We start from the raw sequence: 144,179 nt of genomic DNA, 5'->3' as shown, positions 1-144,179 counted from the left end.
AGTAATTATGAGAGCATAGCTCATTTTATTAAATTAAATATCTCAACAAAATCTCTCTTTAGTTCAAAAAGGGAAATTTTCAGTTCACCATTGATCAAAAATGACTTAAATCAGTTAAGTCCTTTTTCTACTCAAATTGAATCAGTTAACTCCTTATTTTACTCAAATTAAATCTGTTAACTCCCTTTAATTTGGAAATCTCCTTTTATGACTGAACTTCACCTTTAGTCCTGACCGTTGATTGAAATTGATCTCAACCATTGATGAATTCCAAGAAAGTCTATTTAAGAGACCCTCATCTCTTCATTTCGAAAGGTTGAATGAGAATTTGCATCGAATTATTGCTAGAATTCATACTCACATTTGCTCATATTCACATATGCAAAGATCAAGTTTGACCAAAAGTTGACCAGATTTAACCACGGTTGACTTGAGTTAACTAGTTTCAAATTTTTTTTTGAAATAATTAAACAAAATTATTTAATTAAATGGAGTACTTACTTCTAATTAATTAAACAAAGTTATTTAATTAAATGAGAAGCCATTCCTAACTAATTAAATGAAGTTATTTAATTAAATAAGAAAAGTGTCTCTAATTAATTAAAGATTATTTAATTAAATAGAAAAAGTAATTATGAGAGCATAACTCATTTTATTAAATTAAATATCTCAACAAAATTTCTCTTCAGTTCAAAAAGGGAAATTTTCAGTTCACTATTGATAAAAAATGAGTTAAATCAGTTAACTCCTTTTTCTACTCAAATTGAATCAGTTAACTCCTTATTTTACTAAAATTAAATCTGTTATCTCCCTTTAATTTGGAAATCTCTCTTTATGACTGAACTTCACCTTTAATCCTAACCGTTGATTAAAATCGATCTCAACTATTGATGAATTTCAGGAAAGTCTACTTAAGAGACCCTCATCTCTTTATTTTAAAAGGTTGAATGAGAATTTGCATCGAATTGTTGCAGAAATTCATACTCACATTTGCTCATATTCACATACGCAAAGATCAAATTTCACCAAAAGTTGACCAGATTTAACCACGGTTGACTTGAGTTGACTAGTTTCAAAAAGAATTTTGAAATAATTAAAACAAATTATTTAATTAAATGGAATACTTACTTCTAATTAATTAAAAAAAAGTTATTTAATTAAATGAGAAGCCATTCCTAACTAATTAAATGAAGTTATTTAATTAAAGAAGAAAAGTGTCTCTAATTAATTAAATATTATTTAATTAAATAGAAAAAGTAATTATGAGAGCATATCTTATTTTATTAAATTAAATATCTCAACAAAATCTCACTTCAGTTCGAAAAGGGAAATTTCCAGTTCACTATTGATCAAAAATGAGTTAAATCAGTTAACTCCTTTTTCTACTCAAATTGAATCAGTTAATTCCTTATTTTACTCAAATTAAATCTGTTAACCCCCTTTAATTTGGAAATCTCCCTTTATGACTGAACTTCACCTTTAATCTTGACCGTTGATTGAAATCAATCTCAATTGCTGATGAGTTCCAAGAAAGTCTATTTAAGAGACCTCTCATCTCTTCGTTTTGGAATGTTGAATGAGAATTTGCATCGAATTGTTGTTTGAATTCAAACTTACATTTGCTCATATTCACATACACAAAGATCAAGTTTGAGCAAAAGTTGACCAGATTTAACCACGGTTGACTTGAGTTGACTAGTTTCAAAATTTTTTTTGAAATAATTAAACAAAATTATTTAATTAAATAGAGTACTTGCTTCTAATTAATTAAACAAAGTTATTTAATTAAATTAGAAGAGATTCCTAATTAATGAAATGAAGTTATTAATTAAATAAGAAAATTGTCTCTAATTAATTAAAGATTATTTAATTAAATAGAAAAAGTAATTATGAGAGCATATCTCATTTTATTAATTTAAATATGTCAACAAAATCTCTCTTTAGTTCAAAAAGGGAAATTTTCTGTTCACTATTGATAAAAAATGAGTTAAATGAGTTAACTCCTTTTTCTACTCAAATTGAATCAGTTAACTCCTTATTTTACTCAAATTAAATCTGTTAAGTCCCTTTAATTTGGAAATCTGCCTTTATGACTGAACTTCACCTTTAATCCTGACCGTTGATTGAAATCAATCTCAATCGTTGATGAATTTCAGGAAAGTCTATTTAAGAGACCCTCATCTCTTCATTTTGAAAGGTTGAATTAGAATTTGCATCGAATTGTTGCTGGAATTCATAATCACATTTGCTCATATTCACATACGCAAAGATCAAGTTTGACCAAAAGTTCACCAGATTTAATCATGATTGACTTGAGTTGACTAGTTTCGAAAAGAATTTTAAAATAATTAAACGAAATTATTTAATTAAATGGAGTACTTGCTTCTAATTAATTAAACAAATTTATTTAATTAAATGAGAAGCCATTCCTAATTAATGAAATGAAGTTATTTAATTAAATAAGAAAAGTGTTTCTAATTAATTAAAGATTATTTAATTAAATAGAAAAAGTAATTATGAGAGCATATCTCATTTTATTAATTTAAATATGTCAACAAAATCTCTCTTCAGTTCAAAAAGGGAAATTTTTTGTTCACTATTGATAAAAAATGAGTTAAATCAGTTAACTCCTTTTTCTACTCAAATTGAATCAGTTAACTCCTTATTTTACTCAAATTAAATCTGTTAACTCCCTTTAATTTAGAAATATGCCTTTATGACTGAACTTCACCTTTAATCCTGATCGTTGATTGCTAGGAAAGTCTATTTAAGAGACCCTCATCTCTTCATTTTGAAAGGTTGAATGAGAATTTGCATCGAATTGTTGCCGGAATTCATACTCACATTTGCTCATATTCACATACGTAAAGATCAAGTTTGACCAAAAGTTGACCAAATTTAACCACAGTTGACTTTAGTTAACTAGTTTCGAAAAGAATTTTAAAATAATTAAACTAAATTATTTAAATAAATGGAGTACTGACTTCTAGTTAATTAAACAAAGTTATTTAATTAAATGAGAAGCCATTTCTAATTAATTAAATGAAGTTATTTAATTAAATAAGAAAATTGTCTCTAATTAATTAAAGATTATTTAATTAAATAGAAAAAGTAATTATGAGAGCATATCTCATTTTATTAAATTAAATATCTCAACAAAATCTCTCTTCAGTTCAAAAAGGGAAATTTCCAGTTCACTATTGATCAAAAATGAGTTAAATCAGTTAACTCCTTTTTCTACTCAAATTGAATCAGTTAACTCCTTATTTTTCTCAAATAAAATCTGTTAACTCCCTTTAATTTGGAAATCTCCCTTTATGACTGAACTTCACCTTTAATCCTGAGCGTTGATTGAAATCGATCTCAACCGTTGATGAATTCCAGGAAAGTCTATTTAAGAGACCCTCATCTCTTCGTTTTGAAAGGTTGAATGAGAATTTGCATCAAATTGTTGTTGGAATTCATACTCACATTTGCTCATATTCACATACGCGAAGATCAAGTTTGACCAAAAGTTGACCAGATTTAACCACGGTTGACTTGAGTTGACTAGTTTCGAAAAGAATTTTGAAATAATTAAACTAAATTATTTAATTAAATGGAGTACTTACTTCTAATTAATTAAACAAAGTTATTTAATTAAATGAGAAGCCATTCCTAATTAATGAAATGAAGTTATTTAATTTGTGAGGCCTCACCCAATTCGTCATAGTACCAATGAGATAATTGCATTACGGTGATTTTAATCCTATGTTTGATACACTTTTAAGACTATAGGGTTATGTCATTTTAATATCTGCATTTTGATGATCCGCAATTACCTCTGCATATTATGACCTAATTGATGCATTTAATGATTCTATTTCATGTTGTAAGCTATTGACATTGCTTTAGTAGAAATTGAATGGTAGAAATGCTTGTATTATAAGAAGGTAATGTTGAAGTGGAAATTAGAGTTAGAAGATAAATTTTTTTATGCATTGAGACCTAACCCGCATACCTAGGGATTCAATAGTTATGGATTCAACATCTTGTCGTAGAATATGAAGTTATTCAGAATATTAAATTGACCATGTTATGTTGATAAGTAAAGTTTAGTTTTATAGTATTTTGAACATTTTACATGGAAATTGTTAGAAGAAGTAATGTAATTATAAGGAATGAAGTATGGAACTCCAATGTCGAATGTGATATGTAAGTTTTTATATTTTAATGTTTTGAAGGTTATATTTGAAATGATTAAGAAATGGAAAGTTAATTTGAGATGATGAAATATATGCAAGTCTAATGTTGAATGAGATAATGATTTATTTTACATATGCTTATATGATTTTTTTGGACTACCGACGCTCGAGTTTAGTGTGCAAGAATTTGACCATGGGTTAAAGGGGAATTAAGGCTCAAACTACTACAAACATGACATAACTAAGGTCAAATTAGTGGAAAATATTCAAAACTAATTGTAATGTGTTTTATTCCTTATATGTGAATTGTATGTGTGTGTAGTAGCCTAGTTCATGTATTATTGTAAAACTAGTCATTTTTTTAATATAATGTGATATTTTGTGTGTGTCACTTGACACTTGTGCTTGTTATGTGATATGACATGTTATTCGTCAATGGATCATGTGGCCACCTTATTCTGTGATAAATGCCTCAATTGAGGAATTTGATTATTGCCTTAGTCAGTAAAAGGACAAGGTCATCACCTTGGGGAATTTGAAATTTGAATCACCTAGCTTTGGGAGGGTCATAAAGTAACTTTAAGGTAAGTTGGGATTAAAATTAACCCCACCCATGTTAGTACTATAGGCTAGGGAGCTATTAATGACCTCTAGGGTGTCTAGTGGACCTAGAAGACCCCATGAAAATGACATTCTTTATGGAATCCAAAAATGAGAAGGATATATATATAGAGGTATGGCTAAATGAGAAATGACTTGGCCACTCTCTAATTTTAGAGACAGTTAGGTTTTGGAGGGAGAGGAGGGGAGCTCTACCGCAACTATCCTTACCCTAGCTTGGACCAAGGTTGGTATCTCAAGCTTGCTTCCTTTCCTTTTTCTTTCTTTTAGCATAGTTAAGCCAATCTGCAAGTGTGGAGTTTAGCAATGGAGTATGCATTGCATTGCATTGTGGAGTAGCATTCATGGGAGTGCTTGAATGGTGTTCATTCCATGTAGATTAGTGTGACACCATTGTGCATCTTGTTGTATTGTGTGGAGTATTATGAGTATGAGGTTTGGATTTCCTCTATTTCCTTGTTGCATTATGGGTGTTGATATTGTGTTGTGATAATGTGATGTCCTCTTGAAAATTTGTTGTTTTATTGCTACTTGGTTTTGTTTTCTTGTTGTGCTTGAGTGTTGTTATTGGTGTGGGACTTACACTCACCCTTGTGGGAAGGGAAGAGAAGTCCAGGGTGAACGGGCAGTAGTTGGATTGCATAGTTGAGGACCTTGGAGTATGGGCTCCATTGTATGCCATTGTCATATTCATATTTTGCCTTGGGGGAGGATAAGAAAAAAAAAAAAAAAATGGTGAGGAAGGAAGTAACTGAAGTATGGGTTTGTAGGAAGCTAAAGCTATTGGTTGTGTGTGGTGGAGAATGTTGTGTTGGTAGAGTGTGTGGTGGAAGATGTTTATGAAGCCCCGAAAGGGCATGATATTATGAAGCCCCAAAAGGGCCTTGCATTTTGTTGATTGAGCCCCGAAAGGGCATGAGTTTTATGGAAAATATGATATGAAATGGTAAACCTCCTTGTGTTTCCACCTTCACCCTATGTTCAAGGTTCCAATGGTGAGCCTTTGTGAAATATCCTTGAGATGGGATTTGTTGCAGTTTTGTTATGTGGTGTATATGTTTCTTACAAGTGTGTATGTGGATTTTGTTTGAGCCTTGTTCCCCTAGTGCGGGGGTGGTCTCTTTGAGGCCTATGGTTGGGTGGAAAGCACCCATGGTCCTTGTTGTTTTGTTGTGATGCATTTGCAAGTTCTTAGAGAAAAATCTTGGAAACTTGGAGTCCTTGTTATCTTCCATGTGCATAGGAGGAGAAGACAATATTGCATTGAGATGAGATAGAGAGAAAAACTCTATTTTGTTATGTGAGCCTAAATGTATTGTAAGAGAAAGCTACTGTCTTGGTTTGATTGTCAATGGAAAGGTTGTGAGTGCTCATGTGTAGTAAAAGTATTTTCCATTGTGTATATTATGATATGTTGACTTCACCACCTTTTTGTGTATCATGAGGGTATCACTGAAGATAATTCATTGTAATAATATTGTTGTTTTATTGGATGGTAACACCAATCAGATATCCAAATTACTTGATGCTCTTGAGTGGAATGCAAAAGAAATTTGATATCATAGAAGAGATAATATTCATAGGAAGGATTATCCTGGTGGATTGCTATTATCATTTTAGTTCCATTGTTTACCAATTGTGAATGTACATTCAAATCTAGATCTGCATAAGAAGATAATGTTGATAAAATGGTTTCTAAATTTCATAATTCATAGATAGGGATAATCTAGATAACTTCATATAAAGTCTTGTCATGAAATGTTGAGTTATTGGATTAAGTTAATGTTTTGAATGCTAAACGAATCACAATTTTAAAACTATACTTAGTTTATAATTATCTCCTAATTATCCTTGCAATAACTTACCTTGAATATCCTACATTACAGAAGAAGAAAATCAAGTGATGATATAAAATATGCAAGACTTAAGACATAAGCTTGCTGTAGGTGCACATTTTATCCTCTAGAAAATGTATGAGAAAGTGAAATAAATCTCTTCTCTTAATATAGACATTAAAATATTCAAGAGTATTCCTTAGACTCCTAGGACCCTATAACCTATAAAGCATATTTTAACATGATAAAATAACCATCATATTAATTGCATTAGAAGGGACCTCATATGAGACACATAACTTGAGTCAAGACCCAATCAAATCAAAAGAAACTTTTTAAAAAAAATATATACAATGTTCATGTTAAACAAACCTAAACTAGCACTAAGTAATATTTTAAATATTATATTGGAATACCGTGCAAGTTTATGACATAATTTTGACAAGAGGGAATGGCTTCCATTTTGTCCTTGATGCCTTGATTTTCCTTGGAAGAAGTTATGGCATTTTATATGTCTTTCTTCACCCACCTAATTAAGACTAGGATAAACTCCACACTGCCAACAATATGGGACCAAGTAGCAAGTTGATTTAACATGGGAATTCGAAATGCATATCTTCTAGCTCAAAATTAATAGGATTTGACTCATGGAAAAGGTGCCTATGCTTGTCTTGGCCAAAACTTTGATAAGTGATGTCATGCCCAAACTACGAGGGCAAAAATATACAAATTTTTTTTTTTTTTTTTTTAATAATAATTAATAATTAAGCATGCTCTAGTTCAAAAAGATTGATTAAATTTTAAGAAAAGTTTCTCTACAACATCCTTGGTTTAAAAACTTTTGTGGAGGAATACATCGTCAGGACTCTGAAGTACATTGTTATTAGGTTGGTATAAATGTTTACTGATTCGTTATTACATTGCTTAAACAATCATGCGAAAATTGTTTTAGTAATAATCTAAAGAAGATTGGGTTTAGATTATTTGAGTAACTTAAGCTATTAGGACACTAATAAACAAATTATCAAAGATACGATTAATACCAACATTTCTTAAATCTCCAACTTAGCTTAATTTTCAACAAAACTTTAATCGAATATAAATTAGATCTAAACTAATTCAATATTAATTTCATATAAAACTAATCTATCTTAATCCGACTAACTAAGTCTATAGTAGATCTAATCATTTATAAAATGAGGGTCTAATCTTTTGAAAAATAACTTAACCTTACAGATTAAATAAAATTTAAAAACTATTAATTTAAACATGAAATTTAAATTAGCATTACTAAAGCAATATCTCTAAAATTTAAACCACATAACTATAAAAAATTTCACTTTAAACTAATTAGAGAACCTAAATAGTAACACCACTTTACTAAAATATAACTTAATAATAATAAAACTTATAAACTAACTATCTAACATAAGGAAACAACTAAACTTACTAACAACTAAGATTACATATAAAACTAACTATTAGGAAATATTAATAAAGAACTAAAATTGAATAAATAAAATAACTAACTAAATCTAAAACTAACCTTAGAATTTAAAACTAACTAAATAATACTAAAACGAATCTAAATTTAACTTAATACTAATACTAACATTTATCATTAACTTAATAAAAAAAAATACTAACTAACTTAAAAAAAATGCTAACCATAAAACACCTAAGCTAACCTAAGCTGGCCTAAGCTAGCCCCTACTCCCCTAACTCCCCACCAACCTAGCCCCCCCACGGTCCCCCATGCACTCTCCACATTGCCCAAAGTGGTTTGCGGGGAACGAGGGCCTGCAAACGTAGCCCAAGGAAGACCTGGCCCAAGTACGTGGGTCAGCAGGTCCAACCAATTAAGACCTCCCCTCCATGGTGATTGGTGGAAAAGACAGGAGGGAGGCAAACAAAATAAAGAAAGCCAAATCTTAAACACATTTCACTAATACCAAGGGCAACGTCCAAGAGAAGGAGAGACAGGACGGGTGACGTCATCTAATATGATGACAAAAGGGCTTGCAACAAAATTAAACCCTCTTTTTTTTTATTTACCTCTATTCAATCTGACGTCTACCAAGGAGAATTCATATTTATGACATAAAGTTTTATAGATGACAATTTAGATATTATTCCCATTAGAATATATATATATATATATATATATATATATAAAATTATAATTATATTTTATATAGAAAACAAAGGGAATATTCTCTATCTCAATAAGAGAATAAATTTTTCCCCCATACAATTTCCAGCATCCTGTAGGTGGGTGTTTTGGAAATTTTTCTTAGGGATGGTATGAAAAGTAGATTTAATCCTTTTTAAATTGGATCAAATTTGAAGAGCTACATATTGCAAACATTTTCCCAAGTTAATTCTTAGAATTTCTTATGGCTTACAAAACTAATAGAGCATCTATCAAATCTATTAGATGATTAAGGTAGGATTCAATACAATTCTATCACCTCAAAAAAAAAAGATTGATTCATGGACTAAATACATCATTAATTTCCTTTATAGGCAAATCTATAATGACTTGATACAATCATAACCTATCAAGAGTTTGAATTATTCGTTTCATTCAATAATGCAATGATTTATCATGAGGATCTAACAATCATAAAAAGTGAAACTGCATGCATGATCATAGTTTCATTTTCAACATATATGAAAGCTTGGAATTTTGTCAATTTTAACATTATCAATTCCTTCCTATTTGGTTTCCTACTCCAATAGTCTAAGTTACTCATGATAAGATATTAAAATTGATAGTGTGAGTTATTCGTTGGACTAAGTAAAGTTTAGGGTGATAATTCATATAACAATCAACATAAAACTTAATGCAGCCGATAAGCAATCCATGGCAAGGTTAAAGATAACTAACTGATTTATGCTTTAAAATTTAAGGAGATACATAATCTCTTAGTCCAATTGATTCGTTCATAAGGAAATTTAACAAGGAAGAGATAATTTGAGTTCTCAATGTAGGGATCCTGATTCATCTGATACTTATACATCAACTTGGAAATTCATTCAATCAAATTGTTCTTCCCTAACAATTTAAAAAAACTTGAAATATCATAATTCATAACATTATCCGTTATTCTTAATTATTTATTTTTAATGTGCAACCATATTAAATTTAATACACAATTTAAATCTCATAATAACCAAATATGCTCAACACCAATTTTATTGGTAAACTTGATTCAAAGGCTCAATCGGGAAAGAATAAGGAAGAAAACCCCGCTTCGTTGCCATTTACAATAAGGTTTGAAATACAATTTACGATAGAATCTCAATCCCAAATTTCAACAATTATATCAAATTTTCTTCATGATCATAATCAAGGAGTTTGTATTGTTTTCTTAATCTCATTTCAAGGGCCATGGAGGAAACCAATATCTGATCGGGTGACAACCAAGCAAAACCAAAAGAAAATTAAACATGCATAATCATACATGGTTTACAAAATAGGATTCACAATGAATCAAGACTAGGGAAAGGTGGATTCTTCCAACAGGAGAAGTCAAGCACAACACCCATTTAGATGCCCAATTGGGGCTGATAACCAAGAACTTCTGTTCTTCCATTTAAATTTGCCATACTCATACCAGGTGTGTGCTGACAGGTAGGGGCCCATAACACCCTACTCTTTATCCCTCTTCTCATCTTGAGAAGAGACTCTACACAGGTTGGAGTCCAACTAAACAGACCTTTCCCAAAATTGGTCACTTCTGCCCTCTCCAAGGGTGAGTAATACCAAAACACCCATGTAAGGAAAACTCAAAATTGCAACACATAAACAAGAAAGGAAAACAACCAAAATGACATGGTTTTCAAATCTTCCCACATACCCACAACCATACAACAATGAAACAACAACCAAGTAACATGAACATGAAACCAAACATAAAAACTGAATAAGGGAGATGAGAATTTCCTACCTTCACAAAGAGGTAATGGAAATGAACAAGTTTGAGTAGAGTATCCCTTTCCTTCCTTCAAGCTTCAAGAAAACTTCTCTAAAATGTAGAGATTGGGTAACAACCCACTAGTCCAAGGAAGGCCTCTAAATAAGCCTCCAACTCAACCACCCAAAAGGAGCAATAACTATTTCCACCTACTAACAAATCTAGAAACTCCTAACACAACCTATACCATGGTTAAACCCTAAGTGGAGATGAGGTGAGGTAACTCAAGATAACCATGGTCAATTTTCGCACAAAGGCAAAAAGGGACTTTTTGAGTGACCTCAAAAGTCAAAAAAAGGGGCTTAGGGGTTGGAAAAGACCCCTAACCCATACCCATACCCTTAGGTTAGAATAATAACATGTTTAAAGCCTTAGGAAAGAGGTTTAGAGTCAAATAAAATTTAGGAATAAAATAGGTCCATCTAACTACTCTAACTTGCAAATTAAGCACTAATCCGAATTAGGGATGACTAACCCTAATTAAGAACCTAATAGAAAATTAACACTAACTTGAACCAACTTGAGTCCAAAGGTTAAACAATTAACCCTAACTAGCACACTAAAGCACAAAAAAATTTTACGAGTGCCAAGCGACACTGAAAGAACATAATTACGAACATTAACATTTATTGAACAAAGAAGATACATACATATATCTCACAATACAATACGTGAATTACGAACAACAAGGCTTTCATAAATTAGCACAAAGAGATCAGTTCTGTTCCTCCGTAGGGTTTCTCGGCTAATTATCTGCGCACTCATTGTACACATCAGTAGTCCCAAAAAATCACATGTACATAAATGTATACATATTCAAAAATTCCCATAAATTAAAACATACATCAATAAGAGTCTCTTTATCCTACTTAATTCTTAATCATTTAAAATTTCTCAAATCAAAGTCTCAATCCTACATTTACTGATTTCATCAACATACATATACATGAAACATTAAATGACAATCATCAAATATATCTGAAAATAAAATCCCACAACATGAAAAAATAAAATATGTTCTAAGCATTAGATAATGTCTCGACATCTCGAGTCGTGCATATAAAAAAAATAATAGTAATGCATCGCTATGCTACGATGGGTCAGGGCAAGGCCTCACAAGTGAGTCCACCATGGAGAGAAATCCAAGGAATTCGCTTGGTCTATGGGTAAGTGAAGAAGATTATGGGGTAGTAGCACGTGGATAGTAGGGTGATTTGGAACTTTTCTAGAGAAAAAGTATTTCATCTTCTTAAAAGAAATGTGAGTGGGGTCAAGTTAATGGACTATGACTAATAGGGTATTTTAGATAGATGGATAGTTTATATGTTCATATGCATTCATTTTGTTACCTTAGTATTAGTAAGGATAGATTATCTTTTAAAATCATTCTTTTATGATATATGTTGATATAAATGAATTGATCATTCTTTTCACTACAATTTCAATTGTAGTAGGTATTGACCCTAATATTAAAATGTGATGTCGCTTGCATTAGAGATATAATATGAATAATAAATAGATAATTCAATAATAATAACTATGTCGATGAAAGATGTAAGTTGGGATATGAAAAAAATAAAAATATACACCCATTGATTTTGGGAACATTTTAAATACTCTAGAAAAGTGTTAATTATGTATATATTGTTATTTGAATCGATTGCCTAGAGTAGCATAGTTGGCATCAAATTTCATGATAATTCTAATGGATGGTTAATCGAGGGTTACATGCATTGAAGAAATGTTAACTCATATGACAAATTAGTAAAGATGACATTGAAATGTGGAGTACAAATTGAAGTAGTAGGTATGAGTATTCTCTTTCCAAACCCTGGGTCAGTAGATGTCAGCCGGATGTCCCATTTAATTGTAACACACATATGTCTTTTGGAGGTTATTTAGGTTTATGAAATTAATTAATTAAGAATAATAATAATAATAATAATTTAAAAACTAAATAAATTTGTGCTTAATGTACATTTAGGGTAAATTTAGGGCATGACATAATTAAATAAGAAAAGTGTCTCTAATTAATTAAAGATTATTTAATTAAATAGAAAAAGTAATTATTAGAGCATATCTCATTTTATTAAATTAAATATCTCAACAAAATCTCTCTTCAGTTCAAAAAGGGAAATTTCCAGTTCACTGTTGATCAAAAATGAGTTAAATCAGTTAACTCCTTTTTCTACTCAAATTGAATCAGTTAACTCCTTATTTTACTCAAATTAAATCTGTCAACTTCCTTTAATTTGGAAATCTTCCTTTATGACTGAACCTCACCTTTAATCCTAATCGTTGATTGAAATCGATCTCAACCATTGATGAATTCTAGGAAAGTCTATTTAAGAGACCCTCATCTCTTTATTTTGAAAGGTTGAACAAGAATTTGCATCGAATTGTTGCTAGAATTCATACTCACATTGGCTCATATTCGCATATCCAAAGATCAAGTTTGATCAAAACCTGACCAGATTTAACCACGGATGATTTGAGTTGATTCGTTTCAAAAAGAATTTTGAAATAACTAAACAAAATTATTTAATTAAATGGAGTAATTACTTCTAATTAATTAAACAAAGTTATTTAATTAAATGAGAAGCCATTCCTAATTGATTAAATGAAGTTATTTAATTAAATAAGAAAAGTGTCTCTAATTAATTAAAGATTATTTAATTAAATAGGAAAAGTAATTATGAGAGCATATCTCATTTTATTAAATTAAATATCTCAACAAAATCTCTCTTCAGTTCAAAAAGGGAAATTTTCAGTTCACTATTGATCAAAAATGAGTTAAATCAGTTAACTCCTTTTTCTACTCAAATTGAATCAGTTAACTCCTTATTTTACTCAAAATAAATCTGTTAACTCCCTTTAATTTGAAAATCTCCCTTTATGACTGAACTTCACCTTTAATCCTGAACGTTGATTGAAATTGATCTCAACCGTTGATGAATTCCAGGAAAGTCTATTTAAGAGACCCTCATCTCTTCATTTTGAAAGGTTGAATGAGAATTTGCATCGAATTGTTGCTAGAATTCATACTCACATTTGCTCATATTCACATACGCAAAGATCAAGTTTGACCAAAAGTTGACCAGATTTAACCACAGTTGACTTGAGTTGACTAGTTTCGAAAAGAATTTTGAAATAATTAAACGAAATTATTTAAATAAATGGAGTTCTTACTTCTAATTAATTAAACAAAGTTATTTAATTAAATGAGAAGCCATTCCTAATTAATTAAATGAAGTTATTTAATTAAATAAGAAAAGTGTCTCTAATTAATTAAAGATTATTTAATTAAATAGAAAAAGCAATTATGAGAGCATATCTCATTTTATTAAATTAAATATCTCAACAAAATCTCTCTTCAGTTCAAAAAGGGAAATTTCTGGTTCACTATTCATAAAAAATGAGTTAAATCAATTAACTCTTTTTTCTACTCAAATTGAATCAGTTAACTCCTTATTTTACTCAAATTCAATCTGTTAACTCCTTTAATTTGGAAATCTCCCTTTATGACTAAACTTCACCTTTAATCCTGACCGTTGATTGAAATCAATCTCAATTGTTGATGAATTCCAGGAAAGTCTATTTAAGAGACCCTCATCTCTTCATTTTGAAAGGTTGAATGAGAATTTGCATCAAATTGTTGTTGGAATTCATACTCACATTTGCTCATATTCACATACGCAAAGATCAAGTTTGACCAAAAGTTGACCAGATTTAAGCACGATTGACTTGAGTTGACTAGTTTCAAAATTTTTTTTGAAATAAATATTCGAAATTATTTAATTAAATGGAGTACTTACTTCTAATTAAATAAACAAAGTTAACTCCTTTTTCTACTCAAATTGAATCAGTTAACTCCTTATTTTACTCAAATTAAATCTGTTAACTCCCTTTAATTTAAAAATCTCCCTTTATGACTGAACTTCACCTTTAATCCTGACCGTTGATTGAAATCGATCTCAACCGTTGATGAATTCCAGGAAAGTCTATTTAAGAGACCCTCATCTCTTCATTTTGAAAGGTTGAATGAGAATTTGCATCGAATTGTTGTTGGAATTCATACTCACATTTGCTCTATTCACATACGTAAAGCTCAAGTTTGACCAAAAGTTGACCATATTTAACCACGGTTGACTTGAGTTGACTACTTTTGAAAAGAATTTTGAAATAACTAAATGAAATTATTTAATTAAATGGAGTACTTACTTCTAATTAATTAAAAAAAATTATTTAATTAAATGAGAAGCCATTCCTAACTAATTAAATGAAGTTATTTAATTAAATAAGAAAAGTGTCTCTAATTAATTAAAGATTATTTAATTAAATAGGAAAAGTAATTATGAGAGCATATCTCATTTTATTAAATTAAATATCTCAACAAAATCTATGTTCAGTTTAAAAAGGGAAATTTCCAGTTCACTATTGATAAAAAATGAGTTAAATGAGTTAACTCCTTTTTCTACTCAAATTGAATCAGTTAACTCTTTATTTTGCTCGAATTAAATCTGTTAACTCCCTTTAATTTGGAAATCTCCCTTTATGACTGAACTTTACCTTTAATCTTGAACGTTGATTGAAATCGATCTCAACCATTGATGAATTCCAGGAAAGTCTATTTAAGAGACCCTCATCTCTTCATTTTGAAAGGTTGAATGAGAATTTGCATCGAATTGTTGCTAGAATTCATACTCACATTTGCTCATGTTCACATACGCAAAGATCGAGTTTGACCAAAAGTTGACCAGATTTAACCATGGTTGACTTGAGTTGACTAGTTTTGAAAAGAATTTTGAAATAATTAAACCAAATTATTTAATTAAATGGAGTACTTACTTCTAATTAATTAATTAAAGTTATTTAATTAAATGAGAAGCCATTCCTAACTAATTAAATGAAGTTATTTAATTAAATAATAAAAGGGCTTCTAATTAATTAAAGATTATTTAATTAAATAGAAAAAGTAATTATGAGAGCATATCTCATTTTATTAAATTAAATATCTCAACAAAATCTCTCTTCAGTTCAAAAAGGGAAATTTCCAATTCACTATTGATAAAAAATGAGTTAAATCAGTTAACTCCTTTTTCTACTCAAATTGAATCAGTTAACTCCTTATTTTACTCAAATTAAATCTGTTAACTCTCTTTAATTTTGAAATCTCTCTTTATGACTGAACTTCACCTTTAATCCTGACCGTTGATTGAAATCGATCTCAACCGTTGATGAATTCCAAGAAAGTCTATTTAAGAGACCCTCATCTCTTCATTTTGAAAGGTTGAATGAGAATTTGCATCGAATTGTTGCTCGAATTCATACTCACATTTGCTCATATTCATATACGCAAAGATCAAGTTTGACCAAAAATTTGACCAAATTTAACCACGGTTGACTTGAGTTGACTAGTTTTGAAAAGAATTTTGAAATAATTAAATGAAATTATTTAATTAAATGGAGTACTTACTTCTAATTAATTAAACAAAGTTATTTAATTAAATGGGAAGTCATTCCTAATTAATTAAATGAAGTTATTTAATTAAATAATAGAAGTGTCTCTAATTAATTAAAAATTATTTAATTAAATAGAAAAAGTAATTATGAGAGCATATCTCATTTTATTAAATTAAATATCTCAACAAAATCTCTCTTTAGTTGAAAAAAGGAAATTTCCAGTTCACTATTGATAAAAAATGAGTTAATTTAGTTAACTCTTTTTTCTACTCAAATTGAATCAGTTAACTCCTTATTTTACTCAAATTAAATCTGTTAACTCCCTTTAATTTGGAAATCTCCCTTTATGACTGAACTTCGCCTTTAATCCTGACCGTTGATTGAAATCGATCTCAACCATTGATGAATTTCAGAAAAGTCTATTTAAGAGACCCTCATCTCTTCATTTTGAAAGGTTGAATGACAATTTGCATCGAATTGTTGCTTGAATTCATACTCACATTTGCTCATATTCACATATGCAAAGATCAAGTTTGACAAAAAGTTGACTAGATTTAACCACGGTTGACTTGAGTTGACTAGTTCCAAAAAGAATTTTAAAACAATTAAACGAAATTATTTAATTAAATGGAGTACTTACTTGTAATTAATTAAACAAAGTTATTTAATGAAATGAGAAGCCATTCCTTATTAATTAAATGAAGTTATTTAATTAAATAAGAAAAGTGTCTCTAATTAATTGAAGATTACTTAATTAAATAGAAAAAGTAATTATGAGAGCATATCTCATTTTATTAAATTAAATATCTCAACAAAATCTCGCTTCAGTTCAAAAAGGGAAATTTCCATTTCATTATTAATAAAAAATGAGATAAATCAGTTAACTCCTTTTTCTACTCAAATTGAATCAGCTAATTCCTTATTTTACTCAAATTAAATTTGTTAACTCCCTTTAATTTGGAAATCTCCCTTTATGACTGATGTAGTGCATCGAATTGTTGCTGGATGTAGTGTCTGCCCTAGTCTACATTCTCGAGCTACATTTCTGATATCATTGCCAAACTCTTTTAGGCCAATTTATGTTTGATGATTAGTATTATTATTTTATAGATTATCAAATGTTGTTTTATACTTAGTTTATTATATGATGAGATTACTTGGTACTCTATATTTCATGCATGTATGATGATTATTCAATGGTTTTAGTTATCGATGATGATTAGTTAGATGGTTTATTATTCCATGTGCTTCTGATGGATACTTACCCCATACTGCATGTGTATGGTGTGCATGCTGTTTTATTTATGTATGGTGTTTCTGATGTGGTTAAGGAAGGGAGTCGTAGTCACCTGCTAGTCGGGATCTACACGATGCACCACTTCTTGCCATTGTCTGTTTAGCTTAGAATATTGCATTTGTACATGCGTGGATTTTTATGCAGGTTTCAGGTATCAGGTATCGACTTCCCTGAATTGTCAGGATGAGCGTACCCTATCGCACTATCTCAATGGTAAGAGAGGGGAGATAAATTCTTAAGTCCAATTCCCAAACCCTTTAGCCAATTGTCCTAATTGATAATTAGGACAAGTATCTGAGTTAAGTACCCTCTGAATGCATCAAATGATGTAATTTCAGAATTATAACCTTTTTGTTTTGATTTAGTATATGCTTTTCTATGTAGGGTTTTCATATATTGTTATATGAGTCCTTGATGTGTTTTCTATTAATTAAGTCTAATTAAAAAGATTAATTAAAGATTTAATTTAATGGAGAATTAATATGATATCTTTAATATTTAATTGATTGAGGAATTAATTAAATAAAAGAATTAAATTTAAAGGTTAAAGTTCAAAGATAAATTTGGAACAAGATAATATTTGTTTAATTTAATAATAATATATTTGGAGTTCAGTTTTAAATAAATGCTAAATATTATTGTTATTTAAATTAATTAAATATGTTATCAATTAAGTTCTAAAATAAATTAAAAGTGAAAGATATTAAATTATTAAGAATTCTAGATCACGTGATCTAAGCATGAGTTTAAATATGAGAATTAAATTAAAAGATTAAATTATAGAAATTAATAATGTTATTTTAATTTCTTAAAGTGCACATAAGATTAAAGTAATAAATTAATTTAAAATAGAAGTCAAGTGGAATATTAAATAAAGTTATTTAATAATTAAACTTTAATGTGCATGAAAGTTGAATGCAAAATAAAAGAAAAGATAATAAAGGTTAATTTGGAGTTAATTGAGTTGTGAAAAGAGTCTTCTCGGGTAAACGCACAATTAGTGCCCTGATTTGAGGAGAAATTGCTTATCACAACTTTGGGGGTTCATTTTTGATATATACGAAGTTGGACGGGAATTTTTGGGGGAGACAACTTTTGGAAGCAAATTTCAGAAGGCGAATACCAAAGAAAGATTTTCAGAAGAAGATTATTGAGAGGAGCGAATTCTCTTACAGTTCCTGGAGATTGCATAATAGCATCAGGATCAGGTAGGGTCTTGTATTTTTGATTATCGATTAAATACGCAATTATCCTTTCCTATCTTCTTCGTGTCTGGGGTTTGTAAATCTGAAATTCTCTGTGAGGAATACTTAAACATTACGATATTGGAATTTATCAGATGCTTGTTTATAAACTTCTGTATACATGAGATTTAAATGGGAAGGGTTGAATCTAATACCAAAATTCTAGATTAGAAGTTTGGATGGTTGACTTTATTTCTATACCAATATATAAAAAAAAAAGAGGCAATTCTTTAATATATTTATACGTTTATATATATTAAAGAGGATTTGAATTAGTATATTATAAATCTATATATTTATATATGCATATTTATATTTAAACAAAATTAAATTTCAATTAAAAAAAAAAATTATATAAAACAAAAAATTGTATTTAGTGGGGGGGAGGGAATCACCCTGTACCCACCCCCACTGTCGGCGGGTCGACAGTACCTACATTGTAGGTACTGCAATGGCAGGTACAGAGTACCTGCCGCCACAGGCCTTGCGATCGCAGGCCTGCGGCAGACCGCAGAGGTCTCTTCAGCCGACGGGCTATAAACGTATGTTTAAATATGTTTTTTTTTTGGTTTTTTTTTTATATAATTTTTATAATTTATAAAAACAAATTTTATTATTATTTAAAATTTTTAATTAATAATTTTTTAATATATATATTTTTTATTAATAAAGATTTTAATTTTTATTAATATTTAATAATTAAATAATAATGCATTTAACATAGTTTGTAAATATTAATTTATTAATAAATTTGGTTAAATATTAATAAATTAACAATTAATGGATAGATTAAAATAAGTAATTAGATCAAATTATTATTGATTAATTTAATGAAAATTAGTTTAATTAAAGTTAATTAATAATGAATATTATCTGATTAAATAGTAGATTTGGAAGATTGACTTAATGGAAGTTATTATAGAAATGGGTTAATCGTAAGGGGTAGATATGAAAACTTTGTTACTTGAAATTCGACATTAAACTGAAACATAAACCTTACCTTAACTCAATAATATACTTTCAAATCCAATCTCTGAGACTTTGATGTTGTCTTTGTGCTTTGAATGTTATGGGGTTGGTTTAGCGTTGACCAGTTTAGGTTGTTACCAGAGGCTCGGGGTTGTGAATGTGATGTCATGATGATTTGGTCTTGATCTTTCTTAACCCAACCATGGTAATGTGATGAAGTGCTCTATGACATGATTGTGTTTACTGTTTGTTATTGCTTTCCAGTTTTCTTGTGTGAAGCTGAGGTGCATGTATTTAAGATACCTAACTTAACCATTTTTGAGTCTCGATCAGTTATTTTTGATAACCATTTTTGAGTCTCGATCAGTTATACTTGGATTGCTTTTTAGTCGCTTGAAAGGACTGAAGTGTTTGTTATGTTCTTGATGATGTCATGTGTTGACTTGACCATTTTGGAGTCTTCGATCAGTATTGTAATTTACTATTGGGATACTTTCTGGTTGCTCATTGGAGAACCATTGGATTTTGTGACTTATCATTGAATGCCTTCAGTTGCTGATAGAGAACTGTCGTGATCATATGATTACTATTTGATATTATCTGTTGCTCATGAAGAACTGATATAATTTTGTGGCTTATCCTTTTATGATGTCTTTTCAGTTGCTTGTATAGGATTGATGTGGTTTTATTATGATTCTTTGATTTATGATTTCATGAGCCTAGGGTAGGTTATCTATGTGTAGAGTCGGGAAGTGGCTTGCAATGGGGGTCGGAGCCCTAAGAGGCTGCCTTGAGAAACCCATTGTAAGTCATTTTTAATAAGTGAAAACATTTACACTAAATGAGAGAAAATGAACCTAACAAGATAATTGTATGTTCTCTCCCATGCCTTGAGTGCTAGTACAGACTAGGATGGGGTAGAGAGAACGCTTGGTTATGACCTTGCATTCCATAGTAGGCCTCGTTAGTACGAGAGGATACTAGTGGCTGCAGGATCAGTAGGGACCCGGGATTCCTAAGGGATTGCTCGGGTAACTTCTACATGACTTTTGCGATGGCACTTTCCCGCTTGCATATTAGGTTTCTTACGTGTCTTGTGGTACCTCTGGGATTTAGATGTCGATCTTTTTAGGAACCCTTGAGTTAGTATACTTATAGGATTTCTTGGACTTAGAGAGTATTTATGATTTTAGGTTTTGTTATCCTATTTGGGACTTGAGACTATCTCCTCAGCGCGGTGGGAGTGGACCATTTAGGTTCCATGCAGTCGGGTGGTAGTGCTTTTACTCTTACCATTGAGATCCGTTCCATGGTCACTGTGGCTGGAGTTTTTCGTGATTGGCATTTACCTTCACTATGTTCTTGGATTATTATGATGGATGGTTAGATTTTATGATAGATGTTTTATCATTATGGATGTATGGATGTATCATGTATGGGAATAGTTTCATATATTTTTACTGTACTTTGTATCATGGATTTGAGGATGTTGTATCTTTATCTTTACATATGTATATTCTTTTAAGCCTTTCACACCCTGTGACATGTATAGTGGATGATTGAGCATTCTGAATTAATTTGCCGAGAGGCATTTAGAACAAATGTATATTATGGACATGGGATTTTCTGATTATTCTTTCATATGTATGTGATAGTTGTTAGACTTAAAATTAATTAAATTTAAACATGACTCAACATCTTGGGATCTTTAAGAAATGTAACTTACAATGTATGTTTGTCGATGATTACATGTTATTGCTTCCGCTACTATGTGTTTGATGTGTATGTTATACTTTCTTACTTTAAAAAAAAAAAAAAAAAAATGTTTAGCAAACTTAGTGAAACTTTAGGTTAATTCTTTTGGATCCCTTGGCGGGGAGTTACAATTAATTAAATGGAGTTATTTAATTAAATAAGAAAAGTGTCTCTAATTAATTAAAGATTATTTAATTAAATAGAAAAAGTAATTATAAGAGCATATATCACTTTATTAGATTAAATATCTCAACAAAATCTCTCTTCAGTTCAAAAAGGGAAATTTCTAGTTCACTATTGATCAAAAATGACTTAAATTAGTTAACTCCTATTTCTACTCAAATTGAATCAGTTAACTCCTTATTTTACTCAAATCAAATCTGTTAACTCCCTTTAATTTGAAAATCTCCCTTTATGACTGAACTTCACCTTTAATCCTGACCGCTGATTGAAATCGATCTCAACCGTTGATGAGTTCCAAGAAAGTCTATTTAAGAGACCCTCATCTCTTCATTTTGAAAGGTTGGTGTAGTGCTTGCCCCTAGTTCACATTTCTGTTATCATTGTCAAATTCCTTAGGCTGATTTTATGCATTGATTAGTTTTAGAGATATTGGATTTACAATATTATGATATTATTTCATGTCTTGAATTAAAAATGTATCGGTTATTATTGCTTAGTTGATTTCATTCTTGTGTTGTTAATGGTATTTTGATGATTCCTAGTTAGTAAATGTAGTTTCTTTCATAAAAATGTTAACATGATGTCTTTAATGATGATTATGTTGTATTGATAGAAATGCATTATTATATGTACACATTTGATGTTAGACTTGTGATTTTTACGATACTTACCCCATACTTGCATGTGTATGGTGTGCGTGTTTATTTTATCTTTCTGTCTGACGTGTTTGATGTGGTTAAGGGAGGGAGTCGTAGTCACCTGCTAGTCAGGATCTATACGATGAACCACTCCCCGCCATTGTCTATTTAGTTTAGATATATTATATACATGTACATGCTCGTCTTTTATACAGGATGCAGGTACCGGGCATCGACTTCCCTAAATTGCCAGGATGAGCGTACCCTGTTACAAATACTCAAATGGTGAGAATGGGAAGATAATGATCAGGTCCAATCCTAGCCATAGCCTATAATACTTGTCCTGCAAGGAGGACTCGTAACAGACTATCTACCCTTTTTAAAACCCGTGAGTATTTTGTGCGTATGTTGTTTTGTGAGTCTTTGATGAATTTCTATTAATTAAGTCTAATTAATAGATGAAATTAATAATTTAATTTAATGGAGAATTATTATGACTTTTTGAATATTTAATTATATTTAATTAATTGAGAAATTAATTAAATATAAAGAATTAAATTGAAGATAAAAGTTTTAAGAATAAATTTAGAACGTGATAATATTTATTTAATTTAATAATAATATATTTAGAGTTCATTTTTAAATAAATGCTAAATATTATTGTTATTTAAGTTAATAAATATTATCAAATTAAACGTTCAAAAATATATTAAAAGGAAAAAGATATTAATTTATGGAAAAGATTTAAGTTCGCATGAATGAGTTTTAAATATAAAAGATTAATTTAAAAGATAAAATATGTGAACTTGATTAAGATATTTTATTATAGTGCACATGAGATTAAAGTTATAAATTTATTAAAGTAAAGTAAAGTGGAAAGTTAAATAAAGTAATTTAACAATTCGCTTAAAGTGCATGAAGGAATAATAAAAGAATATTTTAATTTAAAAAGGAAATTAATTGTGCATGAATGAATTAATTAAATAAGAGAGAATTAAATATTGGAGATAAAAGTTAAAGTTTAAATTTAGAACGTGATTATATTTATTTAATTTAATAATAATATATTTAGAGTGCATTTGTAAATAAATGCTAAATATTATTGTTATTTAAGTTAAAAAATATTTTATCAATTGAGTTTCTAAAAAATGAAATTAAAAGTGAAAAGATATTTAATTATCATAAAGATTATAGTTCGCATGATTTATGCATGAGTTGAAAATAAAAGAAATTAATTGAAAAGATTAAACATGTGAAATTAATAAAGATATTTAATCGCATTAAGTACGCATGAGATTTATAAGTTATAAATTGATTAAAATAGAAGTTGAGTGGAAATTAAATAAAGAGATTTAATAATCCATTTAACGTGCATGAAAATATGAAAGATAAGATAAATAAAGGTTGATTTTAGAGTTAACAAGATTGATCAAGAGACCTCTCGGGAAAACGCACAATTAGTGCCTCGATTGTAGGAAGAGAACTCCTTATAAAATTTGAGGGTTCATTTTTCAAGGGAGATTTTTGGAGACAAGTTGGAGAACACACATAGGTTTTGGAGAGCAATTCAGAGGGTTTGAAAAAGAAGGAATTTTTCGTAGCTTGAAGGATATTGCTTGCAGTAGAAATTTTCATCCAGCTGTTAGAGTTTTAGCATCAGTACGAGGTAGGGTTTTGAAATCCTGTGAATGCAATTTTAATTGGAAATATCTATTTGCTTCATGATTGTTGGGTGATTGAAATTATGTTTATCATCTTGATTGTTTCCAAGATTTGATTGGTTAAAATTAGTTTGAAATGAAAATCATAAATTTTAATGAAATGAAAATTTATCAAATAATAAAGCAATTATTAAATTAAAATAATAATAATAATAATAATAATAAAAATAAAAATAAAATTTATTATGAAAGGAAGGAAAAAGTTTGATTTTTTTATTAAAAAAAAAAATTATTTTTAAATAATTTGATTGGGGGAGGGAATAACCCCATACCCTCCCACTTACCTGTCGGCGCCGCTGCTGACGCAGGCTACGACAGCAGGGTACGCCTTCAGCAGTCCCTTTAAGGGAAGGCCGTCGGCCCTTTTTAATTTTTTTAAATTTAAAATTTATTAAAAGTTTTAAATGTTATTAAAATTGATTTATTTTAAGTTTTAATGTTATTTATTATAATTTACTTTTAAATATTATTTGTTCCAATTCAATTTATTAAAAGTTTGTAATTTATAATAATTAATTAATAAATTTATATAATTAATTTAATAAAAACAAATAATAATAATACTAGTAATATATATATATATATATAATGGATATTAGTTTGTTTAAACTAAAATGAAATTTAATAATTATAAGCATTAGTTAGTAGGATAGGAGATATTTTTTTTAAAAGAAAGATTATTCATATTTCGATTCTAATAGAATTACAATTATTTTAATCGAGAATCAATAAGAATTTATCTTAGTAAATTTAAACATATATTTATAATTTACCCTTAGAATATTTTAGAAAATCAATTTTGAGAATTATGGGAACTAATCGTTAACTCAACAATATATTGTCAATCAAATTCATACTTTGAAACGAGAACTGATACTTTACTTATAACCCTATTGTGTCTTTTCAATCCAAACACAAACTATGAATTGGATTGTTTTACTTGTACTCCCTATGCTTTAGATTTTGGTGTTGTTTAGATGTCGACCAGTTTAGGGAGTACACCAGAGGTTGTGAGAATTCTTTTATACCATTTATGTGGATAAATGTATGATGATTCTTGTGATTCAAATTGGAGTTTATAGTTATGAGATTTGTTTTGTGAGCATTTATGTGTATTTGGATTTAGTTTGATCCATCTTGTTATCAGGTTTCCTGTTAAGGAACCGAGTTTGATCTTTATGGGTGTTGTGGTATGGGACACAACTATGTTTTTATGTGCTTAGTAGAGGTTGTCTAGGTACATGACTTGGGAGTGGCTTGCATAGGGGTCCGGCACCTAAAGTGGTCAGTGCCAGGGTAACCTAATGCAAGTTATGTAATAAGTGATAATCTAGTAATTAAAATTTATGGGGGGGAAACACACTAAAAAGATAAGTTAGAGATTTTTGATCTACCCATGCCTTTAGTGCTTGTATAGACTAAGGATGGGAATGAGATGAGTGCCTCGTCTTCTTGAGAGGGCTTTCTAGTTTTCCATATGTGTGATGTTGAGGGTTCGGGGTTCAAAGTAACCAGTCCAGGGTAACTCAACGCTTGAGGGTCCGGGGTCTCTTAAGAGATCAGTCCAAGGTAACTCAAGCAACCATGTGATGACACTCCCTAGTATGTATCCTGACTCTCCTCTGTAGATCTTTGTGGACTTTGTGTATCTCTGGTGGTGTACTTATTGTATGGTGGTGTATCTATTGTCGGATGTGTTTATTATGGTTATTTACTTTCATTGATGATGATTGGTGATTCATGGATGTTGTACTTTTGACATGTGGCTTTTGACTTGAGATGATTATCTTTCATTGACTTTATCTTATGATCTTGGTATTTGGTTTATACTTGGTTTGTGTATGATGTTTGGTTATGTGGTGTCGGTATTGGATTGAGTGTTCTTTCTTTGGGTTATTTTATCTTCTTGAGTAGTATGTGTTACCTTTGAGGTAGTTTTGGCTATTAGGGGTACCTTGCCTAGGAATGTTTTATGTTTGATAACCATATGTGGATCGTTCATTATCTTCCCTGCACAGTGGGAGTGGAAGCTTGACTAGGTAACCACGCGGTCGGGAGGTAGTGCCTTCTTACCATTTGGGTTCCCCTTCACATTGCTAGCTGTTGGATGTTCATTGCAGAAGATGTACCTTTATCATTCTTATTTCTTATCTCAGAGACTTCTTTTCAGATGATGTATATATGTTATCATGTATTCTGATGTATTGTATCTTTTCTCACATACCCTACGACATGTGCAGTGGATGTTATTATTTGGATATACTTTCATTGTATTGTTTATACTTATGCAATTGCTTATGTGATTATTTATCTGGTATTTCTTTATGATCATGAGACATTGTACTTGGAACTTAAACTAATTAATTTAAAAATTATTAAATGTGACTCAACGTAAAGGAACTCTTGAGAAATTGAAACTGTATCTATATATGCATATGTGTATTTGATGTGTATGTCCATATTGCTTCCGCATTAATGTTATCTTGATGTTGTTTAAATTTCAAAAAAAAAATAGTTTAGTAAACATTGTAACATGTTAGGTTTATTTCTCTTGGGTTCCCAAGTGGGGCTTTACAGTTGAATGAGAATTTGCATCGAATTGTTGCTGGAATTCATACTCACATTTGCTCATATTCACATACGCAAAGATCAAGTTTGACCAAAAGTTGACCAAATTTAACCATGGTTGACTTGAGTTGACTAGTTTCGAAAAAAATTTTAAAACAATTAAACGAAATTATTTAATTAAATGGAGTACTTACTTCTAATTAATTAAACAAAGTTATTTAATTAAATGAGAAGCCATTCCTAATTAATTAAATAAAGTTATTTAATTAAATAAGAAAAGTGTCTCTAATTAATTAAAGATTATTTAATTAAATAGAAAAAGTAATTATGAGAACATATCTCATTTTATTAAATTAAATATCACAACAAAATCTCTCTTCAGTTCAAAAAGAGAAATTTCCAATTCACAATTGATCAAAAATGAGTTAAATATGTTAACTCTTTTTTCTACTCAAATTGAATCATTTAACTCCTTATTTTACTCAAATTAAATCTGTTAACTCCCTTTAATTTGGAAATCTTCATATATGATTGAACTTCACCTTTAATCCTGACCGCTGATTGAAATCGATATGAATCGTTGATGAATTCTAGGAAAATCTATTTAAGAGACCCTCATCTCTTCATTTTAAAAGGTTGAATGAGAATTTGCATCTAATTGTTGCTGGAATTCATACTCACATTTTCTCATATTCACATACGCAAAAATCAAGTTTGACCAAAAGTTGACCAGATTTAACCACAGTTGACTTGAGTTTATTAGTTTCGGAAAAAAATTTGAAATAATTAAACAAAATTATTTAATTAAATGGAGTACTTACTATTAATTAATTAAAAAAAATTATTTAATTAAATGAGAAGCCATTCCTAATTAATTAAAAGAAGTTATTTAATTAAATAAGAAAAGTGTCTCTAATTAATTAAAGATTATTTAATTAAATAGAAAAAGTAATTATGAGAGCATATCTCATTTTATTAAATTAAATATCTCAACAAAATCTCCCATGCACTCTCCACGCTGCCCAAAGTAGCTCACGGGAAATGAGGGCCTACAAATTCGCAGCCCAAGGAAAACCTGGCCCAAGTACGTGGGTCAGCAGGCCCAACAAATCAAGGCCTCCCCTCCATGGTGATTGGTGTAAGAGAAAGGAGGGAGGTAAACAAAATAAAGAAAAAAGACCAAATTTTTAAACACATTTTACACTAAAACAAAGGCAACGTCCAAAGGAGGGAGAGACTAGATGGGTGACGTCATCTACTATGATGACAAAAGACTTTGCAACCAAATTAAACATTTTTTTATTACCTCTTTTCAAACTGACGTCTACCAAGGAGAATTCATATTAATGACAAAGTTTTATAGATGACAATATAGATATTATTCCCATATATATATATATATATATATATATATATATATATATATATATATATATATATATATTTTATATAGAAACACAAAAAAAAAATTCTCTGTCTCAATAAGAGAATAAATTATTTCTCCATAGCATATGAATTCACATATGCAAAGATCAAGTTTGACCAAAAGTTGACCAGAATTAACCACGGTTGACTTGAGTTTACTAGTTTCAAATTTTTTTCTGAAATAATTAAATGAAATTATTTAATTAAATGGAGTACTTACTTCTAATTAATTAAACAAATTTATTTAATTAAATAAGAAAAGTGTCTCTAATTAATTAAAGATTACTTAATTAAATAGAAAAAGTAATTATGAGAGCATATCTCATTTTATTAAATTAAATATCTCAACAAAATCTCTCTTTAGTTCAAAAAGGGAAATTTCTAGTTCACTATTGATAAAAAATGAGTTAAATCAGTTAACTCCTTTTTCTACTCAAATTGAATCAGTTAACTTCTTTTTTTACTTAAATTAAATAGGTTAACTCCTTTTAATTTAGAAATCTCCCTTTATGACTGAACTTCACCTTTAATCTTGACGGTTGATTGAAATCGATCTCAATCGTTGATGAATTCCAAGAAAGTCTATTTAAGAGACCCTCATCTCTTCATCTTGAAAGGTTGAATGAGAATTTGCATCAAATTGTTGCTGGAATTCATACTCACATTTGCTCATATTCACATACGCAAAGATCAAGTTTGACCCAAAGTTGACCAGATTTAACCACGGTTGACTTGAGTTGACTAGCTTCGAAAATAATTTTGAAATAATTAAACGAAATTATTTAATTAAATGGAGTACTTACTTCTAATCAATTAAACAAAGTTATTTAATTAAATGAGAAGCCATTCCTAATTAATTAAATGAAGTTATTTAATTAAATAAGAAAAGAGTCTCTAATTAATTAAAGATTATTTAGTTAAATAGAAAAAATAATTACGAGAGCATATCTCATTTTATTAAATTAAATATCTCAACAAAATTTCTTTTCAGTTCAGAAAGGGAAATTTCCAGTTCACTATTGATCAAAAATGAGTTAAATGAGTTAACTCTTTTTTCTACTCAAATTGAATCAGTTAACTCCTTATTTTACTCAAATTAAATATGTTAACTCCCTTTAGTTTCGAAATCTCCCTTTATGACTGAACTTCACCTTTAATCTTGACCTTTGATTAAAATCGATCTCAACCGTTGATGAATTCTAGGAAAGTCTATCTATTTAGGAGACCCTCATCTCTTCATTTTTAAAGATTGAATGAGAATTTGCATCGAATTATTGCTGGAATTCATACTCACATTTGCTCATATTCACATACACAAAGATCAGGTTTGACCAAAAGTTGACTAGATTTAACCATGGTTGACTTGAGTTCACTAGTTTTGAAAAGAATTTTTAAATAATTAAATGAAATTATTTAATTAAATAGAGTACTTACTTCTAATTAATTAAACAAAGTTATTTAATTAAATGAGAAGCCATTCCTAATTAATTAAATGAAGTTATTTAATTAAATAAGAAAAGTGTCTGTAATTAATTAAAGATTAATTAATTAAATAGAAAAAGTAATTATGAGAGCATATCTCATTTTATTAAATTAAATATCTCAACAAAATCTCTCTTCAGTTCAAAAAGGGAAATTTCCAGTTCACTATTGATAAAAAATGAGTTAAATCAGTTAACTCCCTTTTCTACTCAAACTGAATCAGTTAACTCCTTATTTTACTCAAATTAAATCTGTTAAATCTCTTTAATTTGGAAATCTCCCTTTATGACTGAACTTCACCTCTAATCCTAACCATTGATTGAAATCGATCTCAATCGTTGATGAATTCCAGGAAAGTCTATTTAAGAGACCTTCATCTCTTCATTTTGAAAGGTTGAATGAGAATTTGAATCGAATTGTTGCTGGAATTCATATTCACATTTTGCTTATATTAACATACGCAAATATCAAGTTTGACTAAAAGTTGACCAGATTTAACCACAGTTGACTTGAGTTGAGTAGTTTCGAAAAGAATTTTGAAATAATTAAAAGAAATTGTTTAATTAAATGGAGTACTTACTTCTAATTAATTAAACAAAGTTATTTAATTAAATTAGAAGCCATTCGTAATTAATTAAATGAAGTTATTTAATTAAATAAGAAAAGTGTCTCTAATTAATTAAAATTTACTTAATATAATAGGAAAAGTAATTATGAGAGCATATCTCATTTTATTAAATTAAATATCTCAACAAAATCTTGCTTCAGTTCAAAAAGGGAAATTTCTAGTTCACTATTGATAAAAAATGAGTTAAATTAGTTAACTACTTTTTGTACTCAAATTGAATCAGTTAATTCTTTATTTTAATCAAATTAAATCTGTTAACACCCTTTAATTTGGAAATCTCCCTTTATGACTGAATTTCACCTTTAATCCTGACCGTTGATTGAAATCGATCTCAACCGTTGATGAATTCGAGGAAAGTCTATTTAAGAGACCCTCATCTCTTCATTTTGAAAGGTTGAATGAGAATTTGCATTAAATTGTATATGTAATTCATACTCACATTTGCTCATATTCACATACGCAAAGATCAAGTTTGAACAAAAGTTAACCAGATTTAACCACAGTTGACTTGAGTTGTGTAGTTTCGAAAAGAATTTTGAAATAATTAAAAGAAATTATTTAAATAAATGGAGTACTTACTTCTAATTAATTAAACAAAGTTATTTAATTAAATGAGAAGCCATTTCTAATTAATTAAATCAAGTTATTTAATTAAATAAGAAAAGTGTCTCTAATTATTTTAAGATTATTTAATTAAATAGAAAAAGTAATTATGAGAGCATATCTTATTTTATTAAATTAAATATCTTAACAAAATCTCTCTTCAGTTTAAAAAGGGAAATTTCTAGTTCACTATTGATCAAAAATGAGTTAAATCAGTTAACTCCTTTTTCTACTCAAATTGAATCAGTTAACTCCTTATTTTACTCAAATTAAATTTGTTAACTCCCTTTAATTTTGAAATCTCCCTTTATGATTGAACTTCACCTTTAATCCTGACCGCTGATTCAAATCGATCTCAACCATTGATGAATTCTGGGAAAGTCTATTTAAGAGACCCTCATCTCTTCATTTTGAAAAGGTTGAATAAGAATTTGCATCAAATTGTTGCTGGAATTCATTCTCACATTTGCTCATATTCACATACGCAAATATCAAGTTTGACCAAAAGTTGACCAGATTTAACCACAGTTGACTTGAGTTGACTACTTTTGAAAAGAATTTTTAAATAATTAAACAAAATTATTTAATTAAATGGAGTACTTACTTCTAATTAATTAAAAAAAGTTATTTAATTAAATGAGAAGCTATTCCTAATTAATTAAATGAAGTTATTTAATTAAATAAGAAAAGTGTCTCTAATTAATTAAATATTATATAATTAAATAGAAAAAGTAATTATGAGAGCATATCTCATTTTATTAAATTAAATATCTCAACAAAATCTCTCTTCAGTTCAAAAAGGGAAATTTCCAATTCATTATTGATCAAAAATGAGTTAAATCAGTTAACTCCTTTTTCTACTCAAATTGAATCAATTAACTCCTTATTTTACTCAAATGAAATCTGTTAACTCCATTTAATTTGGAAATCTTCCTTTATCACTAAACTTCATCTTTAATCCTGATTGCTGATTGAAATCGATCTCAACCTTTGATAAATTCCAAGAAAGTCTATTTAAAAGATGCTCATCTTTTCATTTTGAAAGGTTGAATAAGAATTTGCATCGAATTGTTGATGGAATTCATACTCACATTTTCTCATATTCACATACGCAAAGATCAAGTTTAACCAAAAGATGAGCAGATTTAACCAAGGTTGACTTGAGTTGACTAGTTTCGAAAAGAATTTTGAAATAATTAAACAAAATTACTTAATTAAATGGAGTACTTACTTCTAATTAATTAAACAAAGTTATTTAATTAAATGAGAAGCCATTCCTAATTAATTAAAGATTATTTAATTAAATAGAAAAAGTAATTATGAGAGCATATCTCATTTTATTAAATTAAATATCTCAGCAAAATCTCTCTTCAGTTCAAAAAGGGAAATTTCCAGTTCAATATTGATCAAAACTTAGTTAAATTAGTTAACTCTTTTTTCTACTCAAATTGAATCAGTTAACTCTTTATTTTACTCAAAATAAAATCTGTTAACTCCCTTTAATTTTGAAATCTCCCTTTATGACTGAACTTCACCTTTAATCCTGATCGCTGATTGAAATCGATCTCAACCGTTGATGAATTCCTGGAAACTCTATTTAAGGGACCCTCATCTCTTTATTTTTAAAGGTTGAATGAGAATTTGCATCGAATTGTTGCTGAAATTCATACTCACATTTTCTCATATTCACTTATGCAAAGATCAAGTTTGACCAAAAGTTGACCAAATTTAACCACAGTTGACTTGAGTTGACTAGTTTCAATTTTTTTTAAAAATAATTAAACAAAATTATATAATTAAATGGAGTACTTACTTCTAATTAATTAAACAAAGTTATTTAATTAAAATTGAAGCCATTCCTAATTAATTAAATAAATTTATTTAATTAAATAAGAAAAGTCTCTCTAATTAATTAAAAATTACTTCATTAAATAGAAAAAGTAATTATGAGAGCATATCTCATTTTATTAAATTAAATATCTTAATAAAATCTCTCTTCAATTCAAAAAGGGAAATTTTCAGTTCACTATTGATCAAAAATGAGTTAAATGAGTTAACTCCTTTTTCTACTCAAATTGAATAAGTTAACTCCTTATTTTACTCAAATTAAATCTGTTAACTCCTTTTAATTTAGAAATCTTTCTTTATGACTGAACTTCACATTTAATCCTGACCACTGATTAAAATTGATCTCAACTGTTGATGAATTCTAGGAAAGTCTATTTAAGAGATCCTCTTCTCTTCATTTTGAAAGGTTGAATGAGAATTTGCATCATATTGTTGCTACAATTCATACTTACATTTTCTCATATTCACATACGCACAGATCAAGTTTGACCAAAAGTTGACCAGATTTAACCGCGGTTGAATTGAGTTGACTAGTTTTGGAAGGAATTTTGAAATAATTAAACGAAATTACTTAATTAAATGGAGTACTTACTTCTAATTAATTAAACAAAGTTATTTAATTAAATGAGAAGCCATTCCTAATTAATTAAATGAAGTTATTTAATTAAATAAGAAAAGTGTCTCTAATTAATTAAAGGTTATTTAATTAAATAGAAAAAGTAATTATGAGAGCATATCTCATTTTATTAAATTAAATATCTCAACAAAATCTCTCTTCAGTTTAAAAAGGAAAATTTCCAGTTCACTATTGATAAAAAATGAGTTAAATCAGTTAACTCCATTTTCTACTCAAATTGAATCAGTTAACTCCTTATTTTACTCAAATTAAATCTGTTATCTCCCTTTAATTTAGAAATCTCCCTTTATGACTGAACTTCACCTTTAATCCTGACCGCTGATTGAAATCGATCTCAACCGTTGATGGATTCCAAGAAAGTCTATTTAAGAGACCCTCATCTCTTCATTTTGAAAGGTTGAATGAGAATTTGTATCGAATTGTTGCTGGAATTCATACTCACATTTGCTCATATTCACATACGCAAAGATCAAGTTTGACCAAAAGTTGACCAGATTTAACCATGGTTGACTTGAGTTGACTAGTTTTGAAAATAATTTTGAAATAATTAAACAAAATTATTTAATTAAATGGAGTACTTACTTCTAATTAATTAGACAAAGTTATTTAATTAAATAACAAGCCATTCCTAATTAATTGAATGAAGTTATTTAATTAAATAAGAAAAGTGTCTCTAATTAATTAAAGATTACTTAATTAAATAAAAAAAGTAATTATGAGAGCATATTTCATTTTATTAAATTAAATATCTCATCAAAATCTCTCTTCAATTGAGAAAGGGAAATTCTGAGTTCACTATTGATAAAAAATAAGTTAAATCAGTTAACTCCTTTTTCTACTCAAATTGAATCAGTTAACTTGTTATTTTGCTCGAATTAAATCTGTTAACTCTCTTTAATTTGGAAATCTCCCTTTATGACTGAACTTCACCTTATTCCTAATCGCTGACTAAAATCGATCTACACCGTTGATGAATTCAAAGAAAGTCTATTTAAGAGACCCTCATCTCTTCATTTTAAAAGGTTGAATGAGAATTTGCAACGAATTGTTGCTGGAATTCATACTCACATTTGTTCATATTCACATACGCAAAGATCAAGTTTGACCAAAAGTTGACTAGATTTAACCACGATTGACTTGAGTTTACTATTTTTGAAAAAAAAATTTAAATAATTAAACGAAGTTATTTAATTAAATGGAGTACTTAGTTCTAATTAATTAAATAAAGTTATTTAATTAAATGTGAAGCCATTCCTAATTAATTAAATGAAGTTATTTAATTAAATAAGAAAAGTGTCTCTAATTAATCAAAGATTACTTAATTAAATAGAAAAAGTAATTATGAGAGCATATCTCATTTTATTAAATTAAATCTCTCAACAAAATCTCTCTTCAGTTCAAAAAGAGAAATTTCTAGTTCACTCTTGATAAAAAATGAGTTAAATCAGTTAACTCCTTTTTCTACTCAAATTTAATCAGTTAACTTTTTATTTTACTCAAATTAAATCTATTAACTCCTTTTAATTTGGAAATCTACCTTTATGACTGAACTTCACCTTTAATCCTGACCGCTGATTGAAATCGATCTCAACCGTTGATGAATTCTAGGAAAGTCTATTTAAGAGACCCTCATCTCTTCATTTTGAAAGTTTGAATGAGAATTTGCATCGAATTGTTGTTGGAATTCATACTCCAATTTGCTCATATTCACGTACGCAAAGATCAAGTTTGACAAAAAGTTGACCAGATTTGACCATGGTTGACTTCAATTGACTAGTTTCAAAAAGAATTTTTAAATAATTAAATGAAATTATTTAATTAAATGGAGTACTTACTTCTAATTAATTAAACAAAGTTTTTTAATTAAATGAGAAGCCATTCTTAATTAATTAAATGAAGTTATTTAATTAAATAAGAAAAGTGTCTCTAATTAATTAGAGATTACTTAATTAAATAGAAAAAGTAATTATGAGAGCATATCTTATTTTATTAAATTAAATATCTCAACAAAATCTCTCTTCAGCTCAAAAAGGGAAATTTCCAGTTCACTATTGATCAAAAATGAGTTAAATCAGTTAACTCCTTTTTCTACTCAAATTGAATCAGTTAACTCCTTATTTTACTCAAATTAAATCTGTTAACTCCCTTTAATTTTGAAATCTACCTTTATGACTGAACTTCACCTTTAATCCTGACCGTTGATTGAAATCGATCTCAACCGTTGATGAATTCCAAGAAAGTCTATTTAAGAGACCCTCATCTCTTCATTTTGAAAGGTTGAATGAGAATTTGCATCAAATTGTTGCTAGAATTCATACTCACATTTGCTCATATTCACATACCCAAAGATCAAGTTTGACCAAAAGTTGACCAGATTTAACCACGTTGACTTGAGTTGACTAGTTTCGAAAAGAATTTTGAAATAATTAAATGAAATTGTTTAATTAAATCGAGTACTTACTTCTAATTAATTAAACAAAGTTATTTAATTAAATAAGAAGCCTTTCCTAATTAATTAAATGAAGTTATTTAATTAAATAAGAAAAGTGTCTCTAATTAATCAAAGATTACTTAATTAAATAGAAAAAGTAATTATGAGAGCATATCTCATTTTATTAAAATAAATATTTCAACAAAATTATTCTTTAATTCAAAAAAGGAAAATTTTCACTTAACTATTGATAAAAAATGAGTTAAATCAGTTAACTCCTTTTTCTACTCAAATTGAATTAGTTAACTCCTTATTTTACTCAAATTAAATCTCTTAACTCCCTTTAATTTGGAAATCTCCCTTCATGACTGAACTTCACCTTTAATCTTGACCGCTGATTGAAATTGATCTCAACCGTTGATGAATTTCACGAAAGTCTGTTTAAGAGACCCTCATCTCTTCATTTTGAAAGGTTGAATGAGAATTTGCATCGAATTGTTGCTGGAATTCGTACTCACATAGGCTCATATTCACATACGCAAAGATTATGTTTGAGAAAAAGTTGACCAGATTTAACCACGGTTGACTTGAGTTGACTAGTATCGAACATTTTTTTGAAATAATTAAACGAAATTATTTAATTAAATGGAGTACTTACTTCTAATTAATTAAACAAAGTTATTTAATTAAATGAGAAGCCATTCCTAATTACTTAAATGAAGTTATTTAATTAAATAAGAAAATTATCTCTAATTAATTAAAGATTATTTAATTAAATAGAAAAAGTAATTATGAGAGCATATCTCATTTTATTAAATTAAATATCTCAACAAAATCTCTCTTCAGTTCAAAAAGGGAAATTTCCAATTCACTATTGATCAAAAATGAGTTAAATCAGTTAACTTTTTTTTCTACTCAAATTGAATCAGTTAACTCCTTATTTTACTCAAATTAAATCTGTTAACTCCCTTTAATTTGGAAATCTTCCTTTATGACTGAACTTCACCTTTAATCTTGACCGTTGATTGAAATCAATCTCACTCATTGATGAATTCAATCAAAGTCTATTTAAGAGACCCTCATCTCTTCATTTTGAAGGTTGAATGAGAATTTGCATCGAATTGTTGCTAGAATTCATACTCACATTTTCTCATATTCACATACACAAAGATCAAGCTTTTCAAAAAATTGACCATATTTAACCACGGTTGACATGAGTTAACTTTTTTCAAAAAGAATTTTGAAATAATTAAATGAAATTATTTAATTAAATGGAGTACTTACTTCTAATTAATTAAACAAACTTATTTAATTAAATGAGAAGCCGCTCCTAATTAATTAAATGAAGTTATTTAATTAAATAAGAAAAGTGTCTCTAATTAATTAAAGATTACTTAATTAAATAGAAAAAGTAATTATGAGAGCATATCTCATTTTATTAAATTAAATATCTCAACAAAATCTCTCTTCAGTTCAAAAAGGAAAATTTCCAATTCACTATTGATCAAAAATGAGTTAAATGAGTGAACTCCTTTTTTCTACTCAAATTGAATCAGTTAACTCCTTATTTTACTCAAATTAAATCTGTTAACTCCCTTTAATTTTAAAATCTCTCTTTATGACTGAACTTCACCTTTAATCCTGACCGCTGATTAAAATCGATGTCAATTGTTGATGAATTCCAGGAAAGTCTATTTAAGAGACCCTCATCTCTTCATTTTGAAAGGTTGAATGAGAATTTGCATCGAATTGTTGTTGGAATTCATACTCACATTTTCTCATATTCACATACGCAAAGATCAAGTTTCACCAAAAGTTGACCAGATTTAACCACAGTTGACTTGAGTTGACTAGTTTCGAGAAGAATTTTGAAATAATTAAATGAAATTATTTAATTAAATGGAGTACTTACTTATAATTAATTAAACAAATTTATTTAATTAAATGAGAAGCCATTCCTAATTAATTAAATGAAGTTATTTAATTAAAAAAGAAAAGTGTCTCTAATTAATTAAAGATTACTTAATTAAATATAAAAAATAATTATGAGAGCATATCTCATTTTATTAAATTAAATATCTCAACAAAATTTCTCTTCAGTTCAAAAAGGAAAATTTTCAGTTCACTATTGATCAAAAATGAGTTAAATGAGTTAACTCTTTTTTCTACTCAAATTGAATCAGTTAACTCCTTATTTTACTCAAATTAAATCTGTTAACTCCTTTTAATTTGAAAATCTTCATTTATTACTGAACTTCACCTTTAATCCTGTAACGCCCCGCCAAGGGACCCAAAAGAATTAACCTAAAGTTTGCTAAACATTTTTTTTTTTAAACATGAAAGTAAAACCATTCATAACATCTGCGGAAGCAATAGTAACATCCAACTGAAATTCAACCTAACATAACAGATTACATTCTTTAAAGATCCCTTAAAGTTGAATTACATCTAAATCAACCATTCATTTAACATCACATGAAATAACAATGATACATCCAACATTCTTAAACCATATACAAATGTCCTTTTTGTAACTACATTTTAGTTTAGCTCAATCATCCACTATACATGATACAAGGTATGAAAAGCTTGAAAGAATAAACATCTGTGTAAATAAAGTACATCAACATACTAACTGTAATCCATGATGAAATGACATAATGAAACCATAAACAATACATGATACATCATCATCATAAAGATATAAACATCTATCATAAAAGATAACCATATACCACAAACATAAATAACTAAGTGCACAGTTCCTCCCAACCGTAAATAGCATCATTAGACCATCATGGATCCTAGCCATCCCTCCGTGCAGAACATTCCAAAGCACCAAAGAGATCATCAATATTATCATAGTAGAAATGTCACTCCTAAAACATCCTACTAACATGCAAAGTAAAGCATAGGATACCATCATCTAACATATGCAAATCATTAATATCAGAAACATACCAATAAATACATCCATCATCATCTATCATAATGAAGATAAATACCAATCGAGAATGCATCAGCCAAGGTGTCTCAGATAGATCTCAAATGATAAGAGTGGAAAATACACTACCACTCGACCACGTGGAACCTAAGTGGTCTACTCCCACCGTGCTGAGGAGATAATCTTAAGTCCCTAAAAAAATATCAAAATCACATACCATAATACTCCTTAAGTCCAGGAATCCTAAAAGTATACTAACTCAAAGGTTCCAATCACAAAATCGACATCTAATCTCAGAGGCACAACAATAAGTACACAACTAGAGGTACACAAAATCTATAGAGGAGATTCAAGCTACATACTAGGGAGTGTCATCACATGGTTGCTTGAGTTACCCTGGACTGGTCTCTCATTAGACCCCGGACCCTCAAGCATTGAGTTACCCTGGACTGGTTACTCTAAACCCCCAACCCTCAACGTGGCATATGTGGAAACCAAGAAGCCCTCTCAAGAAGACGAGGAACTTCTCCCATCCTTAGTCTATACAAGAACTCAAGGCATGGGTGGTTTAAATATCTCTAACTTATCTTTTTAGTGTATTTTCCCCCCATAAATTTTAATTACTAGATTATCACTTATTACATAACTTGCATTAGGTTACCCTGGTACTAACCACTTTGGGTACCGGACCCCTATGCAAGCCACTCCGATAGTAATGTACCTAGACAACCTCTCCCAAACACATAAATCCACAGTTGTGTCCCATACCACAACACTCATAAAGATCAAACTCAGTTCCTTAACAAACAACCTGATACTAAGATGGTTCTCCTATCCAAGAACACATAAAAGCTCCACAAAATAAACCTCATAAATATAATCTCCACAATGAATCACAATATCCATTGGTTTTTAGCAAGCAACAAAGAATATCTCAAAATAATACTGATCAAAGACACCAAAATGGTTGAGTCAAACATGTCACAACATGACATCATCAAGAAATAAATCCACATTTCAATCCCATCATGGTGACTAGAAAGTAATCCAAGGATAACTGATCGATGACTCAAAAATAGTTAAGTCAAGTGTCTCAGATACAAATAACTTAGCTTCACTTAAGAAGACTGATAAGCAATAACAATCAGTAATACAATCATCTCATAGAGCATACCATCACATAACCATGGTTGGGTTTATAAACATCAGAATTAAGACATCATGACATCACAATCATAACCCTCGAGCCTCTGGTAGATGTCCTATAACTGGTCAACACTAGTCAACCCAAAACCCAAAATAAGAAGCATATAGAATACACAATGCAAACACATGTTTTGGTTTACTAAATTCACATAGCTAAATAATGAGTAGAGGTTTCCAGTTTCAATTTACTAGTATACTTCAAGTGTATAGGATTTATCATTTGACCTACACGTCATCCCATTTGTTCTCTGATAGCATTATCCTTCCATCATTAAAATAATATTCTAAAGATAACTTAAGGATAAATATTAAATTATTTGACACTTAATAAAATCATTCGCTTTATTTTGCTAAGATCAATGTTACAACTTGAATGACTCTTCTTAAATGTTACTTCAACTTTTAACATAACTCAAGGATCATTATTCGTTATATAATAAGACAAACAATTATCAATCTTTGATTAAGAATATTATAACTTAATTAAAATGATCAATTAAATCAATCAATTAACATAGGTGCACCATCCATGACCTATTAACATTCTAATAGTTCTCAATTAAATATTACTAAGTCTCACCATTAAAATATCTAAGGTCATTATTCAAGTCATGAGAGTACGGCTTGTCAACTTCGATGTAATTACTTAACAACTTCACTAAAAGAATCGATATTAGCATATCAATTAAAATTTTATTACATAACTTAATTATTAATTAAATCTAATTAACTCTAATTAATTTAATTAATAATTACATATCCATGGCAACGTTCCAATTAATATCAGTTGACTAATAACTAACTATAATTTGTATGTTAAATATTAGAGCCCAAGTTTCTACATTGGGGGCTCTGGGTATTTTGGAACAACTAGAACTTTGAACTATAAAGTGTATCTCTTCAACTTGAAACTAGGTGAACTGAAACAGAACCTGAACTGTTACTTGAATATTTTTCATACTTCAACACTTAGTTTTCAAAACTGGAAATTTTTACTTAAACCTAAACATAGAATTGAACTTAGTCTATTGCAAACATGCATCTTTTGATTTTAATAGTACTTTGTACTGTTGTAGGATGGTATATGGGACTAGGTATTTTGTTAGAGGCTATGGTAGAGGCCGTGGAAGAGGCCGTGGTCTTGGCAGAGCTGTCAGTGCCCATGAGTTTGCCCATGAGAGATCAGCTCGTGTAGAGAGCAGGAAAGAGCACTCTAGTAGGCAGCAGGAAGAGAGCCATAAAGAGGACCAAGCTGAGTCTGATGAGCTTAGTCTGAGATAGATGATGTAGACTATTCTAGAACATTTACCTCCTGTTCAAGAATAGCCTAAAGTTTATTAGACAAAACAAGAGCATAGACCTAGGTCTAGGAGTCCTCGGAAGGATCGTCAGAGGTCCGTTGTGTCCACTCAGATGAAAGATCTTTCAAGATCCAAGGTCAATCCATTCAATGGGAAAGGTTCTGGTTATGTGGTCAAGCAATGGCTTATTGCCCTCTACAGGATTTTTGCTATGCAGGAGTTCGATAGCAATGTTAAGGCAAGATTTGCGATCACTAATTTGGAGAATTTTGGGGCCACTTGGTGGACAATTGAGGAGAAGAAGCTGGGAATCGATATGAGCAGTGTCACGTGGGAACTATTCTTAGAGAGTTTCCATGAACGATTCCTACCAAAGGAATGGAAGCAGCAAAGGGCATATGAGTTTCATAATCTCAAGCAGTACACTATGTCAATGACCCAGTATGAGCGTAAGTTTAATGAGCTCATGTCTTTTTCAGGGTTCAGTGAAAATTTAGCTCAATTGACACAACACTTTATTAGGGGTTTGAATAACCATATAATTGGGGGTGTCAAGGTATTTGAGCCAAAAACTCTCAAGGATGTGGTACATCGAGCAATCCTTATTGAGCAAAGTGTCAACCTTGGTCAAGGTGGTTTTGTAGGAGCACCAGCAGCATCAGGATCTAAAGGCAACTTCAATTTAGGTGGTAACAAGAAGCCTTTCTTTTCTAAGGGAAAACAGTATCAGCAACAGTCTCAGCAGCAGAAAGGATCAAAATCTCAGGCTCAAGGTGGTAGCAAAGGTTCTAACTTTAAGAACAATCGTAATGCTCAACGCAATAAATAGAATCAACCCAATCAGCTAGCTCAGAGTAGCCAATCTTTTGTTAGCAAGAACAATCCCCAGCAATCTAATGTGCCACCTATGGGAAGAGGATCTGGCAGGAATATATAATTTTTTTCATGTGGACAGATTGGACATTATGCAGCTCAGTGTCCACAACGAGCACCTCAGTTTTCAGGACCTAGGCCTACAGCTTCAGAACCCACAGTTGGTGATGCAGGTAGAGCTCATAGAGTTTTTGTAGCAGTTGATCAGCGTCAGGCAGATCATCAGGGAACAATGGTTGAGACCACAGGTGCTATTCGAGGTATATCTCTTTCAGTATTGTTTGATTTAGGAGCTACAGATTTATTTATTTCACCATCTATAGTTTCTAAGTGTAAGTTGGATGCGGTGAAGCAAGATCATGGTTGGTAAGTAGAACTAGCCTCAGGCATAAAGGTCTCCACAGACTCTGTAGTTCATAAGTGTGGGCTTAGCTTAGGAAGCTTTAATACAATAGTGGATCTTTGAGTCATACCCCTTGGTTCCTATGATGTGGTTTTAGGCAAGGACTGACTTGGATCTCATAGAGCCAGTATAGATTGCAGGAAGAAGATTATTTTGTTCCAAGATGACCAAGGGAATGATGTGAAGATAGTTGGGATACCGAGGCCTATATCTTTGTGGATGATTTTTGCTATGCAAATGAAGCAGAGTTTCCGTAAGGGATGTCAGATATTTTCTATTATGGTAAATGATCTTGATGAGGAAGATCCTGTGAGAAAGACTTTAGATCACCTGATTTTGCAGGAGTATGCAGATGTTTTTCCAAGTGAGATTCTAGGCATGCCTCCAAAGAGGCACATTGATTTTAGTATTGATCTGATTCCTGGAGTGAAGCCTATCTCTAAAGCTCCTTGTTGTATGACTACTCAGGAATTGGGTGAGCTGCATCTTCAGCTAGAGGAACTTTTGGCCAAAGGGAGCATTCAACCTAGTGTATCACCATGGGGAGCTCTAGTGCTCTTTGTGAAGAAGAAAGATGATTCTTTGTGCCTTTGTATTGACTACAGACAGTTGAAACAGGTGACTATTAAGAACATGTATCCTTTTCCTAGGATTGATGAATTATTTGATTAGATCAAGAGAGCTACAGTATTCTCCAAGATTGACCTTATGTCAGGATACCACCAGCTTCGTATTAAGGAAGGTAACATTCACAAGACCACTTTTCGAACTCGCTATGGGCATTATGAGTTCACAGTGGTACCTTTTGGGTTGACTAACACTCCATCAGTGTTCATGAGTTTGATGAATGGTGTTTTTTGATCATATCTTGATAGGTTTGTTCTCATGTTTCTTGATGACATATTGATATATTCTAAGACTCAGAAGGAGCATGAGGAACACCTACAGTTGGTTTTGCAGTGTTTAAGAGACAATCAATGTTATGCCAATGTAGCTAAGTGTGAATTCTTCAAATTGGAGATTCAATATTTAGGGCATGTCATCTCAGGTGATGGCATTTCAATGGATCTTGCAAAGATTCAAGCGATAATAGAGTGGCCTATACCGACTAATGTGTCAGAGATTCATAGTTTCATGGGTTTAGTTGGTTATTATCGCAAATTTGTCCAGAACTTCTCTAGGATAGCACATCCTATCACTTCTCTTCAGAGGAAAGGAAATAAGTTTGTGTGGACAGAGAAATGTGAGGAAGCTTTTCAAAGGCTCAAGGAGCTTTTGACTAGTGCACCGATTTTAGCTGTACCTGATGGAGAAGGTGATTTCATGGTGTGTACAGATGCTTCTCTTGAAGGAATTGGGGCAGTGTTGATGCAGAATGGATAGGTGATTGCGTATGAATCATGCAAACTCAAGGATCATAAGCTAAATTACCCTACGCATGATCTTGAGTTAGCAGCAGTAGCTCATGCTTTGGCAAGATGGAGACATTTCTTATTAGGGCATAGGTTTGAGCTACATAGCGATCATCGTAGTCTTCAGTACATTTTTACTCAGCCTAATTTGAATGCTCGCCAGAGACGATGGATGGAATTTCTATGCGAGTATGATTTTGAGGTTAAGTACATTTAGGGTAAGGAGAATGTGGTGGCAGATGCTTTGAGTCGCAGGAGACATGTGTTATCATCGATGACTCTTAGTGTGGATTTGAGGAGTTAGATTCTTCAAGCACTTCCTACAGATTCCTGGTATCAAGAAGTGTGTAGAGAGATTGATTTAGGAAGACCCTTGGAGGGTAAGTTTGCAGCTTACGTTCGAGAATCAGATGGTCTTTTGAGATATTTGGGGGGGATTTATGTGCCATTACTGGATGAGCTTCGCACCTTGATTCTAGCAGAAGCCCACTGTACACCTTACTCAGCACATCCAGGTGTCAAGAAGATGCATGCTGATTTGAGACGTTTGTTCTTTTGGTTCAAGATGAAGTGAGATATTGCTGATTTTGTGGCTAGGTATCTTGAGTGTCAGAGAGTCAAGGCAGAACACCAGCACCTGGCTAGACTTTTGTAGCCAAATCTCATTCCTTCTTGGAAGTGGGATATCATCTCCATGGATTTTATAGTAGGATTACCTATGACAGTTCGACATCATGATGCTATCATGGTTACCGTTGATCGGTTGACTAAGGTGGCGCATTTTTTACCGATCAGGTCTTCCTACACAGCAGCTTCTATAGCGAATGTCTTCATGCATGACATTGTGAGATTACATGGTATTCCTAGAAAGATCATTTCTAACAGGGATCTTGTATTCACATCCGCATTCTAGACATCGTTGCAGCATGAGCTTGGAGCGCAGCTAAACTTCAGTTCGACATATCATCCAGAGATTGATGGTCAGAAAGAGAGGGTGAACCAAGTTTTGGAAGATATGTTACGGATGTATGTGATGGATAGGCAGACACATTGGGAGGACTATCTCTACCTAGTGGAGTTTTCTTACAACAATGGGTATCATAGTTCTATTGGCATGGCACCTTTTCAGGCATTATATGGACGTCCTTGTGATACACCCTTGAGTTGGGACAACCTTGAGGATCGCATCTTGTTGGGTCCTGAGATGCTTCGTGATATGGAGTAATAGGTATTGCGTATCCGTGAGCATTTGACTACGACACAGGATAGGCAGAAGAAGTATGCTGATGCTCATAAGACAGATAAGCAGTTTGCTATGGGAGATAAGGTTTTCTTGAGAGTGAAACAACGAAAGAGTCTGATCTGATATGGAAAGGGTTCTAAGCTAGCACTTCACTTTGTGGGACCATTCGAGATTTTGGAGAGGATTGGCCTGGTTGCTTACCGTCTTGCTCTACCACCTAGCCTAGCTCGCATTCATGATGTTTTCCATGTTTTAGTGCTTAGGCAGTGTATTCCCAATATTGTGCATGTTCTTGATTGGAATGCATTGCAGGTAGAGGATGGGTAGCTAGCTTTGGAGCCGGTTTGTATTCTAGAGCAGCGGGGGTTGACCCTCAAGGGTTGAACCATTGAGTAGGTAAGGGTCCAATGGGACCCTACTAATGATTCTTCAGCTACATGGGAGGATGCAGCTAGATTGAGGGAGTTATATCCCTACTTGTTTGTAGGATTTCAGGAGTAAGCCTAATCCAAGGGGGGGTGGATGTAGTGCCTACCCTCGTTCACATCTTTTCTAGACTCATATTTGCTATTATTATCAGACTTTGATGGACTAGTATTATGTTGATGGATTAGTGGTATTGTTTTGAGACTATCAGACATTATCTTATCGATTCAATGGTTATATGATGTGATCATTTAGACTTTACATTTCATGCATACATGATGATCATTATATTGTTTTTAGTTATTAATGATGATTAGTTAGATGGTTTATTATCTCATTAGTTTTATTACAGATACTTACCCCATACTTGCATGTGTATGGTGTGCGTGTTTTCTTATTGTATGGCATTTCTGATGTGGTTAAGGAAGGGAGTCGTAGTCACCTGCTTAGTCGGGATCTACACGATGCACCACTTCCTGCCATTGTCTATTTAGCTTAGCATTATATATTTTATGTACATGCATGGTTTTTCTCCAGGTTGCAGGCACCGGGTATCGACTTCCCTGAATTGCCAGGATGAGCGTACCTTATTACATTATCTCAATGATAAGAGAAGGGAGATAAATTCTCAAGTCCAAATCCCAAACCCTTAAACCATTTGTCCTAGTGAGTTAGGACAAGTATCAGAGTTGAGTATCCATCGAATATGTCGGATGACATATTTCGTGATTTTTAACCCTTTAGACTGATTTTGTATGATTTGTTCTATGATGGGTTTTCATATTTTATCTTGGAGGTCTATGGTGAATTTTCTATTAATTAAGTCTTAATAAATAGATTCAATTAATAAATTAATTATTTGAGAAAATTAAATATCATGATCTTTGATATTTTGATTATAATTAATTAAATGAGAATTAATTGAGGAAAATGAATTAAATAAAAGAAAATTAGTAAATTAAAATTAATAATAATTATAAAATAATAATAAAGTAATAAATAAAATAATAATAATAAAAGTTATAAAAAATTAAAATGAAAGTTATAAAATTTAAATAAAAATTATTTTAAAAAGTAAATTAGAGTTATAAGCTTGCATGGGAATTAACGCACTTTTCTATTTCTCATGTGTCAACAACACGGGGGTTAGTGCATTAATTAAGCATGTGGTGTCTACAACCCTATGACTCATCAAAAAGGTTGGAAAAGACCCATGCTTAGTTGGTGACACCTTTCAGTTGTTTCTAGAAGCATTCTAGAAGTTTCTTGAGAGCTCTTTATATTCAGGCATCCCTAGAAGCTTAGACATAGCATTTGGAGTGCAATTGGAGCATTGGAGGATTCGAGAGTTCTGAAGAAGGGAGCTTGCTCTGCAGGTTTTCTGAGGAAGAGCGATTTAGCATCAAAATCTGGGTAGATTCTTGTGATTTTATTTATGCTATTTCCGCATCTTTCATTTCCCTATCTTCTTCGTGTCTTCCATATGTCTTCTGAGGAATTTCCTATTGTTATTGCATGCATTCTCTATGGGTAGTTAATTTAATTGAAAATATTATATATCTGAAAAAAATACAAGGCTAGGGTTGAATTGTAGCCAAATTCATTGAAAAAAAAAAAATTATAGAGAAATTTAGAGAGTAAATAATTGTCGGAAACTTACATATATATATATATTCTTTGTGAAAAAATATATATATAGTTCAGATCTGTATTTTCATATATAAATTTATACTGTATAAAACCCTGCGTATATTTGTATATATATATATATATATACATATATATATATATATATATACATATATATATATATATATATATACATATATATATATATGTATATATATATATATAAAACCCTGCGTATAAAACCCTGCGTATATTTGTATATATATATATATATACATATATATATATATATATATACATATACATATATATGTATATATATATATATATATGTATATATGTATATACATATATATATATGTATATACATATATATGTATATGTATATACATATATATGTATATGTATATACATATACATATATATGTATATACATATACATATATATATATGTATATATATATGTATATATATATATATACATATGTATATATATATATATATATATATATATATATACACACACACACAGACACATATATATATACGTATATATATATATACATACATATGCATATATATATATATTTAATTAATTGGAAAGTCGAGCGAGGTATCGCAGTAATATTCATTAAAATGCATTTGCGATTTCAATTTCGTTTCGAAAAAATGTTATAAAAAAATGTTACATTGAAAATGTTTTAAAATATATATATATATATATATATATATATGTAACTGTTGGGCGGGTATCATATACCCCACCCACTGCAGGCCTGTGAGATCGACGGGTACATGCGACCGCAGTGTACCTGCGGTGTGGTACTTTAAATAGCCGTGCGATTTTAAATCGCGTTGAGTCATATGTGGGTTTTAGATTATATAAGGTTTAGTCCGCAACGTTATTTCATATGTGATTTGAGTTTCGATTTTGTTTTAAATGCTAAAATGTTATTAATTATTAAATAAATATATATATATATTTATGTATGTATATATATATATATATATATATATATATATAAATATTTATATATATATATATATATGTATATAAGTATATATGTATATATAATTAATGATAAAGTTCTCAATTAATGGGTCACTCTTTTTAATGATTTAAAATATTGCTATTAAGCTTATCAATTATGAAGAGATATTAATAATTAATTTAATTAAACTTAGTTTTAATTAAGATTAATTATTAGAATAAATAATAGAAGTTTTGTTCATAGGAAATGTCTATCTTCAAACAGAGTTTATATAAATAAAATATTATTAGATCAATTAGAAAATTGAGTCTAATGGAGAAATTTTTTATCTATCAAATAAATACATGGGTTAGGTAAAAAGTGAAATTTCTCCACTTGATATAGTTTGGGAAACGTAAACTGAGACTTTTTGCATTTGAATTCAAAATTGAAAACTTAGCAAAACCAAAACATGTGTTTACATTGTGTATTCTTTATGCTATTGTTTTGGGTTGACTAGTGTTGACCAGTTATAGGACATCTACCAGAGGCTTGGGGGTTATGTGATTGTGATGTCATGATGATGTTTTAATCTTGATCTTTATAAACCCAACCATGGTTATGTGATGGAATGCTCTATGTATTGGATGTGAATACTGATTGCTATAGTTGAGATTTTTTTTATTTATGAGACTCTTGACCTAACCATTATTTTGGTCATCGATCAGTTATCCTTGGTTATTTTCTAGTTGCCATGATGGGACTAAGATGTGGATTTATTCTTGATGATGTCATGTTGTGACATGTTTGACTCAACCATTTTTGGAGTCTTCGATTAGTATGATTGAGATATATTTTGGTTATTGAGAACCATTGGATACTTTTGATTATCAATGATACTTTAGTTGCCAATAGAGAGCTGTTGTGTTCATGATTTTCTATGGATGTTTACTCATGGAGATTTGATGCTTTTATGCATATTTGATGATTTTATTATGGGTTATCTTTTGTATTTTTGAGATTTATGAGTTCGTGAGCATTAGGGTAGGATATCTGCATGTAGTGATGGGAAGTGGCTTGCAATGGGGGCCGGGGTCCTAAGAGGCTGCCAGGGTAACTCATTGTAAGTTGGATTAATAAGTGATAACATTCACACCTAATACTAACTGAATGAACCTAAAAAGATAAGTGTTTTTTTCTCACCCATGCCTTGAGTGCTTGTACAGGCTAGGATGGGAGTAGTGAGACGCATGGTTGCGACCTTGCAGTCCATAGTATGCCTTGTCAGTATGAGAGGATACTAGTGGCCGCATGAGATCAGTATGGACCCGTGGAGTTTAGCTAACTGCTAGGGTAATTTGTACATGATAAATGCGATGACACTTTCCCGCTTGCATAGTAGGTTCCTACATGTCATTGTGTTCCTCTGGGATTAGATGTCAGTTTGTGATTGGAACCTTTGAGTTAGTATAATTTTAGGATTCCTGGACTATAGAGATTTATGCTATGATATTTGGACAACTTGTTTGGGACTTGAGATTATCTCCTCAGCATGGTGGGAGTGGACCACTTAGGTACCACGCGGTCGGGTGGTAGTGTATTTTCCACTCTTATCATTTGAGATTCATTGAGACATCGTGGTTGATGCATCCTTCATGATGGTGGATATGTATCCTTTTTCATTGATGATTAGCATATGTTAGATGATGTTATCTTATGCTTTTATTTGCATACGATGTTGTATATGTTAGGAGTGACATTCTTACTATGTTAATACCGATGATCTCTTCGGTGATTTGGGATGTTATGCACAGAGGGATGGCTAGGATCCATGATGGTCTCATGATGCTATTAACGGTCGGGAGGAACCATGCACTTAGTTTATTTTGTTTGGTCTTTATGATGGATGTATATGTCTTTTATGATAATGTATCATGTGATTATCTCTACTTTGATGTATCATGGATTGAAATAGGATGATGTACCTTATTCTACATATGTATATTCTTTGAGCTTGTCATACCCTATGACATGTACAGAGGATGATTGAGCATTTGAAAATGTAATGTTTAAACATTGGACTTATCATTATTATTTCATGTGCATGTTGTACTAGATGAATTCTTGTATGTAATTCAACGTTAAAGGATCTTTAAAGAATGTAATCTGTTATGTATGTTATGTTTACTTTCAGATGGACATTGCTATTGCTTCCGTTATTGTGAATAAGTTATGTATGGTATTTACTTTCATGTAAAAAAAAAAAAAAAAAATGTTACCAAACTTAGTGAAACTCTAGGTTAATTCTTTGGATCCCTTGGCGGGGCGTTACATTAAAAGTCAACTATAACTCAAATATCTAATACTCATATTAATAGTTCAATAATAATATCTTGATAATATTTAAATAAAAGCTATATAGGGAATCTTAATAATAATTCCATGTGACCACATTTGTCATCTCTCAAAGAATACCAACATTCCCTTGACAAATTTGTATTATCATTAATCATTTCAAATAAAACTCTATCGCACAACTTAATTATTAATATCATAGTTATAATATCAACTCAATGAATATCAATTGATTACAAATCAATTATACTTCAAATCCAAAAACTAATATCGTTATGAAACTTTAATCATTAAATAATCTTCACTAGATTAAATCTAATCGAATTTATTGATAACTATCTACACCATTATTTATTAATAGTTTGGTAGACCCAACAAACATTAATAAATAATAAACTCATCAAAACTATTATTAATTGATCTTAAAGAAGCCCTTCAAACTTCATTAGTTAATATTTAACTAATTATAATTTGTAAGTTATAAGTCAACTACTAGTTTCAAATTTAAAGTATTTTTTAAGTAGAAGAGATTCTTGATTCCACCCATTTTTATATTTAAATGATAGGTGCAATTACTCGTAGTAATTGATTATTTTAAACTATCAAAATAACGCTTATCAATTTTCAATTGATCAATCTAGTGCATAACTTAATTGATAACTCAATGATTATTATCAAGCAAGAAGACTTCCTTTAACCCTATAGTTATCCCGTTTAAATAGTATAATCCTCGTAATGTTTGAAATCAACCTTCCTAAACTCAACTAAGGGTAAACGTTTGAATCATTATAATTTAATGTTATCTCAAAAGATGATTCCGATTTAATCGTAGTATAATGAATTTTCTTTCCTCTATCTCCACCAATTAGTCTCCTTAAAACTATTTATACCATTACTCATTAATAATCTTATCCATTAAATAATGATCTCATTAATAATTCAATTATTTAATTCCACTTATTAATATCTCTTTTCTTTTTAATTTTTCCTCATTTAAAAATTCATTTACTTAAATTGACTAATAACTAATTACACTTCTTCTACTATTAACTAATCTTAATTAAATTTGATTTAATTAGATTAGTTAATAAACCATATAAAACTAATGCATATTAATAATATTCTAATAAGGGAAGATTGCAATAATATCTCTTATTCATTCCATGCTTTGATATATTATTTTTGTGAAGTTTAAGCATAAAGAACTCTTGGTTATGAAAAATGGAGAAATATATGTCTTTTAATAAAACAGTCTCAGTATGACGGCCATATCTCCCTAATGAACCGTTGGATCGGGCTGAAATTAAAATATGTTGAAGAGGGCCAAGTTGCGCCACTTCTGACTAGAGCGATCGAATAAATTCGATAACGATAAAAAGTTATGAATGACTGAGTTCGGGTCTATCCAAAGGGCAGCGACAAGACAGTTTGTGATGAATTAAGAATTTTTTCTAAAAGGTAATTGTTCTCTAAATTTATCCAATAATTTCACTAATGGATTTGACCATAAATCTTGAAACTATTTTCAAATCTATTTCAATTTGATTCTAATTCGAACCCAAACCCGTTTAGATCTAATTTCTTCCTTAATTGGATCTAGAGTTTTTCTATTGTTTTCTTCTCAACCAATAAAATATCTAAATTCCAATTCAAATTGTAGATTTAACTACAAAAAGTATTTAGACACATATAACAGACACGATGAAGACAAGAAGAGAAATAGTGCAAACGGAATATGCGAATATCACGAGTGCACCTGGACACTGATCCTAATCCATCATGCCTCAGAAATTCATAGAAAATCCCTTCCTTCTCCATCATTCGCAATTCTTCCAAGATCCAAGCCAACCGAATCCTCCAAGTGACTAGAAGTGCTAGAAGAAGCATGGAAGCATATAGAAGCATATGAGCATGTAAAAATATATGAGCATGTAGAAACATATGAGCATGAAGGAGCATAAGAGCATAAAGAAGAATATGAGCATGTAAGCTTGAAGCTTCCATTTTTAGCTTGAAGCTCGTAACTTGTAGCTTGTAGCTTCTATTAAGTTTTCATTTTAGCTTGTCCTAGCACACTAGGAGAGCCTCTATTTAAAGGCCTCTAAGATGCATCTAGAGTGTGTCTAGAAACAACTAGAAGATAAGCATGACAACCAAGCATGAGTCTTCTCCAACCTTCTAGATGAGCCTTAAGGTTGTAGACACCATGTGCTCAAATAAAATGCTAACTTCTAAGTGTAGACAACTTATGCATTCTTAGAGTGCAAACCCATGTGTTGTCTACATGACAACTCCCGAGAATTTGCCAACTCTTATGTGAACAAATAATGCATATTAATTAATATAATATTTACTTTACTCTTTCCAATTTAATTTATTTATTATTAAATTTCATGCACTAACTTTAATAATTCCACTTTTCAATCTTAATATATTTATATTTAAATCACATGAAATCTAGAATCTTTTAATAATTTTAAATATATTTTCCACTTTTAAATTTCATTTCCCAAAACTTAATTGCTAAAATATTTATTAGCTTTAATAATATTATTATTTAGTCATTTATTTAAAAATGAACTCCAAATATATTATTATTAAAATAAATATTGTCACATTCTAAATTTAATATTATAACTTTTATCTTCAAATTTAAATATTTTATTTAATTAACTTTTCAATTAATTAAATAAAATAAATATTAAAATATCATATTAATCCAGGAATCCTAGAAGTATACTAACTCAAATGTTCCAATCACAAAATCGACGTTTAATCCCAGAGGCACAACAATAAGTACACCACTAGAGGTACACAAAATATATAGAGGAGATTCAAGCTACATACTAGGGAGTGTCATCACATGGCTGCTTGAGTTACCCTAGACTGGTCTCTCATTAGACCCCGGACCCTCAAGCGTTGAGTTACCTTGGACTGGTTGCTCTAAACCCCGGACCGCATATGTGGAAACCAAGAAGCCCTCTCAAGAAGACGAGGAACTTCTCCCATCCTTAGTCTATACAAGAACTCAAGGAATGGGTGGTTTAAATATCTCTAACTTATCTTTTTAGTGTATTTTTCCCTCATAAATTTTAATTATTAGATTATCACTTATTACATAACTTGCATTAGGTTACCCTGGTACTGACCACTTTGGACCTCAGACCCCTATGCAAGCCACTCCCATAGTCATGTACCTAAACAACCTCTCCTAAGCACATAAATCCACAGTTGTGTCCCATACCACAATACTCATAAAGATCAAACTCGGTTCCTTAACAAGCAATCTGATACTAAGATGGTTCTCCTATCCAAGAACACATAAAAGCTCCACAAAATAAACTTCATAAGTATAATCTCCAATATGAATCACAATATCCATTGGTTTTTAACAAGCAACAAAGAATATCTCAAAATAATAATGATCAAAGACACCAAAATGGTTGAGTCAAACATGTCACAACATGACATCATCAAGAAATAAATCCACATTTTAGTCCCATCACGGTGACTAGAAAGTAATCCAAGGATAACTGATCGATGACTCAAAAATAGTTAAGTCAAATGTCTCAGATACAAATAACTCAGCTTCACTCAAGAAGACTAATAAGCAATAACAATCAGTAATACAATCATCTCATAGAGCATACCATCACATAACCATGGTTGGGTTTATAAACATTAGAATTAAGACATCATGACATCACAATCATAACCCTCGAGCCTCTGGTAGATGTCCTATAACTGGTCAACACTAGTCAACCCAAAACCCAAAATAAGAAGCATATAGAATACACAATGCAAACACATGTTTTGGTTTACTAAATTCACATAGCTAAATAATGAGTAGAGGTTTCCAGTTTCAATTTACTAGTATACTTCAAGTGTATAGGATTTATCATTTGATCTACACGTCATCCCATTTGTTCTCTGATAGCATTATCCTTCCATCATTAAAATAATATTCTAAAGATAACTTAAGGATAAATATTAAATTATTTGACACTTAATAAAATCATTCACTTTATTTTGCTAAGATCAATGTTACAAATTGAATGACTCTTCTTAAATGTTACTTCAACTTTTAACATAACTCAAGGATCATTATTCGTTATATAATAAGACAAACAATTATCAATCTTTGATTAAGAATATTATAACTTAATTAAAATGATCAATTAAATCAATCAATTAACATAGGTGCACTATCCATGACCTATTAACATTCTAATAGTTCTCAATTAAATATTACTAAGTCTCACCATTAAAATATCTAAGGTCATTATTCAAGTCATGAGAGTACGACTTGTCAACTTCGATGTAATTACTTAACAACTTCACTAAAAGAATCGATATTAGCATATCAATTAAAATTTTATTACATAACTTAATTATTAATTAAATCTAATTAACTCTTATTAATTTAATTAATAATTACATATCCATGGCAACGTTCCAATTAATATCAGTTGACTAATAACTAACTATAATTTGTACGTTCAAAGTCAACTATAACTCAAATCTCTAATACTCATATTAATAGTTCAATAATAATATCTTGATAATATTTAAATAAAATCTATATTGGGAATCTTAATAATAATTCCATGTAACCACATTTGTCATCTCTCAAAGAATACCAACATTCCCTTGACAAATTCGTATTATAATTAATCATTTCAAATAAAACTCTATCGCACAACTTAATTATTAATATCATAGTTATAATATCAACTCAATGAATATCAATTGATTACAAATCAATTATACTTCAAATCCAAAAACTAATATCTTTACAAAACTTTAATCATTAAATAATCTCCACTAGATTAAATCTAATCGAATTTATTGATAACTATCTACGCCATTATTTATTAATAGTTTGGTAGACCCAACAAACATTAATAAATAATAAACTCATTAAAACTATTATTAATTGATCTTAAAGAAGCCCTTCAAACTTCATTAGTTAATATTTAACTAATTATAATTTGTAAGTTATAAGTCAACTACCATTTTCAAATTTAAATTTTTTTTTAGGTAGAAGAGATTCTTGATTCCATCCATTTTTATATTTAAATGATAGATGCAATTACTCGTAGTAATTGATTATTTTAAACTATGAAAATAATGCTTATCAATTTTCAATTGATCAATCTAGTGCATAACTTAATTGATAACTCAATGATTATTATCAAGCAAGAAGACTTCCTTTAACCCTATAGTTATCCCGTTTAAGTAGTATAATCCTCATAATGTTTGAAATCAACCTTCCTAAACTCAACTAAGGGTAAACATTTAAATCATTATAATTTAATGTTATGTCAAGAGATGATTTCGATTTAATCGTAGTATAATGAATTTTTTTTCTTGTATCTCGATCAATTAGTCTTGTTAAAACTATTTATACCATTACTCATTAATAATCTTATCCCTTAAATAATGATCTCATTAATAATTCAATTATTTAATTCCACTTATTAATATCTCTTTTCTTTTTAATTTTTCCTCATTTAAAAACTCATTTACTTAAATTGACTAATAACTAATTACACTTATTCTACTACTAACTAATTTTAGTTAAATTTGATTTAATTAGATTAGTTAATAAATCATATAAAACTAATGCATATTAATAAAATTCTAATAAGGAAAGATTGCAATAATATCTTTAATTTATTTCATGCTTTGATATATTATTTTTGTGAAGTTTAAGCATAAAGAACTCTTGGTTATGGGAAATGGAGAAATATATGTCCTTTAATAAAATAGTCTCAGTACGATGGTCATATCTCCCTAATGAACCATTGGATCAGGCTGAAATTAAAATATGTTGGAGAGGGCCAAGTTGCGCCACTTCTGACCAGAGCGATCAAATAAATTCAAGAACGATGAAAAGTTATGAATGACCGAGTTCGGGTCTATCCAAGGGGCAGCGACAGGATAGTTTGTGATAAATTAAGAATTTCTCCTAAAAGGTAATTGTTCTCTAAATTTATTCAATAATTTCACTAATGGATTTGGCCATAAATCTTGAAACTATTTTCAAATCTATTTCAATTTGATTCTAATTCGAACCCAAACCCGTTTAGATCTAATTTCTTCGTTAATTGAATTTAGAGTTTTTCTATTATTTTCTTCTCAACCAATAAAATATCTAAATTTCAATTCAAATTGTAAATTCAACTACAAAATGTATTCAGACACATATAACAGACACGATGAAGACAGGAAGAGAAATAGTTGAAAGAGAATATGTGAATATCACGAGTGCACCTGGATACTGATGCTAATCCATCATGCCTCAGAAGTCCATAAAAAATCCCTTCCTTCTCCATCATTCACAATTCCTCAAAGATCCAAGCCAACCGAATCCTCCAAGTGACTAGAACTGCTAGAAGAAGCATGGAAGAATATAGAAGCATATGAGCATGTAAAAATATATGAGCATGTAGAAATATATGAGCATGAAGGAGCATAAGAGCATGAAGAAGAATATGAGCATGTAAGCTTGAAGCTTTCATTTTTAGCTTGAAGCTCGTAACTTGTAGCTTGTAGCTTCCATTAAGCTTTCATTTTAGCTTGTCCTAACACACTAGGAGAGCCTCTATTTAAAGGCCTCTAAGATGCATCTAGAGTGTGTCTAGAAACAACTAGAAGATAAGCATGACAACCAAGCATGAGTCTTCTCCAACCTTCTAGACGAGTCTTAAGGTTGTAGACACCATGTGCTCAAATGAAATGCTAACTTCTAAGTGTAGACAACTTATGCATTCTTAGAGTGCAAACCCATGTGTTGTCTACATGACAACTCCTGAGAATTTGCCAACTCTTATGTCAACAAATAATGCATATTAATTAATATAATATTTACTTTACTCTTTCCAATTTAATTTATTTATTATTAAATTTCATGCACTAACTTTAATAATTTCACTTTTCAATCTTAATATATTTATATTTAAATCACATGAAATCTAGAATCTTTTAATAATTTTAAATATATTTTCCACTTTTAAATTTCATTTCCCAAAACTTAATTGCTAAAATATTTATTAGCTTTAATAATATTATTATTTAGTCATTTATTTAAAAATAAATTCTAAATATATTATTATTAAAATAAATATTGTCACATTCCAAATTTAATATTATAACTTTTATCTTCAAATTTAATTATTTTATTTAATTAATTTTTCAATTAATTAAATAAAATAAATATTAAAATACCATATTAATTTTCTATTAAATTAAATCATTAATTAAATCTTTTAATTAGGCTTAATTAATAGAAAATACATCAAAGACTCAAAAAGGTAAAATACGAAAAAACTCATCATAGCCAAAATACATACAAAATCAAATCAAGGGTTTATATCACGAATTACATCATCTGATGCATTCAGAGGGTACTCAACTCAGATACTTGTCCTAATTTCCAATTAGAACAAATGGCTTAAAGGGTTGGGATTTGGACTTGAGAATTATCTCCCCTTTCTTATCATTGAGATAATGTGATAGGGTACGCTCATCCTGATAATTCAGGGAAGTCAATACCCGGTACCTGCAACCTGCATAAAAACCATTCATGTACAAGCACAATATATACTAAACTAAACAGGCAATGGCAAGAAGTGGTGCATCGTGTAGATCTCGACTAGCAGGTGACTATGACTCCCTTCCTTAACCACATCAGACACACCATACAAAAGCAAACACGCACACCATACACATGCAAGTATGGGGTAAGTATCCATAAGAAAACACATATGATAATAAATCATCTAATCTAATAATCATCAATAACTAAAAGCAATGTAATAATCATCATGCAACCAAGAAATATAAAATCTAAGTGATCTCATCACATAATAAACTAAATCCATAGCACAATATCTACTAGTCTCAAAACAATGTTGCTAACCATCAACATGAAACTAGCCCCAAAAGAGCTTGACAATGACAACAAAAATGTAACCTAGGGGCAGGCACTACAAATCTTGACCGTTGATTGAAATCGATCTCAATTGTTGATGAATTCCAAGAAAGTCTATTTAAGAGACCCTCATCTCTTCATTTTGAAAGGTTGAATGAGAATTTGCATCGAATTGTTGCTAAAATTCATACTCACATTTGCTCATATTCACATACGCAAAGATCAAGTTTGACAAAAAGTTGACACGATTTAACCATGGTTGACTTGTGTTGATTAGTTTCAAAAAAAAAATTGAAATAATTAAATGAAATTATTTAAGTAAATGGAGTACTTACTTCTAATTAATTAAACAAAGTTATTTAATTAAATGAGAAGCCATTCCTAATTAATTAAATGAAGTTATTTAATTAAATAAGAAAAGTGTGTCTAATTAATTAAAGATTATTTAATTAAATAGAAAAAGTAATTATGAGAGCATATCTCATTTTATTAAATTAAATATCTCAACAAAATCTCTCTTCAGTTCAAAAAAGGAAATTTTCAGTTCACTATTGATAAAAAATGAGTTAAATCAGTTAACTCATTTTCTACTCAAATTGAATTAGTTAACTCCTTATTTTACTCAAATTAAATATGTTAACTCCCTTTAATTTGGAAATCTCCCTTTATGACCGAACTTCACCTTTAACCTTGACCGCTGATTGAAATCGATCTCAACTGTTGATGAATTCTAGGAAAGTCTATTTAAGAGACCCTCATCTCTTCATTTTGAAAGGTTGAATGAGAATTTGCATCGAATTGTTGTTGGAATTCATACTCACATTTGCTCATATTCACATACGCAAAAATTAGGTCTGACCAAAAGTTGACCAGATTTAACCATGGTTGACTTGAGTTGACTAGTTTCGAAAAGAATTTTGAAATAATTAAACGAAATTATTTAATTAAATCGAGTAATTACTTCTAATTAATTAAACAAAGTTATTTAATGAAATGAGAAGCCATTCCTAATTAATTAAATGAAGTTATTTAATTAAATAAGAAAAGTGTCTCTAATTAATTAAAGATTATTTAATTAAATAGAAAAAGTAATTATGAGAGCATATCTCATTTTATTAAATTAAATATCTCAACAAAATCTCTCTTCAGTTCAAAAAGGGAAATTTCCAGTTCACTATTGATCAAAAATGAGTTAAATTAGTTAACTCCTTCTTTTACTCAAATTGAATCAGTTAACTCCTTATTTTACTCAAATTAAATCTATTAACTCCCTTTAATTTAGAAATCTTCCTTTATGACTGAACTTCACCTTTAATCCTGACTGCTGATTAAAATCGATCTCAACCGTTGACGAATTTCAAGAAAGTCTATTTAAGAGACCCTCATCTCTTCATTTTGAAAGGTTGAATGAGAATTTGCATCGAATTGTTGTTAAAATTCATACTCACATTTTCCCATATTCACATACGCAAAGATCAAGTTTGACCAAAAGTTGACCAGATTTAACCACGGTTGACTTGAGTTGACTAGTTTCAAATTTTTTTTTGAAATAATTAAACAAAATTATTTAATTAAATGGAGCACTTACTTCTAATTAATTAATCAAAGTTATTTAATGAAATGAGAAGCCATTCCTATTTAATTAAATAAAGTTATTTAATTAAATAAGAAAAGTGTCTCTAATTAATTAAAGATTATTTAATTAAATAGAAAAAGTAATTATGAGAGCATATCTCATTTTATTAAATTAAATATCTCAACAAAATCTCTCTTCAGTTCAAAAAGGGAAATTTCCAGTTCACTATTGATCAAAAATGAGTTAAATGAGTTAACTCTTTTTTCTACTCAAATTGAATCAGTTAACTCCTTATTTTACTCAAATTAAATCTATTAACTCCCTTTAATTTGGAAATCTCCCTTTATGACTGAACTTCACCTTTAATCCTGACAGTTGATTGCAATCGATCTCAACCGTTGATGAATTTCAGGAAAGTCTATTTAAGAGACCCTCATCTCTTTATTTTGAAAGGTTGAATGAGAATTTGCATCGAATTGTTGCTGGAATTCATACTCACATTTGCTCATATTCGCATACGCAAAAATCAAGTTTGACCAAAAGTTGACCAGATTTAGCCACGATTTACTTGAGTTGACTAGTTTCAAACAAAAATTTGTAATAATTAAATGAAATTACTTAATTAAATGGAGTACTTACTTCTAATTAATTAAACAAAGTTATTTAATTAAATGAGAAGCCATTCCTAATTAATTAAATAAAGTTATTTAATTAAATAAGAAAAGTGTGTCTAATTAATTAAAGATTACTTAATTAAATAGAAAAAGTAATTATGAGAGCATATCTCATTTTATTAAATTAAATATCTCAACAAAATCTCTCTTCAGTTCAAAAAGGGAAATTTTCAGTTCATTATTGATAAAAAATGAGTTAAATTAGGTAACTCCTTTTTCTACTCAAATTGAATCAGTTAACTTCTTATTTTACTCAAATTAAATATGTTAACTCCTTTTAATTTGGAAATCTCCCTTTATGACCGAACTTTATCTTTAATCCTGACTGTTGATTGAAATCGATCTCAACAGTTGATGAATTCTAGGAAAGTCTATTTAAGAGACCCTCATCTCTTCATTTTGAAAGGTTGAATGAGAATTTGCATCGAATTGTTGCTGGAATTCATACTCAATTTTGCTCATATTCACATACACAAAGATCAAGTTTGACCAAAAGTTGACTAGATTTAACCACGGTTGACTTGAGTTGACTATTTTTGAAAGAAATTTTGAATTAATTAAATGAAATTATTTAATTAAATGGAGTACTTACTTAATTAAACAAACTTATTTAATTAAATGAGAAGCCATTCCTAATTAATTAAATGAAGTTATTTAATTAAATAAGAAAAGTGTCTCTAATTAATTAAATATTATTTAATTAAATAGAAAAAGTAATTATGAGAGCATATCTCATTTTATTAAATTAAATATCTCAACAAAATCTCTCTTCAGTTCAAAAAGGGAAATTTCTAGTTCACTATTGATCAAAAATGAGTTAAATCAGTTAACTCATTTTTCTATTCAAATTGAATCAGTTAACTCTTTATTTTACTCAAATTAAATCTGTTAACTCCCTTTAATTTGGTAATCTCCTTTTATGATTGAACTTCACCTTTAATCCTGACCGCAGATTGAAATCGATCTCAACCGTTGATGAATTCCAGGAAAGTCTATTTAAGAGACCCTCATCTCTTCATTCTGAAAGGTTGAATGAGAATTTGCATCGAATTGTTGCTGGAATTCATACTCATATTTGCTCATATTCACATACGCAAAGATCAAGTTTGACCAAAAGTTGACCAAATTTAACCACGATTGACTTGAGTTGACTAGTTTCGAAAAGAATTTTGAAATAATTAAACGAAATTACTTAATTAAATGGAGTACTTACTTCTAATTAATTAGACAAAGTTATTTAATTAAATGAGAAGCCATTCCTAATTAATTAAATGAAGTTATTTAATTAAATAACAAAATTGTCTCAAATTAATTAAAGATTACTTAATTAAATAGAAAAAGTAATTATGAGAGCATATCTCATTTTATTAAATTAAATATCTCAACAAAATCTCTCTTCAGTTCAAAAAGGGAAATTTCCAGTTCACTATTGATAAAAAATGAGTTAAATCAGTTAATTCATTTTTCTATTCAAATTGAATCAGTTAACTCTTTATTTTACTCAAATTAAATCTGTTAACTCCCTTTAATTTGGAAATCTCCCTTTATGACTGAACTTCACCTTTAATCCCGACCGCTGATTGAAATCGATCTCAACCATTGATGAATTTCAGGAAAGTCTATTTAATAGACCCTCATCTCTTCATTTTGAAAGGTTGAATGAGAATTTGCATCGAATTGTTGCTGGAATTCATACTCACATTTGCTCATATTCACATATGCAAAGATCAAGTTTGACCAAAAGTTGACCAGATTTAACCACGGTTGACTTGAGTTGACTAGTTTCGAAAAGAATTTTGAAATAATTAAATGAAATTATTTAATTATATGTTGTACTTACTTCTAATTAATTAAACAAAGTTATTTAATTAAATGAGAAGCCATTCCTAATTAATTAAATGAAGTTATTTAATTAAATAAGAAAAGTGTCTCTAATTAATTAAAGATTACTTAATTAAATAGAAAAAGTAATTATGAGAGCATATCTCATTTTATTAAATTAAATATCTCAACAAAATCTCTGTTTAGTTCAAAAAGTGAAATTTCCAGTTCGCTATTGATCAAAAATGAGTTCAATTAGTTAACTCCTTTTTCTACCCAAATTGAATTATTTAACTCTTTATTTTACTCAAATTAAATCTGTTAACTCCCTTTAATTTGGAAATCTCCCTTTATCACTGAACTTCACCTTTAATCCTGACCGCTGATTGAAATCGATCTCAACCGTTGATGAATTCAAAGAAAGTTTATTTAAGAGACCCTCATCTCTTCATTTTGAAAGGTTGAATGAGAATTTGCATCGAATTGTTGCTGGAATTCATACTCACATTTGCTCATATTTTCATGCCCAAAAGTAAGGGGGCAAAACCACATACAACAATTTTTTTTTGAACAATTAAGATGATGGGGTCGACAAATGTTCTTATGATTAACTAAGATTAAGCAAGACAACATGGTCAAAAAAGTTTTAGGGTTTAACTATAATGGAACTAATCGTGATCAATTGTTATGACCCTAAGGATGTTCTAATTAACTAGGCCCTTACTACTAAATGAATAACTTGATTGTCGTTACATCTTTAATCAATTGCTCTCGGCTTAATGTCATGAATTAATTTAATGTTCACTATTAAGGTTGGTGACTATGTTCAATGAATCCATATTGTAATCTAAACTTATTTCAAATTATCGCAATTTAAGTTCATATTAAAATTAATCTACAACATCTAAAACTAACTAAACATAGATATTAATTAGAACGACCTTGACTAATTTAAATACTACCAAAATAAATTAACATAAATTAAATTTTAAACTAACATAATCTAGTACTAAACTAAAGATATGACAAAACTAAATTAAATTCAAATTAAAATAATACTACTCAACTAATACTTAAATTTAAAACAACTTAATCTAATTTTAATAATAAATTAAACTAAAACAACAAACTAGACAACTTTAAAATTAAAACTTTTAATAATAAAACTAACTAATAAGCAAATACTAACATACTAACAAAAAAAAACATAACTAACACTATGCTAGCCCCTAACCACCTACACCCACCTAGACCTTCCCCACGCCCCCCCATGCAATTATCACACTGTCCCAAGACACCCTGCCCACTGACCAAGGTTGTCAGCACTGGCAGGCCTGTTCCCACAGCCCCCTTGCGTGCCTAATACTTAAATCAGGGTGAGCGCTAAGGATGAAGGGGAGTGGGTCGGCCGATTTACAAGCTAATAAATATTTTTTTTGATTTCCATACCTTTCCACCCCCACCCCCATCATGATTTCGACTAGAGTGCTAGGGTACTAGCTGGCAGGTGATGGACTTGGCCATGCCTAGCAGATAGCAAAATAATAATAACAAAGTGTGTGGGGTTGAGATTAGTTTGAGTAAAAAAAATTAAAATGGACATAAACTTCTATGCAAGCACCGTGCCTTTTTGTTTCTAGGTAATTAATGTAAAAGTAATGTTGTTGAGGGATGCCAACGAGATGTTCCCTTTAATATTATAATTATAAATACATTCAACTCATATTCATTTTATAGATTTAATATTAATTTTAGTTGCACTCTAAAAGAATAATACAGAGAATATTCTCTGTGACCTTAGGGAAGATTAAAATGTTCTCCATACATTTTCCACAGAGGGTTTTTGGCCTGGAGGTGCACATTTTTTGAAAACCAATTTTGGCTAAGTGCTGACATTTTTTCTTGCTAAAATTTTTTGATAACCAAGATGAGTTAAACATTTCTAGAGGTAATATGGAGTTATAATCTTCTAAATCAAATTGACACACAAGCATGCAAAGGAATATAATCCTTTTAAATCAAATTGATTTTGTTCTTTATGAAGCTTATCAAGGAATTATGAACCTAAATTTAGAATTCAAAAAGATGATGAATTAATCCTTATCAATTTTAATTGCATAACTATTGTAACTCAACAATGAAAGTGCTAGCTTGGTGATCACAATATAGGATTGATATTATAACATGTTAATGTTCAAAACATTGAATTGGAACTTCAATACATCCATTTGACTTTCATTATCATAATAGAAACTCAGAATTTCCCAATTCAAGACATTTACTATCATTCTAATCTCTCACATACGTGTGCCAAAGTTTGAAAACACATGAGTGCATTGCAAGAAGAAATTCATAATCTTTTTTTTTTCTTTCCTTTGTTATTCATCCTGGTTCAAGGCTCCATCGAGAGAGAACCAATAAGAAAACCCGATGTCTTTTCCACTACATCAAAAATCAATTACAACTTACAACTATTACAATTCAATGAGATTCCTTCAAAGATTCCACAAGAGAACTTTTATCAAATGTCTACATTGCATCAAGGGTAAACATGGAAGAGACAAGAACCAACATGGAGATAACAACATAAGGAGATAAGCAAATTGAACATGCATTCCCACCCGATTGCACAATAGGTCCAACAATGGACCAATATATGGGAAAGGAGGATTTTCTCAATAGGAGAAGTCAATTACCATACCTTCACTTAGCCCTTTCGGGGCTAAAACTTCAAGAACTTCCATTCTTTCACAAGGCCCTTTCGAGGCTATATCCACAAGGATTTTCATTCTATTCCACATTCAAGAATTATCAATAACAACAAGGTATGGGATGAAAAGTAGTGGCCCATACACCCTACCCTTTCTCCCTCCTCTCACCATGAGAGGAGGCTTTACAACATTGAGGTCCAACTAAGGCCCTTTTCCCAACATGGCCACTTCTTCCCTGTGCAAGAGTGAGTGTTTCCAAAACATTCCCATGAAAAATTCTCAAAAATAACCAAAACATCAAGAAGGCATATGAATAGGATCCAAGGAAAACAAGATAAAATCCCTCCCAAATCCAGCCCCAACACACACGCAAGAAATGCATAACTACACAATGTCTCCCACATGATTCAAGCAAGATTCAAAACATGAACACACATAAAGAACCATTCATGGAGTGAAGAACTCCTACCTTCATAAAAGAGTTATGGCAATGGTGGTTTGAGAAGAGCTTCCCTTTCTTCCTTCAATCTTCAAGACTTCCTCCAAAACTAGAGGATTGGGTGACAACTAAAAACTCCCCCAAAAAAGCCTCTAAGTATGGTCCTTAACTCCACTAAGCTTCAAGTAACTCAAGATGAAGGTTTGGTTTCACTAACCCAAGTAAAGAGCAACCCATTTTCGAAATCAGCCTATAATAGTGTTTTTAAGAGACCCTAAGAGTCAACCTAGGAGGCTAAAGGGTTGGAAAGTACCCCCACCCATACCCTTACCCATAGGGTTACTTAAATTTAATGTTTCTAAGCCTTTAAAGGCTTATTTGGAACAATTAAAGGTTAGGAGAATAGTAAGATCAAATTACAACCTTTAAGAATTACAATATACAGTTAGCACAAAATTAACAAGTAGTTTAGCTCCGCTTTTTTGTTGAGTTGTCTCAGCTAATTTTCCTGCACACTCATTTCACACATCAGTAGGTCCAAAACCACATCCATAATGTGAATTACATATTAGAGGAATTATATGAATAAAAACATCCATTTCTTAATAAATAGTTGTTTATCTAATTCTACTCATATTTCTAACCTTTCGACTTGCATAGCCAAATGTGTTAGTGTTGCATACATTTTCTTCATTGTTATGCATATTTAAAAGCATTAAATGACAAAATCAAATAACTAAAGTGAACATCACACATCGTAAAAATAGCTTAACAATGTTCAATGTATCCAATAATGTTCTGACATAACAAGCATGAGTATCAAAATAACAATATATCATCGTTGCTAGGATGGGTCGGGGCGAGGCCTCACATCTTCCCCCACTAGGCATGAACTTCCTCCTGGAGTTCATAAAAAAGATAAGGGTATTGTTCTCGCATCTACGCTGCATCGTCCCAAGAAGCCATAACCTCATTGTAGCAATCTCACTAGACTCTAACCTGGTCCAGCTCTCGACCTCGAAGTGCTAGGGTCTGTTGGGCAATAATACGAATGGGCTATAACGCTAACTTGCCATCCGACTCCACCTACAAAGAATCCCAATATATAAGATGAGACTCATCATAAATGTATCCTCTAAGTACAAAAATGTGAAACACATCATGGATGCGTGACAGGCTAGGTAGCAGGGCTAAACAGTAGGCAACTGGTCCTATCCTCTCTAGGATCTTGAATGGCCCAACGAACCAGGGCGCCAACTTAGAGCCCTTTCCGAATCAAATCGGATTCTTATATGGCTGCACCCTCAAGAAAACTCTATCACCAACCTAGTATTCTCAATCTATCCTCTTCGCATCAGCATACTTCTTCTGTCGATCCTATGCTTCTCTCAGGCACTGTCTAATCAGAGTCACCTACTGCTCCATCTCCTTAACCAACTGAGGGCCAATAGATACTCGGTCCTCGATCTTGTCCCAACTCAACAGTGTCCTACAAGGTCTTCCATACAGGGCCTCATAAGGCGGCATACCTATGGAAGAATGGTGCCCATTGTTATAGGAAAACTCGACAAGGTGTAGATATTCCTCCCACTTGACCTAATGGTCCATCACATACATACGCAACATGTCCCCCAAAACTTGATTCACTCGCTCAGTCTGCCCATCGATCTAAGGATGGTACGCTATACTAAAATTGAGCTTAGTGCCCAATGCCAACTGCAACTCTCTCCAAAAGGACGAGGTGAACAAAGAGTCCCTGTCGGAGATGATCTTACGAGGAACGCCATGAAGTCTAAAAATATCTCGAAGAAATACTCGCGCTATGTTTCGTGTTGTATATGTAGTATGCACAGGAGAGAAGTGGGCAACCTTGGTCGATGTGTAAACTGTCACCAAAATGGCATCATGGTGATGAGACGACAAGGGAAGACCAACAATAAAGTCCATAGATATAATATCCCACTTCCACTCAGCGATCTCATGAGGTTGAAGGAGCCCACCAGGATGTCGATGCTTTGCCTTCACCCTCTGACACTCAAGGCATCTCGAAACTATGTTAGCAATCTGCACTCTCATGCCTGGCCAATGATATAACTGCCTCAAATCTACATGTAACTTCTTAACACCGGGGTGCACTGCATAAGGTGCTTTGTGAGCCTCAAGTATAATGAACTCACGCAATCCCCCAGTGAGGGGTACATACATACGTCCTATATGGCGCAAGAGCCCGTCAGACTCCAAGGAATACCATGAATACTTTCCTTCTAAGGGTCTCTAAGAACACACCACCTAACTAACCTCTGTATACAGCTCATTCGCTGGCAAGTGCTGAAGAATCCTTTCCCTCAAATCAGTACAAGTAGTCATAGATGATAACTCATGGTGCCTCCTACTTAAGTCATCCGCAACTACATTCTCCTTCCCCTTGATGTAATGAACATCAAAATTGTACTCACAAAAGAACTCCATCCACCTTCTCTGCCTAGCATTAAGGTTCGACTATCTGAATATGTATTGTAAGCTCTGGTGGTCGGAATGAAGCTCAAATCTATGACCCAGTAGAAAGTTTCACCACCTCACTACGGCATGAACTACTACCACAAACTCTAGGTCGCGAGTAGGGTAGTTGAGTTCATGAGTCTTCAACTTCCTAGACTCAAAGGAAATGGGTCGGCCATCCTGCATAAGGACTGCTCCTATACCATCCAAAGATGCATCAGTGCACACCATGAAGTCCGTGGATGGTTCTGGTACTGCAAGAATCGGTGCACTCATGAGGGCTCTCTTGAGCTCTTGAAAAGCTCTATCACACTTCTTTGTCCACTCATACTTCTTTCCCTTCCTTTTAAGAGATGTGATGGGGTGTGCCAATCTAGAAAATCTTGCAATGAAGCATCGATAATACCCTACTAGACCCATAAAGCTCCTCACCTCTGTGACACTGGTGGGTGCCGACCAATCCATGATGGCCCTAATCTTTGATGGGTCCATTGAGACACCATCACCTGATATGACATTACCCAAATAACGTATCTCAAGTCTAAAGAATGCACACTTCGACAAGCTGCCAAACAACTAGTTCTCCCTCAATTTTTGCAAAACCTGTCTCAAGTGCTCTTTGTGCTCCTGCTCATTACGAGAATATACCAAAATGTCATCCAAGAAAAAAACCACAAACCTATCCAAAAAGGTATGAAATACTCCATTCATGAGGCTCATGAATACAACTAGAGCATTCGTGAGGCCAAATGGTACTACAGTGAACTCGCAATGGCCATACCTAGTATGAAATGCAGTCTTAGGAATATCACTATCCACAATCCTCAACTGATGATAGCCTGACTTGAGATCAATCTTCAAAAATACTCGAGCACCCTACAACTGATCAAAGAGGTCATCAATCCTAGGAAGAGGGTATCGGTTCTTGATGGTTACTTTGTTCAATTGTCGATAATCAATACACAACCGAAGTGACCCATCCTTCTTCTTAACAAAGATCACTAGTGGCCTCAAGGTAATAGGTCGAATATGCCCCTTCTCTAAGATTTCCTCCAACTAAATCTTAAGTTCACTAAGCTCATGGGTAGTCATCCTGTATGGTGCTCTCGACACTGGCTCTGCTCCTGGCACAAGATCAATATGAAAATCCACTGCTCTAGGTGGAGGCCTACCAGGAAGCTCTGAAGGAAAGACATATGCAAACTCCTGCAATATAGGAAAATCATCAAGGGATGGCTTCCCCTCAAGATCTTCCTCCTTGTCGCTAATGGTGATAGCGAACAACTGACATCCCTTCCGCATGCACCATCTAAGCTGCATAGCAGAAATCATATGAAGGGATATGGGTCTCTTAACCCCAAGGATCACTCTAGAGATACCATACTCATCCACACATTCCACTCGCTTTTATCGACAGTCCATCTTGGCGCTATGGGCATACAGCCAATCCATGCCAAGAACAACATCATAAGAACCTAGAGGGGTCATACGTAGATCAGACATCGTGGACATGTCTCCAATCTGAATCGGGCAACTATGCACCATGGAACTAACTAACAGTCTAGCTCCTGAGGCTAACTCTACCTCCTAGCTAACATCCTGACTAACTGCCACTAGCCCGCAATGCTCCACGATGAAAGGAGATATAAATGAATCAGTAGCTCCAGAATCAAATAAAATAGTAACCATGCTACCTCGTATACTACCTGTAGCCTCAATAATCGTGGCCTAATGCTCGGCCTAGCGGTTGTCAACCACTGTAAAAACTCTGTGAGATCTGCCTACGTTACCAACTGTCGGCTCTAAAAAAGCCCCTCTTTGACCACTAGAGGATTGTCCCTGAGAACACTCTCTAGCAATATGCCCCATGCCACCACAAGTGTAACATGGACCTCGTGTATAGGATCGGGCACCCTGTGATCCAGACTACTATGGGCCTCCTGACCTGCTAGATCCACTAAATCCACCCCTAGAAGACTGCTGAGTCTTCGCTGGCTATGACTGTGGAACCTGTACTTTCTGATCATGCCTCGGACCCTGTGAATGCCACTGCTTGGGCTTGGAGCCTAGATAACCCTATGAGGGTTTTTGTTGCTGCTGCTACTACTAGGGTTTCTGTTGCTGAGGCTATTGGCCCTGAGAGGACCCTGCTATGTAGTTCTGATTCCCTTTCCAAGGGGGTTTTTGCTGGGTAGAGTTTCAGTTCTGAGACCGATCCCATGACTCCTGTCTACCTCGAGTGTCCTCTGCCACTAGTGCCATCTCAACAACCTGTCTGAAGGTGGTAGGAAAGGCCATGTGAACTGGACCGTGAAGTGATAAATTTAGGCCCATGATAAATCAGTGCACTCGCAGTTTCTCGTCCTTCATGTACTCGACATAAGGAAGGAGCTCGAGAAACGTGCTCTCATATTGAGCCACGGTGAGACCCCTCTGATGTAGTGAATGAAATTCCTCTATCTGCTTCTGCCTGAAATGTTTAGACAGGTACCTCTCCCTAAACCTCTCTAGGAATGACTCCCAGGTGAGGGTATCCATGCTCACTCCTCCAATGGTCTCCTCCTGATGCCACCAATTGGAGACATCACCTCTCAACTGATGAACTGCTAGTCATGCCTTTAGATTACTCCCATACAGACGTAATCCAAAGCACCGTTGTAGGCTCTGTAACCATGCCTCTGCTACTGTCCCCTCAATGGAACATAAAGGTGGCCCAAGTTGAATCAATTCCCTAATATCATCTCCTATATGTCTGGGAAGTCTGTCGTGTGGGGGTCCTCTCTGGTGTATTGACTCTTCCTCATGTTCACCTGATCCCTCTAACTGTCTCGACAGGGGACTCTAGGTCCTCTCTCAGACTCTGGGTCTGCCTCCTCCGGGTCCCTCTGCTTCCACAATTGGAATCTGTTGACCTGGCTGAACTACAGGTCCTACTCTCTGCTGAACTACACCGATCAAAGTTTAAAGTGCATCTATAATGTCCTGGTTCAGGTTCGGTGGTGGTGGAGGTGGAGGTGGTGGCAGAGGTGGAGGTCCATCCTCCTGTCCTACTCTACCACCTCTCACCCTACGACCTCTACCTCATCGGTTGCTCCATGTAACAGGAGGCATCCTACACAATTAAAGTTTTTAGTTATGTTTAGAAGCATAATGGTTTTAGGTTCCTAGTGTTGAAACATGCACTTTGATACCAAAATGTCATGCCCAAAAGTAAGGGGGCAAAAACACACACAAAATTTTTTTTTTAAACAATTAAGATGATGGGGTCGACAAATGTTCTTATGATTAACTAAGATTAATCAAGACAACATGGTCAAAAAAGTTTTAGGGTTTAACTATAATGGAACTAATCATGATCAATTGTTATGACCCTAAGGATGTTCTAATTAACTAGGCCCTTACTACTAAATGAATAACTTGATTGTCATTACATCTTTAATCAATTGCTCTCGGCTTAATGTCATGAATTAACTTCTTACATCTTCATTCTAATTATGTTTTAAAATTTTAAACCAGAATCCAAATGACCTTTAATGTACATACCATAGAGATGACAATATTATCAAGTTTTCTTTCTACGTTTTGAATTTTCAAATTTATCGCCTTCATTCTCATATCGATCTAATTAATTAATTTAATGTTCACTATTAAGGTTGGTGACTATGTTCAATGAATCCATATTGTAATCTAAACTTATTTCAAATTATCGCAATTTAAGTCCATATTAAAATTAATCTATAAAGTTCGTAATAGAATAGAACTAATGAATGAGACATCAAATTACAATATTCAATTTTAGGCAAATAACTTTTAAATAGAAACTAATTTAATATTCTGACATCTAATCACTACCTAATAATCAAAGCTAATCCTAATTTGAATTAGACATACATCTAAAACTAACTAAACATAGATATTAATTAGAATGACCTTGACTAATTTAAATACTACCAAAATAAATTAACATAAATTAAATTTTAAACTAACATAATCTAGTACTAAACTAAAGATATGAAAAAACTAAATTAAATTCAAATTAAAATAATACTACTCAACTAATACTCAAATTTAAAACAACTTAAGCTAATCTTAAATAATAAATTAAACTAAAACAACAAACTAGACTACTTTAAAATTAAAACTTATAATAATAAAACTAACTAATAAGCAAATACTAACATACTAACAAAAAAAACATAACTAACACTATGCTAACCCCTAAACCCCAAACCCCTAACCACCTACACCCACCTAGACCCTCCCCATGACCCCCCCCCATGCAATCATCATGCTGTCCCAAGACACCCTGTGCGCTGACCAAGGTTGTCAGCGCTGGCAGGCCTGTTCCCACAGCCCCTTTGCGTGCCTAATACTTAAATCAGGGTGAGCGCTAAGGATGAAGGGGAGTGGGTGGGTCGATTTGCAAGCTAATAATTTTTTTTTAAAATTTCCATACCTTTCCACCCCCACCCCCATCATGATTTCAACCAAAGTGCTAGGGTACTAGCTGGAAGGTGATGGACTTGGCTAGGCCTAGCAGATAGAAAAATAATAATAACAAAGTGGGTGGGGTTGAGATTAGTTTGAGTAAAAAAAATTAAAATGGACATAAACTCCTATGCAAGCACCATGCCTTTTTGTTTCTAGGTAATTAATGTAAAAGTAATGTTGTTGAGGGATGCCAACGAGATGTTCCCTTTAATAATATAATTTAAATGCATTCAACTCATTTTCATTTTATAGATTTAATATTAATTTTAGTTGCAGTCTAAAAGAATAATACAGAGAATATTCTCTGTGACCTTGGGGAAGATTAAAATGTTCTCCATACATTTTCCACAGAGGGTTTTTGGCCTGGAGGTGCACATTTTTTGAAAACCAATTTTGGCTAAGTGCTGACATTTTCTCTTGCTAAAATTTTTTGATAACCAAGATGAGTTAAACATTTCTAGAGGTAATATGGAGTTATAATCTTCTAAATCAAATTGACACAAAAGCATGAAAAGAAATATAATCCTTTTAAATCAAATTGATTTTGTTCTTTATGAAGCTTATCAAGGAATTATGAACCTAAATTTAGAATTCAAAAAGATGATGAATTAATCCTTATCAATTTTAATTGCATAACTATTGTAACTCAACAATGAAAGTGCTAGCTTGGTGATCACAATATAGGATTGATGTTATAACATGTTAATGTTCAAAACATTGAATTGGAACTTCAATACATCCATTTGACTTTCATTATCATAATAGAAACTCATAATTTCCCAATTCAAGAAATTTACTATCATTCTAATCTCTCACATACGTGTGCCAAAGTTTGGAAACACATGAGTGCATTGCAAGAAGAAATTCATAATATTTTTTTTTCTTTCCTTTGTTATTCATCCTAGTTCAAGGCTCCATCGGGAAAGAACCAATAAGAAAACCCGATGTCTTTTCCACTACATCAAAAATCAATTACAACTTACAACTATTACAATTCAATCAGATTTCTTCAAGGATTCCACAAGAGAACTTTTATCAAATGTCTACATTGCATCAAGAGTAAACATGGAAGAGACAAGAACCAACATGGAGATAACAACACAAGGAGATAAGCAAATTGAACATGCATTCCCACCGGGTTGCACAATAGGTCCAACAATGGACCAATATAGGGGAAAGGTGGATTTTCTCAATAGGAGAAGTCAATCACCATACCTTTACTTAGCCCTTTCGGGGCTAAATCTTCAAGAACTTCCATTCTTTCACAAGGCCCTTTCGAGGCTATATCCACAAGGATTTTCATTCTATTCCACATTCAAGAATTATCAATAACAACAAGGTATGGGATGACAAGTAGTGGCCCATACACCCTACCCTTTCTCCCTCCTCTCACCATGAGAGGAGGCTCTACACCATTGAGGTCCAACTAAGGCCCTTTCCCCAAAATGGCCACTTCTTCCCTATCAAAGGGTGAGTGTTGCTAAAATATTCCCATTAAAACTTCTCAAAAACAACCAAAACATCAAGAAGGCATATGAATAGCATCCAAGGAAAACAAGATAAAATCCCTCCAAAATAAACCCCCAATACACAAGCAAGAAATGCATAACTACACAATGTCTCCCATATGGTTCAAGCAGATTCAAAACATGAACACACATAAAGAACCATTCATGGAGTGAATAACTCCTACCTTCATAAAAGAGTTATGGCAATGGTGGTTTGAGAAGAGCTTCCCTTTCTTCCTGCAATCTTCAAGACTTCCTCCAAAACTAGAGGATTGGGTGACAACTAAAAACTCCCCCAAACAAGCCTCTAAGTATGGTCCTTAACTCCACTAAGCTTCAAGTAACTCAAGATGAAGGTTTGGTTTCACTAACCCAAGTAAAGAGCAACCCATTTTCGAAATTAGCCTATAATAGGGTTTTTAAGAGACCCTAAGAGTCAACCTAGGAGGCTAAAGGGTTGGAAAGTATGCCCACCCATACCCTTACCCATAGGGGTACTTAAATTTAATGTTTCAAAGCCTTTAAAGGATTATTTAGAACAATTAAAGGTTATGAGAATAGTAAGATCAAATTACAACCTTTAAGAATTACAATATACAACTAGCACAAAATTAACAAGTAGTTTAGCTTCGCTTTTCTATTTAGTTATCTCAGCTAATTTTCCTGCACACTCATTTCACACATCGGTAGGTCCAAAACCACATGCATAATGTGAATTACATATTAGAGGAATTATATGAATAAAAACATCCATTTCTTAATAAATAGTTGTTTATCTAATTCTACTCATATTTCTAACCTTTCGACTTGCATAGCCAAATGCGTTAGTGTTGCATACATTTTCTTCATTGTTATGCATATTTAAAAGAATTAAATGACAAAATCAAATAACTAAAGTAAACATCACACATCGTAAAAATAGCTTAACAATGTTCAATGTATCTAATAATGCTCTGACATAACAAGCATGAGTATCAAAATAACAATGTATCATCGATGCTAGGATGGGTCGAGGCGAGGCCTCACACATATTCACATACACAAAGATCAAGTTTGACAAAAAGTTGACAAGACTTAACCACAGTTGACATGAGTTGACTAGTTTCGAAAAGAATTTTGAAATAATTAAACGAAATTATTTAATTAAATGGAGTACTTACTTCTAATTAATAAAACAAAGTTATTTAATTAAATGAGAAGCCATTCCTAATAAATTAAATGAAGTTATTTAATTAAATAAGAAAAGTGTCTCTAATTAATTAAAGATTACTTAATTAAATAGGAAAAGTAATTATGAGAGCATATCTCATTTTATTAAATTAAATATCTCAACAAAATCTCTCTTCAGTTCAAAAAGGGAAATTTCCAGTTCACTATTGATCAAAAAGAGTTAAATCAATTAAATACTTTTTCTACTCAAATTGAATCAGTTAACTCCTTATTTTACTCAAATTAAATCTGTTAACTCCCTTAAATTTGGAAATCTCCTTTTATGACTGAACTTCACCTTTGATCCTGACTGCTGATGTAAATCGATCTCAACCATTGATGAATTCTAGGAAAGTCTATTTAAGAGACCCTCATCTCTTCATTTTGAAAGGTTGAATGAGAATTTGCATCGAATTTTTGCTGGAATTCATACTCACATTTGCTCATATTCACATACGCAAAGATCAAGTTTGACCAAAAGTTGACCAGATTTAACCACACTTGACTTGAGTTGACTAGTTTCAAATTTTTTTTGCAATATTTAAACAAAATTATTTAATTAAATGGAATACTTACTTCTAATTAATTAATAAAAGTTATTTGATTGAATGAGAAGCCATTACTAATTAATTAAATGAAGTTATTTAATTAAATAAAAAAACTGTCTCTAATTAATTAAAGAGTCTTTAATTAAATAGAAAAAGCAATTATGAGAGCATATCTCATTTTATTAAATTAAATATCTCAACAAAATCTCTCTTCAGTTCAAAAAGGGAAATTTCTTGTTCACTATTGATAAAAAATGAGTTAAATCAGTTAACTCATTTTTCTACTCAAATTGAATCAGTTAACTCCTTATTTTTCTCAAATTAAATCTGTTAACTCTCTTTAATTTGGAAATCTTCCTTTATGACTGAACTTCACCTTTAATCCTGACCGTTGATTGAAATCGATCTGAACCGTTGATGAATTCTAGGAAAGTCTATTTAAGAGACCCTCATCTCTTCATTTTGAAAGGTTGAATGACAATTTGCATGTAATTATTGCTGGAATTCATACTCACATTTGATCATATTCACATCCACATAGATCAGGTTTGACCAAAAGTTGACCAGATCTAACCACGATTGAATTGAGTTGACTAGTTTCGATAAGAATTTTGAAATAATTAAACGAAATTATTTAATTAAATGGAGTACTTACTTCTAATTAATTAAACAAAGTTATTTAATTAAAAAGTAAAGGTAATTATGAGAGCATATCTCATTTTAATAAATTAAATATCTCAACAAAATCTCTCTTCAGTTCAAAAAGAGAAATTTCCAATTCTCTATTGATCAAAAATGAGTTAAATCAGTTAGCTCCTTTTTTTACTCAAATTGAATCAGTTAACTCCTTATTTTACTCAAATTAAATCTATTAACTCTCTTTAATTTGAAAATCTCTTTTATGACTGAACTTCACCTTTAATCTTGACTGTTGATTGAAATTGATCTCAATCGTTGATGAATTTCAGGAAAGTCTATTTAGGAGACCCTCATCTCTTGATTTTGAAAGGTTGAATGAGAATTTGCATCGAATTGTTGCTGGAATTCATACTCACATTTGCTCATATTCACATACACAAAGATCAAGTTTGACTAAAAGTTGACCAGATTTAACCATGCTTGACTTGAGTTGACTAGTTTCGAAAAGAGTTTTGAAATAATTAAACGAAATTATTTAATTAAATGGAGTACTTCTAGTTAATTAAATAAAGTTATTTAATTAAATGAGAAGCCATTCCTAATTAATTAAATGAAGTTATTTAATTAAATAAGAAAAGTGTCTCTAATTAATTAAAGATTATTTAATTAAATAAAAAAATTAATTATGAGGGCATATCTCATTTTATTAAATTAAATATCTAAACAAAATCTCTCTTCAGTTCAGAAAGAAAAATTTCCAGTTCACTATTGATCAGAAATGAGTTAAATCAGTTAACTACTTTTTCTACTCAAATTGAATCAATTAACTCCTTATTTTACTCAAATTAAATCTGTTAACTCCCTTTAATTTGGAAATCTCCCTTTATGACTGAACTTCACCTTTAATCATGACCGTTAATTCAAATTGATCTCAACCATTGATGAATTGTAGGAAAGTCTATTTAAGAGACCCCCATCTCTTCATTTTGAAAGGTTGAATGAAAATTTGCATAGAATTGTTGTTAGAATTCATACTTACATTTGCTCATATTCACATACGCAAAGATCAAGTTTGAGCAAAAGTTAACTAGATTTAACTACGGTTGACTTGAATTCACTAGTTTCGAATTTTTTTTTGAAATAATTAAACGAAATTATTTAATTAAATGGAGTACTTACTTCTAATTAATTAAACAAATTTATTTAATTAAATGAGATGCCATTCCTAATTAATTAATTGAAGTTATTTAATTAAATAAGAAAAGTTTCTCTAATTAATTAAAGATTACTTAATTAAATAGAAAAAGTAATTATGACAGCATATCTCATTTTATTAAATTAAATATCTCAACAAAATCTCTCTTCAGTTCAAAAAAGGAAATTTTCAGTTCACTATTGATCAAAAATGAGTTAAATCAGTTAACTCCTTTTTCTACTCAAATTGAATCAGTTAACTCTTTATTTTACTCAAATTAAATCTGTTAACTCCCTTTAATTTGGAAATCTCCTTTTATGACTAAACTTCACCTTTAATCCTGACCGTTGATTGAAATTGATCTCAATCGTTGATGAATTTCAGGAAAGTCTATTTAAGAGACCCTCATCTCTTCATTTTGAAAGGTTGAATGAGAATTTGTATCGAATTCTTGCTGAAATTCATACTCATATTTGCTCATATTCACATACGCAAAGATAAAGTTTGACCAAAAGAAGACCAGATTTAACCACGCTTGACTTGAGTTGAGTAGTTTCGAAAAGAATTTTGAAATAATTAAATGAAATTGTTGAATAAAATGGAAGTACTTACTTCTAACTAATTAAACTAAGTTATTTAATTAAATGAGAAGTGATTCCTAATTAATTAAAAGAAGTTATTTAATTAAATAAGAAAAGTGTCTCTAATTAATTAAAGATTATTTAATTAAATACAAAAAGTAATTATGAGAGCATATCTCATTTTATAAAATTAAATATCTCAAGAAAATCTCTCTTCAGTTCAAAAAGGGAAATTTCCAGTTCACTATTGATAAAAAATGAGTTAAATCAGTTAACTCCTTTTTCTACTCAAATTGAATCAGTTAACTCCTTATTTTACTCAAATTAAATCTGTTAACTCTCTTTAATTTGGAAATCTCCCTTTACGACTGAACTTCACCTTTAATCCTGACCGTTGATTGAAATCAATCTTAACCGTTGATGAATTCTAGGAAAGTCTATTTAAGAGACCCTCATCTGTTCATTTTGAAAGATTGAATGATAATTTGCACCAAATTGTTGCTGGAATTCATACTCACATTTTCTCATATTCACATACACAAATATAAAGTTTGACCAAAAGTTGACCAGATTTAACCATGGTTGACTTGAGTTGACTAGTTTCAAAAAGAATTTTGAAATAATTAAACGAAATTATTTAATAAAATGGAAGTACTTACTTCTAATTAATTAAACAAAGTTATTTAATTAAATGATAATCCATTCCTAATTAATTAAATGAAGTTATTTAATTAAATAAGAAAAGTGTCTCTAATTAATTAAAGATTATTTAATTAAATAGAAAAAGTAATTATGGGAGCATATCTCATTTTATTAAATTAAATATCTCAACAAAATCTCTCTTCAGTTCAAAAAGGGAAATTTCCAGTACACTATTGTTAAAAAATGAGTTAAATCAATTAACTCCTTTTTCTACTCAAATTGAGTCAGTTAACTCCTTATTTTACTCAAATTAAATCTGTTAACTCCCTTTAATTTGGAAATCTCCCTTTGTGACTGAACTTCACCTTTAATCCTAACCGTTGATTGAAATTGATCAAAACCATTGATGAATTCTAAGAAAGTCTACTTAAGAAACCCTCATCTCTTCATTTTGAAAGGTTGAATGAAAATTTGCATCGAATTGTTGCTGGAATTAATACTCACATTTGCTCATCTTCACATACGCAAAGATCAAGTTTGACAAAAATTGAGTGTCTCTAATTAATTAAAGATTATTTAATTAAATAGAAAAAGTAATTATCAGAGCATATCTCATTTTATTAAATTAAATATCTCAACAAAATCTCTCTTCAGTTCAAAAAGGGAAATTTTTAGTTCACTATTGATAAAAAAATGAGTTAAATTAGTTAAGTCCTTTTTCTACACAAATTGAATCAGTTAACTCTTTATTTTACTCAAATTAAATATGTCAACTCCCTTTAATTTGAAAATCTGCCTTTATGACTAAACTTGACTTTTAATCCAGACCGTTGATTGAAATCGATCTCAACCATTGATGAATTCTAGGAAAGTCTATTTAAGAGAGCCTGATCTCTTCATTTTGAAATGTTGAATGAGAATTTGCATCGAATTGGTGCTAGAATTCATACTCACATTTGCTCATATTCACGTACGCAAAGATCAAGCTTGACCAAAAGTTGACCAAATTTGACCATGGTTGACTTGATTGACTAGTTTCGAAAAGAATTTTAAAATAATTAAATGAAATTATTTAATTAAATGGAGTACTTACTTCTAACTAATTAAACAAAGTTATTTAATTAAATTAGAAGCCATTGTTAATTAATTAAATGAAGTTATTTAATTAAATAAGAAAGGTGTCTATAATTAATTAAATATTATTTAATTAAATAGAAATAGTAATTATGAGAGCATATCTCATTTTATTAAATTAAATACTTCAACAAAATCTCTCTTCAGTTCAAACAAGGAAATTTCCAGTTCACTATTGATAAAAAATAAGTTAAATCAGTTAACTCTTTTTTCTACTCCAATTGAATCAGTTAACTCCTTATTTTACTCAAATTAAATCTGTTAATTCCTTTTAATTTGGAAATCTCCCTTTATGACTGAGCTTCACCTTTAATCCTAACCGTTGATTGAAATCGATCTCAACCCTTGATTAATTCGAGGAAAGTGTATTTAAAAGACCCTCATCTCTTCATTTTAAAAGGCTGAATGAGAATTTGCAATCGAATTGTTGCTAAAATTCATACTCACATTTGCTCATATTCAAATATGCAAAGATCAAGTTTGACCAAAAGTTGACCAAATTTAACCACGTTTGACTTGAGTTGACTAGTTTCGAAAAGAATTTTGAACTAATTAAACGAAATTATTTAATTAAATGGAGTAATTACTTCTAACTAATTAAACAAAGTTATTTAATTAAATCAGAAGCCATTCCTAATTAATTAAATGAATTTATTTAATTAAATAAGAAAAGTATCTCTAATTAATTAAAGATTATTTAATTAAATAGAAAAAGAAATTATGAGAGCATATCTCATTTTATTAAATTAAATATCTGAACAAAATCTCTCTTCAGTTCAAAAAGGGAAATTTCTAATTCACAATTGATCAAAAATGAGTTAAATCAGTTAACTTCTTTTTCTACTCAAATTGAATCAGTTAACTCCTTATTTTACTCAAATTAAATCTGTTAACTCTATTTAATTTTGAAATCTCCCTTTATGACTGAACTTCACCTTTAATCCTGACCGCTGATTTAAATTGATTTCAACCATTGATGAGTTCTAGGAAAGTATATTTAAGAGACCCTCATCTCTTCATTTTGAAAGGTTGAATGAGAATTTGCATCGAATTGTTGCTGGAATTCATACTCATATTTGTTCATATTCACATACGCAAAGATCAAGTTTGACCACAAGTTGACCAGATTTAACCACGGTTGACTTGAGTTAACTAGTTTTGAAAAGAATTTTGAAATAATTAAACAAAATTATTTAATAAAATGGAAGTACTTACTTCTAATTAATTAAACAAAGTTATTTAATTAAATGAGAAGCCATTCCTAATTAATTAAATGAAGTTATTTAATTAAATAAGAAAAGTCTCTCTAATTAATTAAAGATTATTTAATTAAATAGAAAAAGTAATTATGGGAGCATATCTCATTTTATTAAATTAAATATCTCAACAAAATCTCTCTTCAATTCAAAAAGGGAAATTTCCAGTTCACTATTGATCAAAAATGAGTTAAATCAATTAACTCCTTTTTCTACTCAAATTGAGTCAGTTAACTCCTTATTTTACTCAAATTAAATCTGTTAACTCCCTTTAATTTGGAAATCCCCCTTTGTGACTGAACTTCACCTTTAATCCTAACCGTTGATTGAAATTGATCTCAGTCGTTGATGAATTCTAGGAAAGTTTATTTAAGAAACCCTCATCTCTTCATTTTGAAAGGTTGAATGAGAATTTGCATCGAATTGTTGCTGGAATTCATACTCACATTTGCTCATCTTCACATACGCAAAGATCAAGTTTGACCAAAAGTTAGTGTCTCTAATTAATTAAAGATTATTTAATTAAATAGGAAAAGTAATTATGAGAGCATATCTCATTTTATTAAATTAAATATCTCAACAAAATTTCTCTTCAGTTCAAAAAGAGAAATTTTTAGTTCACTATTGATAAAAAATGAGTTAAATTAGTTAACTCCTTTTTCTACACAAATACTCAGTTAACTCCTTATTTTACTCAAATTAAATATGTTAACTCCCTTTAACTTGAAAATCTGCCTTTATGACTAAACTTGACTTTTAGTCTAGACCGTTGATTGAAATCGATCTCAACCATTGATAAATTCTAGGAAAGTCTATTTAAGAGAGCCTGATCTCTTCATTTTGAAAGGTTGAATGAGAATTTGCATCGAATTGTTGCTGGAATTCATACTCACATTTTCTCATATTCACGTACGCAAAGATCAAGTTTGACCAAAAGTTGACCAAATTTAACCACGGTTGACTTGATTGACTAGTTTCGAAAAGAATTTTGAAATAATTAAATGAAATTATTTAATTAAATGGAGTACTTACTTCTAACTAATTAAACAAAGTTATTTAATTAAATCAGAAGCCATTGTTAATTAAATAAATGAAGTTATTTAATTAAATAAGAAAATTGTCTATAATTAATTAAAGATTATTTAATTAAATAGAAAAAGTAATTATGAGAGCATATCTCATTTTAATAAATTAAATACTTCAACAAAATCTCTCTTCAGTTCAAACAAGGAAATTTTCAGTTCCTATTGATAAAAAATAAGTTAAATCAGTTAACTCCTTTTTCTACTCAAATTGAATTAGTTAACTCCTTATTTTACTCAAATTAAATCTGTTAATTCTTTTTAATTTGAAAATCTCCCTTTATGACTGAGCTTCACCTTTAATCCTAACCGTTGATTGAAATCGATCTCAACCCTTGATTAATTCGAGGAAAGTGTATTTGAAAGACCCTCATCTCTTCATTTTAAAAGGTTGAATGAGAATTTGCAATCGAATTGTTGCTGAAATTCATACTCACATTTGCTCATATTCACATATGCAAAGATCAAGTTTGACCAAAAGTTGACCAAATTTAACCACGTTTGACTTGAGTTGACTAGTTTCGAAAAGAATTTTGAACTAATTAAACGAAATTATTTAATTAAATGGAGTAGTTACTTCTAACTAATTAAACAAAGTTATTTAATTAAACGAGAAGCCATTCCTAATTAATTAAATGAAGCTATTTAATTAAATAAGAAAAGTGTCTCTAATTAATTAAAGATTATTTAATTAAATAGAAAAAGTAATTATGAGAGCATGTCTCATTTTATTAAATTAAATACTCAACAAAATCTCTCTTCAGTTCAAAAAGGAAAATTTCTAGTTCATAATTGATCAAAAATGAGTTAAATCAGTTAACTCCTTTTTCTACTCAAATTGAATCAGTTAACTCCTTATTTTACTCAAATTAAATCTGTTAACTCTATTTAATTTGGAAATCTCCCTTTATGACTGAACTTCACCTTTAATCCTGATCGTTGATTTAAATTGATTTCAACCATTGATGAGTTCCAGGAAAGTATATTTAAGAGACCCTCATCTCTTCATTTTGAAATGTTGAATGAGAATTTGCATCGAATTGTTGCTGGAATTCATACTCACATTTTCTCATATTCACATACACAAAGATCAAGTTTGACCAAAAGTTGACCAGATTTTACCACGGTTGACTTGAGTTGACTAGTTTTCAAAAGAATTTTGAAATAATTAAACGAAATTATTTAATTAAATGGAGTACTTACTTCTAACTGATTAAACAAAGTTATTCAATTAAATGAGAAGCCATTCCTAATTAATTAAATGAAGTTATTTAATTAAATAAGGAAAGTGTCTCTAATTAATTAAAGATTATTTAATTAAAGAGAAAAAGTAATTATGAGAGCATATCTCATTTTATTAAATTAAATATATCAACAAAATCTCTCTTTAGTTCAAAAAGGGAAATTTCCAGTTCACTATTGATAAAAAATGAGTTAAATGAGTTAACTCCTTTTTCTACTCAAATTGAATCAGTTAACTCCTTATGTTACTCAAATTAAATCTGTTAACTTCTTTTAATTTGGAAATCTCCCTTTATGACTGAACTTCACCTTTAATTTTGACCGTTGATTGAAATCGATCTCAACCGTTGATGAATTACAGGAAAGTCTATTTAAGAGACCCTCATCTCTTCATTTTGAAAGGTTGAATGAGAATTTGGATCGAATCGTTGCTGGAATTCATACTCACATTTGCTCATATTCACATACGCAAAGATCAAGTTTGACAAAAATTTGACCATATTTAACCATGGTTGACTTGAGTTGACTAGTTTCGAAAAGAATTTTGAAATAATTAAATAAAATTATTTAATTAAATAGAGTACTTACTTCTAATTAATTAAACAAAGTTTTTAAATTAAATGAGAAACAATTCCTAATTAATTAAATGAAGTTATTTAATTAAATAAGAAATGTGTCTCTAATTAATTAAAGATTATTTAGTTAAATAGAAAAGGTAATTATGAGAGCATATCTCATTTTATTAAATTAAATATCTCAACAATATCTCTCTTGAGTTCAAAAAGCGAAATTTCCAGTTCACTATTGATCAAAAATGAGTTAAATCAGTTAACTCCTGTTTCTACTCAAATTGAATCAATTAACTTCTTATTTTACTCAAATTAAATGTATTAACTTCTTTTAATTTGGAAATCTCTGTTTATGACTAAACTTCACCTTTAATCCTGACCATTGATTGAGATTGATCTCAACCATTGATGAATTCCAAGAAAGTCTATTTAAGAGACCCCCATCTCTTCATTTTGAAAGGTTGAATGAGAATTTGCATCGAATTGTTGCTGGAATTCATACTCACATTTACTCATATTCAGATATGCAAAGATCAAGTTTGACCAAAAGTTGACTAGATTTAACCACGGTTGACTTGAGTTGACTAGTTTTGAAATTTTTTTAGAAATAATTAAACTAAATTATTTAATTAAATGGAGTACTTACTTCTAACTAATTAAACAAAGTTAGTTAATTAAATAAGAAGCCATTTGTAATTAATTAAATGTAGTTATTTAATTAAATAATAAAAGTGTCTCTAATTAATTAAAGAGTATTTAATTAAATAGAAAAAGTAATTATGAGAGCATATCTCATTTTATTAAATTAAATATCTCAACAAAATCTCTCTTTAGTTCAAAAAGGGAAATTTTCAGTTCACTATTGATCAAAAATGAGTTAAATCAGTTAACTCCTTTTTCTACTCAAATTGAATCAGTTAACACCTTATTTTACTCAAATTAAATCTGTTAACTCCCTTTAATTTGAAAATCTCCCTTTATGACTAAACTTCACCTTTAATCCTGATTGCTGATTGAAATCGATCTCAACTGTTGATGAATTCCAGGGAAGTCTATTTAAGAGACCCTCATCTCTTCATTTTGAAAGGTTGAATGAGAATTTGCATCGAATTGTTTCTGAAATTCATACTCACATTTGCTCATATTCACATACGCAAAGATCAAGTTTGACCAAATGTTGACCAAATTTAACCACAGTTGACTTGAGTTGACTAGTTTTGAAAAGAATTTTAAAAGAATTAAACGAAATTATTTATTTAAATGGAGTACTTCTAACTAGTTAAACAAAGTTATTTAATTAAATGAGAATCCATTCCTAATTAATTAAATGAACTTATTTAATAAAATAAAAAAAGTGTCTCTAATTAATTAAAGATTATTAGAGAAATCTGCAAAAAAACTGGAGAATGTGGAGAAGCGTTGGCTGCCGGCTGGGCTAGGGTGTTTCCCCTAGCCTGTTCTTGGTGTTTGATCTTTACTATTTTTCTGTTCTTTTTGGATTGCTAGCTACTGGACATAATTTGCGTCGGTGTTTTTGGAAATCTTCTGCAGTCAATTTTGGATTGGGGTTTTATTGTTTGCATGGCAAGGCTTGTGATTTCTTCTCCATTGGTGAGAACAGATGGTTCTTCTCCAACTATGCATGCAATGCGATCTGAATCGTTTTATTCAGGGGAGAGCTCCAAGCTGAAAAAATTTAATGGTTATTTTCCGCGTAACCATGATCGCCCTGTTCTGGTTATTCCTCCAATGGCTGTAATGGAGGACATTGATTATTGGACCAAGCATGCTTTAATATGCAAATTTCTTGGAATCCGGATTTCCCTATCAGCTCTTGAGGCATGGATCTGCTTCTCATGGCAGGTGGAAGGCAATATGGAGATTATGTTGGCAGGGAATAGTTATTTTTTTGTTATATTCTCTTGCATGTCTAATCGGGATTTTGTTTTTGAAGGAGGCCCTTATTTCTACAACCATGTGGGGTTATTTGTCCAACCTTGGCATTCAGGTTTTAATTCTGCTGAGGATCTCCCTTCAACAGTGCCAGTTTGGGTTCACTTGCCTTGTCTTCCCTTGGAATTTTGGCATGAAGACATCCTTTGACAAATTGCTGCTTTGTTGGGGAAGCCAGTTGCGATCGCACATCAATCCCTCGAAAAAAAGGTTATTTTTTATGCTAGAATTTGTGTTAAAATTAATTTAAATAACCCATTACCAGATTCTTTGGAAATTTGTATGGGGGATTCTTCTTGGGTGCAACAGTTAGATTATGAATCCCTCCCTTTCTATTGCCAGATTTGTCATGAGTATGGTCATTTACAACGTCATTGCCCCTGTCACTCGAGTTTCAAAGGAGTGGATGGTTCTACAGTTGGCAATGCTGGTGGTTTGGCAAATACTATTGGGAAAGGACAATCTCAAATGGCTAATACTACCAAGGGGATGAATCCGCAAGATGCTACAGGTAAGGGTAAGGCTCAAATGCAGGATAAAGATAGATTTACCCCTGTTTGCCCTTAAGATAAGGGACGTGGTCAAAAGAGGCCTTTGAAAGAAAGATTATCTGATTCAATTTTTAATCGCTTTGAGGTGCTAGATAGTATGGTTCTAGAGGAGGGTATTCCTCCTCCTATCTCTTCTGATCCAGTTTGCCCATATGAGAGATCTGTTCCTAATGATGCTTGTGGGGCATCCCAAGTTGTAGTATATTAGAACTGTGAGGTCACTATAGCTCCTATGATAGAGGCTCTAGTGACTCCTGCAGTGTTGGAGGATAATGATGTTGTTTTAGCTAACTTGGCTAAGGATGTGCTACCATCAAGTAAGGGCAAGGGATCTCCTCTCCCCTTGGGGTTGATGCCTCGACCCTTTAAGTGGGCTTCTTCTACTCCCCCTCTAAGGAGTGGGTGCAAAACAAACCAAGAGAAGATTAAACTCACAGGAGATATATTGATTGAGTTTGGTTCAGTGAAACCTTTGGATTCTCATTTTCCCAATTCTACCCAATGATGATTATTCTCTCATGGAATGTAAGGGGGTTGAATAGCATCCCTAGACAAAAGGCTATTCATAACTTGGTGGTTGATCATAGTCCTGATGTTTTTTGTATCCAAGAGACTAAGCTCTCTGTGGAGTCTATGGTCCAACATGCCTCTAGTATTTGGTCTCGTGGAAAATGCCAGTGTGTTGGGGCAACATGAAGTGTGGGTGGTTTAACTATATTTTGGAATCCTCAAAAAATTTCTCCTCTTGGCTGGATGTCTTCTCGCTCAGCTCTCTCTATGGTAGCTTCTGCTCTAGACTCAGGAGAGGTAATCATGGTTACTAATGTGTATGCACCTATTGATCTTGTGGGAAAGGAGGAACTTTGGGAACATATTCAATATGTTAGAAATTATCATCCTTATCATCCTTGGGTGTTACCAGGGGACTTCAATTTAGTTTTAAGTCTGGAGGAGAAGCATGGTGGTTTGGCTAGATTGGGGCCTTCTTCTGCTCTTCTTCGGCAACACATATCTCTTTCACATCTCTCTGATGTTAAGCCTTCTAATGGTCTCTATACCTAGAATAATTGTAGGACTGGTGTTGCTGCTATCTCAGAACATTTGGATAGATTTCTTGTTTCTTGCTTTTGGGTTAGTGGCACCCTTACTATCTCTTCAGAAATCCTTGATTGGAGGGGTTCAGATCATTGGCCAATCAAATTTTCCTCTATAGGGGCTTATGTTCCAAAGCATCCTCCTTTTAAGTTCTAGTTGATGTGGCTTCGTCACTCCTCTCTTCATGATTTAATTTTTTGTTGGTGGAAAGATGGTGCTCCTACATATGGTACTGCAATGTTCTCATTTTCTAAAAGGCTTCAATATGTTAAAAGGCAGCTCAAGATATGGAATAGGGAATGCTTTGGGAACGTTCACTTTATGAAGAGGCTTGCTCAAGAAGATCTTGATGTCATCACAAGGGAGATTAGAGATCGAGGTTTCTCAAAGGATCTTGGCAAGGTTGAATCCCTTGCTTCTAGAGCTCTAGAAGAATGGGAACTTCGAGAGGAAATTTTTTGAAAGCAAAAGGCTAGAGTTGATTGGCTCTTTGAAGGTGATTGAAACACTGCCTTTTTCCATAAAACAGTGCAATCTCGCCGGAATTAGAGCACTATCTCTTCTTTGGTTAATTCTCAAGGTATCCAACTGAATTCCTTGCCAACTTTGTTCTAGGAGGCTATTTGGTACTTCTCTACCTTCTTCTCTGAGGACTCTCCTCCTACTGATAATGAAGAAAATCTTATTTTGTCCTATATTCCTTCCCTTATCACTCAGGAAATGAATGATTATCTCATGCATCCTATCTCTTTGGAAGAGCTGGAGGAGGTGGTCTTTGGCATGCCTAAGTGGAAGGCTCCTGGTCCTGATGGCTTTCCAGTTGAATTCTTTTAGGAATTTTGGGACATCATTAATCATGATTTGTTGGAGGTGGTTAAAGAATCCTATGCTAGCAAGCAGATGCTTCGAGCTTTGAACTCACATTCTTGACTCTTATTCCTAAGAGAGAGGGTGCTAATCAATTGGAGTTTTTTAGACCAATTGCCTTATGTAATGTGGTTTACAAAGTTATTACTAAGTTGATTTCTGAGAGACTGAAAAGGTGGCTTCCCATTATTATCTCAGAAGAACAAGGTGGTTTTGTTGCTGGCAGACAAATTTTGGATGGGGTGGTTATTGCTACTGAGGCTATTCACTCTATGGCTACTTCAAGGGAGAGAGCCATGTTTGTTAAGCTGGATATGGCTAAGGCCTATGATAGAGTTAAATGGAGCTTCCTAAGGAGTATTCTTCTTTCTTTTGGATTTAGCTCTAACTGGGTGAGTTGGATTATGAGTTGTGTTACTTCTGCCTCTTTTTCTGTTCTTAGTAATGGTCAACCTTCTCAACTATTTGGTGCTTCTAGAGGCCTTCGCCAGGGTGACCCTCTCTCCCCATATCTATTCATCATCATGGCTGAAGGCTTGGGCAGATTCATTAAGCATCAAGTGTCCCAAAATTTTATTCAAGGCTGGCGGTAGCGTAATGGCTTACCTTCTCTTTCCCATCTTCAATTTTTTGATGATTCTGCTCTTGCTAGTCTTGCTAGGATCAAGGAAGCTGAAGCCTTTCAACATGCTTTGTATGTTTATTTGGCAGCTTCAGGCCATAAAGTTAATGAGCACAAATCTTCCATTTACTTTTTTAACACTCCTGATTCTATTCAACACAGGATTGTTGGTATCCTACGGTTTCAGATAGGATCACTTCCTTTGACTTATCTTGGCATTCCTATTGCTATTTCTAGGCAGCCATGTCTCTTCTGGAAAAATTTGATTACCAAGATTCAGGATAAGGTAAATCATTGGACTCATAGATGACTTTCTACTGCTGCCCGGGTTACTCTTCTTCAAGCTGTTATCCAAGCTCTTCCTACTTATAGAAGCATGGTTCACACTGCACCTATTTACTTTCTCAAGGATTTTGATGCTCTTTCTTGACAATTCCTTTGGAGTGGTAATTTGCATAGTACTAAATGGAGCTTGGTTAATTGGGCAACTTTTTGTAGGCCTAAAAAGGAGGGTGGTCTTGGTCTTCGATCTGCTCTGTTGAGTAGTCAAGCTTTGGCTGCTAAAATTTATTGGCGATGGTGCTCTGGAAAACATCAACTTTGAGCTCGTATTATCACTCATAAATATTTTCGTGGTGCTGATCCTTGCTCTTTTTTTGCACTTCCTCTTGAAGGTCATGGTTCAATGGTTTGGCATGCTTTGAAGACAGGTGCGATGTTGGTGAAGAGGGGTCTATTTTGCATATGTAAAGGAGGTTCTCAGGCTTTGTTTTGGTTTGATGCTTAGGATGGATTCCCTTCCATTTTATCCATATACCCTCATCTTCAACCTCTTTGTGACTCTTTTCTTGTCACTGGATGGGATAAAGTGGCTCATTAAAAGACTCCTTATCAATTGGGACCTGTTGTTGGTTACAGATGGAAGCATTCTTCTGATTGGCCTCCTAGAGGTACAGACATGGATCGTCAGGAGCTTTCTCAAATTTTGGCCTCTAGAGAGTGTTCTTCTTTGCTTGGTCTAGATGTTTTGGCTTGGGGCGGTACCTTGTTTGGTAATTATCATGTCTCTGCTGGGTATCAGGAGATAACTAGATAATTATTTGGGGATGTTGAGGTCCCTTGGTGGAAGCAAGTTTGGAATAACGTTTCTTGGTCCAAGTGCAATTTTTTCATGTGGCTAGTGGCTCACAACCATTGTCTTACCTGGGATAATCTTTGTAAATGTGGATTTCAGGGCCCCTCTTATTGTGTTTTGTGTGGTAATGGAGAGGAGTCTATCTGCCATCTGTTCTTCCATTGCTCCTATTCTACTCAGATATGGAACCTTTTGTGGAGCGCTTGGGGCTGCTCTTGTTGGCATGCTTGCTCTTTGCCTGAGTTTTGGGCCTGCTTGGGTACTGCTCCCTCCAAGTCTTCTTCTCTCCATGTTGCTTGGATTGCTGGCCCATCTTTCATGCTTTGGAATATCTGGTTGGAGAGGAATCGTCGCATATTCAAAGATGTTCGGCTTGGTGTTTTGCATCTTTGGTGGGAAATATCACATTCTCTTCAGGAAACTATTCTTGTGAAGTGTGAGCTTGATGGGGGTATGGATCTAGTTGATCTTGCTATCTGTAATCGCCTCAATTTTCATCTACAAGATGGGGCTGTCGCTCATAGGTTTCCTTCTATGTCCAGGCAGCTTCACCTTTTGAGGAAGGATCGGGTTAACCGGGATGGGCACTAGACTCCTCCTCCCTGTGGAGTTCTGAAAATTAACACTGATGGTTCTTCCCATGGGAATCCTGGTCCGGCTGGTATTGGCGGAGTGGCTCATTGTAGTTTTGGGGATGTTAAATTTTTCTTCTCAGTTCATAAGGGTGATTATACTAACAATCTCATGGAACCTCAGGCTATTTTATATGATGTGGAATAGTGTTGCTTGCGTGGATGGAGTAAGATTATCTGTGAGTCTAATTCCCAGGTGGTGGTGAACATGCTTTCTTCACAAGAGCTTGAGGATGTTAGTTGGCAACTGACCACTGCTGTTAAGCAGATTTTTTTCTTCTCTTCCTCTTTTTAGTTCATTAGGTTCACGTATATTCCTCATGAATGGAATAGAACTACTGATTGTTTAGCCAAATGGGCTTCTAGTCATGATCTGGGTTGGAATATTAGGGATAGGAGGCAACTGTCCTTTGAGATGGTGAAAGAATTTGATGATCTTGTTGCTTAGGATCGAGCTCCTTGTTGAGCTCTCCTTGTTGTATTTCTTTCTGTCTTAATAAATTTTTACCCCTCTTTTTGCCGAATTAAAGATTATTTAATTAAATAGAAAAAGTAATTATGAGAGCATGTCTCATTTTATTAAATTAAATATCTCAACAAAATCTCTCTTCAGTTCAAAAAGGGAAATTTCTAGTTCACTATTGATAAAAAATGAGTTACATCAGTTAACTCCTTTTTCTACTCAAATTGAATCATTTAACTCCTTATTTTATTCAAATTAAATCTGTTAAGTCCCTTTAATTTGGAAGTCTCCCTTTATGACTGAACTTCACTTTTAATCCTAACAGTTGATTGAAATCGATCTCAACCATTGATGAATTTTAGGAAAGTCTATTTAAGAGACCCTCATCTCTTGATTTTGAAAGGTTGAATGAGAATTTGCATCGAATTGTTGCTAGAATTCATACTGACATTTGCTCATATTCACATAGGCAAAGATCAAGTTTGACAAAAAGTTGACCAAATTTAACCACGGTTGACTTGAGTTGACTAGTTTCGAAAAAAATTTTGAAATAATTCAACGAAATTATTTAATTAAACGGAGTAATTACTTCTAACTAATTAAACAAAGTTATTTAATTAAATGAGAAGCGATTCCTAATTAATTAAACCAAGTTATTTAGTTAAATAAGAAAAGTGCCTCTAATTAATTAAAGATTCTTTAATTAAATAGAAAAAGTAATTATGAGAGCATATCTCATTTTATTAAATTAAATATCTCAACAAAATCTCTCTTCAGTTCAAAAAGGAAAATTTCCAGTTCACTATTGATCAAAAATGAGTTAAATCAGTTAAATCCATTTTCTACTCAAATTGAATCAGTTAACTCCTTATTTTAATCAAATTAAATCTGCTAACTACTTTTAAATTGAAAATCTCCCTTTATGACTGAACTTCACCTTTAATCTTGACCGTTGATAGAAATCGATCTCAACCGTTGATGAATTCCAAGAAAGTCTATTTAAGAAACCCTCATCTCTTCATTTTGAAAGGTTGAACGAGAATTTGCATCGTATTGTTGTTGGAATTCATTATCACATTTTCTCATATTCACATACGCAAAGATCAAGTTTGACCAAAAGTTGACCAGATTTAACCACGGTTGACTTGAGTTGACTAATTTTAAAATTTTTTTTGAATTAATTAAACGAAATTATTTAATTAAATGGAGTACTTACTTCTAATTAATTAAACAAAGTTATTTAATTAAATGAGAAGCCATTCCTAATTAATTAAATGAAGTTATTTAATTAAATAAGAAAAGTGTTTCTAATTATTTAAAGATTATTTAATTAAATATAAAAAGTAATTATGAGAGCATATCTCATTTTATTAAATTAAATATCTAAACAAAATCTCTCTTCAGTTCAAAAAGAGAAATTTCCAGTTCACTATTGATCAAAAATGAGTTAAATGAGTTAACTCCTTTTTCTACTCAAATTGAATCAATTAACTCCTTATTTTACTCAAATTAAATCTGTTAACTCTCTTTAATTTGGAAATCTCCCTTTATGACTGAACTTCACCTTTAATCCTGACAATTGATTGAAATCGATCTCAACCGTTGATAAATTCTAGGATAGTCTATTTAAGAGACCCTCGTCTCTTCATTTTGAAAGGTTGAATGAGAATTTGCATCGAATTGTTGCTGGAATTCATACTCACATTTGCTCATATTCACATACGCAAAGATCAAGTTTGACCAAAAGTTGCCAAAATTTAACCATGGTTGACTTGAGTTGACTAGTTTCGAAAAGAATTTTGAATTAATTAAACGAAATTATTTAATTAAATGGAGTACTTACTTCTAATTAATTAAACAAAGTAATTTAGTCAAATGAGAAGCCATTCCTAACTAATTAAATGATTTTATTTAATTAAATAAGAAAAGTGTCTCTAATTAATTAAAGATTATTTAATTAAATAGAAAAAGTAATTATGAGAGCATATCTCATTTTATTAAATTAAATATCTCAACAAAATCTCTCTTAAATTCAAAAAGGGAAATTTACAGTTCACTATTGATCAGAAATGAGTTAAATCAGTTAACTAAACAAAGTTATTTAATTAAATGAGAAGCCATTCCTAATTAATTAAATGAAGTTATTTAATTAAATAAGCAAAGTGCCTCTAATTAATTAAAGATTATTTAATTAAATAGAAAAAGTAATTATCAGAGCATATCTCATTTTATTATTTTTTAAATATCTCAACAAAATCTCTCTTCAGTTCAAAAAGGGAAATTTTCAGTTCACTATTGATAAAAAATGAGTTAAATCAGTTAACTCCTTTTTCTAATCAAATTGAAACAGTTAACTCCTTATTTTACTCAAATTAAATCTATTAACTCCCTTTAATTTGGAAATCTCCCTATCTAACTGAACTTCACCTTTAATCTTGACCGTTGATTGAAATCGATCTCAACCATTGATAAATTCTAGAAAAGTCTATTTAAGAGACCCTCATCTCTTCATTTTGGAAGGTTGAATGAGAATTTCCATCGAATTGTTGTTGGAATTCATACTCACATTTGCTCATATTCACATACGCAAAGATCAAGTTTGACCAAAAGTTAACCAGATTTAACCACGGTTGACTTGAGTTGACTAGTTTCAAAAAGAATTTTGAAATAATTAAATGAAATTATTTAATTAAATGGAGTACTTACTTCTAATTAATTAAAAAAAGTTATTTAATTAAATGAGAAGCCCTTCCTAATTAATTAAATGAAGTTATGTAATTAAATAAGAAAAGTGCCTCTAAATAATTAAAGATTATTTAGTTAAATACAAAAAGTAATTATGAGAGCATATCTCATTTTATTAAATTTAATATCCAAACAAAATCTCTCTTCAGTTCAAAAAGGGAAATTTTTAGTTCACTATTGATGAAAAATGAGTTAAATTAGTTAACTCCTTTTTCTACTCAAATTGAATCAGTTAACTCCTTATTTTACTCAAATTAAATCTGTTAACTCCCTTTAATTTGGAAATCTTCCTTTATGACTGAACTTCACCTTTAATCCTGACCGTTGATTGAAATCGATCTCAACCGTTGATGAATTCTAGGAAAGTCTATTTAAGAGACGCTCATCTCTTCATTTTGAAAGGTTGAATGAGAATTTCAACCGAATTGTTGCTAGAATTCATACTCACATTTGCTCATATTCACATACGCAAAGATCAAGTTTGACCAAAAGTTGACCAGATTTAACCACGGTTGACTTGAGTTGACTAATTTTGAAAAGAATTTTAAAATAATTAAATGAAATTATTTAATTAAATGGAGTACTTACTTTTAATTAATTAAACAAAGTTATTTAATTAAATGAGAAGCCATTCCTAATTAATTAAACGAAGTTATTTAGTTAAATAAGAAAAGTGCCTCTAATTAAGTAAAGATTCTTTAATTAAATAGAAAAAGTAATTATGAGAGCATATCTAAATTTATTAAATTAAATATCTCAACAAAATCTCTCTTCAGTTCAAAAAGGGAAATTTCTAGTTCACTATTGATAAAAAATGAGTTAAATCGGTTAACTCCTTTTTCTACTCAAATTGAATCAGTTAACTCCTTATTTTACTCAAATTAAATCTATTAACTCCCTTTAATTTGAAAATCTTCATTTATGATTGAACTTCATCTTTAATCTTGACCGTTGATTGAAATCGATCTCAACCATTGATGAATTCCAGGAAAGTCTATTTAACAGACCCTCATCTCTTCATTTTGAAAGGTTGAATGAGAATTTGAATTGAATTGTTGCTTGAATTCATACTCACATTTGGTCATATTCACATACGCAAAGATCAAGTTTGACCAAAAGTTGACCAGATTTAACCACGGTTGACTTGAGTTGACTAATTTTGAAAAGAATTTTTAAATAATTAAACAATATTATTTAATTAAATGGAGTACTTATTTCTAATTAGTTAGACAAAGTTATTTAATTAAATGAGAAGCCATTCCTAATTAATTAAATGAAGTTATTTAATTAAAAAAGAAAAGTGTCTCTAATTAATTAAAGATTACTTAATTAAATAGAAAAAGTAATTATGAGAGCATATCTCATTTTATTTAATTAAATATCTCAACAATATCTCTCTTTAGTTCAAAAAGGGAAATTTTCAGTTCAATATTGATCAAAAATGAGTTAAATCAGTCAACTCCTTTTTCTACTCAAATTGAATCAGTTAACTCTTTATTTTACTCAATATAAATTTGGTAACTCCCTTTAATTTGGAAATCTCCCTTTACGACTGAACCTCACCTTTAATCCTGACCGTTGATTGAAATCGATCTCAACCGTTGATGAATTACAGGAAAGTCTATTTAAGAGACCCTCATCTCTTCATTTTGAAAGGTTGAATGAGAATTTGCTTCGAATTGTTGCTAGAATTCATACTCACATTTGCTCATATTCACATACGCAAAGATCAAGTTTGACCAAAAGTTGACTAGATTTAACCACGTTTGACTTGAGTTGACTAGTTTCAAAAAGAATTTTGAAATAATTAAACAAAACAATTTAATAAATTGGAGTACTTACTTGAAATTAATTAAACAAAGTTATTTAATTAAATGAGAAGCCATTCCTAATTAATTAAATGAAGTTATTTAATTAAATAAGAAAAGTGTCTCTAATTAACAAGAGCTCTTTGCGAGCTGCAATCCCTGCCTTTTGGCAAGGAGACTAATATGCGTTAATTTTTACGATGTCATGAGCTTTAAGGAATTACATAATGAATCGGATGTTAAAAACTTTGTGAACAATTTGAAGCGAACTAGAGAAATAACTTTCATAATATTGACATGGAAGAAGACTAATGTAAGAGATAAGCAAATAAAAAGAACACGATAGAAAAGTTATACAGACCACTAATAATAGTATGAAGCTTATATTATGTTATATTGTATTAAATTGTCTGAACTATATACATAAGTTTTGCTATATGCAAATGCTGGAAATGCATTGTATACATGCTATTTTATTTTTCCTGTTTGCTACTGCTCGCTGGAAATGCATTATGCACATGGTGCTTTTTTATTTTGCTATTTGCTACTGCTTGCTGGAAACTACATAGAAGTCTGATTTTGTAGTATGTAGAGTTTTTTAGTTGCTGAGAAGTCTGGAAGAGCTTGATTTTCAAGTAGCTGCATTTGTTTCAAAATCTATATGTTCAGCAGGCTTTTGATGTTCTGTATTTTCTGGTCTGATGTGCTTCTGCTTTGGCTGCAATGTAGTGTGTGCTATTGATGTGGCAAAAAGTGATTTTCAAATTTTTTGGATGTGTTGCTGTTGATTTTTTGTGCCTATACTGAAAGAGTTCAATAGTTAGATATTCAGAGTAATTTAGTGTAAAATATGAAATAAGTGTGAAACATTTTTAGTTTTTCGGTGTTTTTTTGTGAGTGTTAACTTTACCTTGACATGTGGTGTTTCTACCTTCCAAAATTGTCTTCACGAGCATGTGCTGCTTATGTACCCTGCAATTTGTAAATATAAGTTAGTTGCTTGATTGAATTTGATTAAATTGTAATTGACTGTGTGGTAGTGGAAGTAATGAAGAGTTGTAATAAGGTCTTACAGTCAGTGTTTCTCTTGTAATTGATGTAACTGTATGGTCCATGGCGAATGTAAAAGTGCCTTGGATCTCAAAGCTGCACATCATGTAGACTACTATAGACATGTGTTCTATGTACTTGTCAAACTCAATTTTGGTTAGTTCTGGGAAGTGTTGCTGTAAGAGGTTGCCATGTAGACTGCTTTCACAGATAGTGTCTTCTGTCTCAATGACACATTGGAGGTAGGGTTGAAATTGAAATGTGGTATCTGTTCCACACTTAGTGCAGTGGATGTCAGTTGGATTTCCTGTGGTTGATAGAGAGACAATTTTTTGGCGGATTGTGCATAGTGGCTGGTAGGGTGAGCTGTGGACATTTTTTTGTCGTAATGTTCCTGTAAGCTGAAACCAGCAAGGTCAAAGTCACTCAAAAGTTAGTTTAGCAACATTTTAGTAGCAATGAAAACTAAATCTGGGCTTTTACAGATTATTAAACTTGCCTGTAAATTGGCTTTTGTGAGTAGTTGTAATGATTGTTTGGTGCAATTGTCATTGAGAAGGTCTATGTAGGTGGCTTGTTCTGATCTAATGACTGCTGAACCTCTTGGCCCAGTGCGTCTGACATTTTTTAGTAGTAAGAGGACTATTGCTGATGATGATGTCGATTTGCATATGTTTTCAAGGCTTTTGTAGTTGTAGCTGTGTGCTTTTGGCACTATGAGCTAAAAACAAAAGAGAGCATAGATGTTAGGAATTAATGTATGAAAATTGAATAATAACATTGTTGTGAATGTTAATTTGCAGTGTTTGTCACTTACAGTAGCTGTGTCGGATGGCCATTGTCCATCTCTTATCTAAAGCTGGAACTGTGTGGCATTGTGTAGATGTGAAGTGAGAAGAACGCCAAGAGTGCCAATGGGATAGTTGTTAGGTGACTGAACGAGCTGGCAGATTTTGGTATCAGGTGATAGCTGTTGTTGTTTGCAAATAGGAGCTATTTTTTTGACTTCAGTGTCTGACCTGAATTGTATGCAGTAATCAGCATCTCCCCTTTCATATTGGGAGTTTTTTTTCTTGATTCCAAATTTTTGAATATAGATACTTGTTCCAGGCATGAGCCAATGCAAGTATTTGTCAATTGAGGCATTTGTAATGTTTGTTGTTATAGTTAGTAGACCAGCTTGATCTATTAGATCTATGTGTGCGATTGATGATCTTGGTTCATTTTGTGTAGAGGTCTTCAAAGCTGGTCCATATGTAGCTAGAATGTCACCTTCAAAGACTGCTGCTGACTGTGTGTTGCAAATGTCAAATATGGGAGTTGGCAAACTGGTGATCAGCTTTTGTCTACATTGAAATTTGTCACATCAACTTCAATTTGATTTAGTATGGTTAATTTATGTTGATGCATTGGAGAGAATAAGTATGAAAGCATTAGGAGTACTTGCCTCTTTTGCTTGTTGTCGTGGATGGTGGTTGAAGTGTGTGCGCTCTATTGTACCTCCATGGTGTTTTTAGATGTTTCTACAAAGAAGAAAGTAGTCAATATTGCATGATTAGGCATAATTTATGATATTCATTTTGGTCGATGATATAATAGACAAATGGAGTGATGTACTAAATGTGCAATTAGAGTGCGACTACGAAATGGTCAGTCCAATATGTATCTAAGATGGTTGTTGTTATTTCAGTGTCAAGATTATGTATCCAAATATGGTCGAGGTTGGTTCCTGTTTCTATCGTTGTGTTTTGAGTTGCAAGTTTAAGATTATGTTGTTGCATGATATTGAAGAGATCTAATTTTTTCCTTGATGTCTTTAGTGTGTCGATGTTGAAGTCTCCTGCGATCAGCAGTTTTGAATGTTCGGGTAGGGTTGTAGTGATGGTATGGATGAAAGCGAAAATTTCATTTGTTGGTGTTGTTGGTGTGATATATATATTTACAATGCGTAGGGATGTTTGAATGTGAGAGATGTCGATTGTGATTGATTCAAGGTGTCTTGTTGCATATGTTTCAATGTTTTTGATTGCGTTAATTTTGCTACAACATGTTAGCAATCCATGAATATTGTACGATGCATAAAAGACAAATTTCTTGTGCAACAATGGCAATTTTTCAGTGTGCTTAGTTCTTGTCTCTTGCAGACAAATTATAGTTGCAGCATGTAAATCATGATTGTAGTCTATTTCTTGTGCATGGAGTTGTAGGCTTTGGGTATTTAGAGTGCATATTGTGATGTTGGTTGGTGATTTAGGTGATAGAGTATAGCATAGTGGCCATTGTCGTGTTGTTTGTAGTCGTTGTATTTCTAGTGTAACTTTTTGGGAGATCTTGAAATTGTTGTGCTGTATTTTGTTCATCAAATACAAATTTTCTATGTCTCTTACGCGAGACCAGGCAGTGTAGGAAAGGCCATGTTGATAGACTTTTGCAAGATCGAAAGCAATATATTCCATTGTTAGACCTTGTGCTCTATGAATAGTTCTTGCGGATGCAAGTTGTATTGGAAATTGTGATCATATGACTATGTTTGTTAATGTTCACATCCTTCCTGGAATTTGTGTCAATGGTGTCCATGTAAGTGGCATTGTATCTTTATAGACATGTTGCATTTGTTGTCTTCTTAGTTTTTTGATATTAGGATCATTGAACTCGATCTAGACAATGTCTTGCTTGTCATGTTTATGTAGTTGGAATGTACCGTCATCACCATTGACTAGGCCATCCTGTGTGTCAAGATTGCCTGCAATAAGCTCAATGAGGATTCCTGGCTTTACAAATATAGTTGTTGGTAAACTTGTCTTTTTTAGTTGGTAAGGGTTTCTGTCGAAGCTTGTGTCTTTTTGATCAATTTCTTTGAGTTTGTATAGTTTTGTTTGTAGGAGGTCTAGCATTCTTTGGTTGTGGTCATCAACAGCAAGGTTGCATTGGAACAGATGTGGTAGTCTTGGGTCATTAGGTATAGGCTTGTGACATATTCTATTTATGTAGCAAATGTCGTCATTTGTTTTCTCACAGATTCTTATACGATTGAGAATCCTGATAAAGTGTTCATTTCGTTGTCTAATTACAGTTTCCAAGTTATAGTATTTGACGTTGTCTATCCAAAATGTGTATGGAATTTTCTCACCATTAATTCTTGGTGCTTCAAAAATCCAACCATCACATACTGGTTGTGCCTGGTAGAAGTCACCACAAAATATGATGTCTATGTTACCAAATGGTTGAGTTGGTGTGTGCTTTATTTGACACAATCTTTTGTCTATGTTGTATAAAGTTGTTGAGCCTATTAGTGATGTCTCATCGATTAAGAGAAGTTAAAGTTGGTCTAATTTCTTTCTTAAGCTGTCCAAAGTGTCCGAGTCTAATGGCACCATTTTTGATGCGGTGCATGGTAGATGAAATATGGAATGTGTAGTTACACCACCTATGTTGTATGCGGCCTTTCCTGTTGGTGCAATAATAATGCCTTTTGGTTTGAGTGGATCACTATGCATTTGTTTGTCATATAGGCAGATTAAAGCCTAATAGAGGAGTTTTGCTGTAAAGGTCTTACCAGTACCAGCTCCTCCTATTATGAATAAGTATATTGGTTTGTGTGGGAGGAGCCTTTTTGTCATAACAACATCTTTTAATATTATTTGTTGCTCTTTGTTCAATTGCCTTCACATTGCGAAGTATTCTTCGGTGCTTTGTAAGAATGGATGTACAATTTGTGAAAACAGCGGGTTGTGGATAGTTTGGTTTTGTTTGCATTTTTTATTGTGCATTAGGTCAATACCTAAGTCATATTGTTCTATTGTTGTGGATGTTTCATTGGATTGTAACTGACAATCAAATATCATTGTTGCATTTTCATTGCTCTCCAACTCTTTTTGTATGTCATCTATGCTACCCCATCCATAAGCAGTCTGTGCATTGAACATTTTTTCAATGTTTTGTATTTCTGGTTTTCTAGCATTGTATGCATCAACCCATGTGTTGTGGTCTGATAACAAAGTTTGCTCGCTTACTCAAAACGGTATGTACAACATGAGTTTCTCCCTGCAATAGTTGTCATAGTCAATATGTGCATTGAATTTGACAAAGCATATAATTTGTGCCTTTCGTCTCTTTTGAAAATTAGTAGATCTATTGTGGTACAATGTGGTGTACTCAGCAAGTGATAAATTTTGTAGTGTGCTTGGCCTAGTTATGTACTTGTCTATTGCAGAAGGATACATGATGTTATCAGAATTGTCATGCTCTTTAGCTAGCAATTTTGGACTTTTAAGCATAACAACTCTACTCTCTGATGGTGCAGTGTTGATGAATAGAATTTTTTGTGATGATCTACGTAATGGTAGTGACAATGCAATATGCACAGCTTGATGACTAGACATTTGTTGGTAATTTAGTAATGCATTTCCAAGTTTGCGTATGAATTTTGTTTTGTTGTCATAAGTTGTCATTGTTTCCTTGTGCAATTGTTGAAAGGCTAATCTTGTTGTTGTGTCTTGCTTTGTCATATAGGAGCAACAATAAGATGTAGCAGCATAAGCATCTAGAATGAATTGGGTATTAGTATTTGCATACCATAGTGATGGCACTTGCCTTGAAAATGCATTTGTCCAAGTGTCAACTGGGTCTCTTTTTAATAGCAACACTCTTCTTTTTAATGTCATTTGTAGCATTAAGATTTAGTTGGTTTCAGTCATGTCAAAGTCATTGAGGAATTGGTCAAATGTCACATCTCTTGAGTACTATTTATGCTCAAGTTGTTTGAAGAACTGTTTTGCTTTCTCTTTGATGCTTGTATCTATTGGGGGTAGAGGCTCTAGGATAGTTGTTTTTCTAATTGGAGGCATGGGAAAGTTGAAGCGACAACTTGATGTCCTATACTGCTTGTAGCTTTTTGTATGGTGGTGTGTTTGAATTTTGACAAGATTTTTATCTAGAAGTGTTGAGCTAGAAGAGAGATATTTGTCAACAAAGTTCTCAATTTCTTGATTTGTGGATTGTCCATATATGGGTGCATTTTCAGTCCAAACCATAAAGTGCACATGTTCATTTCCTCTATTTTGGAATTCAGTGACAAAGAATTAGTCAGACACCTTTTTGAATAGCTCTGTGTTTGTTGACATCATTCTACGTAATGCATTAAGTCAAATATTGAAATATCGAGTGCATAGCACTGGATTTTGTCTTATTTGGAAGTCTACATTTCTGTCCTCTATAGTCTCAATGCCTTTTTCGTTATTTTGAGCACAGGTATGGTTCAATGCTTGAAGTAGTGGGGTCCATAAGTTCTCAGCACTTGTCAGTGTGGCAAAGAACGTTGGTGGTCCTAATTGCCTTATCATAGCAAATATGTTCTTTCTTGTATTGTCCAAGTAATCAGGAGATGTACGAATACTTTTCAATGATCGAAAACCAATCGACGATCGTAATATTTGTTCAATGTTTGTAGGGGTGCAGACGTCTTTTGCCAACAATATTTTACCTTTTAACTTGGCTTTCCTTATGCAAACCCATGCGATGGATGAGATTTTTTGAATAATAAGCTTTATTGCTTTAAAGAAAATGTTTGTAATGTGTCTGCTGAAGTCATTAGCAAGATGCATAAGCTCCCATTTGACTATTTTTTGGAAGGATAAATTAGAGAAAACATGTTTTGGTCTTGGACAACCATAGAAGAGAGTTGGGAAATTCATTTCCTCTAAGTTTTCATCTTGGAATATTCCAAGAGGTCTAATTCTTTCAGACGGTGCAATTTCAATTATCGTTGTATCAAGATCTCTAATTGAATGAGTGTCATTGAACCAATGGATAAGAGATTCTGAGATAGGTTCATTGTTTAGTTCTTCAATGTCGTTAGACTCGTGCATTTCTGTGTTGTTGAGTAGATGCATTTGTTGTTGTCTTTCTCTTAGAATACTTTCCCAACGGTCATTTATGACAACATGTTCTCTAATATACAATGGTGTTTTGCATAGACTTGCTAATGCATTCATTACACAAAAAGGTCTTATATTGCCTTGGGCATATGCATTTTGGTACTCTAGTTTGTGCTTTAATCTTATTGCAATTGTTTTGTTCTCATCAAGTTCTCGAGGTAGTACTCGTTGTACTCTATCGATATCTACAAGAACATTGATGATTGTTCCATTCAAGCCATATTGTGACCTTTTGTAACCTAGTTGCCTTATTTGGGCAAATGCAATGCGCAAAGACACAAGCCTTTCCTCTAATGAGGTTAATATGTGCACTGAATCAATACGCTTGTTTCTTTGTATCCTCCAAGGTGCAACAAAAGGAGGAACTTTGCTAGATATAATGGCTTTGAAACATTCAGTACATACTAGTTTAGTGATTTCAATTTTCTTTTGTTCATGTGCTATTGGAAGATGATTGAAAGCATCAAGAAATGTTTGGTTGATGCTTTGCATATTTTTTCGAAAGTGCAACATTTCATAGACACTGCATGGGTTTACCGGTGTGTCATTTATGATGCGTCGATACAGTTGGATTGATTTCAAGATTTGTCTATGTAGTGATAGTCATTTTTGTTTCTTTTTTGAAGTTTCATTCAAATGGATATGCAAGTGGTTTTTTTTTTGCTCTATAGTGGCTATGTTTGTAGTGATGTGTTTTTTTTTTTGAGTTTGATTAAAATGCATGCGCGAATGGTTTTTGTTTTTCTCTACAGTGGCATTGTTTCTAGTCTTGGGTATTAGATTTTTCAAGCGATGCAATGAATGCTTAGTTTCATGATGACATTGTTCTATTGGTTGTAGGTGTATTTCTGATATATCGATAGATGTTGTTGTAGACTGTAATTGAGGTGCACTATTTTTTGTTGTAGAAGATTCTGATTGTTCTTTCACAATTTTGTTTGTTACTTGCTTGCCCATGCTATGATGTATGATATCTTTTAAGCATCGCAGTGACTGCACATTTTTTGCAGGCTACAATATTGTTGGTGTCGATTCTATGTTGGGTGAGACAGTGAATGATGTTGTAGGCACCATCGTACATGGTGTTGTTTGTACATTGTTAGGTTCCAACGAGATGCATTCACTGTAGGTATTACGGATATCCATTTTCAAATAGACTTATGAGTGAAAGACAAATTAGTTAAGTTATGATGCTGATCTACTCAACTAAGTAAAAACATAACCATGGATAGAATAAATGGAAGTACTAGAGTATGTACATTATAGTGAAAGAACTTGTTGAAGCGAAGTTGTTCTAAGAAGACTATATTAAAACAATAGTATTTTTACAATCATAATTTCAATGTTTTTCAAGCGTTATATCATTTGAATGGTAAAAGCTATCTTGAAGTAAGTAAAAGAAAAAGCATGAATACAATTGATGAAAATACTAGAATATATGCATTAAAGTAAAATAACTTATTCAAAGTAGGTTGTTGCAGGAAGGATGGATTAAAACAACAAAATTTTTAGGATGCTAATTACAATGTTTTCCAACTGTTATGTGATTTCAATTTGCTAAGAGCAGAAGGTAAATAAATGAAACTTTTGATCTTGAGCAAGTGAGATTTACTAAGGTAATGTACCTAAAGGAAAGTTGTCTTCTCCGTTGGTTGTGAGGTTTGATTCCGACGCAGAAAATTGTACTAATATATCACTTGTCGACGTAACAAAGTGATAAAAGAAAAGTGAAATAACATAATTAGCATGAATGGAGGAAGGCTAATAAGAAGTGTCTTCAAACGAAAAATAGTTAGCAAACATGACTAAAATATAAAAGCATGCTAAAATAACATCTAAACATAAATATTAATTTATTTTCTTCAAAAATCATTTATATTTATTATTGATGTCTTTAATTTTTCATCATTACATTATCAAAATCAAATTAATCAATACACTTATTAGTTAATTCACATTACATTTTTAACATTGCTATATTAGATTAATTTGTCATTGTTACCTTAATTTCCTCAAAATTACATAATATTGAATAATTTATCTCTTCTTGCAATTATATTTAATACTTTATACTATTAAAAAATCGTAATATATTCCACCTATGACATAAGGCAAGACTCAAGCTCTCCTAGAGCTCGTTATTTTAAACTTTGATTGTTCTTTTAAACTATTTGCATACATTATTATTATTAGTTCCTGCCAAAGGAAGGAACACTAATGCATTTGTGCAAGTTCTTTTAGTTTTTTAGTCTAACCAATCAAATTTCAATATTTTACCAATTCTACAATCTATTCTGATGTTTCTTTTTTATTTATTTTTTTCAACTTTAGAAAATTGTGTTTATTCCATGTCTCATTGACTATTGTCAATTTAGGCCAGGAATAAATTATTTTTCTCAAAAGGAAAATAGGAGAAAGTAAAAAGGTATATTGATTGCCACAAACAAAAAAATAATAAAGATGTTGGCATACATATCTCTGCCATAAATACTGTTGCATATACGAGCCACTTAAACCTTTTTATTTGTACTCTGTCGGTGGCAAGTGATTACGAATTCATAAATGCCTGTAACAATGGATTAAACATTAATTAATGTTTTAGTTGGTGGTGATCATCTGCATATGCTATATTAGACCACAACCGTCATTCCTTTCTTCTATGGTTGACATTCAAATTTGAAGCAGGTAATGAGGAGGAGTTATTTCCATCTACTCGTATGCTAATTCTGTTTGGTTTGCTCAGCATTTTGGTGTGTGTTATGAATTCTCACTGCATGCTTTCTTCTGTCTAGTTCACTCAGCATTTTGGTGCGTGTTACGAATTCTCACTGCATGCTTTCTTCTAATTTTTAAGTTCTTATTTCTATTTCGAAGCTTTAATCTTTCAGACCACTGATATCTAATTTGTAAAGTGAAGCTTTGACCTTTAAGTCCTTTGAAATTTGGTTTGTAAGATGAAGCTTTAAGTTTTAAAGTTCAATATCACTAATGAATTCTTCATCAAAATAGTCATATTCATCCACGCTTGGTAGTGTTATGCCTTCTAAATTCATTGTTTTAAAGAATATATGAAGTCATTTGATGATTTGTTAAGCAGGAGCCATTCTAATCCATACAATTCAAAAGAAATTAAGATTCAATATTTAAAAGTAAAACATTAGTTACATACATTTAAAAGATAATTTAAAAAACATTTATGATTTACAATAAAATTTTCAAAACTAGAATCTTTCATCAACACAAATTAGTTAAAACAAGTTATTTAAATACTTTTACGTTATCATGACAATTTGTCAGAAATTTGAAGTATTAAAATTTAATAAGTTTAAAAAATGATCAAATTACTTATTTATAAATTTCTTAAAAGAAAATTGTCTACAAAGTTTTTTGATGTATGAAAATTGTAATTTATTTTTAAAACTAAAAAGACTTAATACAGTTAATTATATCTTTTAGAATTTGGATTTTATTAGAAGATTGTTATGTAAATTCAAATACATTTGATATTTTATGACTATATGTTTAATTTATAATATGTATAAGAAAATTACAATTATTTAATGTTAATATAGTTAAATGTGTATAATTCTATTTCTCACTAATTAAATGCATAAAGATAAATTTACTTATGCGGAAAGAAAAAAGATTTAAAACAACTATTTATAAAAAATATAAAATTAGATTATCTAAAATAAATGTCATGGTTTTTTAAAAATATATAAATTTAAATAATTTAAATTTATTTATATAAATTATAAATAATAATATAATTTAATAAATTTATATTAATAAGAGAGCTAAAAATTTCCAAGCAACACAATGTATTAACAATAATTGGTAAAATTAATATGGAAAACTTGTTTACTATCCCTTCTTTATATATATGAGCTTATAGGGCAGCATGTTTTTTGCCGTGCATGTGCTTGATAGATCGAACGGGTTTTTATATGTGCACGTATCGAAGAAAACCCTCATGATGATCATTTCAATGCGATCTCTAAAATTTTAACTTTTAATCGCATCCAATGGCACACGATCGAAAAAGATTAAAAAGAGCTAATCAAATTAAGGCAAGTCATGTTTAAGTTAGCGAGTGGGCGTTAAGTAGGGAACCTAAATTGGAGTGTAAATCTGTGGATGCAGCTAACTCATGATGAAGTAAAATAATGGATAATGATGAGCATAATTGGACAGTGTTCCATTTTGACTACAAAATCCCAATTTACTGGCCTGTACTCTAATACAAATAGACATCACTAAAATCGCCTCTATTTTTGGCCACCCTCTCCCTCTAAACTTAGGCCTATCAAATCTTTTTGTTTTCAGCAGCCCTTTTATTTCATTTTGTTGCCCCCAATCCACATATGTAATTCGACGATTGGGTGAAATGGCATTTTTTTAATTTAACTTGCGAAGACCATATATGACAGCTTCAAAATTTATATATAGCAGCAAAAATTTGTTATGAATGAATGAAAGAAATTTATTTTAACGTAGTCTAATAGTCTCCCAAAAACCCTTCTCTTCTACAACTTATGATGAGTGTTTGATATAAAGAACCAGTGTGGGTACACAGTCTGGGTAGCAAGGTTGCACGGAGGAGGGAAGCGACTTGACTAGGGGCAGACATGGATGGTTAATTTGGTGGCAGGCACAGCATCGGCAAAGTTCTGGGGATGAACAGGTTGCACTTTCGATGCGAGCGGGAAAGGAAGCTGCCAGACTAGTGACTACGATGGGCAACTAAGCTATAGAGTCTTCGGTCATCGATGGCTTCAACATTCCTCTTGCCATCAACCGAATGAATGCACAGGAACAAAATGTGGGTTGAACTGGATCTCCGGTGTCTCTTTGCAATATTTCTTTTTGGTTGGATTCTGCCGGTGATATTTCTTTTCGGTTGGAAGAAGCTTTTGCTTGCAAATTATTTTGGTGAGAATTGCAATGATGGCTTAGTATTAACCAAACCCTTGCTAAGAGTTGTTATCAAACAATTACCTTCCCTTTCCATCGACTTTTCTTGGTGTACAATTTGGTTAGAGAATTATAAAAAATTACAATATTCTATTTTAATGAAAAGAGTTTTATATCATTCTTCAGTCAGATTGTAATTTGACTTTCAAATGAAAAAGATAGGCGCTCCATCATAGTCTACACAGCACTCAAAAACTTCTCTTGCACGAGGGTTTCGTCAGATGGATAGTTAATTGTTATCGATTTTAGGTGAAGGGAGCTTAAGGAAACTATGGAAGTAGCACTGAGACATAAGGGCAAGAGGATTAGTGGTGCACGGACATCTGGCAGGACGACAACAATTAAACAATAAACGTTGCCTACTTTGTGCAGGCGTTTCATAAGCTCAACCATACGTTTCACATAATCTCCACTCTCTGCCAAAAAAGTCATGTACGCTCGTTTGGAATATCCACCATGAATGCTCACAGCTTTTTCTCCAAAAACCTCGGGTGAAACCTCAGGAGCTATTTTCTACAGGACTCTACTAGTTTGGGGAAAATATCTCTAGAAGCTGTTTAAAATTCTGAAATCTAAACATGTATGACGAAACTTAGCAACCTATTTCTCTGTAAAGAAGATTCAGTGAGGCGTCTACACGGGTTTAGAATCTTAATAATATTTTCAATCCTACAGATTACATTCAAAAAGATGCATGTAACTAATGCATATAACTATTCATGGAAACCCTAGTTCCATATGTTCTGCACACAGTTTCAAAATAATCCACAAATGCAGTGGATTTATTCAGCGAAAAAAACCACACAGAAATAAAATATAGTAATAGCTTGTGCTTAATGGAGAGATAGCTGTGTACCTGGTCTTTCACTTTATCTGGACACTGGTAACACTTGTTGCAGAGCAATGGCCGGACCCAACCTCTTCAATTTCCTGCATACGATGGCGGTCTTCTTGTTCACTAAATCATTTTATTCAAGACATAGGTTTTAATTCACCGACTTGCACAGTTCTCAAATACAATTAAAGCGCATTAATGGTGGGCAGGGGTTTCCGTTCTCTATTTACTGTAGTCGACAGCTGTTTACCTTTATCCAAACTTGCACAAAGTATCCCAATATAACAATCACAAAATAGATAATAATAATAAGACTAATAAATCTTTATAACCCCATCAAAATACCTCTAGACCAATACAAATTCTAAAATTTTCATTTCATATATAGAATTTTTAAATATATGCACTTAAACTTTATGATATTTACATACCTTGCTACAAATTTTAATTAGCTGGGGGGGTAAAAGAAAACATTAGTCTCCTGCCTCTTAATAAAGGCAGGGACTAATAAAGATTACTTAATTAAATAGAAAAAGTAATTATGAGAGCATATCTCATTTTATTAAATTAAATATCTTAACAAAATCTCTCTTCAGTTCAAAAAGGGAAATTTCCAGTTCACTATTGATAAAAAATGAGTTAAATCAGTTAACTCCTTTTTCTACTCAAACTGAATCAGTTAACTCCTTATTTTACTCAAATTAAATCTGTTAACTCCCTTTAATTTGGAAATCTCTTTTTATGACTGAACTTCACCTTTAGTCCTGACCGTTGATTGAAATTGATCTCAACCATTGATGAATTCTAGGAAAGTCTATTTAAGAGACCCTCATCTCTTCATTTTGAAAGGTTGAATGAGAATTTGCATCAAATTTTTGCTAGAATTCATACTCACATATGCAAAGATCAAGTTTGACAAAAAGTTGACCAGATTTAACCATGGTTGACTTCAGTTGACTAGTTTCGAAAAGAATTTTAAAATAATTAAACGAAATTATTTAATTAAATGGAGTACTTACTTCTAATTAATTAAAAAAGTTATTTAATTAAATGAGAACCCATTCCTAATTAATTAAATGAAGTTATTTAATTAAATAAGAAAAGTGTCTCTAATTAATTAAAGATTACTTAATTAAATAGAAAAAGTAATTATGAGAGCATATCTCATTTTATTAAATTAAATATCTCAACAAAATCTCTCTTCAATTCAAAAAGGGAAATTTTTAGTTCACTATTGATCAAAAATGAGTTAAATCAGTTAATTCCTTTTTCTACTCAAATTGAATCAGTTAACTCCTTATTTTACTCAAATTAAATCGGTTAACTCCTTTTAATTTGGAAATCTCCCTTTATAACTGAACTTCACCTTTAATCCTGACCGTTGATTGAAATCAATCTCAACCGTTGATGAATTTCAGGAAAGTCTACTTAAGAGACCCTCATCTCTTCATTTTGAAAGGTTGAATGAGAATTTGCATCGAATTGTTGCATGAATTCATACTCACAATTGCTAATATTCACATACGCAAAGATAAAGTTTGACCAAATTTTGACCAAATTTAACGACGGTTGACTTGAGTTGACTAGTTTCGAAAAGAATTTTGAAATAATTAAACAAAATTATTTAATTAAATGGAGTACTTACTTTTAATTAATTAAACAAAGTTATTTAATTAAATGAGAAGCCATTCCTAATTAATTAAATGAAGTTATTTAATTAAATAAGAAAAGTGTCTCTAATTAATTAAAGATTATTTAATTAAAAAGAAAAAGCAATTATGAGAGCATATCTCATTTTATTAAATTGAATATTTCAACAAAATCTCTCTTCAGTTCAAAAAGACAAATTTCCAGTTCACTATTGATAAAAAATGAGTTAAATCAGTTAACTCCTTTTTCTACTCGACTTGAATAAGTTAACTCCTTATTTTACTCAAATTAAATCTGTTAACTCCGTTTAATTTGGAAATCTCCCTTTATGACTGAACTTCACCTTTAATCCTAACCGTTGATTCAAATCAATCTCAACCGTTGATGAATTCATAGAAAGTCTATTTAAGAGACCCTCATCTCTTCATTTTGAAAGGTTGAATGAGAATTTGCATCGAATTGTTGCTAAAATTCATACTCACATTTGCTCATATTCACATATGCAAAGATCAAGTTTGACCAAAAGTTGACCAGATTTAACCACGGTTGACTTGAGTCGACTAGTTTCGAAAAAAATTGAAATAATTAAACAAAATTATTTAATTAAATGGAGTACTTACTTCTAATTAATTAGACAAAGTTATTTAATTAAATGAGAAGCCATTCCTAATTAATTAAATGAAGTTATTTAATTAAATAAGAAAAGTGTCTATAATTAATTAAAGATTATTTAATTAAATAGAAAAAGTAATTATGAGAGCATATCTCATTTTATTAAATTAAATATCTCAACAAAATCACTCTTTAGTTCAAAAAAGGATATTTTCAGTTCACTATTGATCGAAAATGAGTTAAATGACTTAACTCTTTTTTCTACTCAAATTGAATCAGTTAACTCCCTATTTTACTCAAATTAAATCTGTTAACTCCCTTTAATTTAAAAATCTCCCTTGATGACTAAACTTCAACTTTAATCTTGTCCGTTGATTGAAATCGATCTCAACCGTTGATGAATTCAAGAAAAGTCTATTTAAGAGACCCTCATCTCTTCATTTTGAAAGGTTGAATGAGAATTTGCATCGAATTGTTGCTGTACTAACAATTGCTCATATTCACATATGCAAAGATCAAGTTTGACAAAAAGTTAACCAGATTTAACCACGGTTGACTTGACTTGACTAGTTTCAAAATTTTTTTTTAAATAATTAAATGAAATTATTTAATTAAATGGAGTACTTACTTCTAATTAATTAAACAAAGTTATTTAATTAAATGAGAAGCCATTCCTAATTAATTAAATGAAGTTATTTAATTAAATAAGAAAAGTGTCTCTAATAAATTAAAGATTATTTAATTAAATAGAAAAAGTAGTTATGAGAGCATATCTCATTTTATTAAAATAAAATATCTCAACAAAATCTCTCTTCAGTTCAAAAAGGAAAATTTTCAGTTCACTATTGATCAAAAATGAGTTAAATCAGTTAACTCCTTTTTCTACTCAAATTGAATCAGTTAACTCCTTATTTTACTCAAATTAAATTTGTTAACTCTTTTTAATTTGGAAATCTCCCTTTATGATTGAACTTCACCTTTAATCCTGACCGTTAATTGAAATCGATCTCAATCGTTGATGAATTCTAGGAAAGTCTATTTAAGAGACCCTCATCTCTTCATTTTGAAAGGTTGAATCAGAATTTGCATCGAATTGTTGCATGAATTCATACTCACATTTGCTCATATCCACATACACAAAGATCAAATTTCACCAAAAGTTGACCAAATTTAACCACGGTTGACTTGAGTTGACTAGTTTCGAAATTTTTTTTGAAATAATTAAACGAAATTATTTAATTAAATGAAGTACTTACTTCTAATTAATTAAACAAACTTATTTAATTAAATGAGAAGCCATTCCTAATTAATTAAATAAAGTTATTTAATTAGATAAGAAAAGTGTCTCTAATTAATTAAAGATTATTTAATTAAATAGAAAAAGCAATTATGAGAGCATATCTCATTTTATTAAATTAAATATCTCAACAAAATCTCTCTTAAGTTCAAAAAGGGAAATTTTCAGTTCACTATTGATAAAAAATGAGTTAAATCAGTTGAGTCCTTTTTCTACTCAAATTGAATCAGTTAACTCCTTATTTTACTCAAATTAAATCTGTTAACTCTGTTTAATTTGTAAATCTCCCTTTATGACTGAACTTCACCTTTAAGCCTGACCTTTGATTGAAATCAATGTCAACTGTTGATGAATTCCAGGAAAGTCTATTTAAGAGACCTTCATCTCTTCATTTTGAAAAGTTGAATGAGAATTTGCATCGAATTGTTGTTAAAATTAACACACACATTTGCTCATATTCACATATGCAAAGATCAAGTTTGACAAAAATTTGACCAGATTTAACCACGGTTGACTTGAGTTGACTAGTTTCGAAAAGAATTTTCAAATAATTTAACGAAATTATTTAGTTAAATGGAGTACTTACTTCTAATTAATTAAACAAAGTTATTTAATTAAATAAGAAGCCATTCCTAATTAATTAAATGAAGTTATTTAATTAAATAAGAAAAGTGTCTCTAATTAATTAAAGATTATTTAATTAAATAGAAAAAGTAATTATGAGAGCATATCTCATTTTATTAAATTAAATATCTCAACAAAATCTCTCTTAAGTTCAAAAAGGAAAATTTTCAGTTCACTATTGATAAAAAATGAGTTAAATCAGTTAACTCCTTTTTCTACTCAAATTGAATCAGTTAACTCCTTATTTTACTCAAATTAAATCTATTAACACCCTTTATTTTAGAAATCTCCCTTTATGACTGAACTTCACCTTTAATCCTGACCGTTCATTGAAATCGATCTCAACCGTTGATGAATTCTAGGAAAGTCTATTTAAAAGACCCTCATCTCTTCATTTTGAAAGGTTGAATCAGAATTTGCATCGAATTATTGCTGGAATTCATACTCGCATTTGCTCACATTCACATACGCAAAGAACAAGTTTGACCAAATGTTGACCAGATTTAACCACGATTGAATTGAGTTGACTAGTTTCGAAAAGAATTTTGAAATAATTAAATAAAATTATTTAATTAAATGGAGTACTTACTTCTAATTAATTAAACAAAGTTATTTAGTTAAATGAGAAGCCATTCCTAATTAATTAAATGAAGTTATTTAATTAAATAAGAAAAGTGTCTCTAATTAATTAAAGATTATTTAATTAAATAGAAAAAGTAATTATGAGCGCATATCTCATTTTATTAAATTAAATATCTCAACAAAATCTCTCTTGAGCTCATAAAGGGAAATTTTCAGTTCACTATTGATCAGAAATGAGTTAGATTAGTTAACTCCTTTTTCTACTCAAATTGAATCAGTTAACTTTTTATTTTACTCAAATTAAATCTGTTAACCCTTTTTGATTTAGAAATCTCCTTTTATGACTGAACTTCATCTTTAATCCTGACCATTGATTGAAATCGATCTCAACCGTTGATGAATTCCAGTAAAGTCTATTTAAGAGACTCTCATCTCTTAATTTTGAAAGGTTGAATGAGAATTTGCATCGAATTGTTGATGGAATTCATACTCACATTTCCTCATATTCACATGTGCAAAGATCAAGTTTGACCAAAAGTTGACCAGATTTAACCACGGTTGACTTGAGTTGACTACTTTTGAAATAATTAAAAGGAATTATTTAATTAAATGGAATACTTAATTCTAATTAATTAAACAAAGTTATTTAATTAAATGAGAAGCCATTCCTAATTAATAAAATGAAGTTATTTAATTAAATAAGAAAAGTGTCTCTAATTAATTAAAGATTATTTAATTAAATAGAAAAAGTAATTATGAGAGCATATCTCATTTTATTAAATTGAATATCTCAACAAAATCTCTCTTGAGTTCAAAAAGGGAAATTTTTAGTTCACTATTGATCAAAAATGAGTTAAATCAGTTAACTTCTTTTTCTACTCAAATTGAATCAGTTAACTCCTTATTTTACTCAACTAAAATTTGTTAACTCCCTTTAATTTGGAAATCTCCCTTTATGACTGAACTTCAACTTTAATCCTGACCGTTGATTGAAATTGATCTCAACTGTTGACGAATTTCAAGAAAGTCTATTTAAGATACCCTCATCTTTTCATTTTGAAAGGTTGAATGAGAATTTGCATCAAATTGTTGCTGGAATTCATACTCACATTTGCTCATATTCACATACGCAAAAATCAAGTTTGACCAAAAGTTAACCACTTTTAACCACATTTAACCATGATTGACTTGAGTTGACTAGTTTCGAAAAAAAATTTGAAATAATTAAATGAAATTATTTAATTAAATGGAGTACTTAATTCTAATTAATTAAACAAAGTTATTTAATTAAATGAGAAGCCATTCCTAATTAATTAAATGAAGTTATTTAATTAAATAAGAAAAGTGTCTCTAATTAATTAAAGCTTATTTAATTAAATAGAAAAAGTAATAATGAGAGCATATCTCATTTTATTAAATTGAATATCTCAACAAAATCTCTCTTGAGTTCAAAAAGGAAAATTTCTAGTTCACTATTGATAAAAAATGAGTTAAATCAGTTAACTCCTTTTTCTACTCGAATTGAATCAGTTAACTCCTTATTTTACTCAAATTAAATCTATTAACTCCCTTTAATTATGAAATATCCCTTTATGACTGAACTTCATCTCTAATCCTGACCATTGATTGGAATCAATCTCAACCGTTGATGAATTCCAAGAAAGTTTATTTAAGAGACCCTCATCTCTTCATTTTGAAAGGTTGAATGAGAATTTGCATCAAATTGTTGCTAGAATTCATACTCACATTTGCTCATATTCACATACGGAAAGATCAAGTTTGACCAAAAGTTGAACAGATTTAACCATAGTTGACTTGAGTTGACTAGTTTCGAAAAGAATTTAGAAATAATTAAATGAAATTATTTATTTAAATGGAGTACTTACTTCTAAATAATTAAACAAAGTTACTTAACTAAATGAGAAGCCATTCCTGATTAATTAAATGAAGTTATTTAATTAAATAAGAAAAGTGTCTCTAATTAATTAAAGATTATTTAATTAAATACCAAAATTAATTATGAGAGCATATCTAATTTTATTAAATTAAATATCTCAACAAAATCTCTCTTTAGTTCAAAAATGGAAATTTCCAGTTCACTATTGATCAAAAATGAGTTAAATCAGTTAACTCCCTTTTCTACTCGAATTGAATCAGTTGACTCCTTATTTTACTCAAATTAAATCTGTTAACTCTCTTTAATTTGGAAATCTCCCTTTATGACTGAACTTTACCTTTAATCCTGACCGTTGATTGAAATCGATCTCAACCATTGATGAATTCCAGAAAAGTCTATTTAAGAGACCCTCATCTCTTCATTTTGAAAATTTGAATGAGAACTTGCATCGAATTGTTGTTGGAATTCATACTCATATTTGCTCATATTCACATACGCAAAGATCAAGTTTGACAAAAAGTTGACCAGATTTAACCACGATTGACTTGAGTTTACTAGTTTCAAACAAAATTTTTAAATAATTAAACAAAATTATTTAATTAAATAGAGTACTTACTTCTAATTAATTAAACAAAGTTATTTAATTAAATGAGAAGTCATTTCTAATTAATTAAATGAAGTTATTTAATTAAATAGAAAAAGTAATTATGAGAGCATATCTCATTTTATTAAATTAAATATCTCGACAAAATCTCTCTTTTAGTTCAAAAAGGGAAATTTTCAGTTCACTATTGATCAAAAAAGAGTTAAATCATTTAACTCATTTTTCTACTCAAATTGAATTAGTTAACTCTTTCTTTTACTCAAATTAAATCTGTTAACTCCCTTTAATTTGGAAATCTCCCTTTATGACTGAACTTCACCTTTAATTCTGACCGCTGATTGAAATCGATCTCAACCGTTGATGAATTCCAGGAAAGTCTATTTAAGAGACCCTCATCTCTTTAGTTTGAAAGGTTGAATGAGAATTTGCATCGAATTGTTGCTAGAATTCATACTCACATTTGCTCATATTCACATACGCAAAGATCAACTTTGACCAAAAGTTAATCAGATTTAACCACGGTTGACTTGAGTTGAGTAATTTTGAAAAGAATTTTGAAATAATTAAACAAAATTATTTAATTAAATGGAGTACTTATTTCTAATTAATTAAAAAAAGTTATTTAATTAAATGAGAAGCCATTCCTAATTAATTAAATGAAGTTATTTAATTAAATAAGAAAAGTATCTCTAATTAATTAAAGATTATTTAATTAAATAGAAAAAGTAACTATTAGAGCATATCTCAATTTATTAAATTAAATATCTCAACAAAATCTCTCTTTAGTTCAAAAAAGGAAATTTGCAGTTCACTATTGATAAAAAATGAGTTAAATGAGTTAACTCCTTTTTTTACTCAGATTGAATCAGTTAACTCCTTATTTTACTCACATTAAATCTATTAACTCCCTTTATTTTAGAAATCTCCCTTTATGACTGAACTTCACCTTTAATCCTGACCATTGATTGAAATCGATCTCAACCGTTGATGAATTCAAGGAAAGTCAATTTTAAGAGACACTCATCTCTTCATTTTGAAAAGTTAAATGAGAATTTGCATCGAGTTGTTCCTGGAATTCAAACTCACATTTGCTCATATTCGCATACGCAAAAATCAAGTTTGACCAAAAGTTGACTAGATTTAACAACAGTTGACTAGAGTTGACTAGTTTTGAAAATAATTTTGAAATAATTAAATGAAATTATTTAATTAAATGGAGTACTTACTTCTAATTAATTAAACAAAGTTATTTAATTAAATGAGAAGCCATTCCCAATTAATTAAATAAAGTTATTTAATTAAATAAGAAATGTTTCTCTAATTAATTAAATATTATTTAATTAAATAGAAAAAGTAATTATGAGTGCATATCTCATTTTATTAAATTATATATCTCAACAAAATCTCTCTTTAGTTCAAAAATGGAAATTTTCAGTTCACTATTTATCAAAAATGAGTTAAACCAGTTAACTCCTTTTTCTACTCAAATTGAATCAGTTAACAAATTATTTTGCTCAAATTAAATTTTTTAACTCCCTTTAATTTGGAAATCTGCTTTTATGACTGAACTTCAACTTTAATCCTAATCGTTCATTGAAATCGATCTCAACCGTTGATGAATTCCAGGAAAGTTTATTTAAGAGACCCTCATCTCATCATTTTGAAAGGTTGAATGAGAATTTGCATCGAATTATTGCATGAATTCATACTCACATTTGCTCATATTCACATATGCAAAGATAAAGTTTGACCAAAATTTGACCAGATTTAACAGCGATTGACTCAAGTTGACTAGTTTTGAAAAGAATTTTGAAATAATTAAACGAAATTATTTAATTAAATGGAGTACTTACTTGTAATTAAATAAACAAAGTTAATTAAATAAATGAGAAGTCATTCCTAATTAATTAAATGAAGTTATCTAATTAAATAAGAAAAGTGTCTCTAATTAATTAAAGATTATTTAATTAAATAGAAAAAGCAATTATGAGAGCATATCTCATTTTATTAAATTGAATATCTTAACAAAATCCCTTTTGAGTTCAAAAAGGGAAATTTTCAGTTCAGTATTGCTAAAAAATGAGTTAAATCAATTAACTCCTTTTTCTACTCAAATTGAATCAGTTAACTCCTTATTTTTCTTAAATTAAATCTATTAACACCTTTTAATTTGGAAATCTCCCTTTATGACTGAACTTCACCTTTAAGCCTGACCGTTGATTGAAATCGATCTCAACCGTTGATGAATTCTAGGAAAGTCTATTTAACAGACCCTCATCTCTTCATTTTGAAAGGTTGAATGAGAATTTGCATCGAATTGTTGCTAAAATTCATACTCACATTTTCTCATATTCACATAACCAAAGATCAAGTTTGACCAAAAGTTGACTAAATTTAACCACGGTTGACTTGAGTTGACTAGTTTCCAAAAGAATTTTGAAATAATTGAACAAAATTATTTAATTAAATGGAGTACTTACTTCTAATTAATTAAACAAAGTTATTTAATTAAACGAGAAACCATTCCTAATTAATTAAATGAAGTTATTTAATTAAATAAGAAAAGTGTCTCTATTTAATTAGAGATTATTTAATTAAATAGAAAAAGTAATTATGAGAGCATATCTCATTTTATTAAATTAAACATCTCAACAAAATCTATCTTCAGTTCAAAAAGGGTAATTTCCAGTTCACTATTGATAAAAAATGAGTTAAATGAGTTAACTCCTTTTTCTACTCGAATTGAATCAGTTAACTCCTTATTTTACTCAAATTAAATTTGTTAACTCCCTTTAATTTGAAAACATCCCTTTATGACTGAATTTTACCTTTAATGCTGACCGTTGATTGAAATCGATCTCAACCGTTGATGAATTCCAGGAAAGTCTATTTAAGAGACCCTCATCTCTTCATTTTAAAAGGTTGAATGATAATTTGCATCGAATTGTTGCTCGAATTCATACTCACATTTTTGCTCATATTCACATACGCAAAAGTCAAGTTTGACCAAAAGTTGACTAGATTTAACCACAGTTGACTTGAGTTGACTAGTTTCGAAAAGAATTTTAAAATAATTAAACGAAATTGTTTAATTAAATGGAGTACTTACTTCTAATTAATTAAACAAAGTTATTTAATTAAATGAGAAGCCATTCCTAATTAATTAAATGAAGTTATTTAATTAGATAAGAAAAGCATCTCTAATTAATTAAAGATTATTTAATTAAATAGAAAAAGCAATTATGAGCACATATTTCATTTTATTAAATTAAATATCTCAACAAAATCTCTCTTCTGTTCGAAAAGAGAAATTTTCAATTCACTATTCATAAAAAATGAGTTAAATCAGTTAACTCCTTTTTCTACTCAAATTGAATCAGTTAACTCCTTATTTTACTCAAATTAAATCTGTTAACTCCCTTTAATTTGGAAATGTCCCTTTATGACTGAACTTCACCTTTAAACCTGACCGTTAATTGAAATCGATCTCAACCGTTGATGAATTTCAAAAAAGTCTATTTAAGAGACCCTCATCTCTTCATTTTGAAAGGTTGAATGAGAATTTGCATCGAGTTGTTCCTAGAATTCATACTCACATTTGCTCATATTCACATACACAAAGATCAGGTTTGACCAAAAGTTGACCAGATTTAACCACGGTTGACTTGAGTTAACTAGTTTTGAAAAAAATTTTGAAATAATTAAACGAAATTATTTAATTAAATGGAGTACTTACTTCTAATTAATTAAACAAATTTATTTAATTAAATGAGAAGCCATTCTTAATTAATTAACTCATTATTTTACTGAAATTAAATCTGTTAACTCCCTTTAATTTAGAAATCTCCTTTTATAACTGAACTTCACCTTTAATCCTGACCGTTGATTGAAATCGATCTCAACCATTGATGAATTCCAAGAAAGTCTACTTAAGAGACCCTCATCTCTTCATTTTGAAAGGTTGAATGAGAATTTGCATCGAATTGTTGCATGAATTCATACTCACAATTGCTAATATTCACATACGCAAAGATAAAGTTTGACCAAATGTTGACCAAATTTAACCACGATTGACTTGAGTTGACTAGTTTCCAAAAGAATTTTGAAATAATTAAACGAAATTATTTAATTAAATGGAGTACTTACTTCTAATTAATTAAACAAAGTTATTTAATTAAATGAGAATCCATTCCTAATTAATTAAATGAAGTTATTTAATTAAATAAGAAAAGTGTCTCTAATTAATTAAAGATTATTTAATTAAAAATAAAAAGCAATTATGAGAGCATATCTCATTTTATTAAATTGAATATCTCAACTAAATCTCTTTTCAGTTCAAAAAGAGAAATTTCCAGTTCACTATTTATAAAAAATGAGTTAAATGAGTTAACTCTTTTTTCTACTCAAATTGAATCAGTTAACTCCTTATTTTACTCAAATTAAATGTGTTAACTCTCTTTAATTTGGAAATCTCCCTTTATGACTGAACTTCACCTTTAATTCTCACCGTTGATTGAAATCAATCTCAACTGTTGATGAATTCCAAGAAAGTCTATTTAAGAGCTCCTCATCTCTTCATTTTGAAAGGATGAATGAGAATTTGCATTGAATTATTGCTGAAATTCGTACTCACATTTGCTCATATTCACATAAGCAAAGATCAAGTTTGACCAAAAGTTGACCAGATTTAACCACGGTTGACATGAGTTGACTAGTTTCGAAAAGAATTTTGTAATGCCCCGCCAAGGGATCCAATGAATTTTACTAAGTTTGCCAAACAATTTTTTTTTTAAACATGAAAGATAAAACCATTCATAACATTTGTGAAAGCAATAGCAACAATTAAAATGAAAATAAACATAACATATATACATAACAGGCTAGATTCTTTAAAGATCTCTTAACGTTGTATCATATCTAAATTAACTATTCATCTAACATCTCATTCTTATGAAATAAAAATGATACATCCAATGTACTTAAATAATATACAAGTGTCCTTTTGTAATTATATTTTAGTTTAGCTCAATCATCCACTGTACATATCACAGGGTATGAAAAGCTTAAAAGAATAAACATCCAAGTAAATAAAGTACATCATCTTCATCTAATATTAATCCATGATGCAATAACATAAATGAAACCACATATCATACATGATACATCATCACAAAAGATATAAACATCCATCACAAAAGATAACCATATATCACAAACATAAATAACTAAGTGCACGGTTCCTCTCAACCGTAAATAACATCATTAGACTATCATGGATCCTAGCCATCCCTTCGTGCGTAACATTCCAAAGCACCAAAGAGATAAATGTTATCAACATAGTAGGAATGTCACTCTTAAAACATCCTACTAACATGCAAAGTAAAACATAATAAATCATCAACTAACATATGCAAAGTAAAGCAAATCATCAATATAAGAAACATTACAGTAAATATATCCATTATAAGGTATATTATCTATCATAATGCTCCAATAACATAATGAAGAATAATTACCAACCAAGGATACTCCAGCCACGGTGTCTCGAACGGATCTCAAATGATAAGAGTGAAAATACACTACCACCCGACTGCGTGAAACCTAAGTGATCCACTCCCACTATGCTGAGGAGATAATCTCAAGTCCCAAACAAGATATCAATACATATAGCATAAAAAGTTCAGGAATCTTAAAAGTATACTAACTCAAAGGATCCATCACACAAAACCGACATCTAATTTCTAGAGGCACACAATGACATGTAGGAAACCTACTCTGCAAGTGGGAAAGTGTCATTGCAATTATCACGTACAAGTTACCCTGGCAGTTAGCTAAACTCCATGGGTCCTACTGATCTCATGCGGCCACTAGTATCCTCTCATACTGACGAGGCATGCTACGGAATGCACGGTCGCAACCATGTGTTCTCACTACTCCCATCCTAGCCTGTACAAGCACTCAAGGCATGGGCGAGAATATCAAAACAATTATCTTTTTAGGTTCATTTAATCCCCATTTAGTGTGTAAATGTTATCAGTTATTAACTAAACTTACAATGAGTTACCCTGGCAGCCACTTAGGGCTCCGGCCTCCATTGCAAGCCACTTTTCGACACTACAAGTAGATTACCTACCCTAAGTTCATGGAATCATAAATCTCAAAATCATAAAAGATAATCCATAATAAAATCATCAAATATGCATAAAAGCATCAAATATCTATAATAATAATCATGAAATCTCCAAGATAAGAATCATCAAATCTCCATAAGCATCTGAAAAGCATCCATAGAAAATCATGACCACAACAATTCTCTATTGGCAACTGAAGGCATCACTGATAATCATAAGTATCAATTGGTTCTCAATAACAAAAATATATCTCAAGATAAATGGTTCTCAACAAGCATCCAAGAATATCTCAAAATCATACTGATCGAAGACTCCAAAATGGTTGAGTTAAACATGTCACAACATGACATCATCAAGAAATAAATCCACATTTTAGTCCCATCATGGCAACTAGAAAGTAATCCAAGGATAACTAATCGATGACTCAAAAATGATTAGCTCAAGTGTCTCATATACATCTCAGCTTCACAGATGAAGACTGATGAACAAATACAAATAGTAAATACAAACATTTCATAGAGCATACGATCACATTACCATGGTTGGGCTTATAAAGATCGAGACCAAATAAGATCAACGTGCCAACACATCTCATAACCCTAGAGCCTCTGGTAACAACCTATGACTGGTCAACACTAGTCAACCCAAAACCCAAAACAAGAAGCATATAGAATACATAATGCAAACACATGTTTTGGTTTACTAAATTCACATAGTTGAATAATGTGTAGGGGTTTCCAGTTTTTTGTTTGCAAGTATACTTCAAGTGTTTTAAGTTTCATCATTTGACCTACAAGTCAACCCAATTGTTCCCTGATAGCATTATTCTAAGACTAACTTAAGGATAATTATTTACTTATTAAACTCATCATCACTGACCTTTGATTAACTTGTTCTTTTAATTTTCTCTCATCCATTTACTTAGATTGACTAATAATTAATTACACTTCTTCTACTATTAACTAATCTTAATTAAATTTGATTTAATTAGATTAGATAATAAACCATATAAAAATAATGCATATTAATAAGATTTTAATAAGAGAAGATTTCAATAATATCTTTAATTCATTTTATGCTTTGATATATTATTTTTATGAAGTTTAAGCATAAAGAACTCTTGGTTATGGGAAATGGAGAAATATCTATCCTTGAATAAAATAGTCCCAGTACGACGGCCATATCACTCTAATCAACCATTGGATTGGGTTGAAATTTAAATATGTTGGAGAGGGCCAAGTTGCGCCAATTCTGACTAGAGCAATTGAATAAATTTGATCCCGATAAAAAGTTATGAATGACTGAGTTTGGGTCTATCCAAGGGGCAACGACAAGACAATCTGTGATGAATTAAGAATTTCCTCTTAAAATGTAATTGTTCTCTAAATTTACCCATTAATCCATCTAATAGGTTTGTCCATACGCATTTGAAAATATAATTTGATAGAAAGATTATATCTAATCATACGAATTTTCAACTTAGAATTTCTATTTTAATTTCAAATCTTATCTATCTAATTTCACAATATAAATTCGAACCCAAACCCGATTAAGATCTAATTATTTCTCCTTAATTAGATCTAGGATTTTTCTATTGTTTTCTTCTCATCCAAATAAAATATCTAGATTCTAATTTCAAATACAGATAGTATTCAGACACATAAAACAGATATGATGAAGACAGGAAGAGAAAGAGTGCAAAGGGAATATGAGAATATCACGAGTGCACCTGGACACTGATGCTAGTTTTCCATGCCTTAAAAGTCCATAGAAAATTCCTTCCTTCTCTATCATTCACAATTCTTCCAAGAATCCAACCTGATCGAATCCTCCAAGTGATTAGAAGAGCTAGAAGGAGCATATAAGCAAGTAGAAAATATATGAGCATATGAATCTTCTCCCATGCATGTAAGCTTTGAAGTTTCTATTTTTTTTTAGCTTGTAGCTTGAGGCTTCCATTATGCTTGTAGCTTCCATTCAGCTTTTCATTTAAGCTTCTATGAATGCCTGAATATCAAGAGCTCTCAAGAAACCTTTGGAATGCTTCTTGAAACCGCTGAAAGGTGTCACCAACTAAGCATAGGTCTTTTTCAATTCTTTTTGATGAGTCATAGAATTGTAGACACCTTGTGCTTAATTGATGCACTAACCCCCGTGTTATTGACACATGTTAATTCCCATGCAAGCTTATAACTCCAATTTACTTTTTAAATAATCTCTATTTAAATTTTATAACTTTTATTATTATTATTTTATTTATTACTTTATTATTATTTTATAATTATTGTTAATTTTAATTTCTAATTTTCTTTTATTTAATTCCTTTTCTCCAATAATTCACATTTAATTAATTACAATAAAAATATCAAAGATCATGATATTTTATTAATTTTCTCAAATAAATAATTTATTAATTAAATCTATTTATTAAGACTTAATTAATGGAAAATTCACCATAGACCTCCAAGATAAAATATGAAAACCCATCATACAACAAATCATACAAAATAAATCTAAAGGGTTAAAAATCATGAAATATGTCATTCGACACATTCGGTGGGTATTCAACTCAGATACTTGTCCTAATTTTCCAATTAGGACAAATGGCTCAAAGGGTTGGGATTTGGACTTGAGAATTTATTTCCCCTTTCTTATCATTGAGATAATGTGATAGGGTACGCTCATCTTGGCAATTCAGAGAAGTCGATACCCGGTACTTGTAACCTGCATAAAACTATGCATGTACAAACACAATATATACTAAACTAAATAGACAATGGTGAGAAGTGGTGCATCGTGTAGATCCTGACTAGTAGGTGACTACGACTTCCTTAACCGCATCAAACACGCCATACAAAAACAAACACAGAAGGCAAGCACACACCATACACATGCAAGTATGGGGTAAGTATCCATAAGAAAGCACATATGATAATAAATCATCTTACTAATCATCATTAATAACTGAAAGCAATGTAATAATCATCATCAATAATTGTGAACACTAAAAATAATCATTATACATACATGAAATGTAGAGTCTAAATAATCACATCACATAATAAACTGAATCCATAACACAATATGTGATAATCTCAAAACAATGTTGCTAACCAACAACATGAAACTAATTTTAAAAGAGTTCAACAACGATAACAAAATGTGAATCAGGGACAAGCACTACAAATTTTCAAATAATTAAAAGAAATTATTTAATTAAATGGAGTACTTACTTCTAATTAATTAAACAAAGTTATTTAAATCAAAGTTATTTAATTAAATGAGAAGCCATTCCTAATTAATTAAATGAAATTATTTAATTAAATAAGAAAAGTGTCTCTAATTAATTAAAGATTATTTAAATAAACAGAAAAAATAATTATGAGAAAATATCTCATTTTATTAAATTAAACATCTCAACAAAATCTCTCTTCAGTTCAAAAAGGGAAATTTCCAATTCACTATTGATAAAAAATGAGTTAAATGAGTTAACTCCTTTTTCTACTTGAATTGAATCAGTTAACCCCTTATTTTACTCAACTTAAATCTGTTAACTCCCTTTTATTTGGAAATACCTCTTTATGACTGAACTTCACCTTTAATCCTGATCGTTGATTGAAATCGATGTCAACCGTTGATGAATTCCAAGAAAGTCTATTTAAGAGACCCTCATCTCTTCATTTTGAAAGGTTGAATGAGAATTTGCATCAAATTGTTACTGGAATTCATACTCACATTTTCTCATATTCACATAGGCAATGATCAAGTTTGACCAAACGTTGACCATATTTAACCATAGTTGACTTGAGTTGACTAGTTTCGAAAAGAATTTTGAAATAATTAAATGAAATTATATAATTAAATGGAGTACTCACTTCTAATTAATTAAACAAAGTTATTTAATTAAATGAGAAGCCATTCCTAATTAATTAAATGAAGTTATTTAATTAAATAAGAAATGTGTCTCTAAATAATTAAAGATTATTTAATTAAATAGAAAAATTAATTATGGGAGCATATCTAATTTTATTAAATTAAATATCTTAACAAAATCTCTCATTAGTTCAAAAAAGAAAATTTACAGTTCACTATTGATCAAAAATGAGTTAAATCAGTTAACTCCTTTTTCTAATCGAATTGAATCAGTTGACTCCTTATTTTACTCAAATTAAATCTGTTAACTCCCTTTAATTTGGAAATCTCCCTTTATGACTAAATTTCAACTTTAATCCTAACCATTGATTGAAATCGATCTCAACCGTTGATGAATTTCAGGAAAGTCTATTTAAGAGACCCTCATCTCTTCATTTTGAAAAGTTGAATGAGAATTTGCATCGAATTGTTGCTGAAATTCATACTCACATTTTTTCATATTCACATACGCAAAGATCAAGTTTGACCAAAAGTTGACCAAATTTAACCACGGTTGACTTGAGTTGACTAGTTTCAAAAAGAATTCTAAAATAATTAAACAAAATTATTTAATTAAATGGAGTACTTACTTCTAATTAATTAAACAAAGTTATTTAATTAAATTAGAAGCCATTCCTAATTAATTAAATGAAGTTATTTAAATAAATAAGAAAACTTTTTCTAATTAATTAAAAATTATTTAATTAAATAGAAAATGTAATTATGAGAGCATATCTCATTTTATTAAATTAAATATCTCAACAAAATCTCTCTTCAGTTCAAAAAGAGAAATTTCCAATTCACTATTGATAAAAAATGAGTTAAATGAGTTAACTCCTTTTTCTACTCAAATTAAATCAGTTAACTCCTTATTTTACTCAAATTAAATCTGTTAACTCCCTTTAATTTGGAAATCTCCTTTTATGATTGAACTTCACTTTTAATCCTGATCGTTGATTGAAATCAATCTCAACCGGTGACAAATTCTAGGAAAGTCTATTTAAGAGATCCTTATCTCTTCATTTTGAAAGGTTGAATGAGAATTTGCATCGAATTGTTGCTGGAATTCATACTCACATTTTCTCATATTCACATATGCAAAGATCAAGTTTGACCAAAAGTTGACCAAATTTAACCACGATTGACTTGAGTTGAATAGTTTCGAAAAGAATTTTTAAATAATTAAACGAAATTATTTAATTAAATGGAGTACTTAATTCTAATTAATTAAAAAAAGTTATTTAATTAAATGAGAAGCCATTACTAATTAATTAAATGAAGTTATTTAATTAAATAAGAAAAGTGTCTCTACTTAATTAAAGATTATTTAGTTAAATAGAAAAAGTAATTATGAGAGCATATCTCATTTTATTAAATTAAATATCTCAACAAAATCTCTCTTGAGTTCAAAAAGAAAAATTTGCAGTTCACTATTGATAAAAAATGAGTTAAATCAGTTAACTCCTTTTTCTACTCGACTTGAATAAGTTAACTTCTTATTTTACTCAAATTCAATCTATTAACTCCTTTTAATTTTGAAATCTCCCTTTATGACTGAACTTCACCTTTAATCCTAACTGTTGATTGAAATCAATCTCAACCGTTGATGAATTCCAGAAAAGTCTATTTAAGAGACCCTCATCTCTTCATTTTGAAAGGTTGAATGAGAATTTGCATCGAATTGTTGCTAGAATTCATACTCACATTTGCTCATATTCACATATGCAAAGATCGAGTTTGACCAAAAGTTGACCAAATTCAACCACAGTTGACATGAGTTGACTAGTTTCGAAAAGAATTTTGAAATAATTAAACGAATTTATTTAAATAAATGGAGTACTAACTTCTAATTAATTAAACAAAGTTATTTAATTAAATGAGAAGCCATTCCTAATTAATTAAATGAAGTGAGTTGATTAAATAAGAAAAGTGTGTCTAATTAATTAAAGATTATTTAATTAAATAGAAAAAATAATTATGAGAGCATATCTCATTTTATTAAATTAAATATCTCAACGAAATCTCTCTTTAGTTTAAAAAGAGAAATTTTTGGTTCACTATTGATAAAAAATGAGTTAAGTCAGTTAACTCCTTTTTCTATTCAAATTGAATCAGTTAACTCCTTATTTTACTCAAATTCAATCTGTTAACTCTCTTTAATTTGGAAATCTCCCTTTATTACTGAACTTCACCTTTAATTCTGACCTTTCATTGAAATCGATCTCAACCGTTGATGAATTCTAGAAAAGTCTATTTAAGAGACCGTCGTCTCTTGATTTTGAAAGGTTGAATGAGAATTTGCATCGAATTGTTGTTGAAATTCATACTTACATTTGCTTATATTCACATACGCAAAGCTCAAGTTTGACCAAAAATAGACCAGATTTAACCATGGTTGACCTGAGTTGACTAGTTTTGAAAAGAATTTTGAAATAATTAAACAAAATTATTTAATTAAATGGAGTAATTACTTCTAATTAATTAAACAAAGTTATTTAATTAAATGAGAACCATTCCTAATTAATTAAATGCAGTTATTTAATTAAATAAGAAAAGTGTCTCTAATTAATTAAAGATTATTTAATTAAATAGAAAAAGTAATTATGAGAGCATATCTCATTTTATTAAACTAAATATCTGAACAAAATCTCTCTTCAGTTTAAAAAGAAAAATTTCTGGTTCTCTATTGATAAAAAATGAGTTAATCTGTTAACTCCTTTTAATTTGTAAATCTCCCTTAAAGACTAATCTTCACCTTTAATCCTGACCGTTGATTGAAATCGATCTCAACTGTTGATGAATTCCAAGAAAGTCTATTTAAGAGACCATGATCTCTTCATTTTGAAAGGTTGAATGAGAATTTGCATCAAATTGTTGCTTGAATTCATACTCACATTTGCTCATATTCACATACGCAAAGATCAAGTTTGACCAAAAGTTGACCAGATTTAACCACGGTTGACTTGAGTTGACTAGTTTTGAAAAGAATTTTGAAATAAATAAATAAAATTATTTAATTAAATGGAGTACTTACTTCTAATTAATTAAACAAAGTTATTTAATTAAATGAGAAGCCATTCCTAATTAATTAAATGAAGTTATTTAATTAAATAAGAAAAGTGTCTCTAATTAATTAAAGATTATTTAATTAAATAGAAAAAGTAATTATGAGAGCATATCTCATTTTATTAAATTTAAATATTTCAATAAAATCTCTTTTGAGTTCAAAAAGAGAAATTTTTAGTTCACTATTGATAAAAAATGAATTAAATCTGTTAACTCCTTTTTCTACTCAAATTGAATCAGTTAACTCCTTATTTTTCTCAAATTAAATCTGTTAACTCCCTTTAATTTGAAAATCTCCCTTTATGACTGAACTTCACCTTTTATCCTGACCATTGATTGAAATCAATCTCAACCGTTGATGAATTCCAGGAAAGACTATTTAAGAGACCCTCATCTCTTCATTTTGAAAGGTTGAATGAGAATTTGCATCGAATTGTTGCTGAAATTCATATTCACATTTGCTCATATTCACATAAGAAAAGATCAAGTTTGACCAACAGTTGACCAGATTTAACCACGGTTGACTTGAGTTGACTAGTTTCGAATTTTTTTTTGAAATAATTGAACGAAATTATTTAATTAAATGGAGTACTTACTTCTAATTAATTAAACAAAGTTATTTAATTAAACGAGAAGCCATTCCTAATTAATTAAATGAAGTTATTTAATTAAATAAGAAAAGTGTCTCTAATTAATTAAAGATTATTTAATTAAATAGAAAAAGTAATTATGAGAGCATATCTCATTTTATTAAATTAAACATATCAACAAAATCTATCTTCAGTTCAAAAAGAGAAATTTTCAGTTCACTATTGATCAAAAATGAGTTAAATCAGTTAACTCCTTTTTCTATTCAAATTGAATCATTTAACTTCTTATTTTACTCAAATTAAATCTTTTAACTCCCTTTAATTTGGAAATATCCCTTTATGACTGAACTTTACCTTTAATGCTGACCGTTGATTGAAATCGATCTCAACCGTTGAAGAATTCCAGGAAAGTCTATTTTAGAGACCGTCATCTCTTCATTTTGAAAGGTTGAATGAGAATTTGCATCAAATTGTTGCTCGAATTCATACTCACATTTGCTCATATTCACATACGCAAAGGTCAAGTTTGACCAAAAGTTGACTAGATTTAACCACGATTGACTTGAGTTGACTAGTTTCGAAAAGAATTTTAAAATAATTAAATAAAATTATTTAATTAAATGGAGTACTTACTTCTAATTAATTAAACAAAGTTATTTAATTAAATGAGAAGCCATTCTTAATTAATTAAATGAAGTTATTTAATTAAATACGAAAAGTGTCTCTAATTAATTAAAGATTATTTAATTAAATAAAAAAAGCAATTATGAGAGCATATCTCATTTTATTAAATTGAATATCTCAGCAAAATCTCTCTTGAGTTGAAAAAGGGAAATTTTCAGTTCACTATTGATAAAAAATGAGTTAAATCAGTTAACTCTTTTTCCTACTCAAATTGATCAGTTAATTTCTTATTTTACTCAAATTAACACTGTTAACTCCCTTAATTTGGAAATCTCCCTTTATAACTGAACTTCACCTTTAATACTAACCGTTGATTGAAATCGATCTCAACCATTGATGAATTTCAGGAAAGTCTATTTAAGAGACCCTCATCTCTTCATTTTGAAAGGATGAATGAGAATTTGCATTGAATTATTGCTGAAATTCGTACTCGCATTTTCTCATATTCACATAAGCAAAGATCAAGTTTGACCAAAAGTTGACCAGATTCAACCACGGTTGACTTGAGTTGACTAGTTTCGAAAATAATTTTGTAATGCCTTGCCCAAGGATCCAATGAATTTCACTAAGTTTGCCAAAAAATTTTTTTTTAAAACATGAATGATAAAACCATTCATGACATTTGCGAAAGCAATAGCAACAATTAAAATGAAAATAAACATAACATATATACATAACATGCTATATTCTTTAAAGATCCCTTAACATTGTATCATATCTAAATTAACTATTCATCTAACATCTCATCCTTATGAAATAACAATGATACATCCAATGTACTTAAACAGTATACAAGTGTCTTTTTGTAATTATATTTTAGTTTAGCTCAATCATCCACTGTACATATCACAGGGCATGAAAAGCTTAAAAGAATAAACATCCAAGTAAATAAAGTACATCATCATCATCTAATATTAATCCATGATGCAATAACATAAATGAAACCACATATCATACATGATACATCATCACAAAATATAAAAACATCCATCACAAAAGATAACCATATATCACAAACATAAATAACTAAGTGCACAGTTCCTCCCAACCGTAAATAGCATCATTAGACCATCGTGGATCCTAGCCATCCCTCCGTGCGTAACATTCCAAAGCACCAAAGAGATAATTGGTATTAACATAGTAGGAATGTCACTCTTAAAACATCCTACTAATATGCAAAGTAAAGCATAATAAATCATCAACTAACATATGCAAAGTAAAGCAAATCATCAATATAAAAAACATACCAGTAAATACATCCACCATAAGGTATATTATCTATCATAATGCTCCAAGAACATAATGAAGAATAATTACCAACCAAAGATACTCCAGCCACGGTGTCTCAGACGGATCTCAAATGATAAGAGTGAAAATACACTACCACCTGACCGCGTGAAACCTAAGTGGTCCACTCCCACTATGCTAAGGAGATAATCTCAAGTCTCAAAGAAGATATCAATGCACATAGCATAAAAAGTTCAAGAATCTTAAAAGTATACTAATTCTAAGGTTCCATCACACAAAATTGACATCTAATTTCCAGAGGCACACAATGACATGTAGGAAACTTACTTTGCAAGCGGGAAAGTGTCATCGCAATTATCACGTACAAGTTACCTTGGCAGTTAGCTAAACTCCACGAGTCCATACTGATCTCATGCGGCCACTAGTATCCTCTTATACTGTTGAGGCATGCTACAGAATGCACAGTCGCAACCATGCGTTCTCACTACTCCCATCCTAGCCTGTACAAGCACTCAAGGCATGGGCGAGAACATCAAAACAATTATCTTTTTAGGTTCATTTAATCCCCATTTAGTGTGTAAATGTTATCAGTTATTAACCAAACTTACAATGAGTTACCCTAGTAGCCACTGAGGGCTTCGGCCCCCATTGCAAGCCACTTCCCGAGACTACAAGTAGATTACCTACCCTAAGTTCATGGAATCATAAATTTCAAAATCATAAAAGATAATCCATAATAAAATCATCAAATATGCATAAAAGCATCAAATATCTATAATAATAATAATCAAATCTTCAAGATAAGAATCATCAAATCTTCATGAGCATCTGAAAAAGCATCCATAAAAAATCATGACCACAACAGTTCTCTATTGGCAACTGAAGGCATCACTGATAATCATAAGTATCAATTAGTTCTCAATAACCAAAATATTACTCAAGATAAATGGTTCTCAATAAGAAACCAAGAATATCTCAAAATCATACTAATCGAAGACTCCAAAATGGTTGAGTTAAACATGTCACAACATGACATCATCAAGAAATAAATCCACATTTTAGTCCCATCATGGGAACTAGAAAGTAATCTAAGGATAACTGATCGATGACTCAAAAATTAATAGCTCAACTGTCTCATATACATCTCAGCTTCACACATGAAGACTAATGAAAAAATACAAACAGTAAATACAAACATTTCATAGAGCATATGATCACATTACCATGGTTGGGCTTATAAAGATGGAGCCCAAATAAGATCAACATGCCAACACATCTCATAACCCCCGAGCTTCCAGTAACAACCTATGACTGGTCAACACTAGTCAACCCAAAACCCAAAACAAGAAGCATATAGAATACATGATGCAAACACATGTTTTGGTTTACTAAATTCACATAGTTGAATAATGTGTAGGGGTTTACAATTTTTTGTTTGCAAGTATACTTCAAGTGTTTTAAGTTTCATCATTTGACCTACAAGTCAACCCAATTGTTCCCCGATAGCATTATTCTAAGAATAACTTAAGGATAATTATTTACTTATTAAACTGATCATCACTGACCTTTGATTAACTTGTTCTTTTAATTTTCTCTCATCCATTTATTAAGATTGACTAATAATTAATTACACTTCTTCTACTATTAACTAATCTTAATTAAATTTGATTTAATTAGATTAGATAATAAACCATATAAAACTAATGCATATTAATAAGATTCTAATAAGTGAAGATTTCAATAATATCTTTAATTCATTCCATGCTTTGATATATTATTTTTGTGAAGTTTAAGCATAAAGAACTCTTGGTTATGGAAAATGGAGAAATATCTGTCATTGGATAAAATAGTCCTAGTACGACAGCCATATCTTCCTAATTAACTATTGGATTGGGCTGAAATTTAAATATGTTGGAGAGGGCCAAGTTGTGCCAATTCTGGCTGGAGTGATCGAATAAATTTGATCTCGATAAAAAGTTATGAATGACTGAGTTGGGGTCTATCCAAGGGGTAGAGACAAGACAATCTGTGTTGAATTAAGAATTTCCTCTTAAAATGTAATTTTTCTCTAAATTTATCCATTAATCCATCTAATAGGTTTGTCCATACGCATCTGAAAATATAATTTGATAGAAAGATTACATCTAATCATACGAATTTTCAACTTAGAATTTCTATTTTAATTTCAAATCTTGTCTATCTAATTTCACAATATAAATTCGAACCCAAACCCGATTAAGATCTAATTATTTCTCCTTAGTTGGATCTAGGATTTTTCTATTGTTTTCTTCTCATCCAGATAAAATATCTAGATTCCAATTTCAAATACAGATAGTATTCAGACACATAAAACAGATATGATGAAGACAGGAAGAGAAAGAGTGCAAAGGGAATATGAGAATATCACGAGTGCACCTAGACACTGATGCTAATTTGCCATGCCTTATATGTCCATAGAAAAAATTTTCCTTCTCCATCATTCACAATTCTTCCAAGAATCCAAGCCGATCGAATCCTCCAAGTGATTAGAAGAGCTAGAAGGAGCATAGAAGCAAGAAGAAAATATATGAGCATATGAATCTTCTCCCATGCATGTAACCTTTGAAGTTTCTATTTTTTTTTTAGCTTGTAGCTCGAGGCTTCCATTAAGCTTGTAGTTTTCATTCAGCTTTTCATTTAAGCTTCTATGAATGCCTGAATATCAAGAGCTCTCAAGAAACCTTTGAAATGCTTCTTGAAACCGCTGAAAGGTGTCACCAACTAAGCATAGGTCTTTTCCAATTCTTTTTGATGAGTCATAGAATTGTAGACACCTTGTGCTTAATTGATGCACTAACCCCCGTGTTGTTGACACATGTTAATTCTCATGCAAGCTTATAACTCCAATTTACTTTTTAAATAATCTCTATTTAAATTTTATAACTTTTATTATTATTATTTTATTTATTACTTTATTATTATTTTATAATTATTATTAATTTTAATTTCTAATTTTCTTTTATTTAATTCCTTTTCTCCAATAATTCACATTTAATTAATTACAATAAAAATATCAAAGATCATGATATTTTATTAATTTTCTCAAATAAATAATTTATTAATTAAATCTATTTATTAAGACTTAATTAATGGAAAATTCACCATAGACCTCCAAGATAAAATATGAAAATCCATCATAGAACAAATCATACAAAATAAATCTAAAGGGTTAAAAATCACGAAATATGTCACCGACACATTCGGTGGGTATTCAACTCAGATACTTGTCCTAATTTTCCAATTAGGAAAAATGGCTCAAAAGTTTGAGATTTGGACTTGAGAATTTATTTTTCCTTTTTTATCATTGAGTTAATGTGATAGGGTACGCTCATCCTGGCAATTCAGAGAAGTCGATACTCGGTACCTACAACCTGCATAAAAACCGTGCATGTACAAACACAATATATACTAAACTAAATAGACAATGGTGATAAGTGGTGCATCGTGTAGATCTTGACTAGTAGGTGACTACGACTCCCTTCCTTAACCACATCAAACACGCCATACAAAAGAAAACACAGAAGGCAAGCACACACACCATAAACATGCAAGTATGGGGTAAGTATCCATAAGAAAGCACATATGATAATAAATCATCTTACTAATCATCATTAATAACTGAAAGCAATGTAATAATCATCATCAATAATTGCGAACACTAAAAATAATCGTCATACATACATGAAATGTAGAGTCTAAATAATCATATCACATAATAAATTGAATCCATAGCACAATATGTGATAATCTCAAAACAATGTTGCTAACCAACAACATGAAACTAATTCTAAAAGAGTTCAGCAACGATAACAAAATGTGAACCAGGGGCAGGCACTACAAATTTTCAAATAATTAAAAGAAATTATTTAATTAAATGGAGTACTTAGTTCTAATTAATTAAACAAAATTATTTAAATCAAAGTTATTTAATTAAATGAGAAGCCATTCCTAATTAATTAAATGAAGTTATTTAATTAAATAAGAAAAGTGTCTCTAATTAATTAAAGATTATTAAAATAAATAGAAAAAATAATTATTAGAGCATATCTCATTTTATTAAATTAAACATCTCAACAAAATCTCTCTTCAGTTCAAAAAGGGAAACTTCCAATTCACTATTGATAAAAAATGAGTTAAATCAGTTAACTCCTTTTTCTACTCGAATTGAATCAGTTAATCGCTTATTTTACTCAACTTAAATCTGTTAACTCCCTTTAATTTGGAAATATCTCTTTATGACTAAACTTGACCTTTAATCCTGATCGTTGATTGAAATCGATCTCAACCGTTGATGAATTCTAAGAAAGTCTATTTAAGAGACCCCCATTTCTTCATTTTGAAAGGTTGAATGAGAATTTGCATCGAATTGTTGCTGGAATTTATACTCACATTTGCTCATATTCACATACGCAAAGATCAAGTTTGACCAAAAGTTGACCATATTTAACCATAGTTGACTTGAGTTGACTAGTTTCGAAAAGAATTTTGAAATAATTAAATAAAATTATTTAATTAAATGGAGTAGTTACTTCTAATTAATTAAACAAAGTTATTTAATTAAATGAGAAGCCATTCCTAATTAATTGAATGAAGTTATTTAATTAAATAACAAAGTGTCTCTAATTAATTAAAGATTATTTAATTAAATAGAAAAATTAATTATGAGATCATATCTAATTTTATTAAATTAAATATCTAAACAAAATCTCTCTTTAGTTCAAAAAGGGAAATTTCCAGTTCACTATTGATCAAAATTGAGTTAAATCAATTAACTCCTTTTTCTACTCAAATTGAATCAGTTAACTCCTTATTTTACTCAAATTAAATCTGTTAACTCCCTTTAATTTGGAAATCTTCCTTTATGACTGAACTTCACCTTTAATCTTGACCGTTGATTGAAATCGATCTCAACCATTGATGAATTCCAGGAAAGTCTATTTAAGAGACACTCATCTCTTCATTTTGAAAGGTTGAATGAGAATTTGCATCGAATTGTTGCAGGAATTCATACTCACATTTGCTCATATTCACATACATAATGATCAAGTTTGACCAAAGGTTAACCAGATTTAACCACGATTAACTTGAGTTAACTAGTTTCGAAAGAATTTTGAAATAATTAAACGAAATTATTTAATTAAATGGAGTACTTACTTCTAATTAATTAAACAAAGTTATTTAATTAAAGGAGAAACCATTCCTAATTAATTAAATAAAGTTATTTAATTAAGTAAGAAAAGAGTCTCTAATTAATTAAAGGTTATTTAATTAAATAGAAAAAGTAATTATGAGAGCATATCTCATTTTATTAAATTAATTATCTCAACAAAATCTCTCTTCAGTTCAAAAAGGGAAATTTTCAGTTCATTATTGATAAAAAATGAGTGAAATCAGTTAACTCCTTTTTCTACTCAAATTGAATCAGTTAACTCCTTATTTTAATCAAATTCAATCTGTTAACTCCCTTCAATTTAGAAATCTCCCTTTATGACTGAACTTCACTTTTAATCCTGACCGCTGATTGAAATCGATCTCAACCGTTGATGAATTCCATTGAAATCTATTTAAGAGACCGTCATCTCTTCATTTTGAAAGGTTCAATGAGAATTTGCATCGAATTGTTGCTAGAATTCATACTCACATTTGCTCATATTCACATACGCAAAGATCAAGTTTGACCAAAAGTTGACCAGATTTAACCACGGTTGACTTGAGTTGACTAGTTTCAAAATTTTTTTTGAAATAATTAAACGAAATTTTTTTTGAAATAATTAAACGAAATTATTTAATTAAATGGTGTACTTACTTCTAATTAATTAAATAAAGTTATTTAATTAAATGAGAAGCCATTCCTAATTAATTAAATGAAGTTATTTAATTAAATAAGAAAAGTGTCTCTAATTAATTAAAGATTATTTAATTAAACATAAAATGTAATTGTGAGAGCATATCTCATTTTATTAAATTAAATATCTCAATAAATTACCTCTTCAGTTGAAAAAGGGAAATTTCCAATTCACTATTAATCAAAACTGAGTTAAATTAGTTATCTCCTTTTTTGTCATGCCCAAAATCTAGGGCAAAACACACACAATTTTTATTTTTTCACATTTAAATTTCTAATCCAAATCAAATTTATTAATTTTAACATTTACAATTAAAATTGAAAACTAGTCTTATTTCAAATAGATCGATAAGAAAACCTAAACTTTATTCTAAACTATTATGAGATTTACGTCCAATCGTTACCTTGTCAATATTACAATTAATCTAACTAATTCACAATAGTATGAAACTTAGGAAGTAAACATTAGAATTATCTTAATTGAAACATTCCAATTTCTAGTTAAAACTTTTTAAATTAGCTAATTTGATACTCTAACATCTAAAAACACTTTTATATACTGACATCCATACCAACATAGAAACATAATATCTCTCTTACTATTATCTAATATCTACAATTCTAACTAAGTTTTAATACTACTCCTATTTAGAATTAAATATAAATTTAAATCCTAACTAACATTTAATGAACTATCCTATAATTACATACTATCTATTTCACAACTTACACTAACATTAAAACAAAAATCACATAACATAAATGAATTAAAACTTCTACACTATACCACTAAATTAGATTATATGACCATTAATAAGATTTGGAAGTATAAAATTTAATTCTTTAACAACATACCTATGAAACTATCTAACTCAACACCTTAATAGTAAAACAATTACTTAAACAAATCAACATTACTAATACTTAGAGTAACAAATGTTAAGAAGCTTACATGCAAAATTAATAGGCAAAGACAAATAACTTAACAAGACTTAAACTTCCATAACTAAATTTAACTATTTTATTACTTAATTCTAATAAATTATCACAAAACTAAAGTTCTAATCTTAACACTAATCCATAGTAAAATACTATTATTAAAACATAAAAGCAACTAACAATAAAAAAACATAACTAACTTACTATCTTAAAACATAGTAACCTATACTAACCCCACTAACCTAAAATCTATCACTAACTAATACTAGCATACTAACTATAAACTAATTATCCTAACATTTTAAAATAAACCCACCCTCAAATCGCATGCCTAACCCACGGTACCCATCATGGGGGCCTGCCCACGTGCTGCCCAAGGCCTGCGCGTGGCAGGACCGTCCCCTATCCATGCATCGGGGACACGCCTCGCAGGACGACCTGCATCTCCGTGGCGGCAAGAGAAAGTGTGGGTGCTTCCCCATGTCTCCCTTCTCCAATGCACGTATCTCCGACAGGTCCGCGCATGATGTGGGGGGAAATGGAAGTTGGTGAATACCCATTTCCCCCCCCTTCCTCCCTTAAATATATATGCTAAAACATTAACTCTCCTGCCCTCCTGCGTGATGTGACCCAGTACTTGCTGGCAGGAGATGGATTCTTTTTTTTTTTTATTACAAATTTTTTTTAAGGAAATATTTTATGCAATCCGACTTGTGTCACAAGTCTTAAGGAAATTAAATGCTAAAAGTTTTATTGGTAAGAAGGATGTCAACAACATTTTTCTATAGAATATTTAAATTTTGAAAATAAATGATATATATATTCTTTTAAAGATTTAATAATGGTGTTTATTTGAGATTTAAGAGAATAATACAGAGAATATTCTCTGTGACTAGAAGGATTAAAATTACTTCCATACATTTTCCAGAGAGCCTTTATGGGCCTGGAGGTGCACTTTTTTTGAAAGCCAATTTTTGGCTAAGAGTTGGCATTTTTTGATATACATCTTTATCTCAATAATGCATTCCAACCTAATGACAACATAAATTATTATAACCAGTATCAAGTTCCAAGGTTATGCAAGGGGTATGTTGGTGTCTTACATCTCATAATTTTGATTTATTTGTTCACTACGTCACAATGTGAATCTTCCTTCTCTTTGAATTTAAGGAATACATGATCTTTAGATCAATCGTCTATATTCAACATGAAACTTGGCAATGAAGGAGTTAACCTTGTGAATCTTATCAAGGAATCATGACACTAAATTCAGAATAAAACAAAAAGGTGATGAATAATTCTTATCGAATTCAATTGTATCACTATTGTAACTTAACAATGAAAATGCTAGCTTGGTGATCACAATATAGGATTGATATTATAACATGGTAATTTTCAACATTGAATTGAAACTTCAACACATCCATTTGCCTTTTACTATTATAATTGAAACTCAAAATTTTCAATTCTAGACATTTGCTATCATTCTAATTTTTTCACAACATATGCAAAAATTGAAATCACATGAGATCAATGCAAGGGAATTTTCATAATCTTTTCTTTCCTCTATTATTCATCCTAGTTCAAGGCTCCATCAGGAAAGAACCAGTAAGAAAACCCGATATCTTTACCACTACATCAAATTCTATTACAAGTTACATGATATTACAATTCCTTGAGATTTCTTCTAGGATTCCACAAGAGAACTTTTATCAAAAGTCTACATTGCATCAAGGGGAAACATGAAAAATACAAGAAACAACATGGGGATAACATCATAAGGAGACAAGCAAAATGAACATACATTCCCACCCGGTTGCACAATAGGTCCAACAATGAACCAATATAGGGGAAAGGTGGATTTTCTTAATAGGAGAAGTCAATCACCATACCTTCACTTAGCCCTTTCGGGGCTTAAAACTCCAAGAATTTTCATTCTTTCTCAAGGCCCTTTCGAGGCTACATCCACAAGGATTTTCATTCTTTACCATATTCAAGAATTCTTAATAACAACAAGGTATGGGATGACAAGTAGGGGCCCATACACCCTACCCTTTCTCCCTCCTCCCTCCATGAGAGGAGACTCTACACTATTAAGGTCCAACTAATGCCCTTTCCCCAAGCATGGCCACTTCTTCCCTACCCAAGGGTGAGTGTTGCCAAATACATCCCCACGAAAATCTCTCAAAAACAATCAACACACCAAGAAGGCATAAGAATAACATCAAAGAAAGCAAGATTAAATCCCTCCCAATACCACCTTCAACACACAAGCAAGGAATGCATATCTACACAATGTCTCCAACATGATTCAACAAGATTTCAAGCATGGAAACACACACAAAGAACCATTCATGGAGTAAAGAACTCCTACCTTCATAAAAGAGTTATGGCAATGGTGGTTTGAGAAGAGCTTCCCTTCTTCTTTCTTCAATCTTCAAAGCTTCCTCCAAACTAGAGGAATGGGTGACCAAAAAACTAAAGTTCCCCCAAAAAGGCCACTAAGTATGGTCCTTAACCCCACTAGGGTTCAAGTAACACAAGATGGAGGTTGGTTTTACTAACCCAAGTAAAGGACAACCCATTTTCGAAATCAGCCTATAATAGGGTTTTTTAAGAGACCCTAAGAGTCAACCTAGGAGGCTAGAGGGTTGGAAAGTACCCCCACCCATACCCTTATCCATAGGGGTGCTTAAATTTAATGTTGTTAAGCCTTTAAGGGCTCATTAGGAATAATTAAAAGTTAGTAGCATAGTAAGATCAAATTACAACCTTTAAAGAATTACAATATAAAATTAGCAAAAAATTAACAAGAAATTTAACTCCGTTTCTTCCATTGGGTTATCTTGGCTAATTTCCCTGCACACTCATTGCACACATCAGTAGCTCCAAAATCATGTGCAGAATGTGAATTAACATGCTAAGGGAAATTATATATAATTTAAAGCATCTACTTCTTAATAAATAGTTGTTTATCTAATTCTACTCATATTTCTAGCCTTTTGACTTGCAAATGTGTTAGCTTGCATACATTTTCTTTCATCATTATACATATATATAAGCATTAAATGGCAAAATCAACTAACTAAAGTAAGCATCACACATCGCAAAATAGCATAACAAAGTTCAGTGTATCCAATAATGTTCTGACATGTCAACATGAGTATCAAAAATAACAATGTATCATAGGTGCTAGGATGGGTTGGGGTGAGGCTTCACATTTTTCTAATCAAATTGAATCACTTAACTCCTTATTTTACTCAAATTAAATCTTTCAACTCCATTTTAATTTGGAAATCTCCCTTTATGACTGGACTTCACCTTTAATCCTAACCGTTGATTGAAATCGATCTCAACCGTTGATGAATTCCAAGAAAGTCTATTTAAGAGACCCTCATCTCTTCATTTTGAAAAGTTGAATGAGAATTTGCATTGAATTGTTGCTGGAATTCATACTCACATTTGCTCATATTCACATACGCAAATATCAAGTTTGACCAAAAGTTGACCAAATTTAACCACAGTTGACTTGAGTTGACTAGTTTCGAAAAGAATTTTGAAATAAATAAACGAAATTATTTAATTAAATGGAGTTCTTACTTCGAATTAATTAAACAAACTTATTTAATTAAATGAGAAGCCATTCCTAATTAATTAAATAAAGTTATTTAAGTAAATAAGAAAAGTGTCTCTAATTAATTAAAGATTATTTAATTAAATAGAAAAAGTAATTATGAGCGCATATCTCATTTTATTAAATTAAATAACTCAACAAAATCTCTTTTCAGTTCAAAAAGGGAAATTTTCAGCTCACTATTGATCAAAAATGAGTTAAATCACTTAACTACTTTTTCTACTCAAATTGAATCAATTAACCTCTTATTTTACTCAAATTAAATCTGTTAACTCCTTTTAATTTGGAAATCTCCCTTTATGACTGATCTTCATCTTTAATCCTAACCGTTGATTGAAATCGATCTCAACCGTTGATGAATTCTAGCAAAGTCTATTTAAGAGACCCTCATCTCTTCATTTTGAAAGGTTGAATGAGAATTTGCATCGAATTGTTGCTGAAATGCATACTCACATTTACTCATATTCACATACGAGAAAAGATCAAGTTTGACCAAGAGCTGACCGGATTTAACCACAGTTGACTTGAGATGACTAGTTTCAAAAAGAATTGTGAAATAAATAAATGAAATTATTTAATTAAACTGAGTACTTACTTCTAATTAATTAAACAAAGTTATTTAATTAAATGAGAAGCTATTCCTAATTAGTTAAATGAAGTTATTTAATTAAATAAGAAAAGTGTCTCTAATTAATTAAAGATTATTTAATTAAATAGAAAAAGTAATTATGAGAGCATATCTCATTTTATTAAATTAAATATCTCAACAAAATCTCTCTTCATTTCAAAAAGGGAAATTTCCAGTTCACTATTGATCAAAAATGAGTTAAATCAGTTAACTTTTTTTTCACTCAAATTGAATAAGTTAACTCCTTATTTTACTCAAATTAAATCTGTTAACTCCCTTTAATTTGAAAATCTCCCTTTATGACTGAACTTCTCCTTTAATCCTAACTGTTGATTGAAATCGATCTCAATCGTTGATAAATTCTACGAAAATCTATTTAACAGACCCTCATCTCTTCATTTTGAAAGGTTGAATGAGAATCTGTATCGAATTGTTGCTGGAATTCATACTCACATTTACTCATATTCACATACGCAAAGATCAAGATTGACCAAAAGTTGACCAGATTTAACCACGGTTGATTAGTTTCGAAAAGAATTTTGAAATAATTTAACAAAATTATTTAAATAAATGGAGTACTTAATTCTAATTAATTAAACAAAGTTATTTAATCAAATGAGAAGCTATTCCTAATTAATTAAATGAAGTTATTTAATTAAATAAGAAATGTGTCTCCAATAAATTAAAGATTATTTAATTAAATAGAAAAATTAATTATGAGCGCATATCTCATTTTATTAAAATAAATATATCAACAAAATCTCTCTTCAGTTCAAAAAGGGAAATTTCCAGTTCACTATTGATCAAAAATGAGTTAAATCAGTTAACTCATTTTTCTACTCAAATTGAATCAGTTAACTTCACCTTTAATCCTGACCGTCTATTGAAATCGATCTCAACCGTTGATGAATTTCAGGAAAATCTATTTAAGAGATTGTAATCTCTTCATTTTGAAAGGTTGAATGAGAATTTGCACCGAATTGTTGCTAAAATTTATACTCACATTTGCTCATATTCACATACGCAAAGATAAAGTTTGACCAAAAGTTGACCAGATTTAACCACAGTTGAGTTGAGTTGACTAGTTTTGAAATAAATTTTTAAATAACTAAACGAAATTATTTAATTAAACGGAGTACCTACTTCTAATTAATTAAATAAAGTTATTTAATTAAATGAAGTACCTACTTCTAATTAATTAAATAAAGTTATTTAATTAAATGAGAAGCCATTCCTAATTAATTAAATGAAGTTATTTAATTAAATAAGAAAAGTGTTTCTAATTAATTAAAGATTATTTAATTAAATAGAAAATGTAATTATGAGAGCATATCTCATTTTATTAAATTAAATATCTCAACAAAATCTTGCTTCAGTTCAAAATGGGAAATTTTCAGTTCACTATTGATAAAAAATGAGTTAAATCAGTTAACTCCTTTTTCTACTCAAATTGAATCAATTAACTCCTTATTTTACTCAAATTAAATCTGTTAACTCAATTTAA

The sequence above is a fragment of the Cupressus sempervirens genome, chromosome 9 (genome assembly GCF_028749045.1).
Source record: "Cupressus sempervirens isolate cs-2001-9-10 chromosome 9, ASM2874904v1, whole genome shotgun sequence".
In the NCBI taxonomy this organism is placed as follows: domain Eukaryota; kingdom Viridiplantae; phylum Streptophyta; class Pinopsida; order Cupressales; family Cupressaceae; genus Cupressus; species Cupressus sempervirens.
Note: the sequence above shows the minus strand (reverse complement) of the source record.